This window comes from Drosophila santomea, chromosome 2L, assembly GCF_016746245.2.
Source record: "Drosophila santomea strain STO CAGO 1482 chromosome 2L, Prin_Dsan_1.1, whole genome shotgun sequence".
In the NCBI taxonomy this organism is placed as follows: Eukaryota; Metazoa; Arthropoda; class Insecta; order Diptera; family Drosophilidae; genus Drosophila; species Drosophila santomea.
In genome coordinates, this window is record NC_053016.2 from 14,540,324 (window position 1) to 14,675,796 (window position 135,473).

General features: G+C 43.1%; 15 protein-coding genes across 21 annotated transcripts; 10 read left to right on the forward strand and 5 right to left on the reverse strand.

Annotated features, from left to right (window-relative positions):
* Positions 1–7,179: 7,179 nt before the first annotated feature.
* Positions 7,180–33,877, forward strand: LOC120444130 (laminin subunit alpha-1-like). The gene is made up of 5 exons (XM_039623693.1): positions 7,180–8,292; positions 22,267–22,595; positions 30,119–32,010; positions 32,300–33,114; positions 33,804–33,877. The coding sequence occupies exons 1-5, from the start codon at positions 7,869–7,871 to the stop codon at positions 33,875–33,877; spliced, it is 3,534 nt and encodes a 1,177-aa protein (XP_039479627.1). The 5' UTR covers positions 7,180–7,868.
* LOC120444375 (mediator of RNA polymerase II transcription subunit 22) lies at positions 18,945–22,097 on the forward strand. Of its 3 annotated transcripts, none has more exons than XM_039624109.2 (3): positions 18,945–19,027; positions 21,386–21,465; positions 21,523–22,097. In XM_039624109.2, the coding sequence occupies exon 3, from the start codon at positions 21,538–21,540 to the stop codon at positions 21,967–21,969; it is 432 nt and encodes a 143-aa protein (XP_039480043.2). In that variant the 5' UTR covers positions 18,945–19,027; positions 21,386–21,465; positions 21,523–21,537; the 3' UTR covers positions 21,970–22,097. The 3 variants fall into 3 exon arrangements, with proteins under 3 accessions (XP_039480043.2, XP_039479958.2, XP_039480132.2); XM_039624024.2 differs by having other exon boundaries at positions 18,947–19,027; positions 21,520–22,097; XM_039624198.2 differs by lacking the exon at positions 18,945–19,027 and having other exon boundaries at positions 21,304–21,465; positions 21,528–22,097.
* Positions 33,878–52,529: 18,652 nt separating the features above from the next.
* LOC120444216 (laminin subunit alpha-1-like) lies at positions 52,530–73,185 on the forward strand. The gene is made up of 13 exons (XM_039623772.2): positions 52,530–53,656; positions 64,500–65,859; positions 65,940–66,195; positions 66,257–66,653; positions 66,715–68,402; positions 68,459–69,211; positions 69,272–69,554; positions 69,613–69,763; positions 69,822–70,479; positions 71,371–71,989; positions 72,047–72,180; positions 72,239–72,467; positions 72,552–73,185. Exons 1-13 carry the CDS (start codon positions 52,675–52,677, stop codon positions 72,704–72,706), a joined length of 7,665 nt encoding a protein of 2,554 aa, XP_039479706.2. The 5' UTR covers positions 52,530–52,674; the 3' UTR covers positions 72,707–73,185.
* Positions 73,186–73,354: 169 nt separating this feature from the next.
* Positions 73,355–78,784, forward strand: LOC120444311. 2 transcript variants are annotated; one of them, XM_039623896.2, is made up of 10 exons: positions 73,357–73,667; positions 73,724–74,061; positions 74,119–75,223; positions 75,280–76,028; positions 76,088–76,891; positions 77,004–77,623; positions 77,689–77,843; positions 77,900–78,107; positions 78,165–78,272; positions 78,327–78,784. In XM_039623896.2, exons 1-10 carry the CDS (start codon positions 73,421–73,423, stop codon positions 78,688–78,690), a joined length of 4,698 nt encoding a protein of 1,565 aa, XP_039479830.1. In that variant the 5' UTR covers positions 73,357–73,420; the 3' UTR covers positions 78,691–78,784. The 2 variants fall into 2 exon arrangements, with proteins under 2 accessions (XP_043861751.1, XP_039479830.1); XM_044005816.1 differs by lacking the exons at positions 77,004–77,623; positions 77,689–77,843; positions 77,900–78,107; positions 78,165–78,272; positions 78,327–78,784 and having other exon boundaries at positions 73,355–73,667; positions 76,088–76,457; positions 76,562–76,742.
* Positions 78,785–79,048: 264 nt separating this feature from the next.
* On the forward strand, positions 79,049–90,981 carry LOC120450949 (non-lysosomal glucosylceramidase). Of its 2 annotated transcripts, none has more exons than XM_039634234.2 (7): positions 79,049–79,461; positions 86,511–86,780; positions 87,994–88,586; positions 88,643–88,898; positions 88,950–89,323; positions 89,383–89,616; positions 89,680–90,981. In XM_039634234.2, the coding sequence occupies exons 1-7, from the start codon at positions 79,199–79,201 to the stop codon at positions 90,537–90,539; spliced, it is 2,850 nt and encodes a 949-aa protein (XP_039490168.1). In that variant the 5' UTR covers positions 79,049–79,198; the 3' UTR covers positions 90,540–90,981. The 2 variants fall into 2 exon arrangements, with proteins under 2 accessions (XP_039490168.1, XP_039490176.1); XM_039634242.2 differs by having other exon boundaries at positions 88,069–88,586.
* LOC120450962 (E3 ubiquitin-protein ligase KCMF1) lies at positions 83,169–85,053 on the forward strand. Its single transcript, XM_039634254.2, has one exon. It carries the CDS (start codon positions 83,326–83,328, stop codon positions 84,889–84,891), a length of 1,566 nt encoding a protein of 521 aa, XP_039490188.2. The 5' UTR covers positions 83,169–83,325; the 3' UTR covers positions 84,892–85,053.
* A 251-nt stretch (positions 90,982–91,232) lies between the features above and the next one.
* Positions 91,233–97,650, reverse strand: LOC120458863 (trypsin alpha). Its single transcript, XM_039646698.1, is given in 3 exon segments — positions 91,233–91,494; positions 91,496–91,915; positions 97,622–97,650. Coding segments are annotated over 3 exon segments (711 nt in total).
* On the reverse strand, positions 91,965–93,522 carry LOC120458831 (transcription termination factor, mitochondrial). The gene is made up of 3 exons (XM_039646658.1): positions 93,032–93,522; positions 92,387–92,967; positions 91,965–92,330 (listed from the first exon to the last, which is right to left on the reverse strand). Exons 1-3 carry the CDS (start codon positions 93,444–93,446, stop codon positions 92,088–92,090), a joined length of 1,239 nt encoding a protein of 412 aa, XP_039502592.1. The 5' UTR covers positions 93,447–93,522; the 3' UTR covers positions 91,965–92,087.
* On the reverse strand, positions 93,907–96,534 carry LOC120458873 (defense protein l(2)34Fc). The gene is made up of 3 exons (XM_039646710.2): positions 96,429–96,534; positions 94,534–94,607; positions 93,907–94,448 (listed from the first exon to the last, which is right to left on the reverse strand). Exons 2-3 carry the CDS (start codon positions 94,603–94,605, stop codon positions 94,041–94,043), a joined length of 480 nt encoding a protein of 159 aa, XP_039502644.1. The 5' UTR covers positions 94,606–94,607; positions 96,429–96,534; the 3' UTR covers positions 93,907–94,040.
* Positions 97,035–97,631, forward strand: LOC120458881. The gene is given in 2 exon segments (XM_039646721.2): positions 97,035–97,332; positions 97,410–97,631. Coding segments are annotated over 2 exon segments (396 nt in total). The 5' UTR covers positions 97,035–97,142; the 3' UTR covers positions 97,616–97,631.
* On the reverse strand, positions 97,623–100,099 carry LOC120458826 (nucleolar protein 10). Its single transcript, XM_039646646.1, has 4 exons — positions 99,948–100,099; positions 99,488–99,889; positions 98,713–99,434; positions 97,623–98,652 (listed from the first exon to the last, which is right to left on the reverse strand). Exons 1-4 carry the CDS (start codon positions 100,011–100,013, stop codon positions 97,671–97,673), a joined length of 2,172 nt encoding a protein of 723 aa, XP_039502580.1. The 5' UTR covers positions 100,014–100,099; the 3' UTR covers positions 97,623–97,670.
* Positions 100,100–100,164: 65 nt separating this feature from the next.
* On the forward strand, positions 100,165–104,017 carry LOC120458842 (ras-related protein Rab-14). Of its 3 annotated transcripts, none has more exons than XM_039646685.1 (5): positions 100,165–100,487; positions 102,437–102,550; positions 102,611–102,791; positions 102,856–103,038; positions 103,291–104,017. In XM_039646685.1, the coding sequence occupies exons 2-5, from the start codon at positions 102,445–102,447 to the stop codon at positions 103,466–103,468; spliced, it is 648 nt and encodes a 215-aa protein (XP_039502619.1). In that variant the 5' UTR covers positions 100,165–100,487; positions 102,437–102,444; the 3' UTR covers positions 103,469–104,017. The 3 variants fall into 3 exon arrangements, with proteins under 3 accessions (XP_039502619.1, XP_039502604.1, XP_039502612.1); XM_039646670.2 differs by lacking the exon at positions 100,165–100,487 and adding an exon at positions 102,117–102,373; XM_039646678.1 differs by lacking the exon at positions 100,165–100,487 and adding an exon at positions 102,118–102,370.
* Positions 104,018–105,792: 1,775 nt separating this feature from the next.
* On the forward strand, positions 105,793–108,006 carry LOC120458221 (polypeptide N-acetylgalactosaminyltransferase 35A). Its single transcript, XM_039645801.2, has one exon. The coding sequence runs from the start codon at positions 105,978–105,980 to the stop codon at positions 107,883–107,885; it is 1,908 nt and encodes a 635-aa protein (XP_039501735.1). The 5' UTR covers positions 105,793–105,977; the 3' UTR covers positions 107,886–108,006.
* A 559-nt stretch (positions 108,007–108,565) lies between these two features.
* On the forward strand, positions 108,566–112,246 carry LOC120456847 (DNA mismatch repair protein spellchecker 1). Its single transcript, XM_039643906.2, has 6 exons — positions 108,566–108,676; positions 108,736–108,785; positions 108,846–109,630; positions 109,694–110,781; positions 110,835–111,067; positions 111,129–112,246. The coding sequence occupies exons 1-6, from the start codon at positions 108,628–108,630 to the stop codon at positions 111,675–111,677; spliced, it is 2,754 nt and encodes a 917-aa protein (XP_039499840.1). The 5' UTR covers positions 108,566–108,627; the 3' UTR covers positions 111,678–112,246.
* A 13,928-nt stretch (positions 112,247–126,174) lies between these two features.
* Positions 126,175–128,990, reverse strand: LOC120451071 (pickpocket protein 28). Its single transcript, XM_044006392.1, has 7 exons — positions 128,530–128,990; positions 128,202–128,465; positions 127,496–128,006; positions 127,294–127,433; positions 127,091–127,221; positions 126,792–127,032; positions 126,175–126,672 (listed from the first exon to the last, which is right to left on the reverse strand). The coding sequence occupies exons 1-7, from the start codon at positions 128,799–128,801 to the stop codon at positions 126,411–126,413; spliced, it is 1,821 nt and encodes a 606-aa protein (XP_043862327.1). The 5' UTR covers positions 128,802–128,990; the 3' UTR covers positions 126,175–126,410.
* Between the last annotated feature and the right edge of the window lie 6,483 nt (positions 128,991–135,473).

Sequence of the window (135,473 nt, forward strand, 5' to 3'; positions counted from 1 at the left end):
GGAACTACGCTCCAAAAATGGTTATAAAATCTCATCAGTCGCTGATCTCCGAGGCACAGATCATCATTATCGGCCAACGTCCTGATGAAGGTAAAGATAATGATGTAGGCGATCGATCAGACTCCAATCAGATGGATCTATATATATATATATATATTTTTTTTAGAGTATAGAACTTAAATGCAAAAAAAAGATATTCGATGACATGAATTTATACATGAAAATAATTTGTGCATTACATTTTAATATATTTCTGCATATGACGCACGCTGCTCGATGTAGTCCAATCTGAGTCATTGCATGATTTTCAACATATTGCGTATATCGCAATAACGGCGATGTTGTCTTCAATGTTTAGCGTTTGTGCTTATCGCATAGACATGACTTACATAGCCACAAAATAGTCTAGCGTGTTAAATCAAGATCTTGAGCTTATGAAAATCAACAACAATCTCGTTTGGCCATTCGACGAATCTACGCTTGCTTGATATGTTTTTAATTCTTGCACGAGTTGATTTGTAACACGCATGAGAATGCAAAAAACTGAAATAAATATTGACAGCTTTAAATCGTCATCTGAACAGTAATGCAACTTAAATTCTATACTCTAAAAAAAACCGTTATATATCCGTCCTTGTCCTGCTTTCGATTGGCATAACAGTAAAGGCTTTTCACCAGCTCCCTGGATGTCCAAAATTGGCCCGAAACTTGTCCACTTCGAGTACGAAAATTAAGCGATTTTCGTTGTCCGATTTACATTTTGAACTGAATTTCGATTATTGTCTGTCGATCAGATTGCTCCGAAGGTGTTATGCCCAAATACCGAGTAAAAAGCAACAAGCAACTTTCACTTCTCTGACAGGGAAGATATGCCACATGTGCCGCAGGACAAAAAAGTAAATTGCAGCTGAAATCTTACTTGAATAAATCGATTTGTTTAAAGGTGCCACTGCTGAATGAGATGTAAACCAAAAACAGTCACTTTGTAACAATTACTTAAAAGTTCAGAGTTTTAAACAACAACCTTGCCACGAATAGCTTTTTATTACATGTTTAATTAAAAATGTACAAACTGATCTTCACCTTTTTAGTTCCAATCGCATTTCCCTAAGAGCAAAGCTAGAATTAAGAATAATAGCAAATTACATTTTCGAGTTAATGGCTTTCGGTAGCCAAAAGGAGCCAAGTAAGCGGCGTGGGAGTCGGCAGTCAGTGGCGTCTGGTTAATCAAAATATTTAAAACAGCTTCCCCTGAGGGCAAGAAACTGGACTAAGTAACCGAGTAGTGGGACTATAAATAGCTGGAGAAGGCAAAGGATGAGCCCCATTTAGTGGTCCTACTGGGTTAATAAATTATGGCAAAAAATAAAGGGGATTGGGGTCTCCTCCCCTCGTTAATCGACAGCAATATCCCTATCCCTAGTCTCTTTTTCTCGTGACCATTTCATAATATTGCATTAAACAATATGCAACTTAACGAATGCGCTCAATCATTGCAACCAGGGGGAGAATGTCGATGCAAGGGAGCGGTTCACAGAGGGGCGTTGAAATGACTTTGTAATTGCGCATGCGCGACATGCTCCAAGTGGCGGCCCCTTTATATCTGCCTCGTATTCGTACTTTTTGTATTTTTCGTATTGATAATGCCTTTTACGCGCGCTGCATTGATTGGCCCCAAATCACAGCTCCCCCCTAGAAGCATCTCCATCACCGTGAATCTCGATCTGCGGGGTCTCCATTCGAGTGACCTACTAAACGCATAAAGGTTGCCCACATCTCGTCACGCAACATCGAGCTGTTCTGGGCGTGATGTGGCATTTCCCTTTCGCTGAGCCGAGCTTGGATGTGCCGAAAGCCCTGGAGTAAGCTTATATATATATCTGGAATTAATAGCTTCGTTACTGTGTGCTAATATATGTTTTTAGGCGTAATCTAACGTAACTCTATGGCTGTTAATGTGGGGGTTAGCACAAGCTGGGAGTTTTGCTTTTTCGGCTTGGCAAAATTAATTTTAATGATTTTAAGTATGGGTACGCAAGAATTTTGTAGTATTTTTTGTGTCAAAAATATCAAATATTCAATACCATATGGGAGTCATGTTTCTGTGATAGGAATTCACTAACTGAAAGGTTTTTTTTTATAAATTTTACCATTTAGTCTTGATACATTTATGTTATTTATGGCTCTTAAAAAACTGGATCGCGGAATCAACTATTCCCAAAGAATTCGTGACCTTAGACAAACAATTTTTCCAAACTTGAAACACTTGTGCCCTGCAGTACATGACCACGCATAACAAGCATTTCTAACGATCCCGAGATCGTATAAAAACGAAATAACTCTGAAGATATCTCCTTCCATATATTATGCGCAGACGCAACCTGCCTCAAAAAGTTCTTTCCAGAAATTCCTTCGAAACGGCCAAATTATGCAAGCCGCATAACTAATCAAGTGAGGGTAGGTGCATCAGAGAAAAGGGAAAATAAACTTCTTAAGTAGGCACTCGAATCGAAGAGCACTCCACCAAAGAAAACATCGACCACCCCGCGAGTTGGAAATGTGTTCACTAATTTTTCACTGGCTTTACAATAGAACGATGTTAACGCCTTTTTGCCTTGAAAAAGGTTCGTTCCAAATTTACGATACTTTAAGTGTCATGCAGCGATTCTTGATATTGACACTAGACTCGTTTTGGTAGGGAATATAATGTAGTTTGGGTTTTATAGCCCCAAGCTGTGCCGCAATCTTCGCTTTGAATGGAGCAACTAATTAGAGGGTTTTATGGGAATTTAATTTGTCCACGCCTCCCGGACAATGCTGTAAAATGAAGTTATAATTGTTGGTCGGCTTTTTATAATCCGGAATTATTTGGGGGTGGTTCATTTCAAAAATGCCGACACTTCTGGAGCCTACAATGGGTTTTAGGGGCGTTATGTTATAATGGGTAATTCGATTAGCAAATCCAGTGTTTAGGAAAATATTTCGTTACCGTAATAATAAAGAAATAAATGCTATCTAAAATGAAAATTAAGACTGCCTTTATATAAAGAAACCTATGTAAATTCCCGTTGCGATGTTCATTGTAATAAAGATCGTGTTCCCACGCACCGATTGAGTAAGCCATACCGTAACTCATCATTAATTTCCAGGAAACCCAAATATCCTGCAAGGCATTTCTTTTTTATAAACCCAACCAGAATGGCTACTTGAAATGCCTTGTTAGCACTGGGACAGCACTTCACCCACAAAAAGGAAAAATCGACGGCAATTTACATAACAAGACCAGTTCCCAGGGCAAAAGAAACAGCGAGTGGTAAAGACAATCAGTGGCGCTCTACAAAACTCCCGAAAGCCTGTCAACGCATAATCCATCAAAAAGCAAACCGAGGGACATGTGAAATAGTTAACAAGCGGGGAAGGGGCATTGTGGTGGCAACTACTAGAAACAAACATTAGGGGGTTGGCGCTGCGAATGGGTATATTTGTATGTACTTATATCTGGAGACCCCCTCTGGGCGATCGAAATCAATTTGGCGCTTTACCACACGAACATGCCCCACACTCGACACGCCCACCCATCCGTCCGTCCGTCTGTCCCACAGTCTCACTGTCCCACTGTCTATCTCCATTCGGAGTTGCACAAATGCCCCACAGGAATTGCTCGGAACAGGCCTGGCTGAAACAGGGTAAGCACACGTAAGAACTAAGCTTCGCATTATCACAACTATGGGATACCCGATAAAAATTTATGTTTAATAGTTCTCTATACGTAAAAACTGAGCCGAAAGCCGCTTTGAAGTATATTTGCATCTCCGTGTTTGAGTTTAATTTGTAGAAAAATAAAAATGTATAATTTATGTTTATGTGCAGAAAGCAAGTTCTTTGGATATATGATATAATGAATATGTTATTTGTAAACTACAAATTTAATATCAGCAATAAGATATGTAGCAATCTGTAAGGTAGGTAATCAGTATTGAAAAAAGATGGTTGTTTAAAACTTGAGCCACTAACTTATTTGTAAAATATGCCCTGCCAACCTAAAAGTACAGGGTATCTAAGTTTAGTCCGAGCCAGAGCAGCCACCTAACTCTAATTGGGCATAATTTAAATTCCGCTCGTGAGCGCCATGAATTGTATTTAACGTTTTGGCGCTTCCCCAACTTGGGATTTGGACTCTCCATGGTCCGCATCGGTATTGGCGGTAAATTTCATTTGATTTTATTTGGTTTCGCTCAGCTGGGCTACCGGTGCAAGGCGGTAGGCCCGTGGAGCACAGATCGCAGACGGCGATCCTCCTGAATGCTTCCTTATTTGTTTCCACCTTTGTGTCCGTGAGTGTGCTTCCTTTCGATACTCGGCTTAATTGGTTTTGCGCCTAGAGCTGGCCACAGAGCCACTCGAAGATTTTGGGGGCAAGATCAGCTATTGATAAAAGTTCGATGCCTTAGTTTTGATTAGGAGGCGGCTATTAGAAAATTGAATATACCAAATACCTGTGCATGTGCAATTGGCTGTTGGACTAGCTGTGTGTGAAAGTAGTTAGCAGGAGGTTGCTGTATGATTTTAATCTTGTAAATGGTTAAAAAATGGCCAGAACCTTGCCAACGATCGTGCATTCTTAGTAGGTTACTTGTAGGTGCAATGATTGCTGTGGAAAATGATAATAATTATTTAAAGTTAAGTATAAAAAGCTAATGGTAGAATGTTGAGTAAGTACTATAATTATAATTATAACATTAATCCGTAATATACCAGCATACCATTTCAATCTTGAATCGAACAAAAAACCCTTTATCCAAAATATTTTACCGCTGATTGAGTAAGTAAATATCACAGTGATTGCGAACAGGAAGTCCTGCCTTGCGTGAATAGCATTCCTAAGCCAAAACAACCGTCCTTCCAGGAACTCCTTTTTTGAAACTCGAATGCTGCCTTCTTCCTTTTTAATCCCTATCCCTTTTTGGTGCACTTGTGCCAAACAATTTGTAAGCCATCATTTCAATTAAGATGCATAAATCACGCCGAAATCAGCAGCCTCATCAGGGCAGCGGCAACAACATCATCATCGCCGCCGCCATGATTATCCTCCGCATACTCATCGTTATCCTCAAGTACGTCGGGCACTTAAAGCCGGGCATGCGCACAACTTGAAGAAAAAAGAAAAACACTTTTATTTCCTTCCAATCTCGCGTTCGAGCTCGTTTCATTCGATGCCGCCTTGGGTTTTGGTTTTCGATTCTGTTAAACGAACCAATTTAAACGGCGCATCGACAATGGATAAAGTGCCAGAAGTGTGCGGGTGTGCCAGCCTGTGGACTGGCTGGGCTGGGCTGGGAACTCTCGATTCCCAGTCCTTTTAGAGGGCCAAAGGGATCGACAATTGCGCCTCTTTTAGCCGGCTCGTGAAACTGCTGTTTCACGCTTCAACAAATGCTCTTCGAGCCACAGCAGCAGCAGCGGAGGCATCAACAAATTGCATCAGATACAAAGAGGAGATGCCCGTTCTGGATTCCCGCTTATTTATGAGTTTCAAACTTAAAGTAAACGAAGGAAATACATCCTTATTTAAACAAAAAATGTCTTGCGTTATAAAATAAAAGAAAAATGTAAGTAAATTTAAAACAGTGTGATAATAAATAACAATAAATCTCACAAATTTGAATGTCATTAAGTAGTAATTATCTTTCCTAACTAAAAAATGAAAGTTTTATTGAATAGATAGTTCAGATACATATTTCCAATATAAAATGTATTTAATTTGGGGAATATAGAACACAGAACACCGTCTACCTGTGCTTTTCCAGCCTTCAGTGCTCCGCTAACTGGCATCTGAAACGCAAACTTATTAGGGAGAACGAGGTATTTATGTAAGTGCCACACGATTTGGCTGCAAATATCCGCGGGCAACACGAAACGTGCGCCACCGTAAAACGTCCAATGAGTATGGTCGTATTAGCTGGAAATATCTTTGAGATACCGCTCGAACTGGCGTTAAGTGCCGCAATTCGCTCCACTCACCAGGGCCTCTTTTCACCTGTTGAAATGCCGTGACGACGTAACAAAAGCACCGCAGGATAATCAGAAATGACCGTAGGACATCGAGGGTCAGAACAAAGTAGCGGCAGGAAGGTCGAGACCCTCAATGCGAAACTGTCAAAACTGATATAAAGTGGAAAACATGTGGCGAAGGCTGGAAAGGAAAACAAGCGACGGACAACAAAGGCGGTTCAAGTGCAAGGACTCAGTGCTCGCAGGACTACAAATGTTTTTTTAGCACGCCGGGAATTTCCCGATCCCTACCTCCTCGGCCACTTGCAGCCTGCTTACCTGCCAAAGTTAAACGAATTGGCTTGCACCATCACCGGAGCAACAGGTAAATCACTATACTCACCATTGTGGATCGCAACTTGCCCTGATAGCGATGTAAATAAATCAGTGATAAGCCGGCGAAAAACAGTGGAAATACTGGTACATATAGGTAATGAAAAAGGGTTACATGCTTTAGCTGATTTAATATTAATTTTAACGGAATCATTTTAAAGCTAGTCATTAAGATTTCGGAAATATACCCAGAAATCCTTTGCTGAAATCACTGCATACTTTTGTGAGGGAGACTTGTCTATTTCTTAGACTTAGGGGCAAAATAAAATTGTCTTTTCAGATTAGTATGTAAATTATAGGATTTCGGATGCGGTATAAAATCTTAACACCTTTTTCTCCCATCAGTAAATAATAATGCGCAGTGTAAACTCCCCTCGGCCAAAGGTCGTGCAGTTTATGATCGGCCAAGATCAATAAAGCCTGTACCTTATTAGAACCCATAACCCATTGCTAGGTGTTAGATTTCCCAGAAGGCCAATGCCGCCACTTCCTCTTGCGCCTGCACTCTTGTTGCCTTTTGAAGTGTTGTCTTTACTTCAGTGTTCACGTGTAAACGCAAAGATTATTAAAAATAACATTCTTCTAAAAATAGATTTTAAAACATTTAACATTTATGCCAGAGCCTACAAAATGCAAGTTTTCATGGTTGAAAAGGAATATCTTGATAGCTTTAGAAACAGCCAAAAGAAGCGCTGCCAAAGGAACCAATCGGCGAATGCGATCCACAAGATCCACACACTCACGGAGCTGCTCTGAAGTGCAGCGCGGTGCGATCAGTTCGTGTTTGACGGTCGTTTGCGTAGGAAGCAAGACACGCGACGGGTCTCGAGTGCTGTGCGGTGCAATGGGTGATGGGTGGATGTGAATTCTAGATGATAGTGCGTTCGAATAGTGCGGCCGCTGCTCCGGGCGATTTGTTTATGTGTCATAAAATTAAACGGCAATTATGCGATAAGCCACTGCTAATAAATAAGTGAATGCGAAATTCTGTATGCCATTTCCGAGTTTCCCTGCAACGCAAGATCGAGCGATACGGGCTTCAGTTTTTGTTCACTTTTTACACTTCACGTCGAGGATACGAAAATAGCTGGCGAGAAAAATGTTTGCTTGTCGCTGAGCAGGAAAGTGGGAAATGTGTCTGAAACAAAAATAAAATTAAATAGCGCACAAATCTTGAAGTAGCAAAGTTGCAAAAAGTCTACGCAAAATCGAGCAAATATAGTGAAAGATTCGCAAGAGCAAATGCGTAAAAAAGTGGAGAAAAAATTCGAGCGGAAATCGTAAATGATTTGAAAAAGAAATAATAAAGAGAACAATCTGTGCAGTGAAAATAAAAATATTATGAATGAAAATACCAAGGAATAAGTGCCTGCATTTGCATCTCAAGAGGTTTTATTAAAAGAGCACAGAAATTATATCCAAGTTCAAAGTCGAGCGGAATATAATGTGTCTTTAGTGATCGTTGTGCATCTAGTTCGTCCAGCATGCAAGTCGGAAATTTTATAAAATGGCCACTCGGTCTGATCCTCATCCTGTTGGTCACCCACTGCCAGGCCAAAAGGCAGCGCAAACGCTTAAGCGGAATCTCCAGTGCCAAGGACCTCCAGGATTATAGCCTGCCGCTCAACGACAGCTCCTCGGAACTGCAGCAGAACATCGTGTCCTGGACAGGAGCTCGCATTGCGTCCAGTCCCGAAAAGCAGAAAAAGAAGTCACCGCAATCATCGAGACGTCACAAAACCAAGAGTGGCCTCATCATTGAAAGTAACATTGCCGACTCGGAATCGATGTTGGCTAATGCCTCCTCGGAATCCGTCACCAAGAAGAAGCCGCCGCAGCGTCGTCGCAACGGAAAATTACAGAAATCCGGAGGAGGAGCAGCAGGAGCAGGAGGAGGCGGAGGTGGAGGTGGAGGTAAATGTCTATAACTATGGATGGGCTCTTCTAAATATGGTTCCCTGATCGATTGTGCAGCACCAGAAGTTGCTCGCATTGCTCGCCATCAGTTTCCTGGTCGCTGGTCGTGTTTCTGCCATATTTGGCCGCTCAAGTTGAAAGAACTTTCATGTGAAAGTTGTGACAGGAGGAAGAGATTCTTTAATTTTCCTGAGCTGCTCTTTATTTTGTCTCTTTTTTTTTGAAATTCTATACGTTATTACGTGAGAGGTCCAGTTATGGTCCGGCTATGCTGCAGTGGTTGTCGCCAGGTCTTTGGTCGTTGGCACATACATAGTTGCCCTGGCCTTGTGTTGCCTTTGTTGTCGTTAGTTGGAAAAAAAAAACTTGGCTTTTTGTTATGTGAACTTTGCCTATTAGGAATATGAATCGCCTCTGACCAACTGCGAGATGATAGATCTCTGGTTATGGCAGTGTGAACTGTGGTTAGTTGGCGAAAACAAAGTATTCACTTCGTGAATAGCTGACAACTAGAGGAAAAACTGAAAGATCTGAATTCTAAAATTATATAAATTCAAATCAATAACTCTCTGCAGTTGATATAAATAAATTGTGACGTGCGTAACTATAATAAATAAAAATTCATAGACATCTTTTAAATGATCATGGTAATAGCCCCTGGTTATCCCCATTAATCGAAACATAAATTTTTAAACAAATTACAGTCCTACCTCTGCACAACAATTGGCAGGGCAATTGAACCGATAAACACTGCGAACAAAGGCGATCAGCAGAGATGAATAGAAATACAATATGGACATGTTTATGTGTGGCTAGATTTCCTATAAGTTCCATGTAACCCCTGGAGATTGTCCTCGAGCGTGTGTGTGGGTCCCTGGCCACTTCAGGCCATTTGTTTGCCGAACACATGACCCGAACCGCTGCGAGGGAGCAGTTGGAGGATTGAGGACAACAATAGCGCCAGGGTCTCTGGTTCTGATGGTCCTGCTGTAATTGTGGTCGATTTCTGGAGAGGCGGAGGATGTGGCAGGGCACAAGATGCCGTAACTAGGCAGCGGCAACAATGGTCGATTGTTAGGCAGGTCGTCTTTTCCCCGGAGAGGATAATTGATAGAGGCATGCGTAGCGCATCGCCTTCTGGAATGCCTCACGCGCTAATAGCAACATGTGTTTCACAAAAAGAACCCAGAACCCACACACATGGCCATAGAAAAGGGTTTATTAAAATATCTCCTCGACTGCCATGGTTATAAAACTAAAGTGGCTTACTGTGTCCACTTCTTCCACAGTTTTTGTCGTTAAAATTCGTTCCGGAATACAACAAAGACAACGCAAATTGGCTATGCTTCCAAGTTGCGTGTGGAAATGTTTGGATACATTTCATTCCAAAGCTGTTTTATGATAATCACTTCTTAATGCCATGGTGTGGTTAATAAAAACTGCTGATGATTAGCCTAGAAAGATAAGAACTTATATTGTGTGAGAATCGAAAGAAACAAACGACAAACAGAATACTGTAATATCTAATCAAATTAGAATACTCTCTCCTTTTTATCTGTTTTAAAGGATTTACAATAAATTTGTGATAGTATAGTATCTTTTTTAGTACGAATATTGAATGATTATTCAGTCGGAATCACATTTGCTAACCGGAAAATGTGGAGAAACTTTTTAATGCGTAAATTGGTTTCCTGATGCCATAATGATTGCAAATCAATTCTAAATCATTCAATTGTTAATCGATTCAATGAAACACTTTTCAGCGACAAAACCCTGAAGACATAAACGCGAATTGATCGCACAAATTATTGCCCGGTAAAGTCGTATTTATAACGCCCGATTCGAATGATTCGATTGGCATTAATTGATTGATTGGCTTGTTTGGATTAGAGAAAAACGAAAGTTTCCTAATGGCGAAATGGGTCACAAATACAGATATACTGAATACAGATACTCGACCAGATCAAAACGATACGCGTGGATTGGGGGATTGTCGGCTTGTTTTCCAATCAACCAGCCAGATACTTGGACAAACACGCACACTTTATCAGCTCATTAAGTATCTTACGGATACATTCTTTATACTGCTATCTATAAGTCATGGCCAACTCATATGTAGCTGCTGTTTGCTTTTCGCTGCCGATTGAAAAGTGTTTGAGAAAATGCATTCTTCATTGGTTTTTCTCCTTCTACATTTAGTTTCGTTTCGTTTTGCCTGGCTTTATTTTTGTTTGTTTCTTGTTAACTGCATTACACAATGCTAGCAGATGAAAAGCGCACTTCAGTTCTCTTCGCCTGCTTCTGGAAATTCAGATTGGTGGGAAAATGCTTAGAGTGGTCGGCTGCTGCCTGTTGTCATTGAGTTTTATTTGTTTTTAAGTTTTTATTGACATGTGAAGTTTGTAAAAGTTGAGTGAACTCTGCTTTTCTATTGCCTGCAACCCATGCGAGAAAGCAAAAGTATTGAACTTGGAGAGCCTCAAACGAGTTGGTCAAGAGTTTTTTTGGTGGAAAATATACATTTATGATGAAACTAATGCACTTTTATGGTGAGGTGGGGAAAAAGCAACTCAATAAATGATGTGCTAAGATATTATACCGAATTTATTGGAGTTTAATAAGATAATGAAAGAATTTTTTGAAGCATTCCTCGAGTGTTTTTCTATATCTACTGAAACGAGGTATTCCCTTTGTAACTCAGACTTGTTTATCGTTTATAAATCTCTCATTCTCACCTGCATTCACTTCTGGCCCCCTCTTTGTTCTTCACATTGCCCTTTGTTGTGATAATTTATTTAAATGCACTTTATAGATCGGCCAAGTAACACCTGGTCGGGCCAATAATTTGCGCTGCCTTAACGGAAATGCACAAAATGATGGATGCATAAGGCAGCTGGCCAGCTAAAAAAAAACGCAATTTTCGATAGTGCAGCCTACACTCGAAGAAAACTCCCCATACTCACATCAACACATGTCAAAACTGAGCCAAAACAAAGGGAAGAGCGATGGGAAAACAATTGCTAAACTCATTTAAAGCGAACAATGGACCGTGGAGCATTGTTCTTGCTCCTCGGGTAATTTGATATTGAAACTTAATATATCTTTCAAATAATTCTGCCCCAGTCTTTTGAAGTAATCGGGCACTCCGACAGCATTAAACTAGAGTTGAAGACCATTAAAATAGTTTTATAGACCACAAAACGGAACACACAAACTAGGAACGCCAGAAACTTTGCGTATAAACAACACGAACGGGGAAAACTGAGGGGCGTTTGTAAACAAACAGTTGTGGTGTGGACCAAATAAAGGGAAGTTTAACACCGAACTCGGCTGACCAGCAGACGCCACAAATGATCTATGGAAATCCACCTCACAACTCCTATATCAACATGAGCGAATCAGAACGATTTTGAGTTTACACAAGTGGGGAGCATTACTCTTCTGGAACTTAATTATCCACTTGGTCCGAGATGTTCGATCTTAACCCTTGGGAGAGTACCAGAAAAGAAAAACTCTGGGCACTTTGAAGTGGTGTACCCCAAAAACTCTCCCGTGTTTGCATAGGCCATAAATTAATGTTATAGACCAAGTTTTGATAAGACATTGACGCCGTCTGCGAGTCGGCGACGTAGACGTCGACCAAAGCTCGGCATTAAACCAACAACCGCAGAGGGAACAGAACTGAACTGAACTGAACAGAATGATGACGGCCACCGGAACATTTAACGGGTCAGCGGCTATTGATGTGCAGTCACACGTTTGTGGGTCAGAAAACGCCAGATAGTATGGTCATGGGAATGGGTGGATGGTTGCATGCTTGGATGTTTGGATGTTTGGATGTTTGGGAGTTAGGATTGTGAAGTTGGGAGTGGGCACCCAGGGTCTATATTCAGGGGCCTCGCACGGAGTGTATAACAAATTCGAGGCTCGTTAGCGCAGACACTTGAGATAAGGAGACGAAGACGGGCGAGCGAATAAATTGTTTCTAGTTTTCAGATTTCTTCTGTTTTCTTCCCGAGAAAATGTGGGTCAGTTCGAAAGGGAATTGTGAGGGGGAAGCAGCTGCAGCTTGTTAAGTAACTAAATTAAAACGAAACGCAAAAAGTTATGGTTTCCTAACTAGTGAATAAATCAATCTTAAGTAGTAGATAAGGGAAGTTATAGTGAACTTATAGAGGTCCAACCGCATCAACGGAAACTATCTTTATTTATAGAAGATACCCGATAAAAAGTAACATCTTGATTTTAGTTTAGGAAACTATCTTACTTGCAGTATTCATATTGAAAAGCATTTAAAATATTGTTCAATCTCTTGTTAAAATAGAGACCTTTCAATATCAGACGATTGCCCAAAGAATGCCGACAATGTCCACTATCCCCCTCCAATAAACTCCATACCCATCTCAACAGTATCGAAGTGTCAACCAATGGCATATATCCCCAAATGATCAACAGGTTGAATGGAACATTTCCATGTTTCGTTTTGTGAGATAACTGGTAACCTCCGCTGAGGGAGACCGGTGTTTTTATCAGGCTGTTTGTCAATACTTTCCAGACTGATAAACGATCGTTGATCGAATGCCACGGCAACTGTCATTGAACTTCATTGATAAATACCCTTAGGCAGACAGGTGAGCCTCCTCAGACTGGAACAGAGTATCGGCTTGCGATGCAAGTGATAAGCTAAACACATATTCGACATCCCCCAAAGTTACCCGTATCGGTTTCCACTTCTACCTGTTTCTGTATAGTCTCCAGGCGTCGAACATAATGACCCTGCATCGTGGCAAATATATCAATATCAGGCCTCTGCTTGTCAACACATTCGACTTCCTCCCTCACATAAAACATCCATTTACACTCCTCAGAACTTTGGCAGAGATGAAACGCTTTCGTTTCTGGGAAGGGAAATCCCTGCTTTCTTTTGCCGGAATCTCATCCAAACGGAACTGCGGGGAAAACACTTGAAAGTGTTGTGTAAATATTATAGGGTTTAAATCGGGAGTGCTGTCAGTTCAGTGGACTAATTATGCTTTATGTTCGCGTTAAAAGAAGTTCCTCTCCCATCTGTGAAAGTAAATGTTTGAAAAAGGCTTTCTTTAAGGTGATTTTGTGTTTCCCCCTCAGTAATCTTTCTGATGAAAGCTTCATCAAAAGCTGGCCGTCTCTGCCCAGTCTTCTTGGAGTCCCTAACATTTATTGGGAAATTGCACGGGATGTAGTTTTGATGAATGTAGATAGGACCACCCAATCGAATGATAACACATTTTGTTTGGGCTCCAGGAAATTTTGATATGCGCTGTGAAAGTAGCTATTTGAAGTGACTATATTAATAATATCCACTAGAGGCCAAAAACCCCTTAATAACTTAAGTTCATTAATCTAAGAATTACGCAGACGGCATCCCCGAGTATCTTTTGTTGCATCTTTAGTGCCACTTGTCTGCATCTTTTGCGCATTTACAGATGTGCGGACAAGTTTTCGCCAATCTATTTTGAATGTGGTAGACGACGGACGACTGAAGGCGCAACGGAGGCTCATCCATCAGCGGACTGGGTTCAGAGCATGGAGAAAATGGGCTTATTTGAAGGGGGAACCAACTGACAGACAGACAGCTGCCGAAACGTGCCTCCGCACATGAGTCACGCGTGGAGTGTGAAAATCTTGTGGTATCCACCTGAAAATTGCGGTACCGCCCACTCGCATTTTCCACAAAACGCTTGAGTAATGGCCAAAAGAGCTGCCTGGAAAATACGTTTTCCACACACTTTTAAATGCCAAAATCAAGTTGCAGTCTGAGAAACTAATGAAACGACAAAACAAATTGTCTGCAGACACGCGTGTCCAACACATGGATGGTTGGAAGCTGGAATCCTAGAAGATCAGTTTCAGGTTTGAAGTTGGAATCAGATTGGGGTTCAGGTTCAAGTTCCCGTCTGTCGACTGCCGTTGGCGGCTTGTCTTTCTGGCTTAAAGCCACTGACAGCTCGAGAGAATTGAAACATTTTGGCATTGCCATTGATTAGTGTTCTAAATACAGATGGCCAAGGCCAGTCAATGAGAAATTGACGCGTTGCATGCAAAGTGGCCAGGAGAATGCGATACGATTCAATGGAGATACTGGAGCCTTTTGGGGATTGGGATCAGAAAAGTTAACAGACTCGTCGCGACACGCCGCCTGACAAATTGCTTAATTAATGCGAATTGAAGGCTATTTGTGGCTGAAACCAGTTATTGGCATTTCTTAAATGAGCATTCGAGTTTACTTGAAATTTATTTTTACTGCGGTCGGAATGTCATAATTGCATTGCGGTTTTTTGAATCCTTGAAACTATATTTGCGAGGTATTTGTTGTCTGCCAAAATGTTGTTCGCAAATTACTTTTGTGGCCAATTTTTAAACCGCAAATCAATCAATTTTATTCTTCAAATGTTTGTAAATTTTAAGTAACATATTTGATTTCTTCAACTGAGCATTGATGATTAGTTTTATGATTAATATATCAAAGTCGCAAAGTTCATTAAATTTTGTATTTTCTAATTTTCCAATCACCCGCAATCATAGTCGGATTGCATTTGCAACTTGCTTAACCAAAATTGTTCGTTTTATATCAATGTCGCATTGGCTTAACTGTTACACCAATCAATTTGGCTCGAAGATTTCTCAACCATTTTCGCATTCAACTTAGGAGATAATTCCACAGCAGCCTGTTCAATAAAATCGTTAATTGCCACTCAAATAGCAACATTTTTTGTGACGCTGACGCGACAGGATAAAGGCTTATCAAATGGCAATAACACAAAGCAACAAGCCGGAGAAATATGAAGAAACTGAGGCGAAACTGGTTAGATGAGTAAGTCGGCGACAAGGCGATAAAAATTTGTAGTCAAAATGAGAGATACGAATCATCAACATCAGCGTCGGGCGACATGCAACGTAAACAAGCGAAATTAATGCAATTTCTTCAATGTATGAACAATTAACCAGCTCCTTGGACGTCAACGAAAGGGGTTTTGCAGGAGGAGGAGGCCTAACAATTGGCCAACTTCAGTTGGTGGCCAAAACGGCGGCGGCGCCATCAAATGGCTCAAATGGCGCCTGCAGCGCGATCGTGAGTTGACTTCCCCGCGATTTGAGCACTCGGTCGGCGCCTTTTTACAACCAAAACTAACACGCTTACGGACCATGTGCTAATTAAATAGTTTACAAGTCAACTGTGATTGCCAGGAAGGTTGGCAGCCAACCTGATTTGGTCGCCGCCGAAAAAACTGCGCCAGAGATTTATTGAAGTTTGTCCAAAACATCGATTTCGGGGCATTTCGTTACGTTGAGTTTTTTATTATTTTTTTTTAAGACTTTAAAAACCCGAATGGGACAGCTCTCTTGTGGCTAAATGATTTGTTTATTGCCGATCGCGTACAGCGTGTGCCATTAATGGCTGCCAATTTGAATTAATAGCACTCAGTGCCTGCGGATGACCGGACGACCCAGTTAATGTTTGATTTAACTGCCGGTTAAGTCGTTACAACGGACATCGTGCCATTTAACATGCAGTAATGAAGTTATGGGTTGTCCTATAAAATCCGCTCGGGCATATTCACAACTTGTAAAGCCATTCAACTTTTACAAAGTAATCAAAATAGCGTTTAAGCTAATTCGATTATTATGCAATTGGAGTATTGTGCAATATAATGAGTATATACTTTTAAATACTCAGCGATTAAAATATAAATCCGTTATGAATATACATTTCCATTCAAATCAAAGTCAAATGCAAATAAAATAAATTTTAAAAATATTTTTTAAATGTATATCATTCCCTGAACAAACAAACTATAAATTAGGTAGGTTATAGCAACCTCTGTGATACTTACATATATTGTATTATATATTTCCCCCTTTTTCTGCAACCTGCAGAGTGCGCATGAAGTCACCCCTTCCGTTCGTACTTTAATCCCATCTCGTTTCTTTTTGTGCAGCCAAAGAATGCCACAACTCCACCTCGACTTCCTCTAGTTTCCCTTTTTCGCATTTGGCTTTTCCTGTGGCCACAGCCCGATGGGACAGTCATAATCTCAGTTTGTCTAGACAGACGACAATGTCGGCGACACAACTTGTCAGTAGTGCCAGTCCACCAGTTTGTGGCGAAGATGAGTCAGACTTTATAAATTTAATTATGACATTACTTATTATGCGACTCGCGCCTTTGCCTGAACCAAGAACACGAAAATTAAAACAAGCCAGGTTATTAATAAAATCCGACAGCTGATGACAAATTAACAGAGCACAAAAAATCTGAAAGTGATTCCCAAGAAACCTACCGAGGAGCAGAAGTGTGGGCGACTCGTGTCCCCTCGCAGGTCTTTGGCAGAGATATCGAATATCACAAAGCTCACCCAAAACCCACTCAGGCGTAACTAATGAGTGCGATATGAGAGGAGACTCCACCATAAGCCCCAAAAAACCAAAAGCCAAAAAACCAAAGACCAAAAACCGATCTCGAGATCTCGTTTGCGCATGTGCAGCATTCGGAGCAGCAACGCGGGGCAAACATTGACTTGGAAAACGATGCTGAAAATGCATTTCGAGTGATTGGCAAACACGATGGAGCCATTTGTCCACCTTTCCCATCTAATGGTCGCAATGCATTTTGGCTAATGGCTGAATGGGCCTTTCGACGCCTTTTCGTGCAATGATTGCAAGTGGTAGATAAGAGCTTTTGACTCATAAATCGTGATAATTATCTCAGCACAAGTGCAGCGAAGGTGAGCTCGCCTTAAAGACTGTAGCATTTTCATGATTTCGTGGGGCTTATTAAATTATTAAGTGAACAGCTACACGAAAATATTTTGCCAGTGGCTTACACAACTCTGATTCCCGATTAGATAAAAGATAAAACAAGTCGCTTAATTAAGAGCTCTTAAGTAATGAGCTTAATGGTTGTTCGGGAATTTCTCGATCTTTTTTAGGCAACAAAGTGGAACAATGTCAATGGCAAGAAGTCATGAGTTGAAAAGTATTTTTGAGTGGTATCGAACTCTATAACACTTTTCCGCTGTTAGTTCAACTAACCGAATGAGCACTGTTCTTGTGATATTCTTAAAAATTAGATCAGACCCGAATGTGTCAACACTTCATGGGGAATTTCACACATTCAAAGTTTTCTGGTAAACAATTTCCTTTCCTTTTGCATCCAAAGTTCAAATCAAACATCCGCAAAGATGAAAGGGGAAATGAAATGGAACTGCAGCGCCTCAGAACTTTTCAGCTGGTGTGTGTGACAGGTGACAATTTGAGCCAAACTTTTACGACCCTCGATGGGCGTTCTGGGTTCTATGTGTGTAAACCGAACTCGAACCTTTTGTGGGGAGAGGGGGATGTTACTGGTTTCGAGTACTTGAAAAATTAATGTACCCGGTCGGTGTTGGCAGCCAAACGCTTGACTTGTCCTCCGAGGTTCGGGAAAAATGCATAGACAAATGTCAAATATTTATTAAAAATAAACAAAACTGGCTAACAAACCAAGAAACCAACAAACCAACGACTGACAAACATGACGATGGACACACGGGGTTGTCTTGGCGAGCTGCGTCAACAGATTTCCAAGAAAAGAAATAAAATGAACGGTGTGAGGGGGAGCACGGAGCTCCAAACTGACCAGAACTGAAGATGTTTGGTCATGCATCAGTGCAGCGCTGCGTTAAAAGCCGGGAAACAGTGGGAACCGAACGAACGGGTTAAGATTGGATGGCTTGGACATGGACTCACGGATGGATGGATGGTTAGATGCTTGGATGGCTGGATGGCTGGACTACTTGGATGCCAGACGCATGCTGGGGAGCTGAGTTCTTGTTGGGTCCCGTCAGTGGGTGCTTCAAAAGCTGCTGACCGATGGTGGTGAGAAGAACACATGCTCTGTCTGTCTGTCCAGCCAACCAACCAACCAACCAACCAACCACTCTTTCTCTACCGGCTACTGGCTTTTCCTGACGTCTTCAAGAGGCATCCAGTGCGAGTTCTTGGATCCAAGTTCGAGTTGTGTTTTGGAAAAATATTTATCCATGCCCATGGTCTGCACTGGGATCGCAATGATGATGTTCATCATGATGGGCATGGGACAATGTGGTCGATGACTCCAATGGGTTATGCAAGTAATGCTTGATTTGGTATTGAAGACTGGTAGCTGCCACTCAATGGAGTCCGTTGTTGTTTGCATGACTCACAGCCACAAGAGGCGCGATGTGTGGGTGATGCAATTAGGGGGAAATGGTGTTTGAGGAGCTGTGTGTGCCGTTTTCCACTTCGGCGTGACGAAACTTGCAGACTTTTATTATTTTTCTTCACTTCAGTAAAATTAATTAAATAAAAATTGAGTGATATATTAAAATATTAATACAACGATATAGTTAACTATAATTAACAAGAAAATGGTCTGGGGCTACATGTCATATAACAAAATCAACTATGACCAAAGGTACACATATATATAAAATGTTGCATAAACTAATATACGCTTTAATAAATATTTTTATTTAATTCCACATAATTTTCGAAATCGATACGTAACCGATAAGCCAGTATTACTTTCCAACCCTATAACAAAATGCAAATGCATAAATCGATGCTCCAAGTTCCAGCTCTATTTGCAAATCATATTCGAGGGAATAAACTTGCAAGTGATTTTAAAAACTCTGAATTAAACTGAAGTACCTAAAGTTGATGTCAGGTAAATATAAGCCATTATAGACACACACACAGGAAAGGCAATGAATCTGCAGGGAAATTCTCGAATCCACATGATTCTAGAACCTAAAAGCATTTCACTGTTTTGCGTTTCATTCATATCGACATGGCGCACACGGCACACAAATATTTTCACTATTTTCGGACAGGCAGCTGGGGATTTGGCTATCTGTGCCCCATGGGCTCCCGGTTCCTCCCAGCCATTCTTGTTTTCCTTCTGGCCAATTATGCACACAAACCGACAGCTGGAGGCAAAAATTGCTGAGGCACGGAATGGGGCAACTCCAACTCCTCGTTCTCCAGCTGCTTATTAAGTCGTTGCAATTGCAATGCAACTTCAAAGATGGCAATGGAAATTAACCAATTGCTGGGATAGACAAGCTGGCGGTTAAGGTAATCTCCAGTTAGTTGGCAACTGGAGCGCTTCCTGTCCAATGGTCATTACTCGCTTGTCCAGCCAACTCTGCAACTGTTTTGCATAACCAAATTGCCATTAACTTGCATACAAATAATGATATTCGGTAGCTGAAAAACAAGCAATAAAGGGTAAAGCGAGAAAGGACAGCGTGACGATGAAAAATTTTAAACATTTTGACAGCTCGCCGCCAAAAAATATTAAAATGGCCATAAATAGGCTTTAATGCCCAGAGACTCCTCAATGTGAAGAACGAAGGAAGAGTTCAGGGCAAAGATGATGGGTATAATGAATGATATGTATAACAAAGAAGAGGAGATGCTTTCAAAATTAAATATTTACATTTTTATTAAAGAAGACACGAAAGTGTATAAGAGTAATGGGAGTTGAGCACAGGGACGCTGGAAATTTAAAAAAATCGAATCCTAACGAACAAGACACCGTAAATTATAAATTCATTATGGCGTATAAGAAAATGTATCGCCGGTTAAGCAACTAAAAACCTTTAATAAATCAAACAAAAAGTCCGATTCAGTTACAATAAAGTATTTTTAAGATACTAATACCTCAGTCATCAATAATTGACACCAAACATGCCAGCCAATAATAAATATGAAATTTAGCTCTGAGACTATCACTTTCACTTTGAGGAAAAAAAAGCCGAGAAAACCAGGCTTGCCTAAATAACTGATTTAAAGCGATCCGAACAAATGTCTTCACGTCAAAGCAAAAAGCAGGAAAAACTGCTCTGGGCAAAGTTCAAGCGTAAAGTGTTAAAAGCGTGAAAGAAAAACTTATCGACAGCTGTCAAAATCGCCCAACTCAAGAGGAAACCGGCAAATGGCATTTAAATGTTTTGACAAATGACAAATTTGCGGTAGCCGAAAGCCAAAAGCAGAAAAAAGGCAAAGAAGTTAAATAACTGGAGACTGGAGGCTGGAGGTGGCCTTTCAATGGCCATTCCGAGCCATGTCTACGCCTTTTTGGCTCCCAACCCGCCCCTCTAATACTCAAATACCCCCTCTCTAAAATGTATTCACGTTTTCCACCGCTGACAGCTTAAGTGAGAAAACTATGGCTGATTAAATGTTTTGACAAATTGTACGCGGCACAAAACATGAAAATATTTATACACCATTAAAAAGTCTTGCCAACCTGAGATTGGCGAAGAAAATGTGGCTCTTAGGTTCAAAAGAAGTCATATTTCTATGCTTCCTAAAATACAAAGATGTATTTGTATGTACAATCTCCTTAAATTTCTTGGGAAGATTCATTGCTGTTCGTCCCTCACTTAACCCATTGAAACTTCCAATTCAAGTTCCCAGGCCAAAACTTTTCTCATTCGCCCCAAAGTTTGCTGTTGATCCTTCCCTATTACTTATATGCCATTTTCCTGCAATTACGTCAACATTTTTGTCTTGTTCGCCAAAGTTTTATGTTGACAATTGCCAAAAAAGCTGGGCAGCCGAAAGGAAACAACTGCAATCGGCAGCAGACTGCAATTTGGAGCTACCAAAACATGCAAATGGCATACCAGGTCAACATCTGGGCCCCAACTTCCAACTACTACAACTGCCGTTTGTTGGTCAGCGATAAAGTTTATCTCGAAAGTTGCCCGGCTTTTGGTCGAGATACTTGTACATTTTTCATGCAATCCAGCCAGCTAGCCAAGTCCACCAATCAATAATTCTCATGGCACAAAGTTCACAGCAATCCAGAGCAGCTGCCCCAGTAGGTGATTTATTGGCAGTGTTGTCTTGAGGGCTTGTTCTCGACTTGTTTGGTTTGAGCAATTTAATTGATTGGCCTGGGAAAAACTGTCAGAATTTGAATAATGGGGCGTCAAGCTGATTTCGGCAGCATTGATTGAAAGTTAACCTCTGATTCGCAATATTAATAACGTTCATTGACTCATTTAATTTTCAGTTGAATTCAAGACTTTAGAGTTTAATAATTAGGTGACTGAATTCGAGAGGAAATTGTCGAGGAGTATTGTGGATTTTAAGGTTATTAAACATATTTTACACATTTTTTCTTTTAACTGAAAATATTTTAATTAGAAGAGAAGTAGCGAAAACATGACTGAGAACTCAAGTGTACCAAAAAAGAAGGACGGTGCCCTGCTAAACTCCTACAAAACGCAGCTAAGAGATAACGTTCAAATCATATTGCTTAACTTTGAGGAACTGCTTAGAATGGTGTTTGCTAGGACACTAGGCCAAATCGCTGATGGCACCCAACAAGAAATGCATGCTCTTGAAATGCAGGTGCGATCCGGCAATTTGCTTCGCGCAGGAGAAGCTCTACTAAAGCTAGTCAATGACATCAAGGAGTACTGTATTATCTACGATTTCTCGTCCATCGAAGAGGAAATGAATAGACAATCGAAACTGCTTTGTGCCAAGCAAGTGGAGTATGACGCAATAATATCCGAAATTGTTAAGGATTTGGCCGACGAGCTGACCGAATTGGAGGAGGAGTACTACGAGAACAGCTGTGGATATTACTAGCAGCGGAACACATTCCATTAAATACTTTTTCTTAACATGAAATTATGCAAAAAGGACAAGTAGATACACATTCCTTTCTTAAGGAAAAACAAGTGTTAACAATACACATAATAAATGAACTATTTTTGCCTCCACAAGGAATCACAATTTAACTTTATCGTTAAGTATCAAACTTAACATGTCCGCAATAATGTATTAACTGGGCATTGATATTTCCAGTACACAAACTTAAATAAAGTTATCTAAAACATTCCACATGGCAAACGAAACTAATGTCTGTTTTTACTCCACTTGCAGCCCTTCGCTTGCTCAAAACGGATGACCTGTACTCATCTAGTTTCTCCGGAGGCCTCTATCCGCCGCTCTTCAACGTGGTTCCCCGGGCTGAGATCTCGGTGAATGCCACTTGTGGCCAGAACGGGGCCGAGGAGTACTGCAAACAGGTCGGCGCCAAGCCGTGTGGCATCTGCAATGCCCATTCCTCGGACCGGGCCAAACAGCGCTCCATACAGTCGCTGATCTCGTCGGCGGCGGGATCAGGATTTGAAGAAGGCTGGTGGCAATCACCAACGCTGCAGGGTGGCCGGCAGTTTGAGTATGTGACCATCCTATTGGATCTGAAGCAGGTAAGTCGAACTTATCCCGAATGGAGTCCCAACTCTGGGTGCTGTCATCTAACCCATCCAAAAATGCCGGTGCTAAGCTCTTGCGACAGGCGAGCTGTGATCCAGTTTGTAATTAAGCCGCTGAGTTGTCACTCATTTACAAGCGATTTAACGCCAGCTCCATGATCCATCGTTGTACATGTTGTGCTCTGTCTAATTGGAACTTTGAAATGTGATCATCTCGCTGTTGGGACTGGTATCGAAACCAGTTTGATGCCCATGCAGTTCTAATGCTCAAAACGGCCAACATAAATTCGTTTTGATGGAGTTTTGATTAAGTCATATTGGCTTACATGGTAATATTTTCGTGGCAACTTTCTTTGGCAAGGAAAATGGTTTTTGTTTCCGTTAGTTCTTAGTTTCAGACTTGCAAAGATTAAATTAATATATCAATTTAGGTTAACAATTGGTAACCACTCTAAATTGCAGGGAATGTTTATAAATACACTCTGCTATCCAAATTTTAGATTCACTTAATGTAATTCGTTTAGTCACAGAAAATTACATAAACATTTCCTTTTGAGACGATTTTAAACACAATTTAAAACAGTTTCCCAATAGAAATAGCGTCGACCTCCCAGAAGGCGTCTGTTACCATATTTTATTTCACACTTGCCGCGGATCTTCAAATCTCGATTGGGTGCTAATCGTCCGCCGATAGTGTTAATTGGAATTTCAAAGTGCATCCGACCACGGAAAGCCATCGGATGCGCACTTCTCCAATCAATTGGCTAGTAATGTGCTAAAACCACAGAAGAAACGAAGCGGGGAATGTGTATCATCTGTTTTGCATCAGCCGACGCAAAGTTGACATTCAAGTGCGGCTTGCACTCGAATCTTCCAGCAGATATATCAGTGTTTTGATATAATTCCCCCATTGCCATAAACCACATACCACATGCCCCTGGAACAACCCTTCCGGCACACAAAGATGAAAATGATGGCCCAGACCCAGACCAAGGCAAAAGCAAAAGCAAAGGCAAAGGCAGAGGCATTGAGTGTGCACTTAATTAAAACGAGAAGCCAAGGAGGAGGAGCAATATCCACAGACTGGAAGTGATTTAAAATTAAAAACATTGTTTTTGCATATGCCTTAAAGTATGAAAGATTTATGACAGCCATGCGTTGCTCTCCGAGTTTATTAATAAATTCCTGCACGTCTCTTTTGCAAAAGGGGGAACTTTATACAGAAGTATTTAAATTGGTCTCTTCACTTAATTAATGCTGACAATACTTATTTCTAGTTGCCAAACCGAATACAAATATAAATGGATAAATGGCCAGCCTTTTATGGCCTTCCTTTTTATATACATATATATATGTGTGTATCTAAATGTCGAACGATTGGCTCTTTTTTAGAGCAATTGTGGCATGTACTACATTTTTGGTCAGACAACGAGCACAAAATGTATAGGTTCCCATGATTTTCAGATATGGACATAGCGGATGCCGAGGAAACGAAGTCAAATGAGGGGCATGTGTCAAAATTTACACGCTCTCATTCCGTTGATTTGCTTGAGTGACAAAGAATATTCACAGCTTGTCAGGAATTTTCCAAGAAGTATTTCCCTTAGGATGTTTTTAGTTATGAAACATTAAATGGGAATATCAATTTTGTATTTCCAAATATATTAAATTTTAAATCTTCTAATAATGTATATTTTATTACCACCAGCCTTTTCCCAGGCATTCTAAACAGCTGCTGACGGTCCCATTCAATAGACATCGACAAAATAGATGCTCCCCTAACAAGTTTACTAATTAGCTATCTCCACAATTAAGTGTGTTGTGTGATTTGGCTGTGAAAATATCTTGTGCATTTGTCACAACTATTTAGAGAGATCTCCCTCTGTTTCTCCGAGTCCCAATGCCAAGCCAACCGAAACAGAACACGATTTATGACCTTAGACGCAACTTGACATTGACGTTGGTTTGTCTCCGTTTCCATGTTCATGGGCGACAAAATCTTCTGGGACTTCCAGGCTTCGACGGATTCGCCTCCACTCCCGGCGTGGATTGGAACAATTAGACTAATCGAGTGATTTACAACGGCAACGGGCTCTGGAACCAGATAGAAACGACAGGCGTGTGTCAAAGATTTGACAGCTTAAAATATTTCTTTCCGCGCTGGGAAAAAGGCGACAGACTCCGGCAGTCCTCGCTGACTGGTCAGAATCATGGCCAGAGATTGTCCGTCCATACTATATACATACATATGTCTCTTTGCCAGTCAGTCAGTCAGTCAGGCATTCAGCCATCCAGTCTGTCAGTTTGCCAGTAAGCAGTCTGTCAGCCTGTCTGTTCGTACAACAATGTCTAGATTTATGCTTGAATGGCTTTGGGGCGCGCGTGACTAATTGAAAGTCTAGCGAGAATTCTACGGACAACGCGGCCAGTGGCTCTAAAACTTTGAGTGCGCTTCTGGGATACTTCAGATGTTCTGAAATGGAAAGCAACATGTGTTGCTAGTAATTTACAACATAGGTTGTTGCATAGGTAGATAGGAATGCGTTTGAAAAAGTATGATCGATTTGAGGATCGTTTTAATTTTGCTGATACATCGTTAAGTGTCAAAACTTGCATAAATAACTTCTAACATTAATTTTTAATGTAAATAATATTTTTTTCTATACGTAATGCCAATCAATATTATTTTTAAATTCTATGCTTGTGGTATTTTACAATTTACCCTCCTAAAATCCGAGCCATCAAAGCGTTTTTAGTATTGCCGGCAGTCATCAAATCGACCAGTTTGGCAAATACGGGTATTACCAATTTGAAATGTTTAATGTTTGTTGTGTATGACTTTCCTATACAGACATTTAATTGCTTCATTAAATTTAGCCAAATTTGGCCAATGAAAAAACAAACCAAATAAAACACGAGGGGCCGGTCACTTGGCATCGCTATTGGTTTCGTAACTGTAATTCAAATGTTTGACAAGTTGTTGCAACATTTGCAGCGCCAACAGAAGCAACAACATCCGACTGTTGCAAGAAACAAATGCAACAACCACGAGCAAAGCGTGCTACAAGCCACGTACGAGACGCATTTTAGGCACAGCAATTATTTTAATGGTCAATTTATTTATTTGTTGTGCCTGTGGCGATTTTTCGTTATTTCGTTTTTTCCCGACATTTTCCCTGAATTTGCCTTTTAAAGAATGCTTCCTCAGTTGCTTGCATTTGCATGAATTTCCAGCGATTCTTTCCTTTTTTTAGTTTCTTTGGTTTTTTGTTTCGGAGTCTCAACGTGATTGAAGCTGCGCTTGAATGGTTTTCAAGTCATTTGCGAGGAAGCGGATTTTATTTTTAATGGCCAATGATTCAGGGCGTGCAAAAGTCAGAAACAAAAATTGGTTAACGATGAAACAAAGAAATAACAGAACTTCTCTAAATTAAATGAACTAATTAATACCATTAATCAGATCGTTCTTGAGCAAGTAGTATTAATAACTAAGCTGATTCCAAAGACATGTGTACAAACAATTGAGGTGCAGCACATTTGAAAACCACATTCCATTAGCATTTAGAGCATTAAGCTCTTGATTTAGTATGCCCCACACCACAAGTGCTCCTTGTTCAATTCGTATAATTCTGTTTCACTTCTTAAAGTCCAAACGAGTTATTGAAAACTTTGTTCATTCTTTAGCCGCATTAATGCGCAAATTTTCAGCGATAAAAACTTGCAGCAGACACAAAACTTTGCGATTACTTCAATGCGAGCAGCCAAAACACGTCGAAAAGTCTAAGTCTGAGTGAACGATAGAGAAAAGGAGGAAAATGTGCAAAAATATACGAGAAACATGTCTGCCATGTGGGTTCATTCACCAAGTTATCTAAAAGCGTGCCAAAACCAAAAAATGGACAACAAAAAATAGATGATTCTGTTTGTTCCAATGGGCAACCAAACTGTTTTATTTGCCAAAAACAAAAGAGAAAAAAATACGGCAAGATAAAATGAAACTGTAGGCAAGCCCTAAATTTGTTGTCTTTTTATTTTTAATTTGTTTCTGCACTCTGTCTACTTCAATTTTTCGCTCGTTTATTTTTGAAAATTTTACGATGCCATGGTTTTCCACGTTGTGCGCATATTTTTTTGGCAATTAACTGAGTGTCCGTGTTAGTTTTTTGGTGCTTGGGCGCTGAGGAGGAAGTTTCCTGTCGGCTACGCCTGATGGACTTTCTTCATTGAGCGATAAATATTTGATTGCCATAAATGTTAATTCGTGTAATTTACGACATGCAATGTGCGCCCGCCCTCCTGCCACTCAAATTCGTTTATCAACTCAAATTACCCAGCCAAATCGGTATCCCATTTCGCTGCCTCGCATACCCCATTTCCACTGAATATTTTAACAATTTTGTTAGTCCCTCTGTGATTGGCTCTTATCAGTTGACGAGCATCTGGCAACAGGTTTCGGTGCATAAACAATAACTCACTCCCTCTGAGGAGGACAGTCCACTGACCAAATATTTATACTAAGAGTGATCTTCATCGATCGGTACGATGTAAACAAGTTTGCTGTGTCCGCCGTCAATTGGTCGAAACTGATAAAAACGTCAAAGTGTTACGCCGGAGGCCTTCACCTGCCGCTTCTTCGATTGCAATCTACAACGATTTTCACATCTCCAAGGGGAAGAAGGAGCACAAGGAGTCCACGTCCACGTCCACGTCCACGATGCCTTCTCCATAGTTTACCTCCTTTATCTGGAACTCGTTTTCGCTCAACAGGCAGCAGGAAATCAGTTCGTGAGCGCTGTCTGCTCTTGAGCTGATTGCAATCAGAGGTCTGGACAGAAATTTTGATGGGGACAACATAATTCACTAGAGATAACCTATCGCCTTAATTCGTGTGTGTCAAACTCACTGGCTCCTTAGCGAGATATCGGAAGTTTGGGATAAGAAATTACAGTATCCCAACTGTGCATGCGGGTGCTGATTTACTTTTGGAATTAAAGAGCTAGTTGGTATTTCTATGATAAGCACAAATATTTTGTGGATTATGGATTTTATTTTTAGTTTCGAATATTCCTCCAATATATTATAAAGTCATTTGAACAACCTGGTATCCAATAGAATATCAGCGTTATTTGCTGATTTTAACTTATAACTATAGTTGAAATCATTAAATTATAATATATATGTATATGCACCCCGCACCACAGTTCCACACTGACAGTTTTTGGTGCGGTAGCACCCCGCTGAGTAACGGGTATCAAATAGTCGAGAAACTCGACTACAGCGTTCTCTCTTGTTTTTATATCAATTTGTTATTGGAAGAGTTGTGGATTTTGTTGACTGGTGGAGCTGAACTTTTTAAAAATTGTATTTTGTGTAGAGGGGTAAAATAATGATTTTTATTACACAATAATTTAATAATAAACAATAGATTTGGATTATTATCCATGACATTAAGCTTTACACAGTAGCAGTCGATATCTTTCTCTCCTTCGTAAATTGAATTAATATTTTAATCATATTCATGTGTAAGGCACTTTCGGAGTGCCGTGTTGTCTCAATTTAGTAATATTACAATATGTCATTTAGTAATGTGTACATAAATATTTTTTTATGAAATACAATTTGATTTATTTAGCTGTATTCTAATAGGTTTTCAGCCAGTTGCAGCTGGTTGGCAAATGTGTTCCTTGGAAGCATTCAGCCAATCTTGAAACCGTAACCAATCCAGATCTGTACCATATTTCTGTTTTAGAAAACGTTTTTTTATGCTTTATAAGACGAGGATTTGTTAGACTTCATTTTGGAACTTGCCATTTCACTGAAGTAGTGCTTGATTCTGGCATTTACTGCGGACATAGTAGTTGGTGGGCTTAGAGTTGGTCCTCTAGTATTGCGAACTATTTTACTGTTAGTCAAATACTGCGAAGGAAAGTACATTTCTCGACTTATTTATGTGTTTTCATAGCTGGCATGTCGACTTCATGATCTGCTTGGAGAACTAATCCACTTCGTTTGAAAATTGACATCCTTATTCTATGCGACGTATTCCAATTATATCAGCTTATCAACCTACATTTATTTAAATTCCGATGAAAAGTATGGTGCAGCCAGCAATTAGTGGCATGCCAATTAACAAGTTTATAAGCAGTATTCTGCAAAAGGGAACCATTTAATCCTATAATTCCCACAACAAATATTTCGATTAATTGCCGCAGAAAGTAAATATGAAAGCTTATATAAAGTAGATGAAGACCAATTTATATACACTTTTGTGCATGGCTTTATATGTTTTGAAGTTGATTTCACTTCCACAGTACCGCTTAAAACCCCCAAGCAGATTAATTTTTTGCCGGTCTCTTTTGCTTATTTACTTTTGTAATCTTATCAGCTTGACAGACGTCGTTGTTGCTGTAATCGAATACAGGCGGCATTCAATAAGGAGAACGCACGCATGCGCACACCTTTTTCCAGCTTTTTCTGCTTTTTCATCCACACTCGCTGGCATTTGACTTCTTGTGTTTTTGCATTTTATCAGCCGTGGAAAATCGTGGAAAATGCATGTGTGCTGCTGATGCCATTAGCTACTTAGTGAGTTGTGGGTAAGCAAGTGGCTTTGAAATTTGATAGAGTTGTTTTTGGGTAGTTGCTGCAGAGCAATTGCTCTCAGATATCGTTTTCTGATTTGTCTGCGGACTCAACGTGGACTCGCGATGACTAGCTAAAGGTTGGGGAAAATTCAAAAATAACACTAGCCACATATCTGGTTAGATGGCGCCATGTGGCTGCTCTAAGTCAATGCGTCGTAATCAATTATACACCTGGCCACACCTTCGCCACAAGTCGCCCGTCGGAAAATTCAATTGCATGCCTTTTATTGATTTCTCATTTTGGCCTGGCTTGCTTTTGGCTTTTCTGTGTGGCTTTTTTGGCCACTGATCTTCGATAGGCGCAACATTTTCAGCGTCTCGAACACGCGACGTTTTTGGCATTTAGATGTGGATTTGATATTTTTCCCTCTTCTTATTTTTACCAAACAGTTTTTCCCAAATATCGCTTGTCAGCTGCTGCTGCCGGCCACGTTGAAAGAGCCACAGTTGGGCGGCGGTTTTGGAGGGTTGCGGTTGGTTGACAGTTCGGTAGATTTATGACGCGGCGATGGCAATGTTGGGTTAAAAGATTTTGCCAGTACCACACGACATTAGCGAAGATATAGTCGTAGTCTGCTGGTAGTCACAGATGCAGAGATATACGTGGGCCTGCGAGTGGATAGAAACATCAGTTGGTGACAGAAACACTGACATTTGGGTGCGTTCATAATTTATTGCTCATTTGCCCATCGGCTATTAAATCGGATTCCTGAGGTGTGATGGTGGGAATATACATTCTTCAATCGGTAAAATTTATAAAAAAGTTCGCATAAAAATATTAAAACAAACTCCTTCAAGGAGGAGGAATACAAACCCATTTAAAAATTATTTAAGGCTTATAGTAATAGGTTAAAACTCTCTTATCTGTTACAGACTTTTCAAATCTTTTCCGTGTGGCTGAAGTCGGCCAACTCTCCGCGTCCAGCCTCGTGGATACTGGAAAAGTCCCTGGACGGGATTAACTTCGAGCCATGGCAGTACTTCGGTTTGAGCGATGCGGATTGCCAGCGGCGATGGAATTTATCCGGTCAAAATGGCAAATACGTTTTCCAGAACGACACAGAAATCATTTGCTCCACTCAGTTTTCGAAGCCAGGTCCTTTGGAGAACGGCGTGCTGCATGCTTCGCTGCTGAAGAATCGCCCCGGAGCCACGGACCAAAGTCCGGAGCTAATGAAGTTCATAACGACCCGGTATATACGGATTCGGCTGCAGGGCATGCACTCCACGGCCAATCAGGACAACAGCTTGGACTGGCTGCTGGACTCTCCGTCGCTGGAGAAGCACAGCTTCTACTCGCTGTCACAGTTGAAGGTGAGTGCCCGTCTGGATTGCCATGGGCATGCCAATCGCTCCCAGGAGTCGCCGGAAGACCCGCTGCTGCAGTGCATCTGCCAGCACAATACCTGTGGTGCTCAGTGCGAACAGTGCTGTCCGCTGTTCCAGGATCGCCCCTATCAATTGAGCGGCGAGTGCGAAATATGCCAGTGCTATGGTCACGCCGAGAGCTGCACCTATGATTCCTTCCTGGACAAGGGCATTTGCCAGAGCTGCTCGAATAACACGGTTGGCAATGAGTGCGAGTTTTGCGAGATGGGCTTTTACAGGGAGCTGGATGCCCCACTTACCGATCCCTGTTTGCCCTGCTCGTGTAATCCTGCTCGCTCCACCGGGGGTTGCCAGTCGGACGGAGGAAGCTGTAACTGCTTGGAGGGCTTCCAGGGCAAGAACTGCGAGCAGTGTGCTCCGGGATACTATGGAGACGAGTGCAAACGGTGTGAGTGCGACGAAAGGGGCAGTCTTGGCTCCAAGGGCTCCTGCTCGGGTGTTTGCCAGTGCAAGCTAAATGTGGAGGGCAGCACGTGCTCCGAGTGTGCACCCGGATACTTTGACCTAAGCGCTGAGAATGCAGAGGGTTGCACCAGCTGTTGGTGCTCAGGTGTCTCGCAAACATGCCACAGTGCCAAGCTGCAGACCCTGGCCTTTGAAACCCTCAACGATTGGAAACTAACCGATATACAGAGAGTAAAACCCATTTCAATACCAGTTGATGCCGAAACGAACAGATTGATCTTCGCCAACGAACTGGACGAAGTGGAGGCCATCTACTGGCAGGCTCCATTGGGCTACTTGGGAAATCGCTTGACCAGCTATGGATCGAGGCTGCAGCTGGTGTTGACCTGGGATGTGATAAGAGGCGATAGATCGGGAAAGGCCACAACTGGGCCCAATGTCATCCTAGTCGGCAAGAATGGACTGAAGATTGCCTTCGGCGATGAATCCTTGGAGGGATTAGGAGTCAACTTGAATGTAACCCTTACAGAGGTGGGCTGGTATCACGTGCCACCTACTGTTGTTGATATAAAAACTAGACTTCGGCGAACCGAGGGCGGTGACTACCACGGGGAATCAGTTACCCGTTCCCAATTTCTCTCCGTTCTCGTTTCCCTCGATGCTGTCCTCATCAGAGCTGCTTTTCACACGGATCAGGGGGAAACGTCCCTCGAGAGAGCAGTCATCTATTCAGGAGGTGTGGAGTTGGGCGGAAAGTCCTCCAGCCAAGTGGAGCAATGCCTCTGCCCGGCTGGCTATACCGGTCTCTCCTGCGAGGGCTGCGCCTTCGGATACAAGCGTATCTACGAGAACACCTCGGACCACCAGATTCTGAGCAAGTGCATCCCGTGTCCCTGCAACGGACACTCAAACTCCTGCGATCTGCAGAGCGGAAATTGCGGCGACTGCATGCACAACACCTTTGGAGATCGGTGAGTAACTTTAAAATAATATACATTTGGTTATCCGTAAAAAATTTGGAAATTAAATTAAGGAAATTAGTTTATTCCAAATTAAAAAAATCTTCAATTAAAAGTCTGTAGCTTGGACGCAAACCTGAAATCCTTCTGCAAGACAATGCAATCCACATAAGACAATCCACACCCAGTAAAGTTTTAAACCTCCACGCTGAGTGGTGTCTCGACTAGTTCACCACTCGTAGCCGGGTCACCCACCAGCCGAGACTCAAATCAATGAAAATTTGAAATTCTTTATTTTCAGTTGCGAGCGTTGCCAGTTGGGTTACTACGGGAATCCCCTGCAGGGAACGCCAAACGATTGCAAGCGCTGTGCCTGTCCCCTACCCGAGGACTCCAACAACTTCTCGCCCAGTTGTCAGCTGAAGAGCTACAACTACATGGACCTGAATCCGCAGTTTGAGCTGATAGAACACGCGGAGTACATTTGCACCCAGTGTCCGGAGGGTTACACTGGTGATCACTGTCAAGTTTGCGACGATGGGTACTTTGGAAATCCCCGCCAGCTGGGAAGCAGTTGTCAGCGCTGCGATTGCGCCGGAGGACCCTGCAACGTGACCACCGGAGAGTGCATCACGTGCCGAGGAAACACCGAGGGTTGGCACTGCGAGCGCTGCAAGCTGGGCTACTGGGGTGATCCGGCTGTTGGCTGTGATCCCTGCCATTGCCACACGGAAGGATCGGAGAGCGGATTGTGTGACAGCACCGATGGTCAGTGTCTGTGTAAGCCACGCTATGCGGGACAAAAGTGCAATGAATGCGACGTGGGCTATGCCAATGTTGAGCTACGCTGTCCATCCTGCAACTGCGATCCATTGGGCTCGTTGGTGCAGGACAGATGTGATCCCCACACTGGACAGTGCCATTGCAAGGAGGGCGTCATGGGAGCCAAGTGCCACGAGTGCCAGGATGGTTACTTCGGCATGAATGGCGTGGCCGATCGCATGGATGACCTTGCTGCACTGCGTCAGAACTCCGATGGCGAAGGCGATGACGACGACTGGGAATTGGTTCCGGATAGCGAAGATCCCGACAGCGAATCCGCGGTGGCCTGTGAGGGTAAGTACCCCAGATTAGAGCTCGAAGCGTAGCGTCTAAGAACAAAGAAATTCCTCGAAATGAGTTCACTCTCTCTGATAAATCGAGTGCACCTATGAAAAACAGATGTGGCAGAGGTGGGTCGGGTAGTCCATCAATAACTTGGAAAACATAATTAAATTGGCGTTCTACTTTGTGCCGTTAAGTGGAGCGTTTCTGATGCTCTTCATTGGCCTCAATTCAAAGAACTTAATGCACAAATTAGTCAAGTTCTGGGTGGGATGTGTGCATCTGTTTCTAGGGGCAATAAAACGTTGGATGGTTTGAGGTAATATAAATACTTTTAAGGCACAGTATCTCCTGTAATGGATATTAATTATACACAACATCGGTGTTCCCATTAACAAAGTCTTGTTGTATTTAACTAATTCTTCCGAGTATCCAGCATTGTAATCATGACTTAAGGCACATTAAGCATTGCTCAATCTCAAGCATTAGGCCACAAAATTACAATTTTTCTTGAGGCCATCAGCTTCAGATTCAACTCATCCATCATACAATATGCATTACATACACACCGGCTATTGTAATGGGATATTTTCGTTATCCAGTTCTCCTTGAAGTTGGTTTTTCTATCTTTTTTAACACCATTTACCAACTGGACAATGGGCAAAAACCCGTCTCAAATTACCTCTTCGTTTGTTGAAAAGCAAATGCGGCTGCCGAGAAGAAGATGTTTATTGAGTTGTACTTGAAGAAGAACTCGGATTGCATAACACACTGAACGCCTATTCTTTTCATTTAAATTTACTTTTGTAAGCGATATTCCTTGAGGTTTTCTGGTTGTTTCTCATTTTTCTAATTGTAAGTCAGACATCTCTTTGTACTTTGGGTAGATGCCCCTTTGGCTATAAACCATTTTTTTAAACATTACTGTATAGGTTTATCCGCAGTCATTCTGCAATTTTTACTGCCTTCGGGATTTTGCAAGTCTGAACTGCAATTACTTTTTCGTTGGGGTTCTCACTTAACTTTCAGAGATTTTGAATTATGTATGTTTTGAAGAAAAAAAACTTAGCAAACGGATCCAAAAAAAAGGAAGTCCTAGAGAAAAAGCAATAAATAGCGTTCCAAATGCTTCTCAACTAATATCCTACTTTACCCTCTAAATAAAAAAGTTTTTAATATTGTACATACTGTTTAAAATGCTCATTAAATATAAACTTCAGACGTATCTGAAAGGAAAAATAAGGAGTAAACAATAAACCCTTGGATTTAATGTCAAGTGGACTTGAAGAAAATATTCCAAACTATAATTACACATTTGCATGCCGAGTTGGGCAGGCACTTGGCCATTTGGCACGACAGAAACCCCTCAAGTCGCCAATGCGAACAGTAGCACGTGCGTTTGGACTTGAGCTCGCTGGGAATTTATAACCCACGCATTAAATTGTGCAGCTATCTAAGAAATTAAGCAGCAAACTGCGAGATACATTTAGCCGCTGGTCATATTTTGTAATCAGTTCCATTTGCCGCTCACCAAGCAGCAGCAGCAGCAGCAGCAGCACCGCGAGTAGACACACTTTTGTGTTTTGCGTTGACCACAGACTCCGGCACAGACAGCATGGAGCCACCACCTCGCTGGTCTGCTGCTGTCCAGTTTTAAGACCAAACCCAATCCAATCCAAGCCGTTCCGTTCCGTGCCGAGCCGAGCCGAGCCAGCCACTTTGGCAATTCAAGCCAAGCGGCATATTTTCATGGGGCTGAGGCTCTTGTGCTTTTGCTGTTGTAGCCGCTGCGTTGACATTTTTATGGACATCGGAATGCTCCAACCGCCGATTGACTCTTAGGCGAACCCAAAAAGCAAAAAACAAAACAAAAAAAAGGAAAACAAAAATCGTGGCCACTTTGACTTTGCCCCTTTTTCGTTTTTAGCCAACTAACTGATTAGCGAAACAATTTCAAATATTTGTGTTAAATAACTTGACAATTAATTGCATTTCGTAGATGCGGTTGCGTTTGTTGTGGTTTCAATCGATTCGATAATTCGCATTTGGAGATGGGGTATCCGAACCAAATGAAGTTATACGATTCGAGAGTACATTTTGCTGCGGCGTTGGCGGTGCGTTCAAAGGAATTAAATAGGATAATGGAAATTTCCTGCTGAACACAAGAGAGTTAAAATATTTCTAGGAATGTAATGAACTCATAAAGTTAATTAAACTAAAAGTTATTTGAATAATATATACATTAAGTTAGGTATTTTAAGGCTCTTCATAATGTGCTGTCTGCAATAAAAGATAGTTAGGCACATGTGCAAACGATTTCAAACGATTCACTTGGCAACTAGGCCAAACAATTACAAAATTAAAGCCGGCAAAAAGAAAAAACTGTAAGTGGCGCAGTATCTTTTTCACGAAGCCTGAAAACGAACGGAGAGTCTGAAAAATTGCCATGGAAAAAGCATCTTTATAGACAAGTCGAGCCACGACGACTCGTTAAACAGACAGACAGACGGACTGTCCAAGGTAATCAAGAAGCGTCTAAATGGACAAAATGGAGCAACAAGCACTAGTTGCTGTCAACGCATCATTCGAAATGGAGCAAGAGGATCTAATCCTCGGAGGCAATAAATTTCAAATAATTTCCAAGCACGGACAAACAAATGTGGCATAAATCGTCTGGCTAACGGTAACGGAAGCATGCAAAGCCAAAACATTGACACTAATGAATGTGGCCAACACAAATGTAATTGTCGAATGACAATTTGTTTACAATTGCCAATGCAAAGCAACTTACGTTGCTATTTATTACTTGGCAGGACGATCTAAAAGCTATTTCGACTATCAGGTACCCTATACCGTATAGCTGGAGTAACATATTATGAATACCAAGCGACAAAGTTTACTAAATACTGAACTTTATTTTCATAATTATTTGTATATATTTATTTCTGGATCCCATAGAGTAATATAAATTGCATGCAGCATATGAATCAATGGATATCAAACTGTAACCGGGTCATTATCGAAAACACTTTTCGCTGAGCCGGAGTAGCCAGAAGTTTGGCATTTTGATTTTCTAATTTATGGCCCAGACTTTCGCTCCAATCGAAGGCCCGTCTCCCAAGCTGCCCGTGTTGCCCCTCTGCTGGCCACCCGAATTGTATCTATATCTGGTTGCCTGGTTGCCATGTTTCGCTATCGCCAGCGTCCATGTCGTCGTCTGCCTCTCCTTTTTGGTCGTGGTGTGATTTTAATTGCTCTTACAAATGTTCTTCGTCGCGCATGCGGCGCAAAACTTTTCGAGTGCAAATCTATGTAGCCCAGCTTCGAGCTTCAAGCTGGAATTGGGCAAGACAAAAGCCCGAGATTTATAGCCAGTCAGCCCAGCCATATGTTCGAGAGGGAATTCTGTCCCATTTTCGGGGATACTGCATGCAACGTTTTCATTTTAGCCAGCTCGTGTGGGTAGTAGCATTAGAAAGGCCGCATGTTGGCTAGATTAGATGGGTACTTTTGGTTCAAGCGCATACACAGATAGATACACAATGCTTTTCGAGAGTCTTTTAAGATAATCAAAAACCTATAGTTTCAAGTCCTAGACATATATTTCCTGTTAATAGCCTTGCGGCAAACCACTTACTTTAGTGGGCACTAAACCAATAGATCATAAACCACATCCTCTCGTAAAAACTCAATACTGAAAAATTCATATCATTTTGTCAGTTAACACTTCGCCTCATTTGGTGCCACTGAGTCTACAAAAATTGATTTAAATACAGCAGCCCAGTAATCAGCTTCCTCGGCTATTGCAAAAGCCCCGCAATCAGCCTAATAAAATGCCACCCAAATGAAAAGCCATTATAAATAATCTCCGATCTTGGAGGAAAAATATTAATTAGAAAATAATACTCTCGCCGAGTCTTGAATGAAACCCAAGTCAAGCGCATACAATAATTAATAAATTATTTCCAGTCAATAAACTTTTCAGTCTGCGCGCATTGCAACATATATTTTCGTCGAGAGTCCAACTTGGGGATTTGGGGATTTGGTGAGGGGCAAAGAAAACAGCCAGCCAGGCACCCCGCGGATGAGCAAGCGCCGCACCAAGATGGTGGAGCCGCCCCATGTCAGTTCATTAGGGTCAGCCAGAGGAGACTGGGAAACGCGGAGTGTTGTGCACCGAGTCTCAGTCTTGGCGGTTCATAAAAATTAGTTGGCTATAAAATTAGCCCGACTGCGGAGGAGGGTATTCAATTCTCGTAAAATCTACACAAATTGAATTGCACTCCATTCATGGAAATCGAGTTGCGTTCGCCTTCCAATATATTCATACTTTATTGCTGCCACATTTTGTGAATGAGAATGGGAATCAAAAGAACGCAACTGCCTGCCATCGCAAAACTCGGTTCGCCGACTGTTTGTTAACACTCGGGAATTAAGGAAGTGAGAAGCAGGTGCATGCCTTGTATAAATAGACATCTCTGGGCAGGTGAGTTTGGACTTCGGTGTGACTTTTAGCTGCTCGTAAACCGAAATCTCGCTAGGAGATGCAAATGTTCTGCCAGACGGGAATCTTTTTCGGGGAGCAGCGAATGAAGTGTCATTGACAACCGAGTGCTTTATGTGATGGCTCCTGGGGCAGACTTCCCATGGCATATGAATAAGAAAGCAGTGTGTGGGAAAATATTATTCAAGCCTCAAAACGCAGTATGGAATTTGATGATTTACTTACTAAATCACAAAGCTGAGCTTCTTAGATAATTGGGATTTTCTGTGCCCAAATAGTTTCTTCCTTTTGAACTTTTGAAATCATAAAAAATGTCAAAACTATGTTTCAGTGAAGTTATTTCCCAAAGCTCCAGAGGAGTGATACCATCAACCACTGCTCATCGCAGACTCTTGTTAGCACATTCCATGCTCACACGATCATATCTCCTGCGATTCCCGACAGTAAGTTATTTCCCTCACTTTCCTGGCAAACTTTCCTTGTCGGATCTGCAAAATGCGCCATACTTTCCCCAGATCTAGTGAGTGTTGGTGAGGAACCTTCTCTAATCTAAATGACAACTAGTTGGACCCCGAATCTTCGGTGTGCTGCCCGAGGACATGGCAAGAAAATATTTTGGTCTTGCTCTTTTGGTTTGTGTCTTCTAACAGCACATTGATTGATTACAAAACGTGCGCCAAGCATTTTCACGGCAGCAACAGCAACCAGGCAATTGTTTTTTGCGCAGCGACTTTTCCACAATGGCATTTTCTTCATTTGCGCCTTACAATGGCATCACTTTGTCACGATTTCTGCGCTCACAACTAACAAGACACACCGGCAACATGTTGCTAGATGGTGGATGTTGGCCGGTGGATTCATTGTGGCTGCTACCATTTAATGTTGCTGTTGCAGCCGCTGCAGCCGTTGAATTATCGCCGCGCATGTGTGACTAACCTCCCGAGGCGGTGGACAACAAAAAGCCAGGATCCGCCGTAGTCGCTTTTTCGGCTTTCCTCCAGAGTCCCCGTACTCCCAGAGCCAACCTGCTGCTAATGTTTTCCTCAGCTCCACTCATAATTTCAGCTGCCAACCGCCGAGTCCCAGAGTCTCGCGGAATCAGAAGAAGATGGGGGATTCCTTTTTTATTTATGAAAACGGCAGATGGTCTGCCCATTCTCCTGCTGCTGGTGATGATGTTGCCGCCGTGGCTACTGTGGCGTCTTTGAATTTTGACCGTCAGCAGCAGCAGCAGCAGCAGAATCAGCGGCATGTGGCACGTTAACGATCTTGTTACCCTGGAGACCCGACTCCGTTGGACCCTTTTGCATAAACCCATTGAATGAGGTGTGCAGTGCAACTAACGAGCGCTGGCTGTGACTTCGGCTTCGGCCCCTTTTCTCCGCTTCAATTTGAGTGCGACGAAGTGTGAGATGATGAATCTGTGAATCATTAATGGTTGCGAGGAAAGTTCTGTACACAACGTGAACCCCAACGGGGTATGGGACCTATACAACTAATTGTAAATATTATCATCCTATTTAATGAGCAAAGGTGTTGTAAATAATAATTGTCAGAAGATAAAGCTATGCACATTAATAAGCCGTGGAACTGGAGAGTGTATAGTAATTAATTTATAAAATTAAGTTAGCTAAATAAAATTATGAGCTGCAAAGGCTTGCCCAATTCATTAATACCCTTCCACCCAACTCCCCTCAGAACTTTGATGCCCTATTGCCAATGCATTTTGATCGTGTTTCATGCTTTGGACGATTAGCACATCCCATGTTTTCCCCGTTGCGGTTTCACTTGAATTTGTTTAGACTGCTGCACTTCCGTTTGCTGTCTGGGATTTGCGAGCCAGCTGCAGCTGAAGTCATCTGACGATAAAGGTACCATCACAACTCGCAGATTCAGATACAGATCCAGATCCAGAGCAACCACGACAGTTTCAGCCTCCTGGAGGCAAACAGACACGACACGTCATCAACTTGACATTTAAATTGTGCTCCTGATAAAGTTGACAACATTTTTTATGACACAGCCAGAGGAAAAGGTGGGGATACAATCGGGGATATGGTCCCAGAAGTTGGACACATTGTTCCAGCAGCACACAATGTAGCGCTTGTGGTCGAGCGTCATATAGCTAGAGAGTTTTGCAGATCCTCGTGTGGTCCCAGAAAAAATATACATCACGGCAGACAATTAATGTCAGCTCAGGTGACAGCTTTTTCTTTATTCTCTTCGGTATTTTCACTTAGATATGAGTTTTAACAGACTTGATTTGTTAACTTCTTTCTGGGTATAGGTACTTGGGTTACTTTTCACTTCATAAATAACTACATAAGAATCTTGAACTAAATTAGAAAGTTTGTGATTTTATATTAATAATATATATAACGTGCCCGTTAGAACACTTTTGTAGCTCGATTCAAAGTTGGAGGCCCATGAAGGAGGAATGAGCTTGAGTCATTCAGAAAAACAAAGCGCAACCATGTAGATATCCAGTTTCCATTTTACGGCTATTAGAATGCCTTCAAGACATGCCAAGCACATTAAAATATCGTAAAATCCCATGCCGAAGTAGTTACGTTTAGTACACACAACTCTGGAGAGCTGAAAGTTTTGCTGTGCCATTAGCCTTTATATGGTGATCTCCCAACATGTCAAATCCATTTAGATAGTGGCTGCATTTTGGCCCAGAGCTTCGTTGGTTTTATTCGTTTTTTAGTGGGCGTTTCCATATCTCGGACTTTCCCCTGATGCGTTCAATCAATCACCATTTCTCACAGAACTGCACGCAAACTGAAGTCAATTCGAGGCGTTTAATCAATCCGGTCATGTAAATAGTACGCCTCCCTCGATCCTCCGGTGCATTTTAGCCATCCCACCATCCTTCTTCGCCATCCGCCTCGTTGCGTGAGTTGACACTCGAAAACGTAAATCACAAGAGCAATTAACAAGGCAAACGGCTAGGATCGTCAAGCCATCCATTTGCAGTTGGACTCGCCAACGGAAATTGTTGTTTGCTCAATAAAAGTAAATTGCAATTACACGAAATTGCTAATTTCAATGATGACAGGCGCCATAAATTGGTATCTGTTTGGGCGGAATACATTACTAGATGGTAATGGATTCAGATAATGGCGGTTGAGCAGCTGTAGATTGTTAATTACTGACAATTGTCACATCAGGTGCTTGAGTCTTTTATCTAATATTATTATCAAGTAATATGATTTAAATCAAACTAAAATGCAAAGTCAGTTCACGAACATGTTTTGGTTGCTATAAACTTTCGCCTCAGAGCAACACGTTTCTCACTGCGTAAAACAAAGAATTTGCCGCCAATTTTAGCAGCTTGCTAAAAAATCAATTAAAATCAAGACGACAGCTGCCGCTGCACCAAAAAAATAAGAAAAAAAAGAAGAGAACCGCAACAAGCAAAGCCAACATTTGGCCAACGTCAAAACTTAATGCATTTGCACTTGACACGCAAAGGAAGTTGCAACAGTTGCAACGGCGGCGATACAACAGTTGCAGCCACCAAAAAAACTACCCATGGCCAAAAACAAAAAAAACATTGCCTAAAATGAAAAAACCTGGCTGTGGAAACAAGATCAAAAGGTCGAAGATTGCGCTAACCCGAGGACGCCCACTTTTTCGCACGCTCCACGCCGGATACGCGGATACGTGTCCATAGATAAACATGGTGGATGTGTGGCCGGGTGTAATCTATAAAAGTGCCAGGCTTGGGATGTTTGGATGCGGATGAGGCAGCCAACAAAGAGATATCCTGGGGGCGAGCAACCTCCGAGTTAGAAATTGAAAAACATTTGGGAGCCGCTGGTGAAATTCTATCATCAATAGGTGCTTTGGGTTAAAAGCGAGGGAAGGGGCAGGAATTGGTAGTGTTGGAGTATTTAAAAGTAAGAGAAGGTGCATGTCTCCACAGGGTTGTCAAGTAATCCCTTAAATATTATAAACATGGAATATAAAAAATTAAATGAAAGATGTTTTCCATTCAAATTACTATGAACTATTTGTAAAGCCAATTTAAATGCTAAGAAGATACAAGGAGGCACTATATAAACTTGTATGCTTTACTCATTTAAACTTTTATTTAAAAGTAGTTATAGGAGAATACTTGTGAAAACCACGCATGATTGTTAATGTGTATAGTGATTAACGTTATCGTGCGCATTTTAAGCAGGCACCGCACCCAAGTGATATTCACAAGCGACTCCTGACAACCCTGGTGAAAGCCATGCGTAGCGGCCCATTCAGCTGGCGTATCTTCCTGGACAGGCCGAGGCCAAAACATCCAATAAATAGTATCAATCACAAATGATCGCAAACGAGGAGGCCTCGGCTGCACCCAGCGGCACTCAGCTGGCCAAACTTGCAGCTGTCTGTGGCAGAAGGAACGTTCCTTCTCCTCAATCCGCAGATCTTTGGCTTAGCACAACAAATAATGATTCATGCGAGAAAAGTAGCGGCAGGAACAGGTTCCAAAGTTTGCCCAAACGTGACTGGGGAGAAAGGGTTGGGTGACTGGGAGACGGAGACTGGGAGACGGAGACTGGGAGACGGAGACTGGGAGACCTTGCAACCAGAGTTGGAGCCCCTTACCCGACTCCTTTGACTACTCCGAACCTCTGAATCGATTCGATGCGATCCTTTTGCGGCACATGTGCATGGCATTATGGTTCAATAGGTCAACGATGCGTTGAATGGCGACCGAGGACTCCGAGAATGGGAGGCCGTTAAAGAAAAGATCATTGCATGAAGAATTACGGTGAGGCACGTCAATCGTCAAAAGCGATCTCTACCAAACCAGCCATGTTACAGACCTCCAGAACGAGGGTTCGGTTCTCCTGGAGAGCAGGAGTAACTGGAACGTATTCCCAACTCCATAACCGATTGCGATCGCAGCAAATCAGAGAAAAGTTGTCTTAAGCGCGACTCGCGTCCGTTCTTCTCCAATAAGTAATGAGAAATGTGAAATGAGAAATGTGTGTATATATGTGTGTATCTTGGGACCACCAAGGGGATTTTGGAAGACCAGATCGTCGGGCGGGGATGCGGTTCGGTTCGGTTCGCAGTTTGTCAAAAAGATGTTGGCGTTTTGATAATTTGCTGCACAGCTTAGAAGCCTGTGTGTAGGATTTCCTGTTTTCCTGCGACCAAACTATTTTTTATATCTTTTTTCCCCCATTTTCCCCGCTTTTTATAGCTTTTCTTTCACTCTTCCCGAACCGCAACAAATCTGCGGCTGATTTAAATCTTTGCATTTACTCTTTGTTACCTAGCAGTTAGAGGTTTATGAGATATACACGTAGGGGTCTGCGAGTGTGTCAGATTTTATTTCGAATTTTAGTAGGCTCCACTTGGACATTTCTGGCGTAAAGTCGCCTAAGTGAGTTCCTCGTTAGCTGTAGCTGGTATTGGATTAAGTACCTACAAAAAATGTAAACAATGTTCAAGAATTTCGATTTAGCATCAAGGTAAATTAGTCATTGCTTCGAAAGTCCCACTCCATATTTAGTTTTTATTGTGTATAGTCTGGAAACCCCAATCTGCCTACAATGCACTACCTCGAATCCAGCACTGTGACCTTCTACTTCATCCCAAGAAGTGGCCATGATTTCAGAAATACTTTTAGCTATTTATAAGCATTTCTTATGGGCCCTAATTGTTTCAATTGTAATTTTGGTCGGCTGCCGATAAGATCAACAAAGTGCTTTATTTTCGGCTGCACTCAGGCACGTGTTGCTATGTAGACCAGAGCAATAATATCTGGTTCCAGATCAACTCCCCCACTGCAGGCACTTCTGGATTCGTTGAAAACACACCCTAACAATGCGGCCAGATACTGTGGGGTCTTATGGGCGTATTTTGCATCCGTAATTTCATTCCATGGCTGCCTAATTAAGTTTTCTGCCTTGTCCGCAGCGATTCAGCGGAATAGAAATCACCAAAATGTTAATATCGGTCTTTTCATTATGCGACACTCGTCCGATTATGGGCCATAATTTAGAGCAAGTTTTTCGAATTTTTCCAGTATTTTGTTTTTTGACATTTTTATAGCTCACTTAGACGAAGCCTAACTAATTGGTGACAAAAATTGGTGACGAAACCCGACGAGCCACATGTGAACCACTTTGGCGCAGTGATCGTTTTGCTTTTCAAAATGCCTGGCACGTTTTCAAGACGATTTGCTATATTGGAAAAAGTAGCCGACCGTCATGAGATCGAAGAAGAGGAAGACGTCGACGAAGAAAGGAAAGAAAAATGAATTTTCCTGCTGCACTCACTCTGCACACAGAATGCGGACACACGCAGTGGACTCGAAGTTGGACTTGAACCGGCTGCATTTTTTACTTTTTGCTCAGTGCAGCGGCAATTAAAATATTGACAGTTGTGTTCATAGAGGGGAATAATAAGTTTTCTGTGTTAGATTCCACATGCATAAAGCTGCATAAAGCTTATGGCCATCATTCGAAAGGCCCCCTGCGGTTGGATTTTGACTATGGCCAGAAACGAAAGGTTAACGCGACATGTTCATGTGACAATGTCAGGAAAAAGCAAGAAAAAAAACTGCCTGCATTCTGTCCGTCTGAAGTCCAGACTGTCCAGTCTGAAGCGCATAAATAACTGCGTTTGTGACATGGAATGTTTGTTTCGACCAAGTGTAAAAGGCCCAGTCGTAGGCCAGATCTCACTGCCCGCCAGTCTGGCCATGTCTGGTGCGGATTGCCGGGATAGCCGGAGTATCTCAGCCAAACTGCTGCTGCTGCTGGTAGCAAGGTGCGGTGCCCATATGCAGACAACCTAAACCAAAAGCTATTTGTAGCTTGTAGCGCACTGGCTGATTATGGAAAAATTGCTAGATGTTTTCCTTGAGTCGGTTTCTTGTTAGAGGCTTTGCCGAGTCGTCTTCAGATGATGAAGAATCTTACTTTTCTCCATTGCATCACACAGACGAAGAAGCCACTTTGAAGAGTTCGGTGGGATGCAGTCGGATACATAATATTTCGTATGTAGGCAGTGGCATTTGGTTTAGATCACTGGGGATTATAAGCAGCCAAGGCAAACGGAATCATCTTTGGCCCAGCACCGGCTAAAAACTTGGTACATCACCTTGTTTTTAGATAATTTGCTTGTTTTCTGTTTCTAATAGTTATCATATGATTTTTAAAAAATTATAAATTCATTCCAGTCCTACACGTTTGCAACTACTTGCAAACACTTATTAAGGCTTCTTACTTAATAAGGTTTAGGCTGCCTTGACAACTAGTCGGCTACGCAATTTGTTCAATTATTTAAATTTTTTTATATTGCAGCCTTTGGAATTCGTCCAATATGTAATAATCTTTGAAATGGCTATTCTTTTTTTAACTATTTTTTTGATGCTTCTTGTATATTAAGCTGCGCTTTCCATTTGAATCTTAATCATTGCAACAAATGTTGCTAGGCCTCAGGTGCATTCAGGCAGTCTTGCAACATTATGACAATCCAATTTTTTCAAGTATCTCAGTAAGAATCCCAGACTGAGATTAAAAAAATATTAAAATATTGAAGTACTCCTTTTCGGTACCCTTAAAAAGAGATAGGTTTAAACCAAGAAAACTACTGTTAATAGGTGAAAGATCCAGAGCTCCAAAGAGCACAGCTGGCTAAGAGAATCAAAAGGGAGTATTTGCGGCGAAGAGAATGTTAGGCGCACGAAGACTGTTCGGGTTTCTCAACCGAGCGCCAAGAAAAGACCCCAACATCGCGGTGGAAACTCGAAAAGTCGAATCAGTTGCAATGGGACGACGCGCGCGTTTGGATTCATGGAAATCGGCGGCGATCGCGATCGTGGGAAATTGTTAAATCCCGGAAAGCCCAAAGTGCAGAAGTAGCTCCGAAGAACAAACTTTTTTCTTTGTATTTCATATTTCGTATTCTATCGGATTTTGTGTGTGCTGTGCACTTCTGCGGAAATGGCAGAAAGGAGAAAAATTGATTCAGCAGTAAAATGTTGACATTGATTTTCGTGAATTTCGATTGATTTCCACCGGTTCGCGGAGACCGCGCACGTTCGGAAAATCGATCCAGACCAGCAACAGCGCAACAACAAAACTGGGAGTTGGCTGAGAGCGATTGGACGGATTGATTGCTTGATTGATCTATTTTTGCACTTGATTTGCGACGCACGCGCCGTAAACGCGACGTGACTGGCGCTTCACTTCACCTGAAGTTGTAGTTGAAGTTGGACTCCGTGTGCCCCACCTCGTCCACTTCTTGTGGCCCCTCGAAGCCACCCGATTCGCCTTTTGTCGGGGGCAATTATGTTGATTTGTGCACCGCACCGTCGATTTCCCAGTGTTGATAACGAAAAATTTGCAATGCAAAGAATGAAAATTGATTTGATGATCGCGCATCCTGGCGCGATATCGCCTAATCGCGACACGCCCACTATTTGATTATAGATAATAATGTGTGTGCGGTTATCGTAAAGGTGATCATTAAACAAAGAAGTGAGGAGAATTTACTGAGTGCCAATGCTAAATAAATAAAATGTGAAAATACCGAAAATAGGTTAATAATAATATTACACGTTGTTGCAATATTTTCTATTGAAAAGAAAGCACATTGATCGAGATGTTATTAAAAAACTTTTTTTATATAAAAAGGAAAAAATGTTGTAACTTGGAACAGGTGTTTTTTGTATTGTAGAACTATTTCGAATGTCCTAGTAAAAGGTTTTTTTTTTGCTAAGTTAATCTTTTCAAGAAGGTCCCATTAAAATCAGTTATTGTTTCAGTAGTGTAGGGATTAGTTTGAAGATTTTCGATTTGTTGTTGCCCAAGGCTTCATCTCGTTATATTAAATGCCTCTTTGCTCTTGGATTTACATATGTAATAGCCGTCAGATTAGTTTTAATAACCAGCCTGGCTAAAGAGACACCTCCACTGGAAAGATGGCAGTGGAAGCTGCTTAATTAAAAGTACAAAATCAGTGAGTGGAGCGCTAATAGCCGAAATGATTACGCAAAGCCACAAAGACCCATAACTCATTAGCTGACGCCCCAGAGGTCCGAAAAATACAGATTCGTTTGGTGGACCAGCCGCTGGTCTTGCAAGTGATGATTTGACTGGGACATCATGATGATTAATGGGATGCAGCGCTGAGAGCAGTGAGCACTGAGCAGATTTATGGATGAGCAGCGTGGACTTTCTTGTTTCTGGTTCTGGGAATGCTAATAGAGTTGCAACCTGGGGCGCACTCATTGTGGCCCCCTTTATTTCCATCTGCTCGGCTCTTTCTCCCCCGCCCCGGAAACACTCACAGTAGTTGCCTTTTGTCTAAGAAACTCTGTTTGCCAGGCCGTAGATAACGTTTACAAGACGCTTTTCCCTCTTGAGATGAGTTTTTCCAACAGCAGTCGACATGCGCTTCACACGCAAAGGCAGTTGGCGTATGTTTGTTTAATGATAAATGAGGAATGTGGCTTTTTAAACATGGGCAAGCCCTCCACGATGTCACATTCAAATGATTTTAGGCTACGATTGCAAAACGAACGCCCAGTTCTACTTACAATCTGTGGTGACTCAACGAAGGGGCGCGTGTTGCCAAAACGCAGAAACAGGCAACTCGGAGGGCACCATAATCAAAAGGCGGTAATCCAATTAAACGGCTCCGAGTCCCAAGACCGGCTGACCCAATTAGACCCGCTCCTCGATCGATCTGGAGGATCATCGTCGGCGAAGTCGTCGTCGTCGTCATCGTCATCGTCATCGTTTCGCATCGCATTGAACTTGAAAGCGGCGGCGCCTGGCCATTGTTTTCCTACTCTCAGTCAAGAGACTCGGCAAAAACAAGTTCTTACTCCCTTAATAAAAGATCGCATCGGGTTCGATCTAACGGCCGCCCTGCGAGACTCTTGTTCGGCGTTTCAAATTGTAGATCAAAGATCAAGCAAAAGCCCAGAGAGGGAAACCTCAAACAAAAAATGCTTAAATTGGCATACCGAACGTAAAGAAAGGCCTGCGGGAAATCGAAGTTTTGGTACCCTATGATTTCATTCCCGAGATGGGAACAATCATAAATGTGATCATGAGTCTTGTGATGATCATTATTGCAGATATGTACGATCAGTTGATAATACGCGTGGTAGACCTCCTTAATTTCAATACGTACTAAAATGTATTCATTTTGATAAATTCGTGTTTATATATGATTCTTTTTTGCCAACTTCTTTTTTTTGCTGTTTCTTACCGTATACTTTTTGATTTAGGTTCTTGGCAACTGCCTGTGACTTCCTTTTGTCCTTCTTAAAGCTATTGCTCTAAATTCCATGATCATATCGCATTGGAATCGACCAGAGGACCTCCCACAAAAACCAAGGCAGGCACATAAATCTTAATTGCTGATCACTTTGGGCTATCTTATCTGTGACACGCACACTGTTTTTGTCCAACTCGAAGATCAACTTGTGATCTCGAAAAACTGAGCATTTGGCACATTTAGATTCCAGTTTTCAATTGTTTACTCAAGTGCGACCTGGCAGATGGAAGATGGGAGATTGAAAGTTAGCATCTGGTGGTCAGTCAGTCGGGACAAGTGCAATCGAGCTGCACAAGTGCTGTGGCATATTGACTGGGTCAGTCTCAGGCCGTGATATGAATATGAGTGCCACTTTCTATGCTCCATGGGAAAAGAGCCATAGCCCTCGTAGATACACACGATTAATCAGTTGGCTAACACACACACACACATAGGGCCTCTCGGAGGAGGAGGCCACGATCATTGATTGTTATCGAGAGGGGCATAAACTGACACAAAGTCAAAGTCAAAGTTAAACAATGCAAGCAGCTTGAACTCTGGACCAGACGAACTTGGCCATCCAGCCAGTCTGCCAATTCTCGTAGCCACAAAGGCCAACTCTTCCCTCCGATCATGCTGTGTGCGATCTTAACAATCAAGATCAATATCAGGCATTTACAATGTACAAATATTGCCTTCTCTTCTCTGAGACTCGTCTGCTGGAAGACTCCTAAACGCTGCCTTAGGTAAAATTGGCTAAGAAAAGTCGATGCAAATACGTCTCGGTTGCAATGAAACTGAAATACTCTTGGAAAGCTAGAAATACTTGGTTTGTTCCTAAACAAAACATGTTGTTTGGCAAATTTGAAATTGCATTATAATTTTGTGCGCTCAAAATAAGTTAGTAACTATTTACAAAGTGCCACCACTCCTTCCTACAGAGTATGCCATAGATTATGTACCAACAATCGACTGCGTTAGAGGGGAAGGAGAATGTTAAACAAATTAGCCTGAACCTAGGAACCGGGCCAAGAGGAATGTGGATGAAGCAGTCATTGGCTGGCCGGAAAATGCTATAATTATGCAATTCCTCAAAGGCGCTGACGGTGGTCCCGGCATCCCAGGCCCGTCACCCAACTGCCTTTATCTATCCCCACTGCGCTGGGTTTGGTTGCTCCAACTCAGACATATAATCTGCAAACGATTCGCGTTTTGGGGGCCTCAGAAATTATTGACTAGCAGTCATGGGTTGAGGCCTTCAAGTAAATTGCCGTAAATCTTTATTTGTGCAGCTACTTAAAGACCATGTCCCGTCCCCCGAAGAGTCCCCACATTCCACATACTGAAGTCGGGCCTTAGGCCGGGGTTAACAAGCCGGCAGCGATTAAGTCATTTCTTATGTCGGTTCATTATTTCTGTTTTCTTTTTTCACCCATTGCATGCGTAGCTACTGGGCTTGTCTGCCTCCCAGTTTCGTTTCCCCTTCGGCCAAATGCATTGCAATTTTTCTTGGTCTAAGCCCAAAATTTAGCGTTACGTGTGCTGGAAACTCGTTTCGCCCAGTTGCCAATTGCCAATTGCCAACTTGCAACTTTGTTAGTGAAACATTTCGTGGCTTTTCGCATTTATCTTGACAATGAGCGCCTGGAAAGTGTCACTCGATTCGGCTCCTTCGAATGTGCTCTAATTAGACGTGACAATTCTACGTAATTAGGCGGCGGGTCGTCTTAACACTCGACTGCTTTTTTTGGAGGGTAAAACAAGAAGGCCGAAGCAAGTATCGGGTTTCTACACGCGGATGATTCGGGTGTTTAGGAAAATTTGTTAATGGGAAGTGACAGTTTTGCTTCTGTGTTGTTTTCAACGGGTGTCTGGACTTCAGAAGCAGAAGATTCTTTACAGATAAACATTTATTTAATTACTTTTCACATATTCAACCTAATAATTTGCACTTAATCAGAGAACTGGACTTAATTCTCACTTTTGGTTAGCAGTACAGAGAATTCCGCTATTTTTCAGGCCATTACCTGCTTGCAACTTTGTTTTCATCCAGCCACTCACATCTTCATTAAATGTAGCCCACTCCAGGAATCTTTTGAACACTTTGCAAACTCACATGTCCAAGTGTTCACAATTCACATTTCACACCGGAAAACGCGCCGACGGGGAAGCTCATCATTTAACACCTTCATCTTTCGACTCCAGAAACGAAGCCAAACGGCTGGTGGAAAAGTGCCATGGAGTATTTGAATATTTTCCAGAGCTCGGCCACTGGAGCAACCACCACCCGCTGACCCGTTTGATCAGTCTCTCGACTGGACATGGCCACATGTTGATTCGCAGATGGCAGTGGTTTGCGCTTCCTTTGGTCTTCGCTTTTCCAATCTTTATTGCATAATTGCAATTGAATTGTTTATCGAGTTTCCATTTCGTGTTGCACCCCGTAAATTGGAAAATGTGTTAATGACTTAATGTGGAGCGCCGTCGGCTGCCAGATCAGCAAACATATTTGCTTCATGTTCCGTCATAAACTAACTAACATAAATTCAAAATATTTATTTTTGTTTCACTTTTATATCGGCAAAATGAGGAAGCTATTATCCATGTTAGTTTGGCTTGTTGATGAGCTCAAACTATGCGGGAGCCGTTTTTAATTTTTTTTTTTACTACATCGATTGTAAAAATGGTGCAGCACTTTCGTGTATGCAGTCACACAGCAGGTGATTGGTGAAAGGTTTCCTATACATCAAAACGGGGTCATGGAAATGGGGAAATAGGGAATACTTACTGAAAGTTCTTGCTCAATCGATCGTGCATACTTAATAATCATTAAAAACGTTGTATATATTTGGAATATTTTCCCACCTAATTAATATCATAGAAACTGTGGTAGTTTTTGAAATATTGTTCTAATGTAAGCTTTTCATCTCTCTTTCTCTTCAGCATATCTTTAAAACTCCTTTCTAAGTCATACTCAACTTTCTTTTCGTTCTTTACCCACAAATTTCGATTTCTTTTGCTCACCCTGACCAAGGACCAACCCATGTCAGAAAATATTGGAGTCTTTCAGTGTTTCAGGGCAGACAAGTCCATTCGAAAAACTGGTCGTGGCTCGGCCGTCAGATTCAATTACGTCCAATTTGAGAAATAATTATATACGCACAGAGTTCTGACATTTTTGAAACATTTTACATTAATTTGGCACTAAACTGTCAGATGTGGAATGCCACGGCACTCAAATTTACGCCGAAAGGTAAACGGCCCAGGTACTCGTAAAACGGTCAGAGAGTCGAAACCTTTGAACAAGTTTTCTTCAAGTTTAATTGTAATGTGAGAAATTTAAATTAGGTAGCCAAGAGGATGCTCGAAAAATTGGGCAGCAACACAAAGCCCAAAGCCGAAAAACAAATAAAAAGCCCAGACTCTGACAATGACTAAGAAACCTCAAAAAGCGGAAGATGCCCAAAGAAAACACAAATTATGAAAAAATGTAGCTCTTTTTTCAGTGAGGTTTGTTCAGAGGAGTAGAAAAAAGATCAAATAACTGAAAGCCGCCGAATTTCAAAGGAAAACAAAAACTTGTTCACTTATTTCAAATTTTGTTGCCTTTTCAACTAATTTTCCACTTGTGGATCTATGTCCAAAAAGTGAGCTGAGCTGCCTTGGGCTTGGGTTCAATTTATGGATTGTCCATTTCGCTATTTGTCCAGTCGATATTTGATTATTTACGATCCGCTATTCATCAGTGGATTTCAGTTTGCGTCATTTGCTTTCTGTTTCTGAGTTGCCTTTTTATAGATCAACAATACCAAACAAAATCGCCAGGCATTTTGTTGTTCACAGCTTAGCTTTTTTTATATTTAGCTTTGAAAATTTATTACATCACGATCTTAAATTTGTTTCCTCTACTTCAATACATCTGTGGGTTCTTGAGTTCCTCGATTCGTTTGTAGTTTTATCTCCTCGTGTGTGTACGTTCTGAATGCGAATTTGTTTGCAGCTGGGCTTCCTGGAAAATATTTATTTCATCTAGCGGATGCTTCAGTTCCCCATGCAGAATTATAGAGTTCTCTTGCGCTGCGATCCCTTTTATAATGAAGTTTTTAAATAGTTTATGGGAATTGCCTAGCAAATTTATGTCGTTTCTTGGCTATATTTTTGTTTGGCTCAATACGACCCATTTTGCATAAAACTTCCACTGAGTTTGGGCCAAAAGCTCAAGCTGTTTAGATATATGTTCAATGATCTGCACTCCCTCCACTTTGTAAGCAAATAAACACACAAATTGTAACACATTTGTTTGGAGTCTATGCTATTTTTGTTTGTCTTTACTAATTAGCTTGCAGACCTCACATAAACACGTCAGTGGATGAACTGTAACTGTGAATTGTTATTTGTTTATTTACATATTGTCAAATGTTTATTCCTTCAAAGTAGGCATTTATCAGCAGCTGATAAATTAGCTTTCGCAACGTATAAAAAAAACTTGTTTCTAGCCAGGTTTTTATGGGAATAAACAAAGTTAAAGAAAAAGCGAATTTGTAAATGTGTTTAAATTAGTAATTATAATTAACATTTAACTAGTATAATGTCTTTCATAAATATTGCAACATCTCTTCAAATAGGGAATGTGAATACTTCTTACATAAATATTAAAATTGTTTCGAACCGTGTCAAACCACAAACAAAATGCGACAGATGCCTAATAAGCTAAACTCGTTGAAAATGATTAAATACTAATTTGGATAAATCGCTCAAGCTCAGCTAAACAAAAGAAAATGTCAGCGTCTGACAAACGAACTGTCAAAATGTCAGACGCGTCAATAAAGCCACGAAAACTAAAAAAACATCTGCGGGCAGCAAAGCCTCGTCGCATGATAACAAAACAGCTGCTGCACCTATGCGTCTATCTAGTCTGCATAACGCAAACGCTGCAACAGCAACATCGACAGCAGCAACATGGACAGCCCGAGGGCAACATGCTGCAGCAACATCACCGAACCAGTGTAAATAGCAGTGTAAATATCAATATAAGCAGGCAATTCAACGAAATTGTTCAAACGGCAACGGCCAGTGCATCGGCCAGCGGTACGGGAGCGGTAACATTCGCATCGGTTACGGCAGCAACAACACTAACCCCAGGACGCCGAAAACTGATCCGCAAGTTTCAGGGGCAACAAAATCGTACTTCCACCTCGGGCAGGAGGCGAAAGCTGCGTTTGCATCCCTATTACCGGCGCAATGCGACACATGCAACGCGCACCACGACTGTGGCAAGTGTCTCTGCCACGGCAACCACGCTGCTACCAAAGATGCCCCCCCACCAGCCCTTCAACTATCACACCCACCTGCACTCGAGTTTCCAGCAGCAACAGCAGCAGCAGCAACATGTTGCCGGTGGCCAAATTACCCAGCAGCAGCAGCAGCAACAAGTGCATGTTGTCGCCGTAACACCGCGCCCGCACCAGCGGCAACAACAGCAACAGCAGCCCGGATTCGCCATAGTACCTGCAACCTACTATCACCAGCAGCAGCAACAACGCACGCTGTTGGGCAATCTCACCCAGCAGCAGCAACAACAGCAACAGCAGCAACATCTTCTCCTTCAGCCGGGCCAAAACATTTTGGTGTACAGCAATCTGGGACCCATACCGCCCTGTCCGCCGGGCCTGCTGTCCGGCTCGGGAATGCCGGTCTATACGCAACAGCAGCACTTCATACCGCTGCGATCCACGACGACCCCGCGCCCCAGGCAACGTGGTAAGCAAATCCTCTCGAGCGTTGCGAGCAATTCCTTGGACATTTAATTGTCGTCAGGAGTGACGAGGAAGTGAGGAGGGGAGGAGGGGCCGATACGCCGCCAAAAGGTGTTAATTACGCTAATAAAAACTGCATTCACAGCAGTTTATGGCATTTAATGTGGTTAAATGGATGCCAAGTCCGCGACTGGCGCCTTCATAGCCTTCATCGCCTTGTCCAAGTCGTGGTCCAATAATTACCCCCAGCGGCGATGCGCATAGAAAGCCTGCCTAATTGGTCAACGCAATTGACTTCAATTTTGGTGAGCTGCAGCGGGATTTGAAAGGTGTCAGTGGGAATTGCTGTAAAGCCATAAGGATGCGGTACCAGTTTTTGTGGTTCTATGGCCAAGGGAATACTGCGATCAAGTTATTTCAATGCATTTATGACTAGCCATAAAGTTGGCCAGACTTACCAGAGGAGTTTACAATTTTTATTCATTTTTTCCCATTTATTTCTCATCACTTTCCATCAACGGCTGCCTAGCCTGATACGCAAACATTAATGAATCCCATTAAGAAAATACAATCAACGGCTTGTCGAACATTTCTTCTTATCAGGACCAAGTGTCAATATTTCAAATGTATACACAAATATTTTGATTGCAAGTTGTTTTTCACAGTTGGTTGTTGTTAATGGTCAAGTATGAGGCAAGTTTGTGCCTCGAATCAGTTGACAGGCTCGCTAGCAAATGAATATATGAAGTAGTTAGAGGAAAATTTTTATTAAAACTCGTTCAAAAAAACTATACATATATATTTTGCGAACGCAGCTGGCTGGAAAATGACGAAGAAAAATCAATTGCGAAAATCTATAAACTGCCGGACCGCATTTAGTTTTTTTGGCGGCTTCCGCAATTTATTGAATTTCTCTTCCCAATTGATTTTGTTTTATTTTCGCTTATGTAATCGAATCACTCAACAAATTGGCAAGCAAATCACATTGCACACACTTTAAGCCGCATAAAAACTAAGTAAGTTGGTGTGGCAAAATGTCTAGTGAAAACTACAGAGCAACTGCTGGTGGACACACATTTGGCGCCTGCCCGGTCGGCCTGCCGTTCAATTAGCATTTCGGAGAGGAGAGCCTTGGCATCCCAGATCCCGGCAGACATGGCCCCAAACCAGCACGAATCTGGCATTATGTGTATCGAACCGGGGAACAGAGCATCGAACACCACAGCGAGCAGCCAGTTGTGGCCGCCTTTAGGCCATTTTTGGTTATTGGTGTGTAAAGTGGCGCCCAGCAGGAGACTCTGATGACATTCTCTCCGCTTTTTGATCGGATGCCAATCGTAGTGTCTGGCTGAATTCACGGAGCACAGATGCCCAAACGAACTATGCAAATTTGCGACTGGCTTGTGAACTGAGAGTTCATCAATTATTCACACAGTTATGAATGATTTATTCGATTTCGAATGCCATGAAATTGATGCAGATTAATCAATCAACTGGTATTATATTGCTCAAACGCATTGCATATTTATAATGTTTTATGATTTTTTTTCTTTTTCTGCTTTGGGTATTTTTTATTTTTCTAAATAATGTGAAGAGTTGATAATTTCAATTTCGTTTAGGTGAAGTGAACTTTCAGTCAGTTTGAAAGTGTACTTAAATGTACTTAAATAAAACTCGAAATGCTAATCTCCTATGACCCAGATTATTATTTTCCGGTCAGAGGTTTTCCACACAACCACCCAGACTTTTCCCTCTGAAAAGAAAATGAAAACCGCATCAGAATCTCACACAGTCATTAACATAAAGCCATGAGCAGACGACAAACATAAAAACGAAACAAAAATCAACTGGCTGGTTAGCAGCAGCAAATATTGACATTTTCAGCGTCTTAGATCTTCTAGCGCGACTCTGAAACTTCAAATACTGAAATACTGGGATGAAGCCTGAGGCACAGAGACTGAAAACCACAAGAAACACCTACGTATATGGCCATTCTTATGGGAGTAGAGCGAACTCTAGTCTGGCCAAGTCAAATCTTACCGCACACAACATGTCGCGGGCAAAACGGCGATTTTTTAATTACAATGAAACGTGCCACACAAAACAAACAAACAATGCGCTCGCTAATTGCACATAAAGCCCAAAATCACAGAAAAACCACCAAAAACACGGCATAAACAGAAAACAGGAAAAAACAAAGCCAAAATAAAGGGGTGGCCAAGGGAAAGGAGGTTAGTTTCGGACACAAATACAGAAATACAGAAACACTGTAACAAAACTTGTCGTTAGCGGAGCAAATGGACGGATAAACAAACCCCAACAACAAACAAGCAAATGAGCCGAATGACAAATGCAAGTGTCAATCTTGTCGACTCAGACGCAATTTCAGTTCGACATTAAGCTGCCTGCTGCCTTTTCCAAAAAACTGAAGGGCCTACGGCAGTCGAATTTGTTGAAATTTATGGATTAAAGTTCAGTTGGTCGAGGGCCATTTGTCTGTGTGAGGTGCCTGAACTTTGTGTTGTGAAATCTCCGATGGGAAATCATTATATTTACCTTATTTTACAATTTATCAAACTCAAACGGTACACAGCAATAATATACCACATTCTATAGGCACAGTTGCCATCCTAATCGGTTGCAAAAAAAAACAAATTAGTTTGCCACCCACAACGAAAAAAATCCCACAAGAAACATTAGAAACTTAAATGGCAAAAAGCCAAGTTCAACAGCCTCAAACAAAAATAATACCAATTTTATCTCACAATATTTATCATTCATAGAAGAACACCAGTTCCCAAACATTTAGCCACGTTTTTGAGTAGCCAGCTTCTGGGTGTTTGAAAACATAAAAGCAAAATATTACCGCAGTTTTCAGACATTTTTCTCATAGCCGATTGCACGCCTGATAGTATTTATTATTCAATTTTCGTTAAATCTGATTATGGAGAACTTGTTTCGGGCTTTTTGGTTGGCTCCTTGCCAACGGCTCAGCGTATCGAAAAATGCAGGCAAATTATTTTTCTGACGCTTAAATTAAGCATTAATTTTGCAACAGCAAGACTCTCATAAATATCTTGGCGAAAATGCTTATAAAGGTGTTGCAACAGCGAAAAATATACCCAAATTCAAGCTATTTAAGCTGGATTTATCGCTAAAAGGTAAAATATATGTCTAATTAGTGAGCTATACATATGGTGAAAATACAATAAATCCATTTCCAGTTAAAAGCTGACTTAAAGACCGGAAACACGAGACGTAGGGCAGCTGCCTTTTGTGGTTTCTCGAACGGGAAATGAGGTTAATCAGAGAGAAAATTAAAAGGTGGCTTAGAAAATTTCACTATTCATGAGCGCCTCTAATAAAAAAATGTAGTTTACGAGTTCAGAAGTCTCGCTATTGCTCTCATACTTTGGCTCAAAGTCACGTTTTTCATATTTATTTTGCAATTTCCACAATTTCGATTTGGAAACAAGTCTTCCACAACGTGTGCCAGGTTGTCCGAGGTCAGTACCAACTCCAACTCCAAAAGCCCAAGCCCCAGCAACAAACGGAGAAATCCCTCAGTATCAACACTCCTGCCTTGGCGCCTCTTCGGTCACTTTGATCTATGCACTTCAAATGATTTCGTTGACGTTGCCGTTGACGTTGCCGTTGCCGTTTCAGTATCTGAATCTGAATCTATATCTGTCTGTCTGCGCCTTTGTTATTGTTTGTGCCGATGCGTAAACAACGAAGCGTCGGCTTAAATGATACGGCAACTTTTTCTCCCGTCTGAAGTTGGCACACAACATGTGCTGCGCTTGGGTTCGCTAAAATCAAGGGAAATGAAGACGAAACTAGGGGGAGAATCTTCGTATAAGGTGGTCAAGGGGGAATGGGTGATGGGAGTCTGGAACTCGGAGAAAGTTGCCGTCTGCGACAATCTTGAGAGGATCCACCAAAATGATTATTTATGCCTTTAACCTTTATCAATATATTACAGATTTACTAAAGCCTGCTTACAACAATATTTTTATCTATTCAAATGGTTTACTTTAAAGTAAAATCATTTTTGATTGTAAGCAATCACTTATTTTTGACCTAGTAATCTAAAGACATTTCCCCCACCCTTACGAAATTTGACCCCAATCAGCTTTGGTTACCGCTCCTAATGGAATGAAGCAAATTTGCGCGCTTAATTAAGCAATTCCAATTAAAATCAAAGATATTTCACTTGGATTACGCCCACCGAGGCGGCAACACCCACAAACAGCAACGACATAAAAAAGGAGAACTGAAAATCACATGTGTATGACTCCCAATAGACTTGTGTACTTTCGCCTATCAAAAGCTAAACGCAGTCAAAAGTTTAGCGCACTCAAATTGCATTTCCTGTCACTTGGTCGAGATCGCTTGACTGCTCCTGCTCCTGCTCCTTCTCCGTCCCCATCTCCTCCTCCATTTCGATCCTCCTGCCCGGAGCTCTGGATATGGGTGTGTTCACATCGCTGGGTCTCCGGATCTCCGATACACACGGCTCTTGGCTGGAGCTCTGGCTATGGCTATGGCTCTGGCTCTGGGTTGCCTGGCTGTCTGGGGCGGTTCGCATGGGTACATGGGTACATGGGACATGCAAAGTTACCTGTATGTCAGCCCCAGTATGTGGGAGTGTCCATGGGCGTGTGTGTTTCCACAGGCCGGCCAAACGGCATCAACTTCAACACCAACACCAAAACCGGCATTAAACTGAGGCCAGTTACTGTTACATGACACACGGTGTCAAAATATGAACAGTAATCCAAACGATACAAAATATATTTGCACAAACCGATTTCATACCCTTGCGAGAGATTGAGGTACCAACAATTAATGTTTTTGAGTCTATATACTAAATATGAATGTCGTTATTTGCAAAAAATATTTTATCCCCCAAAAAAACAATTGCTGATATGTAAACAAAAATTTAATATTTTTATTGCTAAAATATGATATCCAGATTATGCGTTTTTTATATCAAACTGTTTCCTCTTGATTCAAATTACGACAAAAGTGACGTTTCTTTTTGGTACTGCAATAGAAATATCGATTATGCGGCTATTATACCTTTATACTCAAGGGAAATACTTTTATTTCGATATCGTAAGGCCATCGTTAATTTATATTTAAAAGTTTTTATAACCCACAGGTGTTCAATGTTTAACATTTTGACATCAACACAATCTTTTTAATTACCGACTTTAACATAGGAGTATCCGCCCCTTCGAAAAACATGTAATCAAAAAATCGTATAGCCACATAAATGTGTTTTTTAGCTAATTGCAGTTGGATTTTAATTACAACTGGGCTGCACTTTCGGCCATTGTTAATAACCTTTTAAGGCACCCTGGTACGGAAGGCTTGTCGGACTTATCCTTATCTTTATTAGCGACATGTAATTCCCATTTTAAAGGCAGCAGCCATCAAAAACTCAAGCCGCTCTGAAAGTCCAGACTTCTTGGGAATCGTTTTTTGTGCGGCCAAATTGAAAATGCTGCTGGCCAAATGCTGCTGACCAAAAGTAAAAATGGATAGCGTGCAAAATTCATTGAATGTACCTGGCTTTATTTCTGATCAGTCGCAGTCGTGTGTTGGAGGAGGCTAAGGGGCGGCAAATAGTTTTGTTAATTGAAATAAAATTCAATTTGACGTTTTTATGGCATGTGGAGATAGTTCGGCTAAATACGTGAGAAGCTGTTGGCGCAGATGCGAATTGCAAATCTGGAGTGTGAAAGTTGTTAGAAAGATGCAACCAGTCGTATCGGATAGGATTGAATCGACTCGAATCGAATTGAATCGCTTCCTTACGATTCATTTACGATGTGCGATTGAAAAACACCCCAGGAAATGTGGAAATCATATTCATTGGTGTTCAATCGTTTTTCTGTTATTTATTGATCGCTGCAGTTAAATCCGTGTGGCCTCGTATTTTAGTTTGGCCTACCGAACATTCGAATCTTATTCCTTTTTTTATAGCTTATTTTAATTTTGTTTTACTCAGGCTTCCAGCATTTTTTTCGATCTTGCGGAGGTATCTAGGCAAGTGGCAAGTGGCCACTAAATTTATATGCTCGCACATATTTAATCCCCATATGCAAGTTTGCTGATGGGGGCACAATTTTCCATGCCATAAACTTTGGCATACCCACATGTGGATTTTTCTATGCTCACAGTTGGGATTTCGCAATCTACAATATGTAGAGGCGGTCGTCAATCCGAGACGCTGTGACCTTTGCCAATGCTTGTCAAACTATTCGCCGCATGATGGATTGGAGTTACCGCAAATGAATGGCACATTAATTTGCGTTTAAATGTGCCAAAAATATTTCTCGCCATTTTCGGCATGTCATTGACTAATGAGCGAGCCGCCGAAAATATTGTAAATTGCAAACAGCGAAAAGAAAACGTTTTTGCAACTGCAGGAAACATAAATAACAAGTCCCAGACGAAATAGATTGCAATGGACTTTTTGCTATAGGCACAGCCACAGCAGCAATTGCTGGGATATGAAAAATATGAAAAACATTTTGCAAATGTCGCATTCGCATGGCTATGAAAACCGATCTGCATGCCAAATTTCTGGCGCACCCCTTTGGAAGCACCAATTTATGTTATATATTTATGTTTGAGTCGAGCGTTGTCTGCTTTTCATTGGAGTATTTTCCTACAACCTAAAAAACTCTAGAAAAATGATGCTAGGAAATATATAAATTTATTTAAAGAGCATTCTAGCCTCGACTTTCTTACCATTTTCATTTCTGTCTAAAGCTTTGTGCGTGCCAATTTATGCACATTATTTTTGAGTTAAAATTTTAAATCGCCTTTCGGCAGTTCATTTGAAGTGTCTTCGATTCGTAATGCTCGCAAATTATTTGCTCAAACACTTTGCAGTCGTGTGCTTCAGGGGAATTTGTTTATTTTGTTTGTTTTTTTTACTCAAAAAATAATTTTGTCCCACTATTTTGCTACTCAGGTTCGCTTGAAAATTCAAAAAGAATGTTTAGAAAGCCGTATTATACGTTTGCAAGCTAAAGCAAAGACGGACTTTGTTTATGTGTATCTTTTATCTTTTCCAGATCTTCTTTTATTTTCAAGTAAATCACAGCTTTTTCTAAAAATTAAAATTTATTATCAATCTTCCGCTACTTTGTTCTATATACAAATTTGCTCCAAATGTGTGCAAATCAATCTTAAATTGTCTTATTCCATCAAACTTCCGTTTCCGTTTGTTTGGCTAGACGATGGCTAATGGTCACACTGCCAGGCACAATAACCTTCAACACGACTTCCACATCTGGCCAACTCGATTCGCAATGAAGTCAACAAAGCCAACACGGCTCAGATATTTATAAATTGCATACGAGATCGGGCTTAATGTGGCCACTTTAATAGGCGCCGCCACTTATCGGGCGCCGTTGATCCAAACACCAAGATCCAGACACCAAACACTCGGAAACCATTTATTATAGCAAACAAAATGCTATAATTAATTTTTTCTATTATTTTCCCAAATACACCCCGTCATTACCAGGAAGGCGGTGGTGTAAGTGGGGGCCCAGAACGTGGCCAGTGAGGAGTCAAATGCAATTTCCTGGCCAACTTAATACTCGATTAATTTACGACCGGCACGAAAACAATTGAGCTGGCCATTTCGGGGAGGGGGCGATGATCCGAGCGGCTGGGATTGCGACTATTATGACGTGCCGGGCCGAGTTCGATCAAAGAAAGCATAAATAATGTCCCGACAGCCGGTCGGTCGAGGAGTAGAACTGGTTCAGCATTTTCTTGGTGGCCCGTACCGAAATTTATGCAAACGGGTTAATTAACTTCAGCAGAAAAAGAGGAGGAAACAACTAACGAAATTCGGAACGGCAGACTTTAGCCGGGTGGTCCTGGTCCTGGTCCTGCCCCAACCCACACTCCAATTACTCTCTCCTTCGCTTGAAAAGTGGGTCAACGGTGGGCGGCTAACAAGAAAAGCCAACTAACTGCGTTTATATCCATCATTTTCGGCATTTTAAATGTCAATCTGTATGTGTCTGTGTGTGTGGAGAGGTTGTTGGCAAGTCAGTTGGTCAGTGAGTCAATCACTCAATTGAATGCGACTCATTCACTCATTCATTCGTTCATTGATTCACTTATTTATGCAGACAGCCAACCAGCCAGCGTGTAGCCAACAGATTTTTATCGCAGCTGCCTACAGACGCTTAATTGCCTCTTGATTACTTGTGGAAATATCGAAATGCAATCGCCATAACACTCGTTTACTGATATGCTCTTGCGGTAAACTGAATTTTACAGTAATATCCTCAGAAACATTTATTTATAGTATCCGTATTCAATTAAACAAATATAAATATAAATTTATTAAATGTACATGCTAAGTTAAAATGCTCCTATATTTATTTCTTGCAACCTACACATAGAGTATAAAATATCTCCCGTTTAAAATTAATTTTTTGTGTTGATTCGAGATTTATGATAATGGATTGCCATCCATCGATGCTTTTTTATTACTATTTACTGCAAGCATGCATTGCGCATACGCAACGTTGTCCCAGAGTGCGGTGAGCGAACCCATAAATCATTTAATCAATATTTTGTAGTGTCGAGCGTAACATAAGGTATGTTGCCCACAAAACACGTGCTCCAAATCGAAGCTCAGCAAGTGAGCTTACGGCTCTAGCATTTATTCTGCAATTGGTCAAGTCTTTTTATTTTTGATAGTGCTCAAATCTAAGAGATTTTGCAATTAAACTGTCAATGCATTGATACTTTTAGAATTATTAGTATTTGATTGTTAATTTATTGCATTGCATTTGATTTGTGATCGCTTTGACTGACCAGACACCAGACAGTTTGCTTATTGGTAGTCGCATTGTGTATACGCCATGTTGTGCAGTGAGAATGACAAACCCCAAGGCCACTACAGAAGTGAGACTAATGGCAGTACTCGGATTTGATAGTTAGCAGATTAGATTGTAAAACGTAAGGAGGTGTATGCGCTCGACCATCCGCCAATTTTTCATGCCATTCCTGCAGACAAGGCAAATGACAATCTATCAATCTCAAATTATGCCGCCCAAGCCAATATGAACTGGAAGCCTAAAATTTTACGCACATTCAAGCTGAAAACCGTTAAACGAACGGAAGTGCTCTTAAGACAGCCCACACAAGAAATCTCTGACCATCGGACAAGTCTAGCAGTCGGCAGCCAGCAAATCACGATAAATCTGAGGGGAAAAACAAAACAAAGAGACAGAAAACAGAAACAGAAAACAAACAAAACGTGCTCATTAATAAAAAATCAAGAAAACAAAATTGTCAATAAAGCCAAAGGCCCGAGAGACTAACAACCGACCAGAAGAAACAAACTCAAGACCCACGCAATAAATCTTCAGTGGGTGTGCAAGTGACTCTCAAACTGTTGTGGCATGACAAACGCATTTTCAACTAAAGCACCAAACATCAAGCAAAAAACGATCGAGGAGCAGGCGAAGAGTCGTGATTCCCATTGTAAACTTTAATGACATCATTTGCCCAGGCGAAACATCTGAATGGAGTCAGTTGATTGAACTTTTTATTGGTGGCACCGTCTGAAGGAGTCGCCTATAGTCGCAGTCGTAGGCCTTTCTCTAGCCACTCATTTCATTCATGAAAATGCAAATCCCCCCAACGAACGATGCCAAGCACTTGACAGCTGCACTATAGTCAGTCTTCAAGTCTTCAGTCTTCAAGTCCCAGCCATATGCCAAGTGCCTTAAGGCGCTGCTTCCTTCTTCTCCTCTTGAATATTACTCGAAGCAGCTCTGGAGTGGATCTACTATCACCTATCCTATCGTGTCGCGTGCTAAGCTTGTTCATATTTTCCCTGTTACTTTGGAATACCCTACGATTGGGCCAGAGTCTGCTTGCAATCAGTTGAATGAGGTTTCGAAACGAAAAGCATTTTCTTACAGCATTTACCAAACATCTAAAAGAGTATAATCCACCTACCGTCTTATGCATTTAAGCTTATTAGCCATTATTAAGCAAGATAGACATATAGAGCACTAAATCTTCGTCTAAATGCGCAAACTCTCTTCTAATTTTGCATGCACTTTTTGCCAATATTTTAGAGGTGTTTTTTTATAGAGCGTGCAATCAAATTGAAAAGTGTTTTTGCGTTGGTTTTACCGGATTTATGAATGAATTTATTTTCGTATATAGTATACCTCCTACCTACCTAGTGTCCACATACTCGTACTCATGAGCTTGGCAGACTTGTCTGGCTTGTTCCGACTTCATCGTCGTCGTCTCCCACACCTTTTTTTCGGGGTCCAACGTCCGCTGGTCCGTCGTCGCATTTGTCGTTTGTCGCCGGAATAGGAGACTGAATGCAAATGTGGGCGGACTTTGGGGCGCTGCCTACGCGCAACCCACAAACCCACCAACTGGCTAGCGGGTCTGGTGGGTCTAGTGGATACAGTGGATATAGTGGGTCTGCCGCACCACTTGGTGGCTGTTAAGGTGCAGTTAGTTGGCTGCCACTGACAGTGACGTAGTTGTGGCCCAGTAACCCAAGACGGGGAAAGCGCATAGGAACGGGATTGATTGTTAGATTCCAGCCAGGCATTGATTCATTGATTAAGTCGCATTTCATTTATAACTTCGTTAAAAAAACTGTTATTAAGATAATTTAATAAAAATACCATGAGCTATCTCTAGTTCGTGTGAGAATATCTACCATTTATTGCCAGCATATAGTAAAGATTATTATTAAATATAAATATATATTTATAAATACTTCAGTTCAGTTCTATATCTCAACACCTTCCTTTCCTTTACAGAATGCCACTGCAGCAGTGTGGGATCCCTGTCATCGGATTGTGATAAGCGAACTGGACAATGCGCCTGCCTGGCCAACGTCACCGGAAGGAGGTGCGACAAGTGTCGTCCGGGTCACTGGAACCTCACCGCGGGCGAGGGCTGCCGGGACTGCCGCTGCGATCCCCATGGTTCCCGAGGCCACGAGTGCAACCCGTGGACGGGGCAGTGCGACTGTAAGATCGGGGTTGGAGGTCAGCACTGCAACGAGTGCACGGAGGGATTCTTTGGCTTCACCACCGAGGGATGTCAGCGCTGCTCGGCCTGCAGGTCGGAGGGTCAGGTGTGTGACCCGCACAATGGACGCTGCATCTGCCCCAAGTTCACCCGTGGCTTGGCATGTGGACAGTGTGTGCCGGGCACCTGGGGCTGGCAGGCTCGCCTGGGTTGCCGGGAATGCGATTGCGATCACATTGGCTCCATTGGTCAGCAGTGCAACACCAGCGATGGACAATGCCAGTGCCGTGAGGGATACTCGGGCAGGAAGTGCGACACCTGCGCTGTCGGGTATTTCGGCTATCCGGAGTGCCGGCGATGCGGCTGCGACCCGGAGGGTTCCTTCACCCAGGCGGATGGCTCAATTGCTTGCGACTCGAATGGCCAGTGCCCGTGCAAATCCCTCGTGGTGGGTCTGAAATGCGACACCTGCATGCAAAGCACGTTCGGACTGTCCGCCCTCAATCCCGAAGGATGCACCCGATGCTTCTGCTTCGGGAGATCCGGAGAGTGCGAGCAGAGCGACTTGTCCTGGGGTCACATCCGTATGGCGGAGTCCAGAAATCTCAGCGTCCAGCAAATAAGACCGCAGGCGGTGCCCAGCTCGGACTACGAGTACATTGTTGTGGTTCAGATGGAGGGCAGCAGTTTTCATCGCGAGGACGCCGAGATTCAGCGCATGAATGATCTGAGCTTGGTGCCCAAATCCACGGGAAATGTCTCCATCGGCGCCTATGGTCAGTTTTACCATCCGCTCTACTTCCAACTGCCTCCGCAGTTCTACGGAGATCGAACAAGCAGCTATGGTGGCTTCCTGTACTTCACCCTGATCACCGAGGGCGCCCACAAGCCCTTGGAGCGCAATATTTTGGGTCAGTATCCGTTGGTTCAGTTGCACGCACACTCCAAGTTGCTACTGGACTTTTACGAGTACGAAGAGTTCGAGTACTCCTTGAACGTGACCCATCGGGTACCGCTGCATGAGTCCTTCTGGAAGTACCACCACACCAGCCAGGCAGTGGATCGCAATACTCTAATGGCCGCCCTGCAAAACATTCGGCACATCTTCATTCGAGCCTTTGCCTTCGCCGATTTCCAGGAAGTTGTGTAAGTCATTAGCAAAACCAATAAATCACTTAATCAGGTTAGTTCCAACACTATATAATTTTTTATTGATTGCTTTATAGCCTGCAGAATGTACACATGGATGCGGCCATCTATATCAAGGGATCTACCAATCTAATAGCCAAAGGAGTGGAGCGATGTAGATGCCCCAAGCGCTTTGATGGACTTTCATGCCAGGATCCGGGCAGATCCTTCTACCGTTGGCGTAATACCACCGTTGTGGAGAGTGTGTTCATTGAGGATCTGATAGGAAGAGCAGCTCCATGTCATTGTAATGGTCGTAGTAGCGACTGTGACCGGGAAACTGGAGTCTGTCAGGTAAATACAACTATTATTATTCCATTAAATTCCATTAAATTCTAAATTCGACCTTCCGTAGAACTGTCGCGGTAACACTGGCGGGGATCATTGCCACCAATGTGCTGAAGGGTTCTTCGGTGATCCCAACTCTCCGCACGGATGTCAGGCCTGTCCGTGCCCGGAAACCAATAGGAACTTTGCCCGAGGCTGCAATGTCTGGGACGGAGAAGTCAGCTGTGTTTGCAAGCCGGGTTACACGGGACGATTGTGTGAGCGGTGCCAAGCCGGATATTTCGGAGATCCTATGAGACATCCCAACACCACTTGCCAGCCGTGCAACTGCCATCCGGATGGAATCCGAACCGAAGGCTGCGATATAGAGACTGGTAGATGCTACTGCCGAGAAGGAGTCACTGGACTTAAGTGCGACAAGTGCCAGGCGGAACGTCATCATCTAGTGGACAACGGCTGCAGAAGTAAGTTAATGTTTCTATGTATTCCTATTCATACTATTCATACTTTATAAATCCTTGATAGTCTGCGACAACTGCACTCTTCTGCTCCTGGATTACGTGGAGCTGGTGGGCCACAAGCTTCGTCGTGGAATGCACAACATGGATTTGACGGGCATTCCGGCGCCATATCGCAAATTGGCAGAGTACGAAAGCGCCTATGGCGAATGGAATGCGCGCCACTGGGACTTTAGCCAGACCAAACGACGTCTGCAGGATTACGACTCTGCTGACATCCTGAAGCTGGAGGCCCACGCCGAAAATGTAAAGTTCCAATCCCGCAAAGCAGTGGCCACCATTGGAAAACGGGAGTTCGCCATCAAATCGATGCGGGAGGATGCTGTGATCCAGCAGCACAGTGTCGGCTTACTCCGTTCGGAGATTCTTCAAACCCTTTCCGACTTACATGGCTATGGAAAGAGTGCCCATTACCTAAGCTTGCCCACTGCCCTGAAGCAGGCCCGTTTCTACCTGCAGGCCATCCGGGAGCACGACCATATGGTTCAGGGAATCCGCAGCACCAGCGACTGTGCATGGAAGCACTTTTACGCCATGGGAAACGCATCGGATGCGTCCTTCGACGAGAGTGGCCGCCTGGAGATGCTCTGGCGGGATTTGAATCAGACCAACCATCGGGTGGTAGACATGCGGCTGCAGTTGGATCGCGTCCAGGAAGTGGAGAGCGAAGCGGAGGACGTCCTGGAACATGTACGCAATTTGAGCTTCCATGTGGGTGAATCCCATCAGGAACTGAATGACCTCAAACAGCGCATTTCCGACCACCTCGATCCGGGCTACCTAGAGCAGGGCGAGGGCTTGCTGAGGCTGACAGTCCAGCGGCAAATAGTGCTCAATGGGCATCTCAACCAACTGGATGGCTATCGTGTACTACTAAATACCACGTTGGGCGTGAAATCTGAACAGCAGCGGGAGGTGCGCAAGCACTGGCTTCCCAAGGCGGAGAGACACGCCAGTCACCTGCTGGCGCGATCCAATGACTACGCCCGCCAGTTTCAACCGACCAGAAATGGAGCTCGAATAGCCATGCTGGCCAGTTCTGCCCACAGTAATATTACCAAGGCCATCAACGATGCTCGGCTAGCTTCAGTCCTGGCCAAAGAACGGGTGTACGAGGCGCAGAGGACACTCTACCCCACTGATGGCAGCTCCATGATCGAGCGGGCCAAGCACTCGCTGCACAGATCAAAGCAACTGCAGCAGGAAGCCCTCAAACAGATGCACAAATCCAATGTGCTGAAGGACAAACTGCATCGCCAGGAGCAACAGGTGGAGGGCATCAAGGCGACGATTTACGACTCCGGACTGCGCACAAACAACATATCCGGACAACTGCAGGGTCTTTCGGAGAGTTCAGCTCGTCGGCAAGCAAAGGAGAGTCTGGAATTGGCTGATAGAACGGGAGAACAAATGCGTGCCGAGCTGCGACTGGCCAAGGATATGCAGAAGTCCATCCAAAACATGCGGCATTCGTTTTCCAATTTGGAACCCGACTGGGAAATCAAACTGGGAATGGCCCAGGAGAACATATCCCTAACCCAGACCAACTTGCGGCTGGCCAATGTCTCCTTGAGTTACCTGGAGCAGCAGGCCGAGAAGGAGCAACAGGTGTTCGAGGTCTGGAACAACAGCATGGCTCAGCAGCTACAGCAGCTCCGGGATCAGATTGCCAAGGCCAGACATGCAGCGGAAGCGGTAAGTAGATCATACTTTATACATGACAATTAATTAATCAAAAATACACGTTTCAGATCGATGTCTCCTTGGAATCGCTGGGTCCCAAGTGCATTCGATCCTATCTGCCAGCCTCGTACGGCTTGAGTACCTCGAACAAGCTTCGAATGAGCTTTGCCCTATCCAATCACCTCGAGAGCTCGCCGCTGATTCATCTGGCCAGCAGCGAGGGACGTCACATCACCCTGGAGCTCCACAAGCGTCGTGTGCGCCTAGTATGGAATCTGGGAGGCACCACCGCCACCGTAACGCATCCCATGGTGGTGCAGACTCGTGACCCCAAGTACGACGATGCCTGGTACCATGTGGAGGCCAATAGGACACTTAATCTGGGCAGTCTGGTAGTGCGTCGGATGAACAACTATGGCGAGCTAACTCCGCCTAGCCCGGTTACCATAACAGGATCCACGGATACGGAGCACACACGTTTCTATCAGTCTCGAAGCGATCGCATTTCGCTGGGCGGCTTTGCATCAAAGGATTTGCAATTCACACCGGGACTCAATGTGGTGGTGCACCAGGTGGAGGTGGACAACAAGCCGCTGGGTCTGTGGAACTTCGTCACCAGCGAGGGAAGCTGCGGAGGATCAATGGTTGGCGCTAAGGAGTCTTCGGCCTCGTCCACCGCTCGCCACTTCAATGGATTGGGCTATGCCCAGTTGATGAAGACCCGGCCGCGACCCACTCGCAAAAACCTGTTCTCCGTGCAGATGACTTTCCGCACCCTAGACGAAAATGCCTTGCTCTTCTTAGCGGTTGATGACAAGAACGTAAGTAAAATTAAGATTAAATCTCCTTTTTAGCGACACAATTATAAATGTATATTGCAGAACCGCTCGGTGTCGGTGACTTTGAGCCGGGGTAGGATCATGTTCCGCATCGACTATGGCGACGAGTCCAAGCTGGAGATCAACACCACCAAGAAGTACAATGTGGGCCAGTGGATCAAGATAGAGGCTGCGCGAGAGTTCTCTGCCAAAAGAAGCACTGAAAACGGTATGCTCCGCGTAAACAACGATCGCCCCATTTCCGGAGCACCCACACTACCCGTAAACATTCACTTGCTACCGGATCTTTCCAAGGCTGTGTATTATCTAGGCGGTGTGCCACCAGGTATGAAACTTATTGATTAATATAAGGATTTAAGACCTAACCTGAATTGCCATAATAGGTTTCACTTCGGGAACCTCAAAGGCGCCTGGAGCTGATAATCCCTTCCTGGGATGTATGAAGGATGTTCAGGTGAATGGCGAGACCTACGATCCTCTGGAGAGCTCTAGCTACTACGGTGTGGAGCCTTCCTGCAAGGACATGATTACCAAGTATGTATGGAAACTATCTTCCATGGGAATCATTTTCTAAGAACTAAATCCTTTACAGGGCTGGTTTCTCCGGCAATGGCTACTTGGAGCTGCCCTCGCAGTCACTCCGCAAGCGATCCAACACCGCTTTGGTGTTCCGCACCCTTCAGCCCGATTGTCTGCTGCTCCTCGCCGCCTATCCGCCTGAGATCCTGGGCGACTACGATGCTAAGGACATCAAGGGCAACTTCTCCATTAGCCTGGTGGATGGCCAATTGCATGTTTGGGTGAACTCTGGTCGCAGCTTCATCAAGATGTCCTCGAACTCCAGTCAAATGAACGATGGCGAGTTTCACGTGGTACATTTGATCAAGACGGGTCGCAAACTTGAGCTGATGGTGGACGATGAGCTGCAAGAGATCCGCAACCTAAACGGCAGTCCCACGGTCGTCAGCCTGCCGAGGGATGCAGGTGGCCTGTACATCGGTGGGGCTCCACCGCACGAGAGTTATACGCCATTGGCGCCGACTTTTGTGAATCTGGAAGGAGCCATTCGGGATGTGGTGTTCAACAACCGGACCATTAACTTTAACGATGCCCTGACCTTTGCCAACGTCCAGATCGGGCGAAACGGTCCACTGATGGGCAGCCTCAAAGGAGGACTGTACGATGTCCTGCTGAAAACCGAACCCATGATTGGAAAGAGTTTTACAGCCTCGCCCGAGGGCTGCAAGCGGGTAAGTGGCTAAAGTTCCTCGTATTTTCTGGGATTGGTTTGGAGGGGGTTGAAGATTTCAATGGGTACTGTCCATTTTCTGCATGTACATATGTGGCTACCTAACTCTGTTAAAATCATACGTTTCTCTTTGTTTTTATAGGATTTTAGTTGCTAAGCAATTATGTCAAAAGCGGTTACGCTAAACGCTTCAAGCGCTGCGCCTTAAGAAAGATCATTTGTATACTAATTTCGCCTAAAAAACAAAAGCTAACCAAACAAGCTACTCTATGTGGTCTACATGTGGATTAATATAACCAACCATCAACAAAGATATAACCTCAGTTCTTGCATAAAAGGCATTGGGAAAGTGGGCCCATGAGAACATTGCCAAGTGAAATGCGTTTGAGCATATTTCACTCTCATGGGCAGACTGATTTAGCTTTAAGCTAGCGCATCTTGGTCCTCAGATAACCGAAACCTAATGAGAGGGATCTTCTTAGTTATTAATTATCTTTATACACACTTTTGCAATTTTGTACATATTTCATGCGACTTTTATTACTATTTCATAAGCTTCAACGCTCAAATTAGGCTGTAAGATTCACCATACTCATATATCATACACATCACTCATCAACGCTTTGTGTACGTTTTTGCTTCATGAATGTATCATACAATTAACATTTGCCTACTGCAACATGGACATTTAATTGTTATCACATTTACCTAAATAAAAAACATTTTTATAACAAAAACAAATACGATATCATGGCAAAGTTTTTATTTTCTAATTCAAAATCGCTGAGATCGCTACGCAAAAGCTCAGAAACTAACACAAAGTCGTCGGGGTGAGTTGAGTTCCAAGAAAAGGTACGATAGTCCTGGTCATAATGTGATTGCTCTCTTGCAGATCGGCAGCTATTCCTACGAGCCGAATGCATTCAAGTTCGGAGACGATATCTATAGCTATTCCCAGCTGAAGCTACCGGAGCGTCACTTCTGGCAGCGCAACTTCCATCTCAGCTTCGACTTCCGCTCCTTCTACCCCAATGGAATGCTCTACTTGTCGCCGGGAAGCAAGGAGAAACCCAAGCACTATGTCGCCCTCGTCCTCAAGGATGGACAGCTGGTCCTGGTTGTGCGAGGTCGCCGGCGCGAGGAGCTCCAGTTGACCGCCAAGTTGAACGATGGCGAGTGGCACCGGGTGACGATTAGCTGCCACGATCGTAAGGTCACCATGTCCGTGGAAATAGGACGTACAGATCAGAAGACCTCCGCCCAGATGAAGCTGCCCAAGAAGATCGGCGCCTCTCAGTTGCTGCTGGTGGGTGGACTGCCCCAGTCCCCAGTCAAGGTCTCCTCCGATCTGTACGTCCGCCTGGAGCCATTCAAGGGTTGCCTGCGCCGGGTGAGCATCAACAACAACACCCAGGATTTGGCTCGACCCGGCAAACACTCGAACGTGGGCCAGTGCTTCCCCACGGTGGAGAGAGGCAGTTACTTCCCCGGCGATGCCTATGCCATTTACAGTGAGTTCGTACCAGGTCTGTTTTGATATTCAACTAACCTTTGTTCTCCTGCCGCAGAGAAAAACTTTAATGTGGGCAAGTACCTCGATCTGGAAACGGAATTCCGGACCTCGGAGCTGTCGGGCATCCTGCTGAGTGTCTCTGATCCGAATGGATTCCCATCGCTGTCACTAGAGTTGCATAATGGCAATGTAAGTTAGGCTCGACTTATTTTCCAAAGCTAAATTTGAACTAAATACTCTCTTGCAGATAATATTCTCCTGCGATCCTGGAAATGGAGTGCCCATGCGTGTGGAGTCATCGCTGCCCACCAAATATGCGCTGTGTGACAACAAATGGCATAATATTTCAGCCCTCTACGACGGCGAGCAGATGGTCCTGCGCATCGATCAACTGCCAGCCGTGATCAGTGTGGGAAATCAGGGTAACGCCGGAAAAGTGCAAACCCGCTCCCCACTTTACATAGGCGGTCTGCCAGGTAGGTCAAACAAACGTGGATAAATAACTCCCCTATAAAATGGATCTTATATCTTAAACGCCGGTCTCAACTATTTCCCTGCAGAGAATGCTCCCAGTGGGTCACTGATATCGCGGGAGAACTTCAAGGGCTGCATCCGGCACGTGTCCATTCGGAACGAGAGACGCGACTGGATCGAGATGGAGGACCTGAGGAACGTGCTGCTCAGCGAGTGCCTCGTGTCCAGCGATGAGAGCTGAAGATCGGTGTCCGAGTTCCGGACAGCTTTCCGGGCGCTTCTGGTTCCTGTTGACGCCACACCAAAACTTTTTCCAAATGTATTGTGATCAATAACGAGTTTAGAGCCAACTATTTATAGCCCTTCACTGCCATATAAGCTAGGTTACTCTAGGATTAGCTTTCAATGTTTATATAATTACGTACAACTTTTATTGCCAGTGACTGCATTTTGTACTTTGCAATCTAATGCATAATTTATTTTCCTATTTATCATTTATATTATTTTTTTCCATTATTTATTTTATGTTTTAAAAGAGGCTTTAGGTTTGTATATCATTTGGCATACGACTTATCAAAAATTGTGTTTTTCGAATCTCCAGTTTGTACAGTGCGCAACGAAATTGACTTAAGTAGCTATAACCTTCATTATTTTCATTTGTAAATAGAACTGCCATTTAGTTTGTATTTATTGTAGCACCTATGCAATATTTATGTAATATTTCCAGCCTAATAAACATAATAAAAACCTATTATTTAAATGAATCCCATTGGAAAAAGTATTTCATTTATATTCATATACAAACAACTTTTACCAACTTATGAACTGAATACTTCGCGATTCTGTATTTCGAATGTACTTTTGAATTTATTCTGGGAGTTAGCTTTCACCAGCTGGATCACAAGTTCGTAAACTCTCCATTCAGCCATTACTTACATATTTTTTAACCCACACGATGAGTATTAACAAATCCACGCGGGGCAGCCGCAGGACTCGAAGATCCCTACTTTCGGGTAGTGATCTCATCGGCCCCTATATCTACTGCGTCAACTTCTATGATAATGGATTGAGTGCGGTGCGGGATGAGTTTGTAAAGCGGGTCCAAAGCGGCTCACGACGGGCCATGTTCGTCATCGACTTCGATAAGGAAGTTGAGGAAGCCACTAATCAGTTCCAGCGGAAGTCGAAGGTCAAGAAAGCTGGTGAGTTGTATAGCATACAACTATTCGGGGAAGGTATACAAAATGTTGATTTCCAGGATCTCTGGACACGAAGTCCTTAGATCCATTGGCCATTGTCCTGCAATGCATTCAGAACTGTGTGGAAGAGTTCGACAGAATAACGAAGAAGATCGAGTCCGAGGCGAATTTCGACCTGTACGCCTACTGGCAACGAAATATCCCTGCCCAGCTCAAGAACCTATTGGCACCCAAGAAAAAGGTTGCGCCGGATACCAAACGCGACCTAAATACAGCCAGATCCAAAACGGGCAAGACGTCCAGCGACAAGGTGCGTCTGGAGAAGATCAAGTGCTCGTCCCTTACGGCCAAGGAGCACCACAAAGTCGGCAAGGGACTGCCGGTGTCCAAGCGGGAAGTATGGTTCATCAATTGTATATTGAGGGTATAGCATATGTACCTTTCTGACTTTCAGTACATTCGCGACAATCCGACGTTCACGAAAATGCTGATCCTGATCGTGGGGCAAATGGACAACGAATTCTACAAGATGCTCCTGGACTACGAACAACCGCTGCGTGCTATTATTCACTTTATGCCGGAGGAGAGTGCTTACGATCTCTTAGTGCCTCGACCTCGACGGGAACAGAGGCTCCAGGAAGTGTTGGCTGACATCCAAAAAGACATCCACTCGCTGCGAAAAAGGAATACCACGAAACCGGTCGGCATCTTTCAGCAGCAGCTTCCCCAGATGTCCGCTTGTATGGCAGCGAAGTTCACGTGCGATATCTTCGATCAGCTGAGTTGGTACATGTACGACGTGGAAACCCTGCGGGAGTGGTACCGATCGTACTACGTGGAGCCGTACAAGGAGACAAATGTGAAAATGGATCCCTCGATGTCGTTGGTGGAAGCATTCCACATTGTTGAGTCGCTCAGCATTCAGGGGCACTATCTCAAGACCCAGATGCCGGCTTCCCGGGATGACAGTGGCACCGTTTACCTATATCTGGAGTCGCTGATGAGCACGTTTGGCAGTCCCAAGGACCTGATGACCGAAACGGACGTACTGCTGCTTGCAAATCCCACGCCATCGGTTCAAACTCGAGTGCTGGACAAGGTAAAGGTGTATGCCAACTCGTTTAAGAGCATCATAAAGCTGCACAAAAACGAACGCATTTTTGTGGAGGAGGCCAATGCATTGATGTCGAACCTGATATCTTATATGGATCAGTCCCTGATGTCCAACGTCTATCACGGCTGTCTGGAGTACAATCTTCTGCGACGATACTTCACATCCGGTTATATCAATAACTCGCTGACCTGCCAGCCCTACAATGGCGATGTGGAGCCGATCTATCTGCCCAAGTTTGCCGAACTCTATCTCACGAATGACTCGGTGATGCAACGCATAATCGAGCTGGTCAAGGACTACGATGACTTCAGCCTGATAGAGGTGCAGCCCAATGTCCATCTCTACACCTTCCGACGGGCACTGAACGAGGTTTTCGAGCAGGAAAATCAAACTGTTATCCCAACACGGCTCTGCTTCAGGGATTTCACACTGTACGAAATGGAGAGTACGTATTAGATAGTGGATTTAATGACGAGTAAATACATCATTCTTAATTTGTAGATTTCCTAAAAGACTTGGTCACCCCACAAAAGTTCAACGAGGCGACTGAAGGTTATTTGTCACGAATGACTGAGAGCAATGACAATGTCTTGAGCCAAGACCCCTTTATAGTTAGATGCAACGAGGAGAACGATGGAGTATCCGTCGATCCCAAAGTGTTTGTCCGGCGAAGATCGATCAAGGAGCAGCTGGCCCAGAAAAGGGAAAAAGAAAGAAAGGATCAGGAGGAATCGAAGGCTGCCAGCCGAAAGGTATCAGTAGCTCAAGAAGGCGTATTGTCAAATCGAATGGCGAGACAGTCTCAGGCGCGTGGAACGGTGGCTTCCATATTGCAGCCAAAGGACTCAACTGTCGACTCCAAGCACGGGTTTTTTGTGGGACTCGGGCGGAACCATCCCTTGCTGGAGGGGTATAATCTTGATGACACCCGACATACCATCAAGTCCAAGACCTCGAAGTATTTCTTTGAAGAGGGAAGAATCGTGCTGTACGAGGAGAGGTGGAACTTTCGCCAGATGAACAAGTGTCTTGCCCTCGAGATTGGTGGCCAGGAGGTACATTTCCGAAGTGCCGACGAACCGGTGGGAGTCACTGCCACCGATTCCAGTGTGAGGATCGTTTCAAAGAACGGCATAAGCCTGCGGGTGTTGGCCAAACAGACCGAGTGTGCCAAGGCAGTCCTCAACTTTCCCAATGGCCTGAGCACCTACTGCCACGACACCCACACGGAACACGTGTGGCAATATCAGGTAAGTTGGTTATAAGTTGGACAGGTCCTGGAGATACTTACTACTGTTCCAAACGCCAGGAGAACGAGCTGGACGAGAGTCGGCGCGTGTGCACTCCTTATGGTTGTGTGATCGTATTTTACCAGAGCACGGATACCATTGTGATTATGCGGTATAATGGTGAGGTGTACCAGCTGTTCAGCTTCACGGAGGCCGACAACGAGGAGGAGGAGGACCTCAACTCGGAGTTTATAAATGCCTGCTCCACGCAGTCCACCTACTCCACTTACCAGCCCCTCCCCAAAACCCGGAAAAAGCACAGGAGCTGCGAGGAGTCGATCAAGAAGAACTCCACCAATCGCAGTGTGGGTGGGTTGGACTCCATCATACGTCCATCGATGTTCAGTGTTGACTCCAAGAAGAGTCAGAACTCCAAGAAGTCCATTGGCGGTAAGCGAAAGAGCCAGCTGCTTAAGATCCAACAGGCTGCAGCTTTGTTCGAAAGCATCAAGTTCGAGTTAACCTATCTCAATTTCATCATGGCACTCTACAAGCTGAGCTATCGACACCTCAAGCTGACCACGTCGCTGGGTAGCGTGGTTCATGTGCAACACGATGGGAAGATCTGGTGCGGGAAACCCTTCCGGAACACCGAGTGGCATGACTATTACGCCAACGAGTCGTATTCGATGCGAGACGATGGTGTCAAGATGGTCTGGGCGCTGGGAGAGCTGCGCTGCTACCACAACGACGGCACCGTGATCACTTCCGGAACCACCGAGGGCTGGGATTCCGGCATGGATGTCGACGAATTCGACTTGGAAATCAGTTCGAGCAGCTCACATGTCAATGTAGAAACTGGGTTAAGCGACATATTACGAAAGGTATGGTATATCCTTAAAATCATATCGTTTTTGTCCATCATCCAAGTCCATTTTATTCTTCCCTAACCTCTCCTGGCACTGAAATCACCTTAACTGTTGATTTATTTGACAGGAGACCATTTTTATCAATGACCCGGAAGGCTTGCCATTTAAGGATGTCAGCTTAAGTATTTCACAAGCTGCAGTTTCCCAAGAAAGCAGCATAAGAAGCAAAGATATCTTGTCCAAAAGTGATGTCCTGCCGGACGAGGAGGAGGTAGAGATCAACCTAGAGAAAAGCTACATAACCTTCTTTCCAAACCGTTACTTCATTACCCACAAAGTCTATGCCGGTATCCACTTCACGTTCAGCCACATCACACAAGTGGATCTAAACTTGGACACCACGATCTTCACCTGCGACAACCTGAAAGTTCGTGTCTTCAGAACTCCCCTGGCAGCAGATGTGCAGTATTTTGAGCCCGTTGAAGTTCCCTCATCTAAGGCCGATCCGGATGAGTGGACAAAAGCTGAAGTTCGGCCTTCATCTAAAAGTCCGGGACTAGATCAATCTTCCGAAGAAACACCCACCAGCGAGGATCAATCGGCGGAAGACTTAAATATCGAAGTCGCCTGTGTGGAGGTCGAGTGCAGCAACCTGGCATTAGTTTTATTTGGGGATCGGGTCACCATACAGACTCACCTGCGCAAGTTTGGATGTGACGAGAACGCAAAGTGTGACTTGCAAGTGCAGTAAGGGAATTACATTTATTTTATTAATTGTATTAATTATTATATTTCCTCATTATAATTGCAAGTGACGATATCGAGCTGAAAGTGAACTTTGCCGAGAGCCTATTGACCACTTTTCGGAAATGGGTGGACGAACTAACCAGTTTTATCAATTGTTTCTGCCCCAAGAGGCGCACCTTGTACTTCCTGGAAACCCAGAACAGATCCTGCCAAAGGAAAGGTAGCCTATAACTCAGATAACACTCACATTTATTACTATTTTGAAGATTTTCCTAGGATTTGAGTTGCGTAAATCGGTGCCGCCTCTCGGAAAATATAACTTCTGTGCTGGCAACTACTTCATCGATGTGAACGAGCTAACTTCTGTAAATAGCCAAATGCAAAACCGGTACGACTGGTTCGACAGGGATATGAAAAAGTTTCCGCGCTTTCAAGCTCGCAAGGAGCCACCAAAACCCGAGTTTCCAATGGTTCTGAATTCCAGGTATTACCAAGCTTTCTAAACACATCTGACCATATTAATTCACGCTTATTCCCTTAGGATTTATGTGGAAATTCCTGCACAACTGGCTAATACGGATCGGATACACCAGTTCGTGTCTGAATTTGATTCGATCAAGTTTCGAAAACAGCGACATCGCTTTAATGAGTGAGTTGTATACAAGTTCCTTGTAGATATGTTGAAAAACCCTTTAGTTTTCAGGGCTATTCTGTTCCATCTTTATCCGCGACTGCGGCACTTGGTTCAGCAGGAGATAAGCAAGCGCAGTTGGAAGAATCGCCATGAAGAGAGACGGCGGCGCACGTTTATAGAACAACAGCGTTATAGTCTCTATATGGCCATGCTGAAGCACAAGGTGTATCCCAACTACTTCCAGTTCAAGGACCAGTTCAACTCGCATGTCCGCAACATCGAGTTCTTCCAGTTCATGACATCCAAGTGCAACGAGAAGACGTATCCCGATGAGATTGTCACCGATCCCCCCGAGGAGCCAAGTCCACCGAGCAAGCCCAAGTTGAAGAAAAACAAATGTGTCTGTCCCAAGTACATTAGATCTTTAGATTAGACACCTTTTGTACCGAATTAAAGTAGTATTGAAGATTCTAAGCTAGAGGCTCAACACTCTGAAGCTCGAATAAATTTTCCGACTTTCAAGTATAGCAAGGCAGCAAAGTTATTTCAGATATTTGTCATTCTTCTTTTACGTAACTTGTGCATGCTTGTAATAAAATCTAATACATTTCTGCTTGTTTTCTAAACATTAAAGTATATAAGTAGACAAATATCCTGATTTGAAGTTTCTCACCACCAATTTAAAGTTGGCGCCCAAGTTTCGTTTTCCCCACGTTATCGATTGGCGCTGCCCCCACTTTTATCGTTTGGCATTTTAGTGCCGTGCCCAGTCGGTCATACCGATAGGCTCAGATGTTGTTGTTTTTTCGGCTGCTCCGGTCGCGCGTTCGTGCTGCTCTCGAAGTAAATCGGATATAGGCGGAATATGAATTAAAAAGCCACCAAATAATATAGCATAGATTCCGAACCAAACACGCGATCATCGAAGTTGAGAGCTCGAAATGGCGGAACCTTTAGGAGTGGAAACCAAGCCGCTGAGCAATGGAAACGCCAATGGAAACGCGGTGGGGGTGGGAATCGCCGAATCCGCCAGTGCCGTCTTCCAGGAGAAGATGAAGCTGCAGCTGGAGGAGCCCAGCGAGATCACGGCGGTGCCGAAGTACGGCCTCAAACTGAAGTTCGACCATGTGTGGCCGGAAAAGAGGATCCAGAATGTGCGGGCCTCCATCAGGCAAACGCTGCCCATGGTGCCCCTCGTCTGCAGGTTAGATTAATGTATCCGAAACGGGAACTACAGACAAATATAGAACCAAAGGTTCCCCCAATTCCGAAAGTTTCCCCCCAGACTTCATCAAACTCCAAGTCAAACAAAGAGTGGCTTTTGACATTTACGGGCAGTTATCAAAACCATTTACTGCTTATCTTTATGGGAAAACTAGACTTGCAGTCTTCAGTTCTTAAAGCTAAAGAAAAAATTGTTGGGGCTAAAAATTTAACATCCGAATGTTAGCAAAATCCAGTAAGTCAATTTAGCAGGGCAACGTAGTAAGAGATAAAGGTAAAAATGCCATTTATATAGCTAAATATCACTTTTTGGTGCGAGTATTTGCAGTGTATTTGCTATATGATGCTGGGGCACGGTCACCATATCCATAATTAACTAAGTTACAATAATGGGAAATCAATATCTGGGCCTAATAATACCTCAACAGGAATGACATCGAGCCTGTCCCTCTGGCACCTGCCCCCTCCATCGCTTTTTTTATCTCTGTGCGTGCCAAATATAGCGGTAGGTCCTGGCCAGCACATACACACTCACCGACACATACTCACACACAGCGACACACCCCAGTAGGCGCAACTCATAAATTGAATTCTTTTGTGGTGCCGTTGCCAACTAAATGACATTAAAAACGCTAGCTCCAAGGCTCGAAGGACATGAAAACGCGAGGATTTAGTGCAGGATGTGGGGGAAAACAGCTTAGACGAACGATGGTAACAGAACTTTAAAAGGAGTACTAATTGATAATCAATGTAAAGTTAATAGAGTTGATAAGCATATGTTATCAGTGCCACTGCAAGAAATTAATTCTTTTAAAATGAAACTACATTAACATCTATACTAAGATGATACAAAAAACCGCATTTCCTCAATCTTCCTTAATTAACTATTTGTACACTCTGTACTTTTTGTAGTCCTTTTAGCCAGATAAACATAATTCCAGAATGCCTGCTCTATGTGGATTCCTTCTTTCTGTCTCCCCAAAGCCAAAAAACCCGCAATTCCCGGCGCCACAGTGTTTCCATTGTATCCACCACCCTGCTCCAATCCTGTCTGCCCGCATTGGCGCCACGTTGGGCGTCCTGTTTGCGTGTCCTGGCCACATTTTCGGAGCTACAAGCGAAAGGACTCAAACACACTCGTACAATAGTTCGTTTTCCATGGAACTGGAGTTTCCCAGTTGCCGCTGACTGACGTTCCTTTGGCAGAAGTCGAGCTGAGCCCGCACATTCTGGTTGTAGCTGTCCGAAATCACAGCATTTACTGACCTGCCAAATGACCCATATTACAAAATGTTCACAGTGCAATGAACTTGGCGTTCACTTATTCACTTGCTGCTTCAATTTCCCTATTTAGACGAATATTTGGCCAGTGAAAGTATGACTAACTTGTACAGCAATTTTTCTGACGTGTATCGGCAGGTCAACAGTTTTTCCAAGTCTGGCTGATATGGCTAACACATCTTTTTTATCAAATCCCATTATAAGCGCTTATCAGTTCATTTGAACAGTTGCCTTTTTTAATTCAATACTAAAGTCCAAAAAAAGGAAATCCAAATCAATCATATGTAAAAGTAATCATCTGAATTGATCAAAACTTATTGAAGTTGTTCTCCAACTTGAAAATAATAAACACATAAAATAATGTATGAAAAATTGATGTGTGATTATGAGTCACACATTCGAAAACAATTTTTTTTAATAATCCATTTTTGATTTTTTGACGTTTCACAATATCTGTGCATATTTACCGAAATCTAAGGCATAAAGGAGTCATAAAATATTTTAGCGGTTACTAACGATAGCTGAAAGTAAGCCTTATCACAGCAGAAATGTTATGTCATGGTGCTGATAGTGTTTTAACGTAAACCTTTTTTTTAGGCCATTTCCATGCGAACTTATCAAAATTCTTTACTGAGTGGAACAAATTGTGCTTTGCGTCGCTTAAAATTGTTATTCATGCAGACACAACTAACCTATCTCAAGCTATTAAATTTCGCACTTATACAAAGCCAAGTTAAATGCTTTTGTTTGTCGCTTCAGCTGCGTAAACATTTCCAGATTATAAAGCTTGATTCAAGTTTTTATTGTACAACTAGTATAGAGATTAGAAAACCCACATCAAGGTTGACTAAGTGATTTTCCAGCCTCAGAGAGTTTCCATGGCGGCTTGATAATCCAATTCAAAGCGATGGTGTGTTTATCAGTGTGCTTGCACCCTCGCAAATCGAATAAATGGGTGTAGTTAATGAATTATAAGCTTGCAACAATATTATTACTTCATAAAATAAAATGTGTGTCCATTGGGCTTCTCCCTTGGCTTTTTTACCCAGCGAGACCCAACTTTCAGTTCAATGTATCTTTGATGACACAGTTCCGGCCATTTTCCCTCTTCTGATTGCCAACTAGTTTGCACACAATTTCGATTCATGCCAGCAGCGAAAACGGCGCCAGTCAGGAAGACCTCCACGCCCAGCTCCCCTTCCTGAGGCAGCCATCCAATAGTCTGTCACACATCAAATCCTTTTGGCAAGCTTCCAGGGCGAGTGCCCCATGTGCTCCTTGATACTCCTTGAGCGAAGCCAGAAGTAAGGGGGCTACATATCCTTAGAGCATCTCCAGGATGCCTCGGAGAGCCCTCTAGTAGACTTGGAATAAAAAATCTGTGAATGCCCCCGGACTTTTGCTAGACATGTGCATTCGTAAATGGATAATAACATAGTTCGTTTTACTTGGCTTTTATTCCACTCTCATCGCGCACTCAAATCATACGCCCATCCAGGCGAAGCAATTTTCCTTATTGTTTTCCCCTGTCACAACTGGAATTTTGTGGCAAGATGGGAGTCCTATAAAAATGAATTCCCTCCGGGGAAAACATTTCGTTTTTTACATTTCATTTTCCCTTTTGCTTGTGCCTCCCAACTTGTCACTTTTTGTTTATTTTTGATGCATCTTTCAGTACTTGCGTTAGTTTTTTTCGGTCTGTTGGCTCTGTGTTTTTAGATTGGAAATGTTCACAGGAGATTTGATATTTATAGAACGTGTGCAGTAAACTCTAAAGATAATTTGAGGGAAACTTTTTGCGTCAAACTGATGACAAAGTACAGCTCAAATGGAATTATTTTCGATTCCCAGATCGTAACATAATAAAGCATTAAGTTACAAGCTTACCATATCATATTTAACCTGTCGTAAAGTTAGCAAGCAAGCTAAACTGAAGGCTTAGGTCAAACAAAGTTAACTAATTTCCAGGACGACAGAAAAGTCGTACATTAGTTTCAGAGGGCAATTTATCCAGGTGCAGGACTACGTCAGATAACTTCATTAGTTACTTGCCACAAGCAATTTGATTCCTGTCCTCTCCTTGCCACCCCCCTTCCCATTTTCCCTCCCTTGCGCCATCGCTTGACCCACGCTGACCCGGAAAACTTTTCTCTAACCATTTCACAAATTGTGTGGAACATGAAAGTTTGTTGCACAAGCACCAAAAGAGAAAACTGAGTACACAATATTCGACCCGAGTTCGGTTAAAACCTTAATTGGGCGATCAAGTTGCTTTTTAATTAAAAGACTGATTTGTATCTTAGCCACTAAAGGGAACCTAAATAAAAGTAGTTTCAAAATCTAGAAAAATAACAAGAAGTGTTGCTTTATAAACCTTCTCAATTTTATGCCTCTAGTTGGCTTTTAAAAATCAGTCGAGCCAGCCAGCTCGAGTTCATTTCCAGTTGTTAGTTAAAGTATTTTATTGGGTAAAGGCTGTTTGAATTTGCTGCCTGGAAGAGAATAGAGGTCAACGCCGATCCTGGTGATCCGATCCTCACCAAGCTGACGCCGATCAACCACGATGAATCGCCACGAGCGCATCGAGTGCAAAGGATGCGGAAAGCAGTCCTTCACCTTCAGGTGCTATCGCTGCCTGAGCTGCCAAGACTTTGATCTTTGCGAGGGCTGCTACGACAATGACTTCACCACCGCCACGCATCCGTTTGACCATCCGGTGGTATGCGTTCTCATTCCGTCGGATGTGGAACTCTACTTTGGTGGCGAGTACATCAGCAACTATCCGCCGCAGAGCTATCGCTGTCCGTACTGCAAGAGATGGGGCTTCAACGAGTCCACCTTCCTGGAGCATGTATCGGCGATGCACCCAGATGCCAGTCCCCTGCTGGTCTCCACCATGGTCGGCCTCTTCGAACAGCAGCAGGCGGCGCGCCTCTTCCTGGAGAGTGAGCAGTTGGCCTCCATTACGGTGGCCGCCACGTCGCGCAACGAACTGATGCGTCGCCCAGAGGGCTCCATGGCTCTCTACCTGGAGCCCCTAAATCGGGATGGCAGCTATCGCAGGGGAGTGGATACGAATGGCGAAACCCGTGCGAGGCGGTGCTCTCCTGACGGCCGTGATCGGCTTCAGGCTCTCGTCAGGGATCGGAACCCCCGTATGACACGCCGAAGTGCTGGCCCAGCCACCAGAAGTAGTCCGATGACTTCGAGACCGCCGCCAGCACCAGCTTCTAGAAATAACTCCAGCAATAACACGCAAATGGATTTGAATAACGACTTGGTCAGCATGGCGGCCAGATCCCGCTTGAATGTGATTCAAGATAACGTGGAAGCTGCTGCACCGTTCGGTGTCAGTGGCAGTGCCACATCGCAACCACAACAGCAGCAGCAGGTGGTGGCACCCAGCCCGAATGCCGCCGCTGCACCCATCGCAACACATCCATCGCTGATCGAGATGATGCGCTTCTATGACGAGGCTGGCTTGCAGCCATTTGCAGCCCCATCCGGTCGAGCCATCCGCACCAGATCCGCAAACTCGGCTCCACCAGCGACCAGCAGCGGCAACAACACACGGACTATACATGTCTACGGACCCACATCCGCTTTTACCCAGGCGCCGCACAATCCTCGATCCTTGACCTTGGCCCCAGAACTGTTTTCACGCGACGAGCGGCAACGGTCTGCCAGGATGCCCAGTTTCCAGGCCAATCCCGGAGCACTCCAGCGCCAGGGATCCAGCACGCGGCCCCTGACCACGCGCTCCGTGGAATTCAGTGAGTTGCCGTCGGAGGAGAGCGATCTGCCCCTCATCCTAGGCACCTCCTCGATCGAGAACATGTTGCGTTGCCTCAATGAGGACCCGGCCAAAGCGGCGAAGCAGAGGGATCAGGAGCGCAGGCGTTTCCTCTGCTATCGCTTCGTGGCACCCAGGACATCAAAGCGTCCGCAGAACCATTTCCTATTGCTACGTGCCGAGTTTGTGTCCCAGGTGCTCTACTCCGCCTTCTGCGATGAGGATATCCAGGGTGTTTCCTTTCCGATCTTGGGAAACATCTCAAAACTGAGGATCATTCCGGGCAACGTCATCTCTGGTGCCGGCGATGCTGAGAAGATCCCGTCTCCTCCGTAAACCACCAGAATCTGTTTTGTGTACAATTTGTAGCTGTTCTTATAACCTTTGTATCAGTTAAATTTTCTGTTCGTATCGATAGAACTTTGGGTAACTTTGGCTGCAGAGCCAGAAAATTAATAATGTGTTTGCATTCATTTTTAAGATGGAGGCAACGTGTAATCAATTTCTTTTTTAAATGGTTTTCACCCGTAAGTCTAATATCTTTTGAAAGATATTTATATATGTCAGCTAAGGATTCAACTTGCAACTTCGTTTATATTTCTTCCTTTTGGAGATTTTGTTCATATTCAAAGTGAAAATTTGCTTCACCGCGTCACATAGCTAAAAGAAACCCCCTTTGCTTTTATATCTACCTTGAAAATAAATAATTGGCTCGCAGCCATTTTCTCAATTAACAATTTTCCAGCGGCCGTGATTTTCCAGCTCCAATTTGTTTTGTCGAGCATTTTTTCTGACCCCTTTTAAAGTGTGCCACTGTAGATAAAGAGCGATGATTGCGAATTGCGAGCTTAAAGCCTTATAATCTGCAAGATGAAATTGCAACTTTTTAATTGAAAATAATTGGATAATTGAAATTGAAGCGCATCTGTGCGTAGCTTTTCTTGTTGCGTGACGTCAAACGAAAATCCCTTTGAGTGTCAAAAAAGTCGCCTCTTATTCTGTGGCAATCATGGGGGTTGTTGAACACAGCTCCCGTTGGCCAATTTGCAACCAGTACTTTATTTATTTTAAAGAAATATGATTAAAAACTGTACCTCAAGCATACATTCGATACAAATTGTTTATGTCACTGCTTTAATGACGCATTTCGACCCTTCTGCAATTAAGATATTTAACGATTGACAAGGGAGCGCCCAGTTTTGTTTGAGCTTCGTAAAATGTTTGCCAAAGGAGCGTTTTGAAAATAACATCGTTTATTGTAAATATCTGATAACAGGACAGGCTGCGATAGCAAATAGTAATATAATATTTAAACAAAACTACTTTAAATTATTTTACATGAAACTATCAAAATGATTTTGCTGTATCATTAAATACAAATAGAGTCATCTAAAAAGACCCATATGTATTTATCTTCCCATTTGATTATTTGATATATGATATATATTATTATATATATTTTATTTGATATATAGCACTGAAAGTGAAATCACTAATCGATGCTCACGCTTTTGCTCAAAAAACGATTTCCCAGCTATACATGGCTCATGAAATTGTCAGGTTCGTTGGGTTGGCAGACAGTTACGCACTTCCGTATGGCCGACAGCTTTCTAGCCATGCACTTGACTTTGGCAACCCGCGACACCCGCTGACCTTCAAAGAGGAGGCCCCACAGCAACCGGAGGGGAGGGGAAAGGGGACGTTAAGCTGCCACTGCCACGAACGAACTACGAATGTGCCGAGCACTTGGGGTTGTTGGGGGGGAAAGCCCTCAGAGTCATGACATCATCGGGGTCAGGGCACGCAATTGGACTGGGACCAGGGATTGGGATTGGGGATTGGGGATTGGGGCTTGGAAGTGGGAATGGGAATGGAATGGAAATGGGGAACACATTAGCTACCGAAATCTGATTTCTCATTGGCTCACTCTGTGCTTCTGATTCCGCTCTTCACAGATATGCGGCCTACTACTGGAAAGTGTCGCGTGAAGGTCGTCGGGTGTACATGGACTACTACTACATGGAGAACGGCAAGCAGATCTATGGAGTGCCCATCGGAGGAATTGGCGGCGGCACCATTGGAAGGGGCTATGCCGGCGAGTTCTGCCGATTCCAGATGCGTCCCGGCATCTACGAGTACAACGTGGTGCAGGCCAATCAGTTCATCGTTACCATCAAGGATCCCAAGGGATGCACCATCTTTCAGAGCCTCCTCTCCAAGTGCAGGTGAGCATACATCTTTCAACCGATCTATCTCTCATTGTATTCCTTCTCCATTGCCGTTGAGAAAGCTTCAGTTTTCCAATTTCTGATTACCACTGCATTTGTTTTCCACTTCAATTTTCTGTTTGTTATGCGTGATTCGGCTTGCTTGCATGTTTTGAATTTAATTTCACCTCTATAACTTCCTCACTCCGCCAATAATATGCCTATATACGAGTATATTGCTTTCAGTGAAGATAGAAATTTTTGATGTAGTTTAACCTAGAATTGTTTATATTGACACGCCACACAATGAACTTTTTATACATGCGCAAATGTTTGGGTCAAATGACCTAAGAATCACTTTAAAGATAAAATTAGAATGGAAGGCCTTTGTTTTTATTAGCTCTTTTTTAAATACGTATGCCAAAATTAATGCAATTATAGACAAAGACATATTTATCGCTTTCGATAAGGGCTTCAATCACCTTCTTATTGTAATGGCGTTTTAAGTGGAAATCACAGTTGATATACGACTGAATGTAGTGCTTTCTGCCTTAATTATTATTTGCCATTATTAACTTTTTAGTGCTGTATTAAATGTACAACCTGTTTCTATCGATTTCCCGCTTCGTGCAGTTTAATATTTTTTCGTACCCAAAACCCTCGAAACAACTTTAACAGACTCTTCTGCTTACAACCAAAAAGAATCCCCATACTGAACTGGTCTTTTCCGTAACACCCACTTGTAGTGTGTAATTAATCCTCTAACCGAAATGTGTGAGCTTTCCATAACCCTAGATCACTTCAACCGCTAACCCCCCACTCACCTCAAGAAAAGGTGTCGGTTTCTCTGTAACTGCCCAAAAAACCAATCTGTGAGAAGTCAAACCTGTTTCGTATGGAGATTACAACTTCAAAATTAAATATTTTTCTCTAATTCTTGATGCACACATAAAACGAATTATAAAACACGCAACTCCTATCGACAACAATCACCACATGGATATGTTGAACATGCAAACCCCCGATTCCGGGTTATTTTGGGTTATCTGGCGCGACAACAATGGTTTGGTACGATGTGGTATATATGGTATGGTATGATGGACGTTTTACCTTGGCTTTCGTATGCACTTTGGTTCCGATTTGGTTTTGCTTTTTTTGCTTTGCCACTCCCGCGCAATCGCAATCACACACACACACACCCACCCCCACCACCCACACCATGTCCATCCAGCACCAGGGACAAGTCCAGCGATCCGGATGCCGATCCGGATGGGGAAAGAACTAAATGTCAACTGCCCAATTGCAGCAGTCGCGCCAAGCAGCCGCTGAGTGCCTGGCACTCGAACATCGAGGACTCGCGCTGCAGCTACACGGGCCTCTATCCTCGCTCCTGGACGGAGTACGATCTGTCCCACTATGGAGTGCGTTTGACCTGTCGCCAGGTATCGCCGGTGATCCCACACGAGTACCGGGACTCCAGTCTGCCCTGCGCCGTTTTCGTATGGAGCGTGGAGAATGTCTGCGACCAGGAGCGCAAGGTGTCCATCACTTTCAGTTTCAAGAACGGCACAGGGAACAAGAAACAGGATGCGGAGGGCGGAGCAGAGTCGCAGCTAATCAGCGAGGGCAACGCTAAGGGAGTCTCCATCCGGCAGAAGATCGCTGAGATGCCCTGCAGCTATAACCTGGCATGTAGAGTCCTTCCTGAGATCAGCATCACGCGGTGCCCCCAGTTCGATCCCGCCGGCAACGGAGAGCAGCTGTGGGCCCAGCTCAAGGAGCACGGCCAGCTTAGCGAGCAGCCCACCTCAGAGGCACTAAAAAGTAGGTTCTATAAAGAATAATGCCAATGATTCTTACTCTTCCTTCCCTTTCCAAAGCCAAAGATATAGGCGTCGCTGTCTGTGCCCAGGTGGCTCTGAAGCCAATGGCGTCCCACGATCTGGAGTTTGTGCTGGCCTGGGACATGCCAAAGATTCAGTTCCCCAGGAAGATGCAGACCCACACGCGCTACTACACCAAGTACTTTGATGCCAGCGGAGATTCGGGTCCCAAGATCTGCGAGTATGCCCTAAGGCAGTATTCCACCTGGGAGCGGTTGATCGATGCCTGGCAAAGACCCATTCTCAATGATGAGTAGGTGTTGGCCCTTTTAAAAACAACCAATTTTAATCTTTCACTTTACAGGAGCCTTCCCGACTGGTACAAGTGCGCCATATTCAATCAACTTTACTTCATCTCGGATGGCGGAACCATCTGGTTGAAATGCGATTCCTCGCTGGGCAAGGAACTGACATATGATGATCCGCGGCTGGCCTATGGCCGTTTCGGTTACCTAGAAGGCCACGAATACCGCATGTACAACACCTACGATGTCCACTTCTATGCATCGCCGGCTCTGGCTCACCTGTGGCCCAATCTTCAGGTCAGTCTGCAGTACGACTTCAAGGATGCTATAGCCGCAGAGCTGAGCGATACCCGTAAAATGCTTTACGATGGCAAGGTGATGCCGCGCAAGGTCAAGAATTGTGTGCCCCACGATCTCGGGGATCCCGATGAGGGTGAGGTTTAACCATACCTTTACAAAATATTCCTGACTTAACATAAGTGATTTATCCAGAGCCCTTCACCCTGATCAACTGCTACAACATTCACGATGTGAATGATTGGAAGGATCTCAATACGAAGTTTGTGCTGCAGGTCTACCGGGACTACTATGTCCTCAATGAACTGGCCCAGGCCCAGGCGGATAATGCCAGCAAGTTCAGCTCCATCGAGTTCATTGATAAGGAGAGCCTGTATGAGCTGTACAGCCAGGACAACAAGCGCAAGAATTCTGCTGATGAAAAGCAACGTAAGTTAACAATATTTATCGACATTATTCCTATGAACCTATAAAATAATCTGGATCTTACAGAAAACCGTAAATCCGCATCGATGTACATCAACGAAACGAATGGAAAGGTGTATCTTATGGACGCCATTGGCTATTTGAAGGCCATGTACGCACCGTGCAAGGCCATCATGGAGCGGACCATTGAGTACGATAAAGACAACGACGGTCTGATCGAGAACACAAAGATGCCGGACCAGACCTACGACTCCTGGGTGATGGACGGGCCAAGTGCCTACTGCTCCGGTCTCTGGCTGGCTGCTCTGCAAGCCATGTCCGCCATGGCTACGATTCTGGACCAGCCAAACGATTGCCTGCGCTATCAGGATATTCTGGAGAAGGGCAAGCGATCGCTGGAGGAGAAGCTCTGGAACGGCAGCTACTATCGCTTTGATCTATCGCACAGTCACCGGGATACGATCATGGCCGATCAGCTGTGCGGTCATTGGTATTTAAAGTCCTGCGGCTTCGACTACGAGATCTATCCAAAGGAAAATGTGCGTACTGCCCTTAAGAGAATCTACGATAACAATGTGATGGGCTTTCATGAGGGCAATATCGGAGCGGCCAATGGCTTTATAGCCAACGCCGGCGATCCCACCAAGCCCGGTCACGTGGACAACAGCAACATCCAGGCAGAGGAGGTGTGGCCAGGGGTTGTGTACGCTCTGGCTGCCACCATGATACAGGAGGGCATGTTCGAGGAAGCCTTCCAGACCGCCGGCGGAATGTACAAGACCCTGTCGCAGCGCATCGGCATGAACTTCGAGACCCCGGAAGCGTTGTACGGGGAAAAGCGCTATCGCTCCATTGGCTATATGCGCCCCTTAAGTATTTGGTCCATGCAGGTGGCATTGGAGCGACGGCGAGCCCAACGCGATTAAATGGAGAGTACAATCTAATCCAAAGTCTACACAACCAAAGATATTTCTAAGCCAGCACAAAGATTTTCTTAGCTTTTAGTTTGATTCTTCTGTTGAGGCTGAATGTGTAACGAGCTTATCGAAGGTGCGAGTCGATGTCTGATGATGATGTCTGAGATGGTTTTCAAATTTATAGCTTTATCTGTACTTTTAAGCTGGACTCTGTTGGCGCTTACTCCATGTCTTCTCTAGCTTTAAAGCCAGTCACAAATCAAACTGCTACTCTCTGTTGAAGTACAACTACGCAATGGTATTCAAATGGAGCACAAGTCGTATTTAAATGTTAGCTAAGAAAAATATTTAAATCAATTATAACTGTTTTAATTAATTATTAATGTCATAAGAATATATTTCAATGTGTAAACAGTTGCTGTCTGCAATAAATGTGACCAGTGCGTCAGGAATAATTAATTTCCATGAAAAAACAATGATCGAGTTTCTCGATAGGATGATCAATATTTGTTTAAATATGCATTTTGTGCAAAAGTCGTATTTTACCAAGCGAATTCAACTGCAAATGTATTGTTACTATTCACATTTCCATTAGCCCACAAACAAATATTTGATATAATATCCTAAATGATTGAACAAATTTTTAGTTGCTATTGCGGATATTTATTTATTTGGTTTCGCTGGCATTACTTGAACATATTATTAAATTGAGGCAACAGTAGTTAATATCCATTCACGTAAATACGGGACACTGGCGCAGGATGTACTAGACATGCAATTGAGGTCAAAACTGCCGGTGACAACACCCACAAGTTCGTTGTTAACTACCAATGGTCCTCCAGAGTCTCCTCTACAAGTCGCCCTTCTAAAAGTTCCTGCACATACTATCGATGGATCAAATAATCCACAATAGTCAAGACTTTGAATGTAAACGGTTAATCCTTGAAGATTTTTAGGAAATAAGAAATAATCCCCAGCCAGAGACGAAGGCAGTCGTTCCAGGATAAGGATTCGTCGTGGCCAAAGGAATGGGCATAACTTTGTTTGTGAACTCGAGTGGCTTACTTAAGCGCACGATGGCGATGTCGTTGATATGTCCACGAAAATTTTCATGTATTTTTATGGCGACTACTTCGACAAGATTTCCATTGAAGTCTGTTACGGCGGATCCCGCTCGAACTTGAAATTCCTGGTCACTATGTCGTCTTCCGAACTTATCAAAAAAGCAATGGGCCGCAGTAATGAAAAAAGAGCCCCCACACCTAAGGCCGCCATTATGTAACAAGGACACCTGCCAGGGTGTCTGTTCGATTTCAATGGTTTCTCCACCGATAATGCGCCCTTCTGGTTGGCTTACTCGTCCTGCGGACAGGGAATTGATCGCCGTTGATCGGTTAAGTAAACGGGTTAGAATAATATATGTAATTCTTAGAGTTTCTTGCAATATTGGCATTTATTATTGTTCAATTTTGTGCCAAACGTCTGCAAATAGTGACCTAACTTTCAAAAACTTTATAAACTTTTTCTTTGACGGTGATGGCATCTGTTCATTCAACATCATCCTTCTGATACACTTTGCGGATTTCTTTCTTGGCTAATCCAGTGCTGCAGAAACTTGTCGTACTCCCTCCGGCTGCGACAAAGAATTACGAGGGAGGAGGGTCGACAACCGTGCGATTTTAGTTCTTCCATGCGCTTCTTTGTGGTTTTCAGGCTATGGCACAGAATTCGAGGAACTTGAGCCACCTCAAATCTTGTAAACTGGGCCTCATCGAGTAAGTAGTCCAGCACCTCTTTAATCTAAAACCGACATTTTGGAGTTATTGCCTTTTCTGTGTTAACCCATTGTCACTTACCTTGGTCACTCGCACGGTGTGCACCTGCGGATGCTTGTCCATGATTGCCTTCGCTTCACTAGCGCTGAATCCAAGACGATGCGCTAAGTATTCCACCACGGAGGAGAACTCCCCCAAAACCTTCAGCTCATCGAGTGAAAGCTTCAAGGAGCGCTGCAGTATGGGCTCCGGGCAGCGCACCATCCACGGCATGATCTTGTCCTTCTTCGCCCGCTTGGCGCGCTCCAAACGCAACTGAACAGACTTTGGTGTATAGCGAAAGGCCCAGAGATCCTTGAGGACGTTTATCGGCGACACATTGTAGTCGATCATGTGCTGCAGGTTCTTTTCGAACATCTCATACGGCATTTCGAGGATAAACAGTCTCTTCGATAGATATTTGCTCACAATATCGGGACTGACTTCCAGCTTTTCGCTGATATAGTAGACCCGATTTCCTTGTGGCATCGTGACCCGCTCGGAGTTTAGAGCACCTACCAGTTTCCGGAGGCGTGGGACAGTGAGGCGCAGGAAGGGCACAAAATGATTGATGTCCTTAAACTCCATTGACTTGATTAGCTGCAGCTTTAGCTCCAAGCGTTCTGAATTGATAAGCAAACTTTTGGTGATTTAATCGCTAAGGGGGTATAAAGCAAATGAGCTCACTGTTGTCCAGGGACAGAAGCCAAGGATACTCCACGAAGCTGCGCCTGCTGACGCCCTCTAGCTGCAGTGTGTCCATGGTCAGAGCCAGCGATCTTCCGCGGTAGCAGCGGTGCACCAGCTCGTCGCTCATTATCCTCTGCAGCTCAGCGTCCGTGAAGCGAAAGCGTTCCCGCAGAGTTTCAAGAAGCACCCGCGCCTTGGTGCCCGTCTCCTGGTCCTGGCGATAAGGCACATAATCGTTGTCCGCCTCGTTGCTCCCTAAAGTGCCACTGGTGGTCAGCGGGGATTTGCTCAGACTGGCGCGGTTTTCGTACTGCGAAAAGAGCAGGCGCCTGCTGCAGTTCAATGAAGCTGTATTTGAGCTTGCATGCAGCTTGAGCGCCGTCTCGAAGCTGCGTAAAAGGCTTCTAATCATACCAAATTTACTTAATTTTCAGAATTAAGACAGGGAATAAAGTTGTCCAACTTATAAAACAAGCGATAAAACAGCTGATATGTTGCGGCGATAAGCAGCTGACCAAGCGGGCCAACTGAAAGCTGGGCTGCACGACACTCACTTAATTATCGTAATCGGTTTTGAAAATATGTCCGTTATTCTAAACAATAACTCAAGAATTGTTTAATTTGTTTAAAGACAATCAAATAATTTTTGTAGGTGAAATTGATGTATTAATATGTTTAGGCAGTGTGCTGGTTTGTTTTTAAATTGAGTTGTAAAATCTTAGATTATTTCAACAACGCTTCACATTATAGTTATGTACATCAATATGGTAAATATCTGGTAAAATTCGAGTCTGAAGCACTCCCATATTCCTGTTTAAATCTACTAAGCTTACTTAGTAAATAGATACTCCACGTAATTGAAATAACTCCCATTTTATCAACAAACTTTTCGACTTTATTTTCAAAAATACTACGCTCCAAATCTAATAGGAGCATTAACGCTAGACATAGACCTGCTGGATTTTGGACAAATCATGAAAACTCTATCACAAGCACTGCGAACCGCCTACTCCACATCGATGTCCTTCGTTACGCGACCCACCCAGTAGACGAATCCGGTCTGCACCACGGTGGCCATGAACTTCACGTTGCCCTTGTAGCCTGCTGGCGGGATCCAATCGAAGGTGATGCCGGTCAGCGGCTGGCCCTTTTGCGCTTTCAGGTGGGTGATGGTATCGTCCTTGCCGGAGCAGTCCAGGGTCTGCGAGTGCACGGGGTCCACCACCTGGAACTGGCCGACGACGCGGTTCTGGCCATCGCGTGCCTGGATCATGAAGCCAAGGAACTCGTCGCCGCCCAGCGTAAGGGTCAGCTTCTGATCCGAGCGCACGTGGGAGGGTCCGGAAATGCTGTACGGGGGCTTGGTCACCTGCAGCTTGGCTCCGTGCTGGGGCGTCAGGTCCCGGCAGGCGGCCTTTTGGAATAACGAAGATGGGATAGTGTGTGCATTAGCGATATGGAAGTCATAAATCATACGGGTTTCAATGCCAAATGCCTACCTTCGGAGCACCATCGGAGTAGGCGTGGACACTGATGGCCAGGCAGGCCGCAAGAACCAGCAGACGGAACATATCTGGAAATGGAAAAAATGGAAAATGCTACATATTATCATAAATGTAGATACTCTTAGAGACGATTAATCTTGTTTTATTATAATCACATCCCGTATATTATGATAACATTCAAATACCAAACTAAAGATCACAATACACCGTTGAGGCCTCATATTTATCGTAAAGTTGTGTAATATAAATACATAAAAAATGACTGATTTAAAAGCACAATTAAAATATTTAAATATTGTCAAAAAACCGTGCCCATCATTTATGCCCTAAAAATGAATAATGGCTAAGAACAATTTAAAATCTAAATTAGTTTTGGCAGAACAAGTTTTTATTGCACGAGTACTTTAGCAGTAGACATTAATGTTCCCACTTTCAGCTGCTATCGCATTCAAGTTAAATCCAATTACTTTTTAAAATATATTTACTGCCGGTCATTGTTTAACCTTTTTCGATTCGTGCATGCAGTTTAATGGCGTTAACTAGTTTTTCATAAATTAATTAATTAACATTTCCACTCAAGTGAGACTTTTTTCGCTGGCCTTGGCCAGTTTGACTTTGCTAAAGTTTTTTTCCTTTTCAAAGTTTACACTTGTATACGTGGGCAGACACAAATATACTGAAAACTAGCTCCAATTATGCAGTTTGTCAACGCCGACGTTTATTATGCAGTTTGTTCGGTCCCAGTTGTCGCTGTAATGGGTATCTCTGCAGCCTTGACTGCCTGTCTCGACAGTCTGTGATTCTACAAGATTTGGGACTAGGCTGCAATGTTTGCTGAAAAGCAGCACTTTTGAATTTGGGATCCCCAGTGTTAGACCGCAAAACATTTTAATTGCTTAGGGAAACAAGCTTAACATTTCAATCACGCTCGGCTCGTAAATCTTCAGATTCGCAGAATTGAGAAGACGCAGACAAAAGCTTTGTTCAGTATTGAAATTGGCCAAGATGCATGTTGATTAAACCAATTTTTAAAAAATCGTCAAACTGGTTTTTCGGACGTAAACGAAAAGTGTTTAAAGCCAAACCAGTTTGCAGTACATTTCCATAGAAGAGTAACTCTTTTCTGTACTGTCATTACCACGCGATAAAGATCGCATACGAATGAATGTGACAATTTAAGAATCGCACACAATTAACGACATTAACAATTACTTCCTCAAATCAAATTGAACTGAACCTCAGGTTCAAGGTGGATCGGAGGCTGGTGAAGATCGAAGTACCGATCTGATCGATCGTCGGCCTCCTCCACTTTGGTCGCCATGGATGGATGGATTCCAAAAGACCTTGTCAAGACCGGCCCGTGAGCCAAGTCTCCATTTGTCTTGCAATATGCTAAAGTTCACTATTGGACATATTGGTGTCTGAGCCAAGTCTCGCTTCTTTATTTTTTCCTTTCCGAGACTTTTATCTGTGTATTTATGGGCCTTTGTCCAACCGGTTGCTGGATTTGTTTAGATAAAATCTCAACACATAGTGGCTTAATGTCATTACGCCGAGCTATGGCCGTAGGCCTCAATTAGTCAACATTTATAATGGCTTGGAAAATATTATTATTATCAAGTTGCTGGGATAGAACTGCTGAAGCTTGAAACTCCCACTCATGCAGAATCTACCTATGTCATTACCCAAATGCGAATTTTGTAATGATCGTTTAATATCATGTCAGAATCTGTATTCTAAAAAAAGCTTAGACACTTCAACACCGGAAAAGAGGAAGGGAATAAATCCTTTGCGTTTTTTAAACCATACAACTTTATCACAAAAACAACGGATTTTTTAAGTCTCATAGGATTGCCAAGGAAAATAATTGCTTAATCATTTAAACCTACCGATCAAAAGCACGCACAAACTGCAGAAAAGAAAAACTTGAAATGAGCTGAAAATTCTAAAACAGCTTCCTATTTATACCAAAAACTGATCAAAATTATGAAGCAGCTTTTGCAAAGACAACTTTGTAAGCCGAGCTTAAACCGCCATCCCAGCAAGTTGGCCAATTTCGAAGCTCTGAAAGCTGAGCTTGTAAATTGAATTTTCAACGCTTCATCTGCGGATCGACATAAACAGTGACTAAGTGTTTGTTTACGTTGATCTACAAATCAAATGGCAGGGCAATTAGCAATATGTATTGATTAAAGGGAGAAACTTGCGAATCAGAATTGCTAATGGAACTACAGCTGTTCAATAGAAAGTAATTTAAATGTATTAGACTTTTCCGGACTTTAGTTTATTTAATTTAGTTCAGCTTCAGTATTCTATTTGGGTTTCTTCTTAGAATTTAAAAAATGATCCTCATCTCGATATGACTGCAATTTTTTTTCGTATTTGCGGGCTGCAGTGCTTCGAAACACTCTTTAATAAAGATAAATATAATACTTTGAATATTATTAACCTATTTTTATTCATCCTGCTTAAGAAAGCATTCAAACATATCAAGAGTTGCCTCCTTTTTTCCAAAATGTGAACACTGTAAAACACTACCAATCAGAGTTGTCCAAATCCGACTGTCACTGTAATTCGGGGTAATTAACTTTTGAGTCAAAAATATGGGTGCAGAGCAATCGGCATTGTTGGCCTGCACTCAGACGGGAATCCATGAGGAGCATATGGAGCTGGTCAACTCAAAGTTGTTCTTTCGATTGTACTTTGATAGGATGCCCCAGCCTGTGACGGGTCCAGTGACAGAAGCGCTCCTCCACTTGGTAGGAAACTTGCGCACGGCAGGCGTAATTAATGGTAATGAACCAGATGCATTTAGCTGATCACTCCCTTGCACCAACCACCAAATGTCCCTTAAAAATATATTCTTAAAGCTGACGAAACCCAATCGATCAAGGACGAATACGATAGCGGGGAAAGCGATGCCACTTCGGAGCTCAGTTGGGGCAGTGAAGTCTCGACAGCATCGTGTCCGGATGTGGAAATATAACCCATACAGATAGCCCGATTTGAGTCCCACAATGCGTCCATTAATGAGCCCGATGAGACGAATGTACTTACGCTACCATTGTTCAAATAAATGGATATTAATTTAACATATGAATTTATGTACATAACTAATTGCAACTTTTCTTCTACTTAAAGTTAACTTTCTTTAGTCTCAGCGACTTGATGGGTCTGACAATGCTCCTTCGCTCCTCGCGGTGCTTCTTCATCTCCGCCTCGCGCTTCTTGGCATGGAACTGTGACTTCTTTTGCTTGTTCACTTCGAATGTCATCTGTCGATTGCCTAGGGAACGACCCACATTGGTGACCTGTCCCTCCAGCTGAGACATGACTTGTACGCGATCCTGCAGGCTGGCTTTTTTAATGCGCTGCTGCAGCGAACTACTGCCTTGATGTTGATCCAAGGGGGTCATTGTGAAGCGATTGCCATTGGTGGTGGGTGTATGGGTGTGTCCATTCGTCTGGGGTATTTTGGCGGTGTCCGAAATTCCATCGTGCCGCTGCTCGTCATCGTTGTCGTCTAGCTCGTCCTCTTCCTCGCGTTGCCGCTTCACCTGCTTGTACGCCTGCTTCATTTCCTTGACATACTCCCTGCGGTCGTCATCGTCAGATGAGGCCTCATCCCCGCTGTCATCCTTCGTTTCGCCATCGCTCTTCTCGAAGCCAAATAGGTCCTCGTCATTATCGCTTTCCTCGCGCTGCTGTGCCTCGTCGGCATGCAACTCAGCCACATGAGCCACCTCCACGCGCTTCTTGAGTTCCTTGGCCTTGGATTTATCCAGCCGGTTCAGAACAGGAGCCAGCAGACGATACTCCTCGGCAGACTTGTTGACTTCAAAGTCGGCGTTTTCGAACATGGCCTTGAAACGCGAGTCCTCAAGCAGATTGGGCACATTCCGCTGCTTGGCACTGTTGGAGGGATTCGCTTGCTCGTCCATAATCTTGAGAGCCAACTCTTTGTTAACCTTGGGAAGCTTGGATTCGATTTGCAGGCGGGACTTGCGTTCGCTCTCGATTTCTTGGCGGATCTTGTCCTTGCGGAAGCGGTCAAAGGCGAAGGGTTCCACAACTGCCTTGGCCTTGTTGTACAATCTTGCGTCCATAAAGTATCTATAAAATTTTTAGGTATTAGACCAAATTGTAACACTTTGAAATCCGTTTTTAACTTACCCGTGCATATAACCCTTCAGCAGATTGCTGCCAACGAGATGCTCCATTCCCAATTCAGCCAGCTCCTTGGCTGTGACGAACTGGTAGTCATCGTACACATTCTCCACGACCTCCGACTCGATCTCCTCCGTGAGGTTATCCAGGAACGAGCACCATCGGGGAGCTGGACCCATGGCAGGCACGTAATAGGTCATCATCTTCACATCCTCCTGGGCCACAAAGAACATACCCGTGTCGGGAATGGTGCAAAAATCGTTGAATGACGATGTCGACTCAACGTAGGCGATCTGCTTGCCTGTCTGCTCGTCCCACAGCTTCAGGGTAGCCTCGTCCAAGCTATAGACGGCATTCTGAGCTGGGTTAAAGGCCAGACGCTTGATGGGCAGTCGATTTAGATGATTCTTCACCAGCAGCGGTTGCTTGGCGCGGATGTCGTAGATCAGCACGTGTCCGGAAGCAGTTCCCACCCCCATGTGCAAGCCGTTCCGGAATTTGAGGGCCGTGACTGATGGAAACTCTTTGACGCCCGGCAACTTCATAGCTACATCCAAAGTTGAGCAACGTTGCTTGGTACGGGGGTCCCAGGCTTCTACGGTGCCCTCTTTGGTACCGGCTACTAAAAGATGGTGCTCGGGATTCACATCACAGGCGTTCAAGCAGCTGCCATCCGTTTCAAGCGGTTGCAGAAACTGACCGCGCTCCAAATTGAGTCGGTAAATGTCCTGCCAATTAAGTCTTTAGTATAAAAAAAGATTAGGCAGCCTTAAGTTCTTACCCTGCCCACGCCCACGATGAACATGTCGCAACTGGGCTTGTGGTACTTCATGTCGCGTCCAAAGCGCGGAATCCTCAGTCTGTAGTGCCGCCCGTGGGCAGCATGGATCTCCACATAGCGATCGCACTGCAGGAACACCATCTTACTGTAGTCGTCGCTAATCACCTCAAAGGTGGTCACCTCGGCGTCGAAGCAGCGCTCGAATTTGATGGACAGGTTGGACACCTCGAAGCACTTGACGCGCGGCTTGTAGGTGCCGGTGGCTAGGATGTACTGCTGGTCGGGACTCATGCGGATGCTGGTGCAGACGCCGGGCATGTCAAAGTCCTGGATGAGCTCGATCTGTCTCCGGGAGTCCACCTTTTTCATCAGCTGTGACCGCTTTCGACGATCCGTCAGCCACTGTGAAGGGGATACTCATGAGTTAACTGCTTGGCACTGGGATTATCTTGGTACTCACATCTGGCACCGACTTGCCGGCGCTCAGGTTGTAGATCTTCACATCGTTAACTTCGTTTACGAACATCTTGAGGGCCAAATTGTGGTCTAAATTAAAACATAAACAAACGAAGTCCGCAACACGTGCGCCCTCTATCGATAGACTCGATTGTCGATAGCTTCTGCGCACGATAGCCACCTATCGCGGCAGTGTGACCATTTGTTTGCCAATTACCCAGTGTGACCACAGAAACCCAAGCAAAACAAGAGAACGCAAAAGCAGCGAAAAAAGTCTACTGATTTCCTTCGACCTACCAATTGAAAATAATCGCTATAATAGCCTCTCGGTGGAGCCCCGCAACCCCGCGAAGCCAGTGTGCGTGTTAGCACGAAAGTGAACTGCATATTGCATCGCCAAATTGCCCAAAAACTGCAATCGAATTCCGCCCAGCCAAACAACAATACGCACACATACACACAGCCCCCCGCTCTGCGTAACCGCCCTACATTCCACATTCCGTTCGCTCCCTAACTTGATCTAAAACTGAAGTGATCTAAAACGGTGAGTAATGTTCCTTATTTTTCCTTAAGCCAATTAAAGACTGATTAAATTATGCGAAATGGAAAACCGTCTGCGAAAGGGTGACGCAGTGCAGCTGTGGGTGCTCACCAACTTTCCCTTGTGCTCTCACTCTCTCTTGTTTTTGTCGCCAGGCATAGCACTCCATTGTTGTTGTATACACCCCCTGATTGCTTTGATACCCTGCAATAGGGAGGCACTGTTTCGTGACCAAGTTTGGAAAATAATTGATTTACAAAAATCGTTTTAAAAAAAAAGGAGAACATCGGCTTTCATCAAGGGATGATTTATGTTTAGTTTGTGAACTTTTTTTAATTCTAAGATTCCCTAGGGATGATGGGGCGAAAACGACCTCCTTTGCAATAAAAGGTGGACAAGTGAAAATTTGTTTAGAATTCGCTATGAAATGATGTCCTGAAAGATGATATAACAGTTTCCATTAGTATTATATGATTATATCTATTTCTTCATTTATATTTTTGGTATGTACACACATATGTACATATATACAGAATACTTTAAAGTTAAAACTAAAATGAAGTTGCTTACAAAATGAAGGCGGACATGAATGAAATTATCTGATTTAATGTCAGCATTTTCTTAGAAGCTGTTATCAGTTATTTTTATAGTTCTTATGATTTTGTTGTGTCTTATTGCGGTGTTGCTTTAAATGCAGTTTTGCTTTAATACTTTAAATGGAATTTTATCTTTTTGTAGGTTATTAGAAAAAATACCCTAGAAATGGAAAATCATGCGCACATTCATGAAAAAATGTTTTGAGAACTTTAGAAGATTTTAATACTCACTTAAACTAACCGGTCATTTTCGGTAAAGGGTATACGCAGTTCGGCTGTATAAAGATACATATTTTGTATACTCCTTTCATGCTTTAAATGTTATGGGTGCGCCACTGTGTTCTTTTATGAGGAGTGGTAGCCACTGATGATCCACTTCCATTCAGCACAATTTACAAATAAGTACATACATATGTACGTACACATGTGCAAGCGTGAGGATTTCGCCTCCATTGATTGCTCCACTGATGTTTGGCCTTTGGCGCTTAACTGATAAGACTCGAGACCGAGACCTACTACTGAGTTAATCTAAATTGAGTCTATATAGGCACTTTGACAAGCAGTGATAAGCGATGGTAACTTGCATTCTAATAGCTTCATTTCAAGATTTATGTATGGGCCATTAAGAATCAATACTGATATCCTTTCACAATATATGCTGCTGTATTATTCATTTGTATTAAATTAAGTATTTAAGGTGATTCTCTTTTACCCGGTTTTTGTGGGACAATCAACTGGGTATTATCCGATGAATAGCTTCGCTTGTTACCGCTCTTGATAATTGAATTCCCACGGTGCCCAACGACCTTGATCCCAATCCCCTGCAACTTGGGCGAAGGGTTCGCTTCACTCTTCCAAGATCCCCTTAACTGCGGGCATCTCAAATGCTCTCGAACGACATGGATACTCAGAAGTGACAAAGTCAAGTGGCTTGGAGTGTTTTAACCCGCCACTCTTGAAGCTTGCCTATTTTTTTTTGGGCTTCAGTTTGCAAGTAAACAAACCCGGTCGGCTGTTCAAACACAAGCATGCCTTAAAAAGAAATATCGGGGCCAGTTTGAGAAAGGGGAACAAAATGTGGTGCCGGTGCCGCCGCAGAACAAATTAATGCAGCGCCTCGGTTTGTTGATAAGCAGCGCCAACGGTCGGACAAATGAGCACCTGACATAGTGATAGTAGTCGTAAACTGCTTGATTGGGTCAGAGTTCAGTCCTGCTGAAGTCAAGATGAGCAAAGTGCGCAGCGTGGTGAACAGACTGCATGACCGCATTGACTACTTTATGGAAAAATGTGGCAAATAATCTATATCCTCAGTAAATCTGCAAAATAATACTAATACTCTCGACTGCTTTCTAGGTCCCAACATGACTGCAGCGCCGTACAACTACAACTACATCTTCAAATACATCATCATTGGTGACATGGGCGTGGGCAAGTCCTGCCTGCTTCACCAGTTCACCGAGAAGAAATGTGAGTAGACTGCGGAATAATGTGTGTAATCAGAAATGACCTCTGCTTTCCCCACTGCAGTCATGGCCAACTGTCCTCACACCATTGGCGTGGAGTTCGGCACGCGCATCATCGAGGTGGACGACAAGAAGATCAAGCTACAGATCTGGGACACAGCGGGTCAGGAGCGATTCAGGGCAGTCACACGCTCCTATTACCGTGGAGCAGCTGGTGCTCTGATGGTCTACGATATTACCAGACGGTAAGCGAGGAAAACTGCTATTTGTGAATACGCTTTAACCCTGACAAACACTTGACCATTTCAGCTCCACTTACAATCACCTGAGCAGCTGGCTCACCGACACTCGCAATCTCACCAACCCCAGCACTGTGATCTTTCTCATTGGCAACAAGTCGGATCTGGAGAGCACTCGGGAGGTAACCTACGAGGAGGCCAAGGAGTTTGCCGACGAGAACGGCCTCATGTTCCTCGAAGCGAGTGCTATGACGTGAGTTTCACATGGGAATTTAGTTAGTTCCCAGTGTTTGCTTATTACACATAATTCTCATAGATATTCTTAATGTTCTCCTGCAGACTGCGAGAATTTGTCAAAGGGCTTTAGTGTTTTAATTTTGTGTATACTATTTTTCTATTCGATTTGTGCCATATTTATCACAGAAGTTTTTAGTTATTGCATATAAAATATTTAATTGCGAATCAGCTTACAGCGGATACTAATTATTTGTTTCCCCCAAAACAGTGGCCAGAATGTAGAGGAGGCTTTTCTGGAGACCGCTCGCAAGATTTACCAGAACATCCAGGAGGGACGACTCGACCTGAACGCCTCCGAATCCGGAGTCCAGCACAGGCCCTCGCAGCCGTCGCGAACCTCGCTGAGTAGCGAGGCTACGGGCGCCAAGGATCAGTGCTCGTGCTAAATGAATGCAACTTAACTTTACGCCACCCTAGTTATACAGATCAACTATTTTATTTTTAGCCGACTCATAATCTACCGATGCCCAAGCAAAAACCAATGTATGTAGTTAAATAATTCGACTAAGCATTAATGTGTGAGCCAACAACAGCGACAGCAACCACAGAAAATAAAAATATATAAAGTCCTTTCCGATAATAAGACGCAAACACTTGAACATTTATCGTATCGATTAAGCATAAATGTTAGAAAATTAAAAATGTTTGTTGGTTCGCGCGAACTAAAGTTTTGACTATGAAATTTCGAAAAGTTTATCTCACTACCATCCTTCGGTCTCAATAATAGATTAATTCGTTCGATAGATCATGTTTTTGTTGGCTGCATCCCTGTATATATATGAATTTTTGTATCTCCCTAATTTTATGTTGAGTATTTGTTGTTGTCGCGTGCAAGAATGGGAGAAAACGATCAATGTTATTTGAATATTTACGATGTATTAATGGCATAATGCAATAGGAAATAAATAAAATGGTATTTATAAAACCCCTACCAATAGAAACGAATTTCTCTTTTAAATAATTTAAATTTTGCATTGATATATTTGCTTACTATGCAAATTACTTACAATGTAACGGGTGTTTTTTTTAGAGGTATAGAACTTTAAATTGCAATAAAACAACGATGGATTATTCGATTGACATGAATTTTATTGACATGAAAGATAATCTTGTGGCATTACATTTTAAATATGATTTCTGGCATATGACCGCCACGGCTGGCTCGGATGTAGTCCAATCTGGACGTCCAATTTGCAATGACTTTTTCCAACATATTTGGCCGTATATCGGCAATAACACGGCGAATGTTGTCTTCCAAATGGTTTAGCGTTTGTGGCTTATCCGCATAGACCAATGACTTTACATAGCCCCACAAAAAGTAGTCTAGCGGTGTTAAATCACAAGATCTTGGAGGCCAATTCACAGGTCCAAAACGTGAAATTAGGCGGTCACCAAACGTGTCTTTCAATAAATCGATTGTGGCACGAGCTGTGTGACACGTTGCGCCGTCTTGTTGGAACCACAGCTCCTGGACATTATGGTCGTTCAATTCAGGAATGAAAAAGTTAGTAATCATGGCTCTATACCGATCACCATTGACTGTAACGTTCTGGCCATCATCGTTTTTGAAGAAGTACGGACCAATGATTCCACCAGCCCATACAGCGCACCAAACAGTCAGTTTTTCTGGATGTAACGGTGTTTCGAAATACACTTGAGGATTAGCTTCACTCCAAATGCGGCAGTTTTGTTTGTCGACGTAGCCATTCAACCAGAAGTGCGCTTCATCGCTAAACAAAATTCGCTTATGAAAATCGGGAACAACAGCAATCTCGTTTTGGGCCCATTCGACGAATCTACGCCTTGCTTGATGATCGTTTGGTTTCAATTCTTGCACGAGTTGGATTTTGTAAGCACGCAAACCAAGATCCTTCCGAAAAATCTTCCATAAAGTTGATGGACACAGATCCAATTCCTGTGCTCGATGGCGGATGGACTCATTCGGGTCTTCCTCAATGCTACGCTCTACAGCAGCAATAGCTTCTTCTGTACGCACCGTACGGCGTCTCTGGGGATGCGAGTTATCAATAAGAGTAAACGCGGTGCGAAAACGGTCCATGGTTAATCGAATTAACTGCTCTGATGGACGATTTTGTCGACGATAAAATGGACGTAGTGCGCGATACGTATTCCGCACAGAACCATTATTTTCGAAATAAAATTGCACTATTTGCAAGCGTTGTTCAGGCGTGAGTCTATTCATGACGAATTGCCAAACCAAACTGAGAATAAATCACTTGACAGCTGTTAAATCGGTCGCCATCTTGAACAGTAATGCCAACTTAAAGTTCTATACCTCTAAAAAAAACACCCGTTACAATGTATTTGTTTAACATAATATTACTTTGCGGTGTGTTCGTTTGTCCCAAATTACTTCATAATTTTATATTTCACTCATTTTATAGATTTTAGGTTTTTATTTTTAAATTACTTATATTTAATGTGGTTTTTTTAAGTGGATTTTATACGATTTACTGGAATACCCCCAACCTTGACTTGCGCATAACATCACTCTTGTTTCATTTAGTGCTGCCAACTTTGAACAGGAAATCAGCTGATTCTAACGTAAACAACAAGGTTTTAAAGTTAAAACACAGAAATTGTATACTATTTTTTTGTTTGTTTTTTGTTGATCAAATTAATTAGTTTAGCTCGACTGATAGCCCATTTAATTGGGTTATTTTTCCTATAAGCATTTCTCGCTTTTTTCGATTCCCGTCAGATTTGGCGGCAAAAAGTTGGAGATAGCAGCACCGCTGGCATCGCTGTGTCTGCGCTTCTGTGCGAATGCCGTGGTATGCAAATTGAATTTAATTTATTCCGATCATCATGGAAGTGACGAAGTAGCTGCTGAAAGAGCGAGTAAAGCGGACGAACTTACGCGAATCTCGATCCATGATGCAAATCAAGCGGCTCCTGTGCAAGTCCTGCGGCCTGGGCACCCTTCTGGTGGCGGTCGTCTGGCTGCTGGCGCTCCTCTTCTACTCGCACAGCCTGCGGAGCTCCATCCGCTCGGCAGGATGGAGGATCGACGAGGGGAACGCGACGCCACGGGCCGAGCTGAGCTACCAGGCCAGGGTCACCGTCGGATGCACTCCAAATGCCAGCAGGAACGCGTCTACGATTGGGGAGTCGCCTGGGGCACCGAAGCCGCCCAGTGATCCGGAGCAACTGGAGCTGTTGGGTGTGGTGCGCAACAAGCAGGACAAGTACATCCGGGACATTGGCTACAAGCATCACGCCTTCAACGCTCTGGTGTCCAATAACATAGGGCTTTTCCGGCAGATCCCAGACACTCGGCACAAGGTGTGCGATCGCCAGGAGACCTCGGAAGCGGAAAACCTACCGCCGGCCTCCATAGTCATGTGCTTCTACAATGAGCACAAAATGACGCTGATGCGTTCGATTAAGACGGTGCTGGAGCGCACGCCCAGCTACCTTCTCCGCGAGATTATTCTGGTGGATGATCACAGCGATCTGCCTGAACTGGAATTTCATCTACACGGAGATCTACGTGCCCGTCTGAAGTACGACAACCTGCGGTACATCAAGAACGAGCAGCGCGAGGGCCTCATTCGATCCCGGGTCATTGGAGCACGCGAGGCCGTGGGCGATGTGCTCGTCTTCCTGGACTCGCACATCGAGGTGAATCAGCAGTGGCTGGAGCCGCTGCTGCGCCTCATCAAGTCGGAGAATGCCACTCTGGCCGTGCCCGTCATCGACCTGATCAACGCCGACACCTTTGAGTACACGCCCAGTCCACTGGTGCGCGGAGGATTCAACTGGGGCCTGCACTTCCGCTGGGAGAACCTGCCCGAGGGCACGCTCAAGGTGCCGGAGGACTTTCGCGGACCCTTCCGTTCGCCCACCATGGCCGGCGGCCTGTTTGCGGTGAACAGGAAGTACTTCCAGCACCTGGGCGAGTACGACATGGCCATGGACATTTGGGGCGGCGAGAACATAGAGATATCCTTTAGAGCGTGGCAGTGCGGTGGCGCCATCAAGATCGTTCCCTGCTCCCGCGTGGGTCACATATTCCGCAAACGCCGTCCCTACACTTCGCCAGATGGAGCCAACACCATGTTGAAGAACTCACTGCGATTGGCGCACGTCTGGATGGACCAGTACAAGGACTACTATCTGAAGCACGAGAAGGTGCCCAAGACCTTTGATTACGGAGACATTAGCGATCGCCTGAAGCTTAGGGAGCAACTGCAATGCAAGGACTTTGCCTGGTATCTGAAGAATGTCTATCCAGAGCTGCATGTGCCGGGCGAGGAGTCCAAGAAGTCGCCGGCAGCGCCCATGTTTCAGCCTTGGCACTCGCGAAAACGCAACTACGTCGATACATTCCAGCTGCGGCTGACGGGAACGGAGCTCTGTGCCGCCGTAGTGGCTCCGAAGGTGAAGGGTTTCTGGAAGAAAGGCAGCGCCCTCCAACTGCAAACCTGCCGAAAGACACCCAACCAGCTGTGGTACGAAACGGAGAAGGCGGAGATTGTGCTGGACAAGCTGCTGTGTCTCGAGGCATCCGGAGATGCGCAGGTCACGGTCAACAAATGCCACGAGATGCTGGGCGACCAGCAGTGGCGCCACACCCGCAACGCCAACAGCCCCGTCTACAACATGGCCAAGGGAACCTGTCTCCGGGCAGCTGCTCCCACGACGGGCGCCCTCATCAGCCTGGATCTCTGCTCCAAGTCGAACGGAGTGGGTGGCGCCTGGGACGTTCTGCAGCTGAAGAAGGCACCGGAGCCGGAGGGCAGGGCCAAGGAGGCAAGGAACTCGGACAAGGCGCTGTGAGCGATTTGCTCTGATGGCGTATTGCAATATTAGACTGATATCTGTTTAGGACGATGTGTATTATGTTTAGATAGCCAGTATTTTTTCATGAACTTTTTTTAATAAATATTAACGAAATGTTGATGGTGCAGTTTTAGTTATGGCCAATGGCCAATGGTGGCCTTGGAAACAGGTTTTCTTTCAAATAATTGGCAAATGTATACGTACGAGTATATTATGTCTGCATATTTAATGATTATGTGATGACCTATCAAAATTCCACTTTGATTGTCGAAACGTATGTGCAACATACATACCTATGATTTAATTTATGAATATATATTGGAAGTTCAATTTTTAGAATATCACACTTTCGCTCCAATTTCGCTGAAATTCTAAAACACAGTACTCAATAGCGACGATTTGATGAAAAAAATAACAAATATTTTCTGAATGCCTATATAAAAAAATAAGAACATAGCAGATCTTAAAGAATATATCAATCGAATTAAAAAGATTAATATATAAATAATTAATCTTAATATTGAGTACCAATGCTTTTATACTTGATCATGATTTTAGGTTTATCTATTACAACCATATCAAAATAAGATTTTGTTTAAGTGTATGACTATTTTGTGTATTTGGTATTAATTCACAAAACAATGGTAAGTTTGAAGGCACCAATAAACGGTCACACTTTGTTTATGCTGAAACAGGCGCCAAATCGAGTGATTCTAATAACCATTTTAAAAGCAGAAAGATGCAGGCCAAGGCAACCGACAGCAGACAGGAACCTTCCCTGCATATGGGTGAGCTAATAAGCAGCAAAATAAGTTATGTAGTTAGTAAATTCAATGACCTTACGCAGACACAAATGCGCGTCGCAATTTCATCAAATTCCATGCGAAACTCGGCGAGGTAAGTGAATGCAAGGTGCGCAAATCAGGTTTAACTGCATTCTACGGCGTAATTTTGCAGAAACCCGGAACTACAGTGCGGTTCTTTGACCACTCCGATTGCTACACGGTCCACGGCAACGATGACTGCGAATTGGTGGCCAAAATCGTGTACAAATCCACGGCGTACATAGGCGCCCTGCTGCCGGAAGACAAAAAGGAGACGCTCCAGTTCGTGTCCATGTCCAAGGGCAACTTCGAGCTGGCTGTGCGCGAGCTGCTCTTGGTGCGCAATTACCGGGTTGAGGTGTACGTTAAGAAGTCCAGCGATTGGGAAATAGAGTACCGCGGATCGCCCGGAAATCTGCTGCAGTTCGAGGACATCCTGTTCGCCAACAAGGAGGTTCTAGTCGGAAACAGCATCATATCGCTGCTGGTGAAGCTCGAGGGTGGTGGTCAGCGGCGTGTGGGTGTGGCCAGCGTGGAGCAGAACGACTGCAAGTTCCAGCTGCTCGAGTTCCTGGACGATGACTTCTTCACTGAACTGGAGGCCACAGTGGTGCTGCTCGGACCAAAGGAGTGCCTACTGCCCAGCGTGGACGGCGACTATGCTGCCGTTAAGACGCTGCTCGAGAGAAATGGCGTCATGATCACGGTGCCCAAGAAGAGCAGCGCCAACGATCTGCTGCAGGATCTAAACCGACTGTTGCGTTTCGCCAAGGGACAGCAGGAGGATGCCACGGGCTTAAAGGAGCTACAGCTTCAGCTGGCCTCCAACGCCCTAAAGTCCGCCATCAAGTACCTGGACCTGGTCAATGACGCCGGAAATCTTGGGCACTACGAGATCAAGCAACTGGACCTAAAGCGGTAAGACGATATTACCTTATTTTTATAAAAAGTAACTAACTAATTTATTATATTGTAATACAGCTTTGTCCACTTAGACTCCGCTGCCGTGGCTGCGTTGAACATTATGCCCAAGCCAGGCACCCATCCATCGATGCCCTCGTACCGCTGGCAAAGCGTCATGGGCGTGCTGGATCATTGCAGAACACCACAGGGACACCGCCTAATGGGCCAGTGGGTCAAGCAGCCACTGCGAAGCCGAGATATCCTCAATGATCGTCATAACATTGTCCAGTGCCTACTCGAATCTCCGGACACAATGGAGACTCTGAGTCTCGATTACCTAAAGCGCATTCCGGATATTCTTATGTTGACCAAGAAGCTGATGCGACGCAAAGCCAATTTGCAAGATCTGTTCCGCATTTACCAGGTGATTCTGAGGACCCCGAAAATTCTAAAAGTTCTGCTTGAGCTCGGTAATTCTACGATAGAAAGTGTGATCTGTGCGCCATTTAAAAGCTTCCTGGAGGACCTGACAGGCCTCAAGCAGATGGTCGAGCAAGTGGTTGACTTCGAGGCCATCGAAAGGGGCGAGTATCTGGTGAAGGCTTCTTTTGACAGTCGTCTAATGGAGCTGCAACAGACGATGACCGAGCTTTATTCGAAAATGGAGAGCTTGCAGGTCAAATGCACTACGGAGTTGGATTTGGATGGCAAAAGTCAGGTGAAGCTGGAAAATGTGGCCAAATTGGGACACCATTTCCGCATCACTCTGAAGGATGATTCCGTGCTCCGCAAGAACAAGAACTATCGCATCGTGGATGTGATCAAGGGCGGTGTTCGCTTTACGTCTGACAAGCTGGAGGGTTACGCCGATGAGTTTGCCAGCTGCCGCACCCGCTACGAGGAACAGCAGCTGTCCATTGTGGAGGAGATCATTCAGGTGGCTGTCGGATATGCTGCCCCACTTACATCACTCAACAATGAGCTCGCCCAGCTCGACTGTTTGGTCAGCTTCGCTATCGCCGCCCGCAGTGCTCCCACTCCCTATGTGCGGCCCCAAATGCTCGAGGAAGGTGCGCGCGAATTGGTCCTCCAGGATGTGCGACATCCTTGTTTGGAGCTGCAGGAGCACGTCAGCTTCATAGCCAACAGCGTTGACTTTAAGAAAGGTACGTTGAAAAATGACCTAGCAAACGTTGTCATAAGTTTCATTTTACTTCAGAGAAGTGCAACATGTTTATTATTACGGGACCTAACATGGGTGGAAAGAGCACTTACATCCGCTCCGTGGGTACCGCTGTGCTAATGGCTCATGTCGGAGCTTTTGTACCCTGCAGCTTGGCCACCATCAGCATGGTGGACTCCATTCTTGGGCGAGTTGGAGCTAGCGACAACATTATCAAGGGCTTGAGCACATTTATGGTAGAGATGATTGAAACATCTGGGATTATCAGGGTGAGTACAGCTTCAAAACAAACGAAATGTATTTACTTTATCTGGTATTTTCATTTTGCAGACTGCCACTGACAAATCATTGGTAATCATAGACGAACTTGGACGCGGCACTTCCACATACGAAGGTTGCGGCATCGCCTGGTCCATTGCTGAACATCTGGCCAAGGAGACCAAGTGCTTCACTTTGTTCGCCACTCATTTCCACGAGATAACCAAGTTGGCGGAGACGCTGCCCACGGTTAAAAACTGTCATATGGCAGCAGTGGCGGATGCGGATAACTTTACTCTGCTGTATCAAGTGCGTCCGGGGGTCATGGAAAAGAGCTTCGGCATTCAGGTGGCGCGATTAGCGAATTTTCCCGACCATGTCGTCCAAAACGCGCAGGAGGTGTATAATGAGTTCGAGGACGAACATGTGGACAAGCAGAAAAAAGAGGATAAGGCTCTGCTGGAGAAGATTCAAGTGGCTATTCAACAGCTGTCAACAGCGGGGAACAACGTCGACATTAACGTGGAGGATTTGACCCAGCTGGTCACCCAGTTTACGAAGGATATTGAGCAGCTGGATAGTGATTACTTTAAATCCGTGCTGGCCACCAGTGAGGCTTGAAAAGGAGGTAGGGCCGAGTAATTGTTAATCGGGCAGTATTATTTAAGAGGCAGTCGTTCTTCTCACTCTTTATAACTTTTTCTTCCGTAAATATTATCAATTTTTATCACTTCATATTATTTAAGTTCAAATCATGCATCAGCACTTTCATCAATGGTTTCAAACCATATTCCTGACTTGATTACAAGGCTACATCAAAAATGATTAAATATTCCTTCCATTGCTTTAAACGTTAAATTTTAAAGTAGGAGTAAACACCTAAACTAGATGCTACATTATTTTTTTCTATCGCGAGTACATGTTTTAATAAATAAACACTATTATGATGAATACATACAAGTCGATATGTATAACACCACGAGTCCAATATTAACGCTGAATATCTTTATGGTTTAGAATCAAAACCGAAACCACTAGGTGCAAAACAAGACGGATTTGCAATGCAAGTCGTTAATAAACTTCATGTTCCACAACCGTGTCATGATTTGGAAACTCGGTGATTTGTGTGCTACTAATAGCGCTATGTATTTGTTCGGCTGTGTGCCAAGACACATTGAACACGCTTTTTAACTGAAAAATACGAGCCTGACAAACTGTCAGTTTAATCGGCCGGGTTTTAACCTCAGCCGTCAGTTGGTCTAAAGCGCCGCCGTTTCGCTGGCCGATCTTTAGCGCGACTGTCATTACCAAATTCAACTTAAGTGCTGTCAAAAGATAATTACCGTTTCGGCTTTGATTTTTCTTACCTTTTTCACTTTGAGACAACTAAATGACAACGGCGCTCTGAAAGGCCTAAACCAGTTTGTCTCCGCCGCTTTTGGTGTGATTCAATAAGTTGGCTCCATGGCTAAAACGGAAAGTTTCAGGAGTTATTTTTTGGATGAATTAATACGTAACGGATTTAGACAATAATACTGCAAAAGAATAAAAAGTTTATTTTCCACTTATATATTTGATATTTAGCTATCTTGCAACATTAAACATTTATTATTTCTCAGTGACAAAAAGCATCAGATTAATTTACATCATTACAACTAAGCGAATCGCCCTCAAGCCAGACTTTCCCAATCATACTCCCAAGAATCTTCGACAAGACATTATGTGTTCGGATCTGATATACTCCTCTGCCCATGGCTGTGCACACATTCAATTTGATATCGCGAACTCAACAAACATGGCGTGTTAGCAACGCTTAACAGCATCCAAAATTGACAGGCAACTTTAAATATATTGCCTTTGCGGCCAGTTCGGCATGCTTGTCTGCCACGATTAGTGGCAAGCAGCCAGCCAGCGAGGCGAGCTCTACGATCCGGCTCCATCCCCATCTCCATCCCCATTCCCATCCAACTCCCGTGCCCCATTCCACACTCCAGCCAGCGAGGCTCCTTCAGAGCCAACTTCATTTGGGTGAATGGGGCGAAGACGTCCGATGCGACGCGACGCGTACAATTATTAATTTGATACGATATAATTGACATGTTGCCGATGCCAAAAAGGAAGCACTAACATGCGGCCAACAACAGCGGCAGCAGGAGCAGCAACAAGGTGAAACCTCGTAACTTGGCCAACAAGCTAAGCCGGAGCGACGCATATTAACGCCATGGCTTAGACACAAGGACCGGCGATCCGGCTTAGAGATGGCACTTGGCCATTCGCACTCGGCAAGCATCTAATCTTTGGGACTACATTTTAAGGTTTTTTAAGTGTGCTTAATACTTTAATCTTTACTTTGTTTTTGCAGGACTGATAGGTCCACAATTTATTAGCAGTATTGAAAACCATTTCTAGGTAAGGTTTAAAAAGCAGTTTTTCAAATAATTTTTTAGGAATCTAAGATATTTTTTCTTTAAAAAAAATTGTTTTTCTTCAATACAATTTAATTAAAGGTATAAGAAATAACCCTTGTATGTTTATATTATAATGTTAAATTATTGTTATTACTTTTTCTATAGCAAAGATGCCAAGATGGGGGCTTTCATGCTCACCTCTATCGCTTCATTTTCATGCTCCTGCCTTTTTCACTGCCGGCCTCTCGTTTTGTGGCAGGCAGGCGTGTAAATTGTTTTTACTTAATCGTTGCGGACACAAACGCACATGTTGTTTGGCCACAGCAAACACAGCACACACAGCAACAATAACAACTTGCCTCTTTGCCGATCTCCTTTGATATCTTCTTGGCTCTGTGGCGCGCTTTTGGTAATTGCACTTCGTCCGCTGCTTCTGTGTTACCAGCCTTGTGAAGTACACCCACGGCCAAGCAAATAACAACAAAAAATCTATATTATATTTTTCAGGAAATAATTAGCTTCAATAAGATATAATATCAATTTCTATGGTAATCGCATTAAGAGATCATAAACACTTGCCTAAATCCTAAAATAAGTCGGTTTTAAATTAAAGTTGTTACTTTGAAAAGGACCCCTTTGACTAATCGATTTCAGTGCGATGCATGGAAAGAGACATCTGGGACTATATAAGGTACACACATCTATTCTTAATCAGTTTTATCTGCCACGTTTATATATCTATGTATGTATGTCATAGCTCAAGCTCGTCTTGCAATTTCAAATCTATCTATGAAACTTTTATAAAAGTCTGTTTTCTATTGGAGTTTATTATCGGAACGGGTCAGATTGGAGCACTAGGAAAATTTAGCAAAAGAAAATATATAGAAACACAATTTACCTTCGTTTTTATTGATCATAAAATGCTTTATTTCGGTATACTTGAACTTAAATATATTACTATCTACCTACCTTGATTACGTCAATTGTTTTTCGCTTATTTTTACAACTTACAAAGAAAAAACATATTATTATCTATAATATTCATTAGTAAGTCTTATTGCAGTGGCCATGACTGTGAGCAGAGGCCAGTTTGTTTGTGGAAAATTGTTATTTGCTGCTGGTAGCCTGTCTTTCAGTGGTTGCTGTTGTTGCACCGTTGGCCAACTTCAGTCGGTCAGACATGCAAATTTTTTGGTGTGTCTAATGTTAGTTGTTTGTTAGTTTTTTATGCAAATTTTCTTGTTTCACTTGACAAATTGTCTGTTCGACTTAATGATGGAACGTAGGTTGGCGGTGCTTGATGTCCGATGGGTTTGGGGGAAAAGTGATTATGTGCACAGCAGTTTGGCTTTATGATTACGCTTGATTATATATGAGCCATGTTGGTACTCGTTTTTTGAGAAAGTTTTGTAAACTGTTCAAATATAAGTTGTGAATGGTTGTAGTTTTCCACAATTCGTAGTACAAGCTATTTATTATCCATCATAATTTAACACACGAAGCGGAATCGGTTATATCAATTATACGTATATTTTACTATGTAATTTGTTAGGAGCTCTAACTACTAGGGACATTCATTGTTTTTAAGTTCGGGGAATGGCAATAAAGGCAATTTAGGCCATAAAGAATAAGCTCCGACCTTTCCAACTTGTCTCGTGTTTATATCCCATTTATCCACTCTGACACCTTGCACAAAAACCTTGGTCCCCTAATTTACTTTGTTTTTTTCGCAGCGCAGCGCAGCCAATCAATTATAGTTATAAAAGGCAGCGAAAAGGGAAAACCATTAAAATCTTATCTTTTAACCAATAATGTGGCAGATGGATGGACGGATGGATGCCCCCCAAAACGAGTGAGACAAAACTATCCGCCAGCTCCAACATCTATTATTAGTGGCCATATCAAAAAATGATTAGCAGAGCCGCCAAAGACGAAGGCAAAGCGATCCGATCCGATCGGTCGATGGTGTTGGCCTGAATGAGTGGAGGGGCATAGTCGTATAACAAATTATGAAGATGGACGGGTTCGCCTGGTTGGCTGCATCCACAAGACTGATTATAGACTTTAAGGTGTAAGCGGGGAGAGAAAACTACATAACACTAATTTCATTTTAAACGAACAGAAACGTTGCGGTGCATATAATTTAAATAATTGCATAGGCGCTGCGAATAGCCGGGCTATTGATGATGTTATCATGTTATGTTCGCATACGATCCACACTTATACTTAGTTGCTGTCTTACAATCTTATCTACTCGTACAATTTCCGCTGGCAGCTGCTGGTAGTCCGTCGGGTAGTCGACGCTTCTGGTTCCCCTTAATTATAATGTATCGCCTTAATGGGCTGCACTTTGCTGCCGGCACTCTCTCTGCCCCAAAACATTGTCTTCGTACTTGTCTGATTACTGGTTACTACGGGAGGAGCGCCATTTTAATCCACTGATAAAACAATTCAGTCCTCTCATCGGGATCGTTCCTTCGACGGTTCCACCATTGGTCTAAATTATGGTTACAAAATTTTATGAAGCCATTTATATCACTCACGAGATGTGCCGCCCATGGCATGTAGCAAATCGATGGGTTGTACCACGAGCTCCACTCCTTTTAGCCAGTTTTGTGGACCTCCCTTCGGTACTTGTTTTCAATTTCAGAAAAAGGAAATCGCCAATGAGGGTAGGCATTAAGTTATGCAATTACTGTTTACCTGCCCGTACCGGGAAATTAAATAATTATGGGAATCAGTCGTTTTCTTGTATGCGCAACATACTCGAATTCCATAAAATAGAGTTATTTTTACGGAACAAACTTAAGAGTGCAGCAGAAGTGCTTTCCGAATTCACCAGAAGCACATTTCAATATTATTATTGTTTCGTCTTACAATTTGCATACATAGATTAACAGCTAAAGTGTCCAAATTTGAGTTTAGGTATTTAGGTTTTTGTTATATCTTGGCATCTAAATGGGATTTTTCTAGCAAACACCTTGACCACGCTATCGCGTTTTGTATAAAATGGCTGAAATATGAAATCCCATGCCCCGGCTTTATAAAGATGTTTTCATGAATAATTTTGAAGTGAGTGTTTCTTTCTTTTTTGCCAACAACCCAACTCTCCCGCATTAAGGCAAGTGATTAGCTGGCAAGAAAAATTACTGAAGAAACCGAAAAAGGCGAAAAAATTTGCAGAAAAAAGAAACGTGTGCAATTTTTATTTACCAACACTCGAGAGCGGCTAACACAAATTTAACACTGGCCGCCGCCAATGTAGCCATCATGCGGCATGCAATATGCTCGACTAACGAGCAAAAACAACAGCAACGGCGGAGTGAAGTTGGAGTTGGAGTAACTGCAACATGGAAACTACCAAACTGCCTTCTCGTGGTAATCAATTTTAAAATTTATGACAAAATTTGCAGCTTTAAATTATGCCATTAAGCACGGCATGTAACTCATATCGTCAGGCTGCCTGCCTGTTAGCCCGACTGCCTGGTGGCGGCTTAAAACAAGAAAAAGCCGAAGGAGAAACATGTTAACTGCTTTCCTTCGCCCCAGTGCGAGTGCACCGGGAGAAAAGCATGGAAGGTCCTCTACTTAAATATTCTTGATGCTGTTTCCTTTGGAAACGCAGTAACCGAAAAGTATGCTTTGAAAATAGACATCGTCTTTCCGATTTAGTCCATGTTAATTCCTTACTTCCATAACTTTCAGGCATCATTGTAGGGTTTTATAGCAACTTAAAATATTATTTAAAAATTGCTTCATTTTGCTACGCATCTTTTCGCCCAGTGCAGAGTGTGTGACCATGCAATGGCGTTTGCATTATACGCTCGTATTTCGCCACATTCAACAACGAGCTACAGAATGACGGGTGGTCATAACTCATGCCCGATGCCCCATTCCGTTCCATTCCGTTCCATTGCGCCCCAAGCCCCCATCCCCAAGTTTCCGGATGGGGTCCACCGTCTGAGACCTGGGCAGCAGTTGTTGCAATTACAACTGGACACCACATGCTACAGCTGCCTCCTGTGCCGTTGTGTTCGTGTGCTCGTGTGTGTGTGTGTGTGTGTGTTAAATATTGCAATTTATCACGCAAATGCGTTTTTCAATTTTAACATGCCGCCAGGCATCATAAAAACGTTACAAACCCACAATATGAGCCAAGAGCCACGAGCAGTAGAAAGGCGGCATGGGGGTAAGCTGAGCCCCCAGATGATGGGGTATCATAGGCTGCACGGAGCGAAAATAGGCTGATAAGATCATCTGATAAATCCCTATTTCAATTTACACCCGCTAGCTGTGGAGCCTTTCAAATGAATTTCTCTTCATAACTTATACCGGGACTCGTTACTTTTCTTATAAATATTACTGACATGCGAACGGTTTCGAAACACCTGTGTATTACAATGGTCAAAAGAAGCACTTGGGATTTGTAAATGAAAAACCTTAAATGATAAAACTCTAAAGAAACACCTTAATGAGGTTGGATCTACCCAAAATGGTTGACCAGCCTTTCACTGGAAATCAATCAGCATTTCTCTCCGTGTGGCAACGAAAGCTGTGGATTACAGGAAATAAAGTGCCTAACACCGAGCAACCAACACCACATATGGAGTCGGAGTTGGAGTTGGAGTCGGAGTCGGATCCCGGTCCCACAAGGCTGATGATGAGCCTGTAGGAGCTGCTGCCCACCTCATCGATGGAAACGGACGCAACACGAAATATGAGCAAGAAGAATCTGCTCCCATGGCGATGGTAATTGCAAAGGTGATAATCACTGGGAGAGTTGGGACATCTGTGGGCCGAACTGCGAGATAAATTAGAGACATAAGGCAGCCGACATTTTCCCAAGGAATGCCCACAATCTTTTTGATAAAGGGTCCAGTAGGCTAATTAATTACAGCAAATAAGTACTTTTTTAAATCTATTCTTTATTATTTGTATTATCGTGTTATATTGAATGCAGGAAAGTCTGCAATCTAATGCCTTTGGAAGCAACAGGGTAATTTAATTACGGGCACCACAGGTCACTTAATTGCTATAAACTAATTCGAAGCACTCTAAGGATCCAACAAAGGATCAGCCTCCTCCAGCTGCCAGTTGGCAAATGCACTCGACTCGAAATTACCTTACCCACAGTCCAATTAGCTGGGCAACCATGCAGCCGCTGCAGTCATATCCATGTCGGTCCGTTTGGTACGTTTGGTCCCCACTCCCGGCATTTGGGAAATGTTAATAAAATGGTCCAGGACATGCCACCATGGCAACGACACAGCGTTGTCAACGATTGCCAATTCGCAACATTCGTTAGCTGGGAGGGATGCCAGAGCAGTCTGAGTACTTGGCCAGCAGGAGCGGGCGGTTCTGGCGGATCGGGCCGCATTGATGTGGAGCTGGTGGAGCTGGTGCAGATAGAGAGATAGAGATAGCCAAGTTACGACTGCGTTCGCAGTCGGATCTAGTTTGTGGCGTGCGTGTTGGCCTTTTTAATCATTGGCTCAAAACGCCGCTGGCCCAAACCCGACCGCGAGCTCGAATCCGCAATGGCGCTTAGTTTATTTGGCATATCAATTTGCATGACATTCGCTTATGACGCTTTCTTGGCTTTTTGCCTCCCGTTCCGCTTTTGTCAGAGATTAATTGCACAGAGATAGCCATTGGGTGGCAAGTTATGAGGAGTAGTTAGTCATAAAGTTATTACAAAACGCACACAGGTGACAGCCACACTGAAAAACAAAAGCTATACTTTATTTCGGTTAGCATATGAACTATCAACGTATATGCTAAACGCTAAAAGTTTTCGAATTCGAATTCCCAAATATTGACAAAATGGGTGTGTCATTTATAACTAAATTGCTTACGTGCGTATTTGAATTTTAAATTCGCATTAATGGTGGTATACATCAGCGGCGACTAATGAAGTTTATTATACGTTTTTATTACGCTCCTAAAATATTGTATTTTAATGATTTTTGTGCCATGTTTCTTAGCCTCAATAATCCGCAAGTGGGCGATGAGTTGTATAGTTAAGTAATAAGCACATGCTAAAAGATCAAGGCATATCGTTTTGCTAATCTACGAGCTAAGAAAGAAAATATTTAAATTGAACTTAAAGATTTAATACAATTTAAAATGCTAAATTTGTATATATAAATATTTATATTCAAGTTACTCTTGAAAGGGTATCAAAATGTCCACACAAGATGATCAACATTTACACACTCAACTAGTTTATTGAGGCTTTTGTCATTTCATTGAACAAAATTTGAATATTAAATTAACACAATATTTAATGTCAGCGAAAAGCGCACGCATCGTAAAATCCACAAAAATATTTTTATGTGAAATTGTGTGGATTAACCTTTTTTTTCTGCTGCTTATTTACTTTGCCTACTTCAGCGTTTAAGTTTAAGCATTTTGGTGATAATTTATGGCTAAACAAAACACATTTGGGCGGCGGCCTTTTTGTCCAAGTTGTTTTCGGACAAATTGAAATGTATTAATATGAAAAGTTATAAATAATTCATAAGCCCTTATGCAATAGCCTTTCCCAGTAAAAAAATGCGGTTAAATATAACGAAAATTGTCACTTTGAGCAAGGAATTCATTTGTGTTTTTATCGTTTGCCTCGGGCTATCAATGTTAATATTGAATAATATGGGGCTGTCAAGAGTCATTAATATCCATGGAGAAGTATCACAAATTTATTGGTTTTATTTCTGCTCAATTCCGTTTTTCGCTGTATAATTTATGTTAATTGTTTGCAAAATGCAAAGTGTCGACGTAGCTCACGAGATGTCAGCACGAAACAATAGATGTATAATTTTACTCTACGGTTCTCTGAATTAAGATTTACCCTTATAGTCTGAGGTCTGATTTCGATTGTAACCTGGACCCGTCACGCCACTTGGCCAATGTAATTCCATTTGTAAGTCCATATTTTATTGGTTTAGAGCCCATCAAATGGGATGTCAAAAGCGCCGACAATACATTCGCCAATGCTATGCAAATCAATAAGGAAGTGGCTTAGACTTAATGGCATAATTTATAGCTCGCCACCAGCATACTCGTACTTCGATTTATGATGTCAAGCATATGGGGCTGTGACAATTAAAGCCTTTATGAATTGCCTTGTGTTGCGGCATAATACATTTGTCACCTTCTTTGCCTATGGATATGTAAATGCCATATCTTCGTATCTTTGTTTGCCTGCTCATTATATATTTTTAGTGCCTTCGAGTCGAATTTGTTTGCGGCATTAGCATTTGTCACTGATTGAGCAGAGAATAAGGTCAAACCAAATATGTCTAGAATGGTGGGGAGTCCAACGTCTTTCTGCCTTAGGCTGTCAGTACTTCTCTACTAAGGCATAGCGCATATTCTATATGTCAGGGGCTTATTGTGTATAAAATACTAAGAAGCGTTTAATTAAATGTGCCATCTGGAATATGAATAAATCCCCTTCAAATGTAGGGGGCTTTATCTTGATACTGAAGTAATAACATTTCTCAAATGTGTCAAGCATCGTTCTTTGCGAATAGACAGCCACTTAGCCTCAATTGGCCAGCTATCGATGTAAAGTTATTTGCATTGCGATTTCAAGCTAGTCAAGATGGCTAACACCCAGCCACCCAAATGGCTATATGCTAATTATGTAGATTACTGCGATAAGGCGAACCGACAACTGTTTAAACTTTACCTGTCCCTGTGAAAATTAATTCGTTTTCCATCGATACTGCTGCTTGAGAATTTTCCCTTGGTGCGCACTTATCTGTTGCTGACCATCGCCATATTTAAGTTAATTGCCTTGCATACATTTTTAATGCGGTCAAATTAATTAGCCGGGCCCCAATCAGCAGGCATTTGGCCATATTATGGTCGGCTATTGCTGTTTCTAGTTGTGGCCATGCGTCAACCATTTTATTTATGCACGACTGCAAGAGTTGTGGCTTATAAATGTAGCTGTCAGTTGTCATAATTTATAGAATAACTGTCAGAGCTGTAACACCTCTGCGCACGATTTTTCTCGGAGGCCTCTGGAAAACCTATCGTTCGCAATGCCGCCATAATCATAGCGTCAACGTTTTTGATTTATGCGCCCAGCTCTCCATTTTGGTTTTTGTCTCTAAATTTTGTTTTCTCTATTTTTTCTATATTTTCTGTTTTGTCTGTATTTTATGTTTTTCTATGTTTTTTGTTTTCATCTTTTCGGCTCATGGGAGTCCGACGGAGTCGCACGGCAAGCTGGCCCACTGGAAAAAAACAGTTAGCAATGTGGGTAGCTAGGTAGGTCGCCAGATTGGTAGGCTTGGAAGTTTCGCGACAGTTGATTATGATTAAGTGCTGAGCCCCAAGGCAGAGCCAAATAATTTTCAAGACTTGCGCTATACACTTCAAATGATCTTCGCAGTGCACTCAGAAAAATCATAAGCTGGCCATTGATTCATAAATATACATAAATTAGTAAGAATCGAAGCTTTATTCTTCCATTATTATTATCCATTACGTAGGAATAACTTTATTTTTCCTTGTGCATAAGTACAATCTTAGAACTGCAATTTATGTAGCCATGCTTTACTATAAAATGCTAAAAAAATTATAGATAATTACTTAACTTACCGCCGAGTTAGAACAGTTTTCCTTAAGCTGAATCGGAAGTGGCATGCAAAATGTGATCCATCAATTGTCTGCAAGATACTCTTAAACAGTTTTAGCTACATAAGTACATTTAATGCTTATCTGTCTGCTCAGAGAGCGAAATAAAAAATCAGAAAAACAAGTTAAATGCATGCATAAATCAATCAATCCCAGCATTTGACAGACAGTCTCGAGTGGCGAGGCAGTCGAGGGTATGAATGACAGACGGTTACGATGTGTAGACTTTGTGTGCAAAGTAGGTAACAAATAATGCATATGCTAATACACATAATACCCTTGTTAACTAAGCAGATCTTAGTTTCCATGCAAACAAAAAATCCCAAAGTAGCTATAACTACAATGTTTGATTACTTTATAGGAAGCAACAAAAAATAGTACAGTTTATAGTCATAAAACCATTATTTTGAAACATATGTACGTCATTATTATTGTAATATCTTTATAATTAATATCTTTAATATATTTTTACTAGTAAAATGCAGAAAATGTTCAGTATGCTTCGCCTTTCCTTTGACTTATACAACTCTCTTCTAACCCGCATTTCCTGACTGTCTTTCTATTGGCCTCTCTGTCTTTCAACAGCAGCGTTCAGCTGTCAAATTGATTTATTCGCCAGTTTGACATATATTAATGGTCGTTGGTGTAAAATAAATGCGCATTAAATTATAAATATGTGAATCTTATTTTATTGGTTTTTTTTTGTTTATTTCAATTATGCAAATACTTTAACACAATCGCTAATTTGGACACCCTTTGAATAGCTGTTGATGAGGAATTGTTTAATTGAATCAAAAAGAAATCGCTTTTTTGATTGGCGTTAAAATACCTCTTATCTGTTTGTAAATAAGCTTACGCTTAAGTAATTTTAAAGGTGGGAGTAAAATTAATTAGGTTAATAACGTAGGTTTGGTGTAACATGATGCAATCTGTGCGTATGACAACCAGTTGTTATATGAACACAAAAAATATCAACAAACAACTATTCCTTTTGCCAATATGTATACATAAATCTGTCAGGCAGAGAAGTGCCATAAAATATATTTTGATCAGATCATAGCAGTCATCATGGTGTGTGGTCTGTCGTCCGTCTGTCCGTCTGTCCGTCCGTATGAACGTCGAGATCTCAGGAACTACAAAAGCTAGAAAGTTGAGATTAAGCATACAGACTCCAGAGACATAGAAGCAGCGCAAGTTTGTCGATTCATGTTGCCACGCCCACTCTAACGCCCACAAACCGCACAAAACTGCCACGCCCACACTTTTGAAAAATGTTTTGAAATTTTTTCATTTTTGTATTAGTCTTGTCATTTTCTATCGATTTACCAAAAAACTTTTTGCCACGCCCACTCTAACGCCCTCAAACCGCCCAAAGCTGCTACGCCCACACTTTTGAAAAATGTTTTGATATTTTTTCATTTTTATATTGGTCTTGTAAATTTCTATCGATTTGCCAAAAAAAATTTCTGCCACGCCCACTATAACGCCTACAAACCGCCAAAAATTGTGTTTAAGACTCTCCTTCTCCCTTCCACTAGCTGAGTAACGGGTATCAGATAGTCGGGGAACTCGACTATAGCGTTCTCTCTTGTTTTATTATTATTTTGGTTGGGTTGTGTGGGTTCGTTATTACATTACTGGCATCGATTAATGAAAATTGTTAAATATTTTCATGTTACATTATATACTCCTTTTTTATTATTGGCATTTGATTGGGTTGCGACTTTTTTGCTCATAAATAAAAGGGATTGCAAGGCTGAGCCATATATTTTGTTAATTTGAAAATTAAAATTAATGCGATTAATGTGACAAAAGCTTGTTCGGAGTACGTTTGAAGTTGTAAATTGAGAGCAAATCCTGTTTTAATTACCGCGATTAAAATTACAAATTAAAGTAAATAATTGAAAGCAGAACACAATAAAAAAAGTATTCTTTGAAGGCTTGTTTGAAAACTCTACAAATATTTGCTGCTTACTAACATAATAATTAAATATATTTTTTGGTGAATAATGCGAGTCGATTGCACCACAATTTGTTTGCATTCTGAGAAATACAGAAAAGTGGAAAAGGGGAAATAGAATTTTTGAGACCATTTCGTGTTTCGAGACGACAGTTCTGAAATGGGCCAAGACGTTGCCATAGCCATTAGCCGCCCACAAATGTAGTGCGGATGAACACGCACGATTAATAAATTAAATTGAAAGACACACAAAGTGTGAGAAGGCGAGAAATACGAATTTTCCAAATGAATTTGTTAAACACTGTCGGCTGGCTGCATTATTCTAAGCATGTGCCTTGAAATATGTCGCGACAAGATAATAAAAATATTTGTTTTTCTACACTCCCAGCTAGATCTGTAAACTTTTTCGTAGCGATGGTTCTTGAGTTGGTCTTATTATACCACTTACATGGTAGGGTATACTAGAATTGTTGAAAAGTATGTCACAAGAAAATGATGTAGACAATGTATATACATATTTTCTGGATCAGGATCACTTACCGAGTCGATCTGGCCATGTCCGTCTGTTAGTCCGTCCGTTTGTCCGTCTGTCTGTCCGTAAGAATGCTGTGATGTCGGACACTATAAAATAAAGTAATGTCCGGGCTTACCGTGTCACCGATATGCAAAAAAACTTTACAACTTCTTGTTCCCACTCCCACAAGCCAAGTAACAGGTATTTGATAGTCGAGAACTCGCTCCCTTGGTTTTGTTTATTAGCCGCCTGCTAATAAAAATTAATTTGAAAATACTTTTTAAAACGCCTTCGAGTTGGATGGCTGGCTGGCGGGTATAGCTTAAGATTCTTATTTATTTGTTTTTCTAATTTGTATTTTTCGCTTCACATTCATTTTTCTACATTCTTAGTACGTTGTAGTTTGTGTGATTTATTTATGAGCTCTGCGATTGTGTTCTGTGTTATTGTTTCTTAGGCTGTACGACTTTTTTCGGCGTTCCAATGATATGTTTGCTTGATGAAACCCAATGTGTTTTGTTCTACTTGATTTATGGTTCTGTGCGAGATATCATTTTTGTATTTATTTGTCAAAATAATAGCCTATGCTGAATTTCGCCAAAGGTAATCCCACAGGCATTCTGTGGTTATTCGACAATAAAACTAATTTTTTTGAAAAGAAGAGTCTAAGGTGGAAATTTCCAAAGTATTCTGCAAGTCTTGAGAAATAGATTGCTTCAAGAATTGTGAGTTGCGAAAAGCATGTCAATTTATAAGCTAAGACTGCATTTGATTTATGCCAACATAATATTTCTATACGTACCGATATTAGTTGTTCCTTGGCGACTTCCAATACGAATTTATTTTCGTCACAAGCCATAAACAATTTAAGCGAATTGGTTTTGAGGGTCATTAACTAAAATCCATCCACTTATTTTAGACACGAACAGCTGTGCCAACAATTTGTCAACCGAGCACCCCGAAATACGCCTAATAAAATTAATATATGGAATGTTTTTACAATTATCATAAAATATACGAATATGAAACTTTCATAATTCTCTAAAGTAAACAAATTGTGACAGGAATACGAATTTAGATACTTAACCTATACGCATAATGCAGATTCTTGAGTGACTCTTCTCGAAGGCAAAATATTTGTCTGCGATAAATCTCCATCGTTTCCCCTTCATTTTTTCGACGGCCACACGACCTAACGAAAAGATTAAAGCCAAATAGCGAACACATTTTTTATTGTCGTGGCTTATTAATAATGCTGAAAATGCTGAAGTTTTTAATACTATTGCATGATTTGTGGCCAGTGACAAAATCCATTAGATTTGACATTCGGTGCGAACAGATTACGTTTAAATATATGCCTTTTCGGGGTCTCGACATCGATGAAATATTGCAGAAAATGGTAGAGCAAAGAACCCCAGGAATTCCGTTGGGAACACATTAAATACTTTATGTGTTTCTGGTTACGCCTTTAAGTAATTACTATCTGTTTTCTGCCAGAGTGTTGCAATCAATTAATTAGAGCAAATCAATTGCTTTGGTTGTGTGCTAATCACATGCATTTTTAATTTGTAATCGATTAAAATACCTGGCAAACTGGAAACTCAATTGGGCTCTCATTGCTACTGGCTTACTGGCTTTCGGAATGTGTCATTGTGAGTGCGAAATATCGTTATGTAGGACAACTTTATTTTCTCGTTTAAGTGCTCTGAACTAAATGCCGTCAATGTTTTCATTGCAACTGATTTAATTCAATTGAGTTTGCTTTACATACATAATGGTACTAGTTTTTCGAAATCGTATTTAGCGGTCTTTCAGACTGCCGACTAATTCTCAGAGTTTTCCTCTGGTACATCCACTGAGTTTTGCTGTTGTAGTTTGTGCTTTCGTCGATCGCGGCAGCTGCCGCAGATTCTCATGCAGAAGAAGTAGATCAGCTCCAGGAAACTCAGGCAGGAGATTCCCATGAACAATCCGCAGATACCGCCGCAGTTTGAAATCAATGTGGATACCCCGAAAAGAATAGTGCGTTTGATGGCCGTGAACTGATGCTCCTTGAAGTAGACGGAGAGTCGGGATCCAATAGCGCTGAGAAATAGATTTAAGTTATAATATATACTATATGCAAACAGTATTGTTGAGCGATAAGGTAGATGTTAGTTAAATTCATTGACACATTGTGTTAATCTTAGGCAAGTCACACTCACTCTGTATGCTCGTATTCCTCGCGGAAGGCTCGAATGGTTTTGGCCACGTCGTATTTGGCCCTGGATATTTCGAAATTATATTCCAGGGAAGTGCAGGCTGGCATGCAGTTGCAAGTGATGTCGACACTCTCATCAATACTCTTTGCCATCGTTTGGTTTTGCAACAGGGCATACAGTTCATCCTGGGCCGTTGTGTAGCAGGTGATGTCCTTCAGTCCACACACCGAAGTGCCAACAGGTTCTATACACAAAATCCGATCAAATTGAGTCAATATTTATTCAATTCAAAGTTCACTCACTGGGCATCCAGAATTTGGCACAGCCGCATTTGGAAACCGTATAGTTGGCCAAGCATTCGGTTTGGCAATTGCTCTGGGAATAGGAACGGAAGAACCGCAGCGATCGCTCATCATCGAACAGACACTGGCGTCTAAATAAGCATAAATATATATAAATAATTTGTATGGCATAATGTCATATCTTTTAACACGAAACCACTCACTTTTCGGGGGTAATTTCGTGCAAATTGTCGGTGGACACGACATACGCGGGCAGCACACTGACCAGCACCTCGTCGCCATGAGGGACCAGGATATAATTGCCCGTCGTCAGCGGCACACTCTCCGGGGAGTTGAGAAAGACCTGTCAAATTACACATTAGCTGCGCACAGGTGCACGGTCCACACCCAGTTCTTATCACACACCTTATAGCCCTGTTTGAAACTGCGACAATCGTAGTCGAAATTGTGCTGCAAACCCTGCAGGAAGGCGAAGAACCCATTCTTCACCGATGAGAACACCGTCCTTTGGGGATACGCATTCTGACCCTGGTCCACGAATCCGGTGTCCAGTGACCAATTGCCGGTGATGTCGTTCCAAGGGGGCAAATCCACATCGAAGTACTTGTTGAAGTCCACCACATCCGGATCCACATAGCTGATGAACTTCTCGTCACGATAAATGTCCTTGGGTCGCAGCCCATTGAATTGGTAGCAGATTCCCTCGTCGGTGGCCACAAAGTCGAAGATCTTGTCGCAGAAGTAAAAGCGGCCATTCCACTTGCAAAACGGCCCCGTCTCGTTCTTCGATATACTCAAGTCAATCAGAGTCTGGGTTACGTCCACATTCGGCAGGTTTAGCTGCGATAGCAATGGAGTAAACCGCTGCACCACTTCCGCATCACAAATGTGCATTGCAACCGCCATTCGAGCCAGGCTAGGGATTTGGAAAAGGATTGTGGTTTAGAGTTCTGATTTAATATGTAAATACTTTAAATGCAAATAAATATTAGAGGGTACAATGAGTAAGGCAATGCCTATACATATTTTAGATTTTACTGATCTTCCAAGATCCTCAGTTTGTGATCAAAGTGATTAACTATTATTAAGCAAGTACCCTGAAATACTCAACTCTTCATCATCCGCGTCGCTGATGTTGCCATTCTGCTTGTACTCATCCCAAAGCTGTCGCGAAACATTAGTATAGTCAAAGATATTACGTTCCATCTTGATTTCCGGGCAAATGGTGATTGTGGGAAATGGTATCTTATGCACCGGCACCAAAGTCTCATCGAAACCGAGAATAACCGGCGAGTCCTGCCACTTCAGATAGGTGTCCCAGATGAGTGAAACGGCAAAGTAAACGGAAATGCACGTGAAGAAAAGCCAGTACAGTCTGGAAGCAAATAAAGTTATTACATATGCTCTTAAGGACTATACTATACTTTTCACAAACGCACTTTTCATAGATGGGCCTGTGGACCTCGAAGATGTAGCGTATGCCGTGAATGGTCGTGCTCTTGGCATACTCCAATAGTAATCCTTTGCAGGCAGACAAGGTGCTGCCGTATCGAATGCGAGACTTAATGATCACATCACTGGGAACATCACTCAAGGCAGCCGAGGCAATGCTGGCCCGGGTATCGAAGCCGGGAAGGGTCAAAAGTTCCGGGCCGGGCAGAATGCTGATGCCCGGCTTCTTTTCCTCCTCGTCCTCCCTGATCTCGGCCATTGTCCACCAAACAGGACTCGTGGAATTCGACTAAGCTGCGCCACACATGCGGCGTGTCCTTTTATAGTCGACCCACTGCGATGGAACACCTCAAAACTGGGTGCGCTCTCCAGTTCCGGTGGGTCCTTGCCTGGGGACTTCAATTCGCACGCACCAGCGACGCATTCACTTACTTAAGTTTAATTACAGACCCACATCGCTTGCCCTTTTCACTGCCACTACATTACACCATATAACTAATTCTTTATTTGCATTATGCAGTAATGTGGTGTCCTTACAACAGAGGATTGTACGGAAGAGTAATCATCTCAGAGTAATGTGTTCTCATCCTCCTCGGCTGGGCTATTTTGCATCGAACTTAATAGCAATTTCAAATTTATTGTTAGTAGCGTAGTAATATTGAACTATATTATTATACACAGGACACAATGGTTAGCTCAGGAATTCTTTCCATCCACCTGGGAATGAGAAGGCATCCTTGCAATTGAAAAAAGGAGAACTTATCAAATCATCTCGTCGCCGACTAACCGATTTTGGAAGTATCATCATGTAGTCACCGTGATTTTATGCTAAAAAGATTGTCACCCATGGTCGAAATGCCGGCGAACATTACTCTTTTTCCGAATGCTCGACATCGTTTAAACATGTTCCTGGAATCCAGTGGGATACTCTCCTTTTATGCCGGCCTGGTATTGCCATTGGCAATGGTATTGGCATTGGTATTGGTATTGGTGGCGGTATGGTCTGGTGGCATTCGTGCGTGGCTCGATTTTGTCTGCGTGGCAGGGCGATGCACATGCCCCAACTCCAGCTCCATCTCCAACTCCAACTCCAGTTGCCAGCGCTTGAATGTGGCTCAGTTGTTGGCACTTATTTGGGGACATTGTCATCGATATAAAACGGAAAGCGGTGCTTTTTGCAATGTCCATTGGTCAAGAGGCATCCGTTGCGCATTTTTCGAATATTCAGCCAGCTCTGTGTGGGTTTGGGTATCTGCAGTTTTTCTCTCCTTATTTTTTTTTGGGGGGGGCATTATCAGAGTGTGTGCATCAGCATTTGGATTCGCGTGAAATTCACTCACGACTTGTAATTATTTAATTTTATTGTTTGTTTTGTTAGCAGCCGCCGACATTGAACAGCGCCTTGTTCGCCGGGAAGAGAGTGTCTGCCTACTGTTTAACCAGATTTCAGTATCAGATCAATTGGCTAAAGGCCTTTTAAAAGTACACTAAATTATTATGTAGATAAGTTTTGCAATGTCCATGCCGAACAACGCCTACAGTGGGCGTCATACGTGGACTGCCTTTTTATTTGCGTGCAAATTGTATTCGCATTGGGGCGTGAAATTCTGTTTTTGTGTGGCTCGAATATGGTTATTAGTCATTAGGCTTATAGAGATAATTATTGCTGGTAAGTGGTGGGCTTAACATGCCCTTAACTGAATTGATAAATGAACTTAATGAGCGGCAGTTATTGAATCACGAATCTATAGTATCACTAAGCAGTGTTTTAAGCTCCCTTTTACGTAAGCAAAAAACTGGGACAGGTGCGTCTTATTTCTGTGAAGTGGGGGGCGTAGCTGAAAGTCAATAAGATATGACAAAGTAATTTGTGTTCCATTTAATTGCTTTTAAAATCCACAAGCTCAAGAGCCATTCCGCTTAAATTATTCATATTTTAATGTGTTCATACATAGAGGCCACACTCACAAAATATTAATATAGCGCCACAAAAATTCAATGGTCCGTCTGCATTTTAAAATATTTTTTGCTCTTACCTTGAGTGTGTGCATTTGATGGAACTGTAATTAAATTGGCGAGTGCTTCGAAACGTCACGACAGTTTACATATTTTAGCAATTCTATTTGAATAATTCATGCTTTTCCTGTGGGTGGTCGAAAAATGGTCGGAATTACCCTTTGAAGCTCCAAAGCTCGAAGCTGTTGAAGAGCTGTGCATCGGTCAACTACTTTTTTGCCGGCAGAGATATTCATTAAACATTTACAGTGGTCATGAAAATGAAAAAGCAAGAAGTGGAAATAGATTAAATATTGCACGCAAAGCTCTGTAATTTGCAGCTGAAATTTTCTATCGACGCTTAGCAATAACAATTCATTTGTTTCTGCTCTGTTTTATCTACATATACATATATCTACCTGCACTGCAATATATTTGGAAATGGTATATGACATTTAAGATCACTTCCAACAGTTATTACTTCAAAGTATTTGTTACAAACAAAATACGCAGATTTTTGGATTGTTCGTCGATTGCATAATAATAATTTGCATAATACTTTGACTTTTTCAATTGCACTTGTGTCAGTTGAATGGGGAAAACTGGCCACTATATATGACGTCATAACACACGTTATGATCTCATCAATTCAGGCTGCTTGCCATCGAGGGCATTCATTACTCCCAGTTCCGCCTTGTCTCTCCCTCGGCTGGAGATCCACTGGATGGACGACTGTTATTCCCTTGTGGCAAACAAGGACCACTCTGCCAACTTGGACGATTCGCATTTGTTTATAAATTATGAGGCAGGGACAAAGCTGACTGCAGCTGCTGATGAGTAGAGTTGAGTTGGCTGGAAGGCCGGGAAAGGATGCCATACTGCTCACTCCCTCCCCGGTCAGTTTTGTGTAATAAATCAAAAGGAGTTTCGCCTGCAAATCCTCTGTCTTGGCCTGGAGTCTGTCTGCTTGATGTCTACCTGTCTGCTGATGTGCTGTGCAGTTGCAGTTGCAGTTGCAGTTGCATTTCCAGTTGCAGTTGCCGTCTGTGGCACTTGCGAGCTGGCAAAATTTATGCATGGCTTCACATTTCTTCGAGTTATCATTTGTTACCTAAAATTTGCATGTTGAGTTGCAGGTTTTGTTTTGGAATTACTCCAGACGATTAGCCGACCCAAGGCTAAATGCTCAGTGGGGATGGCGGATGGCTGTTGATGTCAGCTCGCAAAATTACAAGTTTGCCTCCATTCCTCCTAGCCAAATGCATTCAAATTATTGCTCATGTACATATGCGATAATGCTAATCGAATATATTATAACTTGGGCTCGACTAAACAAAATTTCAATTATGAAAACTGACCAAACAAGACACATTTATTGCATTATCCCTTCGGGAATCCTTGGCACATTTGTTGCGATAACGTTCGGTAGCAACAAAAATCATGGAATATAATTAAATGTATAATTTAGTAAGCGATTCTATCCCCAAGCGCAACCACAACAAATTGTTTACAAATGGCCCACGTTTAATGTAAATTGTTGCTCACATTAGTTGCCACAGATTTTCGCCCATGATTATCCTAATTAAAAGCGCAATTTTCCGCCACATCTGCTCTTTTTCCCGTATACGTACAAATATACTGTACGACGCATTTATTGCTTTGCCACATAAGTTTGGTCATAAATGTTTGGATTTAGTTTAAAAAGTTTTGCTATTGCTGGAAATGCTGTTTAATAATTTAAATGTGTATTCAAGTTTCGAAAACGTGAATGTAAAATGATTATTTATTTTAAAGTGTAATCAACAGTCTGTTTAGTTTTGTTTGTCATTTAAATAATGTAAGGCTAAGGCTAAAATGATTGGTGAACTGCGGGTCGTAAAACATTGTTATACTTTTTAACAGCCAACAACAGTGGCCAATTTCCAGTGCAACCGGGTGCCATTTATTAACCGGACAATCCTAAGTCATTGCCGTGACGTTTATGACCGACACACAGGGCGGAATATGGGAATTATAATCAACTAGTACTTAGTTAGTACGACCCCACGTCGCAGGTCGTATAAACAAGTGCATAAGTATATGGCTTAAAATGACTGTGTCAACGATATTTATCATGGGCTTACATTGTCATTAATAATGCCGCCAACTTGGGCGAGAGAATTGTGATTCGCTGGAGGAGTGCGGTGCACAAATTGCAATTTCTATGCAAATTTATAACAAATAATTACTGACAGCCATATTTCATTAGTAATTGCAGGCATTGCACACGGCGCTCGCACTCGCACTCGCACTGCCACTCTCTCCATCGCGAATCACTAACTTGCAGTGGGTATTTCAAAGATAAATTCGCAGAGGCAAGTCAAGTGAACTCGGCTCGTAACAGGCCACTTCGCACAGTGAGGCAATTAAGCTGATGACGTTGATAAAAATCAACAGCAGTCAAGCAGTCAAGCAGTCAAGCTGCCATAGCCCATAATTTATGGCCCCCAGCGGCAGTGGAGCGGTCGAGTATCGGGCAGTAGGGAAATTATCTACATATGAATATGTGGCGACACATTATTAAAAGGTTGAGAGTCTGTCGTATAACATGTCTCATATAGGCACGTTTATGTACCCGTATATCCGCCAGTGATCTGGCCGGATGACAGGCGATCGTTAACAAGTGCGATCAACTTTGTAACTATCTATTAATCATGCTAAAATGTAATCTAAATCAAATTGCAACGGTGCATTTGGCGATCGATTCTGGCCTTGTGCTTGATTTGGCCTAGTCTTTAACCGCCAATAAATGGGCTTGGCTTCATATATCCACTATACGCTGAGATTCCAAGCTCGTTTACATATGTAAGTTATCTCATAACACGTAGTCAATTACTAAAGGTGAGATTAGTGGCATGTTCAAAATTTGTGTTGCAATGAATATTTTTGATTTCGCTTTATTTTTGTAAAGAGCGACTTACATTTCTTGGAAATATCAACTATTTAGGTAAACTATAGGTACGACGTGTGCATCAAAGTGTACAATTTGCATTAAGAATCATTTCAACAAAAATTCATTGGCATTCAAAAGCATAGCAAAGCTTTCCCGTCAATAAACGCTTTCAAAATGCAATAGAAAACTAATTAGTGAACAATTCGATTTGATTGACTGACAGTAGGAATATTAAAATACAGCACGATCGAGAAATATTATTTGAATTTCTTTTAGAATCGCGCGTGCTAAGTGGTGGTTATAAAATCGTGGCATATATTCGCGGTAAACGCGAACAGAAATTAACATGCAACACGACGGCAGCCGCTGACAGCAGTCGCTATGATGATGGCGATGTTGTGGCAAGGATGCAGGGGCAGGAAGATGGCCGGAGTAGGATCTGCGACAGAGTACGTGAAGTGTCAAGCTGCCAGCGAAAATTCGCGACAAGATTGCACAACAGCAGCAGCATTGTGCTCATATTTAAAATGGCCAACGATGTTGACCAACGCCACAATGGACTCTGCCGTGCCCGGTTGGCATGGGTTGGCATGGGATGGCATGGGATGGCAATTGGCCATCGACGTCAGACCGCCAGATATAAAGTATTTCGTGCTTTGTGGCTCTCCACAGATTCTGCACTGTTCAAAATGTTTCAGGTATCAAATAAAGTTAGTTTCAGAAAATAATTGGAATGACCCCTTTCATTCTTTGCCACTCTCTTTGAATTACGTTCTAGACAAAGGGTATAAACTTAGACTAGGGAAAGATAGCGGCCATAGCTGCTGAGCTCACAAAATATGGGCTCTCCTATGGGTTAGTGATCTTTCCCAGTGCACCTGCTCCCAGAAGGCCTGTCAAATGCATCGGTTTCGTGGCGGTCCCCAGGCAACAGTCGAAGTCCCGGTTGCAGACGTTGCGTGAGCACCGTGGCTGCGACTTCAACACCTTCGAAAGGGGGCATCATCATTACCATCATCATCGATAAAATGCATTTGCAAGCGCATTGCATACAAACTGTTTGCTAAATTTATTTATATGTAATGTTCTCGGTCATGCATATTTAATGTTCACGCATTTATCCCCGTTCTTCCCGGAGTAAAGCAACACGAAGACTAAAGATAAAATGCAGTTGCCATTGGCTTTGGCTTTGGCTTTGGCGACCTCAACCCAGGGAGCTCCTCCATCTGCACCTCCATCTCCACCATCTGCACCGTGCAGACAAGTAGCTGCTGTTCTCTGCTCCTCTGGTATCTGCATTTGGGCTTCTGGTTTGCTGGCCAGAACGGTTAGCTGTTTTCGCCTTGTTCCTCTCGTGTAGCGGTTGTCAGCCATCAACCTGGCCAACAACGACTTCTGATTCCGATTTGGTGTTACTTCGGCGGAACGTTGGTGCTTAGGCATGGCTAATGGGATTGTTATCGGGGATTATGGGGTAAATAAAATGAAACATGTAATGACAGCTATAAAGCGCTATCATTCAATCAAGGCAAATTTATTGGAGAGCCTTGAGTTAGAATGTCCTATTTGGGCCAATATATGAAGCTTTGCTATGATTTATATCCATTCCATATTTTAGATGCCAGTTTTCTGTCGTTGCCTTCTCTTTCATTGTGACTTGTGCTGCCAACGTCTCAATGCTCATGACTTAAACGCACAGACCCGTAACCCGTAACCCGTATCCCGTATCCCGTATCACCCCTGAACACGAGTGGTAGTATATAGGAAAGTGTTCCCGGTGCTCATAAATCAAAGTGACATGACCAACTCTCGCCATTAATATTTCAACACCACAAATGCGGCGTCAATTCGCACATGGGAGCTGGGACTGAAGAAGGAGACGACGTGACAGGGACATGCACAACGATGTCTGCAAAATTGTGTGCATAATAAATAAATATGAAAGGCCTTCATCATCATGGCATCGCATCGAAACTCCTAGCTCCTAGCTCCACCCAGCCCAGA

Excerpts from the sequence above, each read along its gene's own strand:
- LOC120444130 (XM_039623693.1), top strand. The coding sequence starts at position 7,869 with ATGCAAGTCGGAAATTTTATAAAATGGCCACTCGGTCTGATCCTCATC. Across the intron at positions 22,596-30,118 it reads TCCTATTGGATCTGAAGCAG|ACTTTTCAAATCTTTTCCGT; the intron begins GTAAGTCGAACT and ends TATCTGTTACAG. Across the intron at positions 33,115-33,803 it reads ATCCGCGGTGGCCTGTGAGG|CAAATGCGGCTGCCGAGAAG; the intron begins GTAAGTACCCCA and ends TTTGTTGAAAAG.
- LOC120444375 (XM_039624109.2), top strand. The coding sequence starts at position 21,538 with ATGACTGAGAACTCAAGTGTACCAAAAAAGAAGGACGGTGCCCTGCTA.
- LOC120444216 (XM_039623772.2), top strand. The coding sequence starts at position 52,675 with ATGTCAGCGTCTGACAAACGAACTGTCAAAATGTCAGACGCGTCAATA. Across the intron at positions 71,990-72,046 it reads CGATGCCTATGCCATTTACA|AGAAAAACTTTAATGTGGGC; the intron begins GTGAGTTCGTAC and ends CTCCTGCCGCAG. Across the intron at positions 72,181-72,238 it reads TAGAGTTGCATAATGGCAAT|ATAATATTCTCCTGCGATCC; the intron begins GTAAGTTAGGCT and ends ACTCTCTTGCAG.
- LOC120444311 (XM_039623896.2), top strand. The coding sequence starts at position 73,421 with ATGAGTATTAACAAATCCACGCGGGGCAGCCGCAGGACTCGAAGATCC. Across the intron at positions 73,668-73,723 it reads GTCGAAGGTCAAGAAAGCTG|GATCTCTGGACACGAAGTCC; the intron begins GTGAGTTGTATA and ends GTTGATTTCCAG. Across the intron at positions 75,224-75,279 it reads CACACTGTACGAAATGGAGA|ATTTCCTAAAAGACTTGGTC; the intron begins GTACGTATTAGA and ends CTTAATTTGTAG.
- LOC120450949 (XM_039634234.2), top strand. The coding sequence starts at position 79,199 with ATGGCGGAACCTTTAGGAGTGGAAACCAAGCCGCTGAGCAATGGAAAC. Across the intron at positions 79,462-86,510 it reads ATGGTGCCCCTCGTCTGCAG|ATATGCGGCCTACTACTGGA; the intron begins GTTAGATTAATG and ends CGCTCTTCACAG. Across the intron at positions 89,324-89,382 it reads TCTCGGGGATCCCGATGAGG|AGCCCTTCACCCTGATCAAC; the intron begins GTGAGGTTTAAC and ends TGATTTATCCAG.
- LOC120450962 (XM_039634254.2), top strand. The coding sequence starts at position 83,326 with ATGAATCGCCACGAGCGCATCGAGTGCAAAGGATGCGGAAAGCAGTCC.
- LOC120458831 (XM_039646658.1), bottom strand. The coding sequence starts at position 93,446 with ATGATTAGAAGCCTTTTACGCAGCTTCGAGACGGCGCTCAAGCTGCAT. Across the intron at positions 92,968-93,031 it reads GCTTCTGTCCCTGGACAACA|AACGCTTGGAGCTAAAGCTG; the intron begins GTGAGCTCATTT and ends TTATCAATTCAG. Across the intron at positions 92,331-92,386 it reads ACACCGTGCGAGTGACCAAG|ATTAAAGAGGTGCTGGACTA; the intron begins GTAAGTGACAAT and ends TGTCGGTTTTAG.
- LOC120458873 (XM_039646710.2), bottom strand. The coding sequence starts at position 94,605 with ATGTTCCGTCTGCTGGTTCTTGCGGCCTGCCTGGCCATCAGTGTCCAC. Across the intron at positions 94,449-94,533 it reads ACTCCGATGGTGCTCCGAAG|GCCGCCTGCCGGGACCTGAC; the intron begins GTAGGCATTTGG and ends TTATTCCAAAAG.
- LOC120458826 (XM_039646646.1), bottom strand. The coding sequence starts at position 100,013 with ATGTTCGTAAACGAAGTTAACGATGTGAAGATCTACAACCTGAGCGCC. Across the intron at positions 99,435-99,487 it reads TCATCGTGGGCGTGGGCAGG|GACATTTACCGACTCAATTT; the intron begins GTAAGAACTTAA and ends CTTAATTGGCAG. Across the intron at positions 98,653-98,712 it reads CTGAAGGGTTATATGCACGG|ATACTTTATGGACGCAAGAT; the intron begins GTAAGTTAAAAA and ends AAAATTTTATAG.
- LOC120458842 (XM_039646670.2), top strand. The coding sequence starts at position 102,307 with ATGAGCAAAGTGCGCAGCGTGGTGAACAGACTGCATGACCGCATTGAC. Across the intron at positions 102,551-102,610 it reads CCAGTTCACCGAGAAGAAAT|TCATGGCCAACTGTCCTCAC; the intron begins GTGAGTAGACTG and ends TCCCCACTGCAG. Across the intron at positions 103,039-103,290 it reads CTCGAAGCGAGTGCTATGAC|TGGCCAGAATGTAGAGGAGG; the intron begins GTGAGTTTCACA and ends CCCCCAAAACAG.
- LOC120458221 (XM_039645801.2), top strand. The coding sequence starts at position 105,978 with ATGATGCAAATCAAGCGGCTCCTGTGCAAGTCCTGCGGCCTGGGCACC.
- LOC120456847 (XM_039643906.2), top strand. The coding sequence starts at position 108,628 with ATGCAGGCCAAGGCAACCGACAGCAGACAGGAACCTTCCCTGCATATG. Across the intron at positions 108,786-108,845 it reads TCCATGCGAAACTCGGCGAG|AAACCCGGAACTACAGTGCG; the intron begins GTAAGTGAATGC and ends GTAATTTTGCAG. Across the intron at positions 110,782-110,834 it reads CAGCGTTGACTTTAAGAAAG|AGAAGTGCAACATGTTTATT; the intron begins GTACGTTGAAAA and ends ATTTTACTTCAG.
- LOC120451071 (XM_044006392.1), bottom strand. The coding sequence starts at position 128,801 with ATGGCCGAGATCAGGGAGGACGAGGAGGAAAAGAAGCCGGGCATCAGC. Across the intron at positions 128,466-128,529 it reads CACAGGCCCATCTATGAAAA|ACTGTACTGGCTTTTCTTCA; the intron begins GTGCGTTTGTGA and ends ATTTGCTTCCAG. Across the intron at positions 128,007-128,201 it reads AGCGACGCGGATGATGAAGA|CCTGGCTCGAATGGCGGTTG; the intron begins GTTGAGTATTTC and ends CCAAATCCCTAG.